General features: G+C 33.9%; 8 protein-coding genes across 14 annotated transcripts; 4 read left to right on the forward strand and 4 right to left on the reverse strand.

Moving 5' to 3' along the window:
• Window positions 1–3,431: 3,431 nt before the first annotated feature.
• Window positions 3,432–67,578, reverse strand: LOC124538003 (putative oxidoreductase GLYR1 homolog). Of its 3 annotated transcripts, none has more exons than XM_047115006.1 (12): window positions 67,477–67,578; window positions 67,352–67,388; window positions 66,848–66,930; window positions 62,647–62,773; window positions 55,823–55,972; window positions 54,801–55,001; window positions 53,611–53,784; window positions 8,546–8,656; window positions 7,443–7,586; window positions 6,322–6,445; window positions 4,416–4,595; window positions 3,432–3,683 (listed from the first exon to the last, which is right to left on the reverse strand). In XM_047115006.1, the coding sequence occupies exons 1-12, from the start codon at window positions 67,509–67,511 to the stop codon at window positions 3,484–3,486; spliced, it is 1,566 nt and encodes a 521-aa protein (XP_046970962.1). In that variant the 5' UTR covers window positions 67,512–67,578; the 3' UTR covers window positions 3,432–3,483. The 3 variants fall into 3 exon arrangements, with proteins under 3 accessions (XP_046970962.1, XP_046970961.1, XP_046970963.1); XM_047115005.1 differs by having other exon boundaries at window positions 6,319–6,445; XM_047115007.1 differs by having other exon boundaries at window positions 6,319–6,445; window positions 54,801–54,980; window positions 67,477–67,576.
• LOC124538002 (leucine-rich repeat neuronal protein 1) lies at window positions 43,639–48,526 on the forward strand. 3 transcript variants are annotated; one of them, XM_047115001.1, is made up of 5 exons: window positions 43,639–44,020; window positions 44,993–46,681; window positions 46,768–46,915; window positions 46,996–47,136; window positions 47,239–48,526. In XM_047115001.1, the coding sequence occupies exons 2-5, from the start codon at window positions 45,021–45,023 to the stop codon at window positions 47,887–47,889; spliced, it is 2,601 nt and encodes an 866-aa protein (XP_046970957.1). In that variant the 5' UTR covers window positions 43,639–44,020; window positions 44,993–45,020; the 3' UTR covers window positions 47,890–48,526. The 3 variants fall into 3 exon arrangements, with proteins under 3 accessions (XP_046970957.1, XP_046970960.1, XP_046970959.1); XM_047115004.1 differs by having other exon boundaries at window positions 47,248–48,526; XM_047115003.1 differs by having other exon boundaries at window positions 43,639–43,923.
• Window positions 67,579–68,304: 726 nt separating the features above from the next.
• Window positions 68,305–73,544, forward strand: LOC124537842. Its single transcript, XM_047114785.1, has 12 exons — window positions 68,305–68,539; window positions 68,637–69,262; window positions 69,340–69,440; window positions 69,511–69,644; window positions 69,954–70,216; window positions 70,443–70,603; window positions 71,120–71,312; window positions 71,478–71,745; window positions 71,903–72,062; window positions 72,413–72,504; window positions 72,705–72,878; window positions 73,377–73,544. Exons 1-12 carry the CDS (start codon window positions 68,425–68,427, stop codon window positions 73,490–73,492), a joined length of 2,403 nt encoding a protein of 800 aa, XP_046970741.1. The 5' UTR covers window positions 68,305–68,424; the 3' UTR covers window positions 73,493–73,544.
• Window positions 73,545–73,682: 138 nt separating this feature from the next.
• On the reverse strand, window positions 73,683–75,776 carry LOC124537843 (protein YIPF2). Its single transcript, XM_047114787.1, has 4 exons — window positions 75,469–75,776; window positions 75,077–75,255; window positions 74,533–74,733; window positions 73,683–74,325 (listed from the first exon to the last, which is right to left on the reverse strand). The coding sequence occupies exons 1-4, from the start codon at window positions 75,650–75,652 to the stop codon at window positions 74,038–74,040; spliced, it is 852 nt and encodes a 283-aa protein (XP_046970743.1). The 5' UTR covers window positions 75,653–75,776; the 3' UTR covers window positions 73,683–74,037.
• Window positions 75,777–76,240: 464 nt separating this feature from the next.
• Window positions 76,241–93,213, forward strand: LOC124537879 (pre-mRNA cleavage complex 2 protein Pcf11). 2 transcript variants are annotated; one of them, XM_047114831.1, is made up of 16 exons: window positions 76,241–76,465; window positions 76,544–76,758; window positions 77,925–78,050; window positions 78,142–78,318; window positions 78,882–79,049; window positions 79,375–79,518; window positions 80,549–81,110; window positions 83,869–84,022; window positions 84,447–84,748; window positions 84,834–86,393; window positions 86,478–86,814; window positions 87,103–87,329; window positions 87,731–87,951; window positions 88,437–88,625; window positions 88,985–89,156; window positions 91,822–93,213. In XM_047114831.1, exons 2-16 carry the CDS (start codon window positions 76,606–76,608, stop codon window positions 92,181–92,183), a joined length of 4,854 nt encoding a protein of 1,617 aa, XP_046970787.1. In that variant the 5' UTR covers window positions 76,241–76,465; window positions 76,544–76,605; the 3' UTR covers window positions 92,184–93,213. The 2 variants fall into 2 exon arrangements, with proteins under 2 accessions (XP_046970787.1, XP_046970788.1); XM_047114832.1 differs by having other exon boundaries at window positions 78,142–78,294.
• Window positions 93,214–93,389: 176 nt separating this feature from the next.
• On the reverse strand, window positions 93,390–95,198 carry LOC124537880 (probable asparagine--tRNA ligase, mitochondrial). The gene is made up of 3 exons (XM_047114833.1): window positions 94,986–95,198; window positions 93,898–94,908; window positions 93,390–93,689 (listed from the first exon to the last, which is right to left on the reverse strand). Exons 1-3 carry the CDS (start codon window positions 95,109–95,111, stop codon window positions 93,432–93,434), a joined length of 1,395 nt encoding a protein of 464 aa, XP_046970789.1. The 5' UTR covers window positions 95,112–95,198; the 3' UTR covers window positions 93,390–93,431.
• Window positions 95,199–95,918: 720 nt separating this feature from the next.
• Window positions 95,919–108,314, forward strand: LOC124537844 (Krueppel homolog 2). 2 transcript variants are annotated; one of them, XM_047114788.1, is made up of 7 exons: window positions 95,919–96,086; window positions 100,973–101,136; window positions 101,484–101,668; window positions 103,656–103,723; window positions 104,215–104,348; window positions 105,566–105,787; window positions 107,644–108,314. In XM_047114788.1, exons 2-7 carry the CDS (start codon window positions 100,976–100,978, stop codon window positions 107,645–107,647), a joined length of 774 nt encoding a protein of 257 aa, XP_046970744.1. In that variant the 5' UTR covers window positions 95,919–96,086; window positions 100,973–100,975; the 3' UTR covers window positions 107,648–108,314. The 2 variants fall into 2 exon arrangements, with proteins under 2 accessions (XP_046970744.1, XP_046970745.1); XM_047114789.1 differs by having other exon boundaries at window positions 95,920–96,090.
• A 3,578-nt stretch (window positions 108,315–111,892) lies between these two features.
• Window positions 111,893–114,033, reverse strand: LOC124537956 (40S ribosomal protein S3). Its single transcript, XM_047114951.1, has 4 exons — window positions 113,896–114,033; window positions 113,280–113,583; window positions 112,673–112,893; window positions 111,893–112,100 (listed from the first exon to the last, which is right to left on the reverse strand). The coding sequence occupies exons 1-4, from the start codon at window positions 113,926–113,928 to the stop codon at window positions 111,927–111,929; spliced, it is 732 nt and encodes a 243-aa protein (XP_046970907.1). The 5' UTR covers window positions 113,929–114,033; the 3' UTR covers window positions 111,893–111,926.
• Window positions 114,034–114,917: the final 884 nt, after the last annotated feature.

Consider the following 114,917-nt stretch of genomic DNA (forward strand, 5'->3'; position numbering starts at 1 on the left):
TCTCGCGGGCGATCCGCCCTGGGAGCTCCAGGCAGAGGTGCTCGCGGAGGTGTACCGGTTCCGGGTTGAGGCGAGGAACCGCGGCGACCGTCCAGGGTTGGCGGAGGTCGGGTGGATCAGGGCTCTAGCCCAGCAAGCCCTGATTGCCCGATGGCAGGAGGACCTGGGGTCACCCACGGCGGGCCTGGCGACAGTGGAGGCGATACGTCCCCACTTGAGTCGTTGGGTCGCGAGGAAGAAGGGCACGCTCACCTTCAGGATGACGCAGGTACTTACCGGGCACGGATGCTTCGGTAAGTACCTGCACGGAATAGCGCGGCGGGAGGTGTCACCCTCCTGCCACGAGTGTGGTGCGCCAGTAGACACGGCGCACCACACCCTGAGTGAGTGTGCCGCGTGGGGGCCCCAGAGGCACTCCTTGGCGGCGTCTATGGGCGGAGACCTCTCGTTGTCGAGCATCGTCAATGAAATGCTCGGCAGCGAGACGTGTTGGTCGGAGATGCGCTCCTTCTAAGCTGCGGAGCGGGAGCGGGAAGAGGACGCCGCTGCAGACCCGCTCCGCCGTAGAAGACCGGGGAGGAGGAAGAGGCGCTACTCTCAGTACCCTGAGAACCCCCTCTAGGTATTGGAGGGCCGCACAGGCGGGCCGACCGTCAGGGCGTCACGGTAGCATGCGTAAGCGATCCCGTGGCGCCCACCGAAAGACGGAGAGGGTACCGCTGGTTTTTTAGTGGGTAAACCCGGTGGGCCTGGGCGCACTAGGCGTTCAGGAAACCGGGGAGTCCCCCCCCCCCATTTTCCATCACGTGGGGGAAGCGCGTAAAGCGTTTTTCCAGCGTAAAAAAAAAAAAAGATGTACCTTTACTGCCTGAAATCCAAACGTTCTGTTTTTATACAAATTATGTATTTGGTCCCTAATAGATTTTTCTAAAATTTTATCAATACATGAAAGTATTGTAATAGGACGATAATAATAGGCTATTTGACTGGTTTTTAAAATCCATTTTATATTATTTAGTAGAGGTTAAGGAACCCAGTAAAAGTAGATTTTTTTATTTGTAGTACATATTTGCCGAAAAATATTTAATATATTAAAAATTCCATATTTAAATAATGCGCGAAAACGCAACTTGGACAATATGGCGCTGCAATGGTGACGTCACTTTGCTGTATTTTAATCTGTGGTACATATTGTAGAAAAGCAAGGTTTACAAGAAAGTGACTTCATCATAAGCCCGTCCAATCAGAAGCGTTTTGTATCACGTGACAAACGTTTGAAAAAATGCATTTTTATTTATTGATTTTTGAATAAATTAAGTATTATTTTCAAGTTTCGTCATTAAATAACCTATTTTAAACTCATAATATACACTGATTACAATAATTCACAATTTATTTTCCGCATTGTCAAATAGCCTATTACAGAAGTTACTTCGTGATTCTTTTTATACACCGATCTGACACATCCAAGTTTAAATTCGTCGGGATACAGTCCAATTTTCACACTTTCATTAATTAAATGAGCTACCGATACATCTTTCCCTACTATTTTAATGTCTGATACTTTTATACTATCAACATTTAACAACATTTAACATCTTGAAAACGAATACTAGAGTCAATTCCTATAATAAACTTTTCATATTTTTTTATGTTCATTTGATTTTTGAGCAAGTGCTTGTAGTGCCAAATTTAAAGTGACGGACCACAGACACTAATTATGAAATCAGACTTGAAATTTAAATACAAAAATTTTAGAAAATTTTCTACTCTGCGATTTAAGTAGGTAAAAAACATATTTACGTGATAACAGATGGTCTACCTCTCTCAGTAAGCCATAAGTTCGACATTATTTCAATATTTGGTATGATTGAATAGAAAGTATAGCTATCGAAGTAACGAAAATAAAGCACGAATAATTATCTTAATTTATTTATTTACCAAATATAATGTTACTTAATGAATATTTCTATGAATTTATATTCATAATAATTATTAATAATATGGAGAACGATTTATAATATTATTCATAAAAATACAGATAATCCAATTTCACATTTACATAGAAATTAACAGTAATTATATTCTCTCCGAATAAGTGATTGTTAATAACAATTTTAATACGTTGTTTGTTTCGTCATACATATTGTACTTAAAAATATATTAAATTCGATTATCATCTTTGATACAAGTCGTTACAAAAATAATAATTAACAAACGAAATTATTGATTTCACAATTTTAGAACTATAAAGGCGTATTTTATCGACATTCGATTTATTAAATTATTTTATATTTGGTGATTTTAATACACATCGTATTTATAAATATAACATAACATTAAGATAATGTTGTAAGCTACAATGTAGATAACAAATCAAGTTTTAAATCGAATGAACGATGATGAATGAACGAATTATTCCATTCAAACAGATTATAAAACTGATCATAGCAAATTTTCAAAAGTATATATGAAGTACGACGTAAAGTAATATAATTGTTATGTGTTTTACTCAAATTATTTCGATTTAAATTTAGTAGGCATTACTTTATTCATATTTGTGAAATTAGTCTTAATTAAATACATGTTACAAATGAATTCACACAATACAAAGAATTTACTTTATTTCAAATAATCATATTTTTCAATTATCCCTAAAATGAAATAACCACACAACTTCATCTATGTGTTTTCACATTTCAACCTCACAGATGATCGTCTAAACTTAATCTAAATTGACATACTTAGAATATAATAAAACTTACCCGCACTTAAAACAACCATAAAATTTTAGGTTTCAATATATCATTGTTTGTAAAAGTGAAGTTTAATTTGGCAGGTCTTCTAAGTAAACTAGTCAAAAATGTCAGTTACTTTAAATTTCTTTAATCTTCTACGCTAAAATAAAACCATGAAAATGTACTAAAATCGATTTTATTATCATTTCATTAAGATAACTTAAATTATAAATCAAGTAATTCTTTCAATATCGTCGATAACTCCTTAAACTTACAGTTAACATTGATCAAAACAATCGTTAATAACACAACATTACAACATTGAGAAATATTGAGATGCTATGAGCCGATGCCGAGACACAATAAATTTGTATATTCACTGTTCTATCGTTTCATTTCTCTACATCGTTCATTACACTGTCAACGATTACTCCTACGACGATGGAATACGGGCGCGGCCACGGTGGAGATGGAGACGACGGCGTGTTTCGACGGGCGCGGCCAGGGTGGAGATGGAGACGACCGCGTGTGAGGGGGGGGGGGGGGCACGGTGGAGGGAGGCGACGCCGCGTGAGGTGGGGGGGCACGGTGGAGATGGAGGCGACGGCATGTGGTGGTGGTGGGGGGGCGACGGGCGCGGCCACGGTGGAGATGGAGGCGACGGCATGTGGAGGTGGGGGGGGGGCGACGGCATGTGGTGGTGGGGGGGGGCGACGGCATGTGGTGGTGGGGGGGGGCGACGGGCTCAGAAGCGCGCGCGGATGTAGACGGCCGCCACGTCGTGGTTGGCGTAGCCCAGGCGCTTGGCGTGCTTGAAGATCTCGTTGGTCGTCGCCGTCAGCGGCAGCGACTGCTCCAGCGCGTCGCCCAGCCCCAGCGCCAGCTTCAGATCCTTCTGCATGTGAGTCAGCGGCTGGTGCGTTGAATACGATGACTCGATCATCGCTGGAACGAGAGCATTAAAATACTATTAATTAGAGTACAATAACAGTATTTGACTGGTTTTTAAAATCCATTATCGCCGAAAAATATCAAATTAAAAATTCCATATATAAATAACGCGCGAAAACGCTACTTGGACAATATGGCGTTGCAATGGGTTCGGTGACGTCACTGCTGTATTTTAATCTGTGGTACATATAATAGAAAAGCAAAGTTTACAAGTAAGTGACTTCATCATAAGCCCGGCCAATCAGGAGCGTTTTGTGTCACGTGACAAACGTTTGAATAAATGCATTTTTATTTATTGATTTTTGAATAAATTAAGTATTATTTTCAAGTTTCGTTAGTAAATAACCATTTTTAAACTCATAATATACTTTGATTACAATAATTCACAATTTATTTTTCGCATTTTCAAATAGCCTATTTTATGTAACACAGGACTTTCAAACCTAACTGGCAAAGGTACTTAAGAGTGCATTGTCCAATCATCAGCATGACATCGCAGTAGTCTAATGTCACCCGTCGAGCGGGTCGGGGGGGGGGGGGGTGTAGTTAGTAGTACACTCACCTCTGCCCTTGAGGATGAGGTGCGGCGAGGCGATCAGCATGACATCGCAGTAGTCGGAGGGGGGGGTTTGTAGTACACTCACCTCTGCCCTTGAGGATGAGGTGCGGCGAGGCGATCAGCATGACATCGCAGTAGTCGGAGGGGGGGGTTTGTAGTACACTCACCTCTGCCCTTGAGGATGAGGTGCGGCGAGGCGAGCGGCGTCAGCGCCAGCACGTCGAGCAGGTCGGCCTGGCTGAGGCCGGCGCGGTCGGCCAGCGCCAGACCCTCGGCCAGCGCGGCCAGCGACACGCCGCCCACCACTTGAAGCACGGAGTTCATCTTGGAAGCGTTGCCGATCTCGCCTGCGAACAACACATGTGCTCAATCAAACCGCATGCTTACATAAATTACCCCCCAGGAAGGCACGGTGGGGACTGTATCTTTTCTTTATTTGACAACCTCCATGGTCGAGTGGTGTGTACACCTGTTTTCATGGGTACGCCACTCTGAGGTCCCGGGTTCGATTCCTGGCCGAGTCGATGTAGATTACCATTACTTTTCTACGTTGTCTTGGGTCTGGGTGTTTGTGGTACCGTCGTTACTTCTGATTTCCATAACACAAGTGCTTTAGCTACTTACATTGGGATCAGAGTTATGTATGTGATGTTGTCTCATATTTATGTTTATTTATTTATTTATAATATATGAATTAAAAGCTCTTAAGTAAACTTCTTTTTTATCTTTTCTATTTTTTTTATTATTATAGGTTGGCAGACGAGCATATGGGCCACCTGATGGTAAGTCACCATCGCCCATAGACAATGATGCTGTAAGAAATATTAACTATTCCTTACATCGTCAATGTGCCACCAACCTTGGGAACTAAGATGTTATGTCCCTTGTGCCTGTAGTTACACTGGCTCACTCACCCTTCAGACCGGAACACAACAATACTGAGTACTGTTATTTGGCGGTAGAATAACTGATGAGTGGGTGGTACCTACCCAGACGGGCTTGCACAAAGCCCTACCACCGAGTATAAATAATGTTCGTATTTTTTGCACCATGGCAGGGTAATTATTGTCCAAGATATTTTTGAACAAAACCTGATTGAATCTTGAATGAACCGGTGTCTTCGTGCAAAGACAATTTTTATTAATTATCTAGACCAGTTTGCTTATATCCCTTGAATTAATATTTTAAAACATATCTCTCTAAGGAATAATCAATATTATAGATGTTAAATTGTAATAAATACTTCATTCAATACATATTTATAGATGTTTTATATGTTGAAACTTTGTTTCTTACTTGGCTCCGATTCCAAAATCATTGGGTAAGATTTACATAGAATATGAATGTGGGCATTTTCACTCTGTAGAAGTTTATGGACATTAAAATTCATAGCTATTATTCAATAAACAAGGTTGAAACAATCTCTTAAAACATTCTAATTCCAGGAAACCACACAAACTGACATTACCACAAAATACTGTGTAAAAAAAATTTTAAACATTAATTTGGCGTCCAGATTTGCTCGTTGACAGTTTTAATGAATAAAATAAAGTACTTTACTTTTTATTTGAATCAATAGCATCACGCAATATATATAAAGGTATTGTAACCTTTATGTATCTGAAACAATTAAATTTCTAATCAGATATTTGGTAATCTTTGTGCCCTTCTTGATAATCTTTACCCCTACTTGCGCATACAAAAACAACAACAACAACAACAGCATGTAAATTCCCACTGCTGGGCTTAAGGCCTCCTCTCCCTTTCGAGGAGAAGGTTTGGAACATATTCCATCACGCTGTTCCAATACGGGTTGGTTACACATGTGGCAGAATTTCTATGAAATTGGTCACATGCAGGTTTCCTCATAGTATTTTCCTTCACCGCTGAGCACGAGGTGAATTATAAAGACAAATTAAGCACATGAATTTCTCCATCTCGACTCGACTCGCGCATAAAGGCTACAAAACCACATATCGACTCCAGGCCTCATCACTGGTCATGAGACACCGCACTGCAAACGGTCAACGAGCAAGTTTCTTCGCGCCTTCAACCGGAGACGCGGACTACTACCGAGGTAAAAGGAGTTCTTGCTCATCGCCTTGAAACACGACTGGCAGTCGTCGAAGAGAGAGCGGTCGCCCGCCGCCAGTACGATCAGCGTGCCCTCCTCAGCCTGCGTCTTGGAGCCCTGGATCTGTAATTCAAGGCCACAGGTTTTATTACATATGTTATATTTTGTGAGCGTGTGATAGTGACTCGACCTCCATGGTCGAGTGGTGTGTACACCGGTTTTCATACGCCACTCTGAGGTCCCGGGTTCGATTCCCGGCCGAGTCGATGTAGATTACTCATTAGTTTTCTATGTTGTCTTCGGTCTGGGTGTTTGTACCGTCGTTACTTCTGATTTCCATAACACAAGTGCTTCAGCTACTTACATTGGGATCAGAGTAATGTATGTGATGTTGTCTCATATTTATTTATTATTATTATTTATAATTTGTTAAAGTCAAGTCAAAGTCAAAAACCTTTATTCAAAATAGAAGTGTTTACACTTTCTTATTGATTGTCGATAATCTACCGCCGGTTCGGAATATAATACCTCAGACCTGAGAAGAACCGGCGAAAGAAACTCAGCGGGATTTTTTTTTTTTATATAATGTCAATTTATAATTTACAACAATAAACATATTCTTGTTATTTGAAACAGCCTGGACGCGATCATCTCATTCCCAAGGTGTGCAGTCAACTAGAAAGTCATTAGTGCTGTAATATCCTTTAGCACACAAACGCTCAAAATCAAAAAATCAAAATAAACTTTATTCAAGTAGGCTTTTATAAACACTTTTGAATCGTCATTTTACAATTAAGAGAAGCTACCACCGGTTCGGAAAGTAGATTCTACCGAGAAGAACCGGCAAGAAACTCAGTAGTTACTCTTTTTTAACATTTAAAAAATACAACGTCATATTAATTAAATACAATTATTTCAATTAATGTATCCTGCTTGGAAGTCAACAGGTCTTTAACGATTCTTTTGAATTTTATAATTGAATATTGTTGAACGTTTTCTGGGATCCTTTTGTAAAAACGTATACATTGCCCCAAAAAAGAGTTACTAGTTAGGCTAAGTACTAAACCGATCCCCGGTTACCTTATCACTCAAGTTAATGTAAGTAGGTACTGGAACCAACCTGAGCTTCAAGATATCTGCCTCCCTTCCCACTTATAGCTTCGACAATGTCGTGCGAGGTGTCTGCGTCGATGGACGTCATCTCCACATAACCTTTGCCTTCTAGAGATGGACAGTGGAGGACTCCGCAATTGCCGAACACCATCTACGGAATACATTAAAATATTATTTTTATTATTAATAATAAATTAAAAGTAAAAGTTTTATTGGAGACATTCCTCATTGAGTCAATTAATTTAATTTATTTTTGATAACGTATGAACACAATTCTTTACTAAATTTATCATTTAGTGGATTTATCATTGAGTAACGTTATTAAAACTTTCAACTAATTTAGTAGTCAGATAAAACAAAATGCTTGTGATATTGAGAAATCATATCTCAGACCAAAGATGCACTATTTGTACAAGCCACTCAATTTGTACTAAAAAAAAAAAACTACATTTAAGAGGTACACAATAAACATTTAGTACTTTAAAAATTAAACTATTGCCATTTTAACTAAAGAAATATTCATAAACGAACATGACTGATTTTTTTATTATTTTTTTTTTTATTTATTTATTACATCATCAACCAACTAGGCAATTTTTATTATTACTTTGATATAACTAAAATTATACCTATCTACTTGATGGGTCTACAAAGGTCGTAACAGAAAGGTCGGCGTATATTAATGACATAATGCTTGCCACCTTCGATGTCAAGGAGTTATAATATATGTATAAAATGATCATCATTTGATTCAATTCAACTCTTAGCTTCATGAATTACAATTGTGTCAATAGGACACAGATAAAGCGTATTTTAAACATATATTATTTCAGAAAGTATCATCTTATGTTAGAAATTGAACATGACATGAAAAACTGTTTAAAAAAATATAACGTAACATAAAAAACTTCAAAATACGTTTAAATACGAATTCGAAAATGAGTTATGTTTCCATAACTTTGCCTTGAACTTTGAAGTTAAATATATTTTTATTACATTTTAATAAAGGATTTTTTACACCGTTAAAAATTAAAATACAACAATTTGGCTTGATACTTTAAAGAATCAGTAGATGTATTGAAATTGAGTGTTAAAATTGACGTGTGTTACCTCCTTGGCAGCTTGTGGATCGGCAACACAAGAGAATGTGATATCCGCTTCTTCAACAACATCGCAGGGAGTTACAGCAATCGTGGCGCCGACTTTCTCGAAATCTTTACACTGTTAACAATAAAAATATATAGATTTAATATTATAATAGCCTCAATTTTTATATGATATTGATATAATTATGTTCCATAGAAAATTAATGATTGTATAAAAGCATTAGATATACATTACATGAAATGTATTTTCAATTTAAGTTGTATATATATTTTATTATAAAAATATAAAATCAACACGAGACGAGATTAAAACAAAAATATAATTTTATTTAGATATGAACCATGTACAACGCACTCTTCCGGCGAATAAGCAAAGTTCGACTTCTCAAACTCAACGCTAGATGTCGCTACAAGTTTTACTCTTTAGTTTCGAATCGATAGACGCGCCACGCCAACGATCGGCGACACGGTAACGTCAACGACCCCACGCTCAGAATGGCTTAGCGCCGCCATTTTGATAACGGCTCTTTCCGACTACGCACAGTCATGCACGATTTTACACCGTGTTCGTATACAAAGTGCGCTTCGTATAAAGAGCTTAGGCACTGTGTCATCAATAGAGAGAGTTGGAAAACATAACATTGGTCATGAGACGTTGCAATATTATGCAGTTGAGATGATAGAAAATACAATTAAATCAGGTTTCATGCACCGTTTAGTTTAATTGTAGATGTTGGACGTTATCATTCATATAAAGAAATTGACAACCCGCTTACATACTAGTTAATAATAACGAATGCTTGAAGACTGGAATTTAATTATCTGCAGTAAAATATCCATTTCATCTTGAATAATTTAAAGATACATCTCATTTCATTTTATGAGCAAACTAATCTCGCTGACCTGATAATTGGCACGTTTATTAATGACCAAGGTTCCAAATTTCATTAAATAATTATAATTTGTCTGTATTTGCTTGCTCCGAAAACGAATTTTACTGAAGTCATTTCAATTATTGTACTATTTTTACTAAATTACATGACGTCACAAATAAGTTTTTTATATAAACAGGGGTTTTGTAATTTCCTCGCTCGACTTACTTTAATCAGATATTCATATAAACAATAGAATATAACATAAGTCTAAGGTTATTAGGTGGATATTATGTAATACACGGATTATGAAACCAAAGGCAGATGGAACGTGCGGAACATTATTGTGATGACGCAGCTAAAGTGAATAAAAAAAAATAATTCAAATTTCTACTAGCGCGAAACGATGTATCTTTTTTAATATGTCAATAAATTATAATAATGAAATAAGCAAATTTGCTTTAGTTGTTTTGATAATGTACCGTGCAACTACATTTACCTTTTAAATACTTACATAGTATAAAACAAAGTCGCTTTCTCTGTCCCTATAATATCAATATGAATGCTTAAATCTTTAAAACTATGCAACGGATTTTGATGCATTTTTTTTAATAGATGCAGTGATTCGAGAGGAAGTTTTTTGTATATAATACATGGACAATATAGTAAAGAAACACTGATAATTTTAGAATTTTGTAATTTGATGTCGCATATAAACAAATTCTGTAGTAAGTACACCTTCAAATCCATTAAAGGAATAGTCCAATTCGATGATGTTATAAAAGAACACCAGGTTTCATGAACGCAATAATACTAAAACGATCATTTAATCAAAGGTGCACTAAAAACGATCGCTGTTGTCTAAACTTGAACGTTTTAATGTCTGAAGTCTAAACAAACAGCGAAGTCTATAAAAATTATGTTTGAAACATCACAAGTGGCGCTTGTTTCTCGCGAAGGTCATCATGACAGACTAAATAAGAAATGTTGAGTTGGAAAACAAACAAATCATTTTAAAGTGTTTCTCGTTAACGTTATTTCGCCTACACATTGAATTATACCAAGTTCTTACTTATTATTGTATAACAGTATAATGCAGTATAGTTATGTTATCTCTCGTTGCTTTGTAACACCATGATATGAAAAAATATTATCTTTACAAATACAATGTATGCATGTTTTTATAAGTCATTGGTTTTTTTAACACATATCACACAAAAACCGTATAATGACGTCTCAGGAGCAGTCTAAGAGCTCTAACGAGAATCAGGTGGAATAGAATATACAAACGTCAGTTAGCTGAGTTGACGTAATTAACCGTACGTCGTATCTTTAAGAAGTCATTAAAATGATGATAACGATGATATTAGTGATTATGATTGGTCTTATGAACTATTTCTGTCACGGAAATCATTCCCAGTTAAGACTAGTCAGCTTCGCGAGAGATATAGTCGTTTACAAGCGTTCCAACTTGGATGCACTCTCTGTTTCCTTACTTTCGTTGCCCGTTGGGACGGGATTCCGACACGAATGGAGAGAAATTGGGAGCAGACCAAATTACTTTACGTGAATTTTAAATTCGGGCTGCATTATTCAGTAACTTTCGTTCTGAAATGGAACTGGAATCGGGGACCTTATGAATTACATCCTTAAACTTTACCCTACTAATCAGTAAGACCAAAAAACGTTAAAATGTTTAAACAATAATATATTCAATTATGGTTACAATTAATGGTGTCAATGAAAACGCCCACAGTGAACTACACAAAAGGCGACTGCGTAATAAGTATTACATTATCCTATAGCACTTGGAATGGGTTCAACAAAAGTTATTGTTATTGCGACACCCTGTTATAATCTCGAAAACTTCGACTAACCATGTAAGAGATAGATTACAAATGCAACAAAGAAAAATAAATTGAATTATAGGATTACAGTTCAAAAGCAGACACTTTTTTAATTCCTGACCTATCTAAGAACTATTATTAACCATACTTGTTTGGAAAATACCATAAACGTTGATCGTGCAAGCGCTTTACAAATTTGCCCGCAGCACGTCGCGAACAAACAGGAAAGAGGTATTTTGTTGCCGAGATATGAGCAGAGAACGAACTGAATCCATATTAATATATTGGTACAGTCAACAATGAACCTTAGCCGAACGAAGACAAACAGATATATCTGGAAATATTATTTAGTACATCATTATAAATTATATGTTCATAAAAAATATATTACAACACGTATAGTAAATTGTACTTGGAAATTTTTTTATTGGTTTACTAGACAAAGGCCTCCTCTCCCTTTGAGGAGAAGGTTTGGAACATATTCCACCACGCTGTTCCAATGCGGGTTGGTGGAATACAAGTGTGGCAGAATTCCTATGATATTTGTCACATGCAGGTTTCCTCACGATGTTTTCCATCACCGCTGAGCACGAGATGATAAACAAATTACAGACTGTTGTTGTTGTTGTTACTAGACAAATGCTAACAAGTAAAATTTTACGTTTAATGTGTTTCTAAAGGAACCAATCCAACATTTATTTACGAAATATTTAACCTACTGTTCCATAGTCCATTAGACCAGAATTTTAAATGGAATAAGCGGACGGTCATTAGCAGCGTGAAATTATATCAATATTTCCTGACGGTACACCGCTAATACACTGCAGACGCAACCGAAGCGAAAATATCTATATTTTATTGAAAAATGAGTCATAGCTTGCAAATCATACTTGCACAAAACTCTTATCAACAAGTTATTTTACTTTATGTTTTTTAATAAATGCAAAGTAATTACACAAGTTTAAATAAAGTACCCAAACCAAGTTCATACCGTGTAGCCGTCGGCAATGTACAAGGAAACTAAAACAACGGCACTTTAACTACAAATAATTGCATATTAGTCGTTTACATAAATAAGTTTCAGCTTTTCTAATTAATAGGGTCTTAGATGACTTGCGAAGCACGAAATACGTACATTTGCCAATACATTTAAGTAGTTTATTTTCAAACGAACCAACAACAAAACCTCTAGAGGCTTATAAAAACATCTTTTATAATAATAATTACGTAATGTATTGTCACACGAGGTATAGAAAAAATATTATTAGTTTAGAAGATAAACAATACACTTATAATAGAAGGACAAAGAACCGGTTAAGTGAAAGTCGATGTTCACTGAAGGCTATAGACTTGTTTCTCATATTTAACGAATGGAATAATAAATAACGATAGAGTTATATCGAATAAAATACAAAACTTGTAAATTAATGATCCATTTCTATAATTACAAGATAGAGAGTATTCAAGTGCAAGTGATAAAACTAACACCAATAATCATCAAATGTATACCAAAGGGTTCAAAGCGTTTTGGAGAAGGTTTTTAGTACAACGTAACAAGCATGGATTTCAAGTTTCTATTCATATTATACTATAACTATCATCAGTTTGAAATTTGCATTCCCAAGAATCGATAGATTTTTGATTTAAATTGTGTTTTAGGTATGATATGATAAATTGAAGAAGACAAGTAAATCAAATCAATCAAAGCCTTTATTAAAGACAATTTCCTCTGATATGGAGGTTAAAACGAAGTTCGATGCGTTATCAATATTATATGATATGGACGATATAATTGTGGTCGACCGCGGACCAATTGCGGCTTCGAACAGTAGATTTATTGGATTGGACCTAACGGAACGAAACTGTTACAATAACATTATCATTAAAAACATCTCCACTGGCAACAAGGTCAGAATTATAATCGATAGCTTGTTGATGGAGATTCAGAAAATTCTCTAAACGGGCCAACCACCCATGTAGAGAACTTTGTGTCTTATTGATTACGAGAGTTATTAATAACCTTAGTTAAATAAATTAAATAGACATAAAATATATTTCATTTAAAACATAGCATTTAAGGTTCGTGATATTCAATTGACGGTCTAACAAATACTGAACACATCTTACAATAATTCCAATAGGCAACTCACCTATGGGCGAAGATGATCTTATAATTACTTTTTTTTTATCTCCCTTCAGACTACAAAAAGTAGTTTTACTATGCTTTATTTTGCGAACTTGTATACCGACTACTACAAAACAGCAACAATTATACTAAAGGTTCATAAATATTTTACTAGTCATGGCCCATTTACATAATCAAATCTATGGACATCGATATATATATAGTATTGATTTTACGTCAAAAACAAAACAAGCTTGATATTATTGAGGACAATCGATTGATCATAGTTATAAGCGTTTCGATAAAAGGTATGAATATCAGAATTTTTTTGTTAATTTGTAAATATAATACTAATTATTATATTAAAGTTCCCTTATATTTTGAAGAGAATTTGGAATTCATGCTTAATTTACTAATTATATAGCAAATTTAACTTTGCTAAAAAAATCCCTTCACCACAAAGCACGAGATGAACTATAAATACAAATTAAGCACATGAAAAATCTGAAGTTTGTACATGCTTGCCCAAGTTTGACCCCACAAACTTCGTTTAAGATTGAGGCGAAGAAGTCTATCTAGCACAATCATATACAAACTATTACAGTAATCAAAATTTAAGTGCTAAAGTAATGTAAACTACAACGTATCTCGCAGGTCACGACTGTGAAATTTCCTGCTTCCATTGTTCTAAGTTCAACTGCGGTGCGATATATTTATGTGCCTTTTTAGGTCATATGCGGTCTTTCACTGTGTCGAACATAAAACAAAATAACACTAGAGTTTTACTACCGCCTCGCAGAGATTCCAGCGTGGACAATTGAAGACAATTATTAATACAATATGCCATTCTGCGAGACCAACCTAAGTCTGCACAAATGAAATAACAATTCCTTGCATTTAAAGCTATTTTAAAATAAATTTTCCGCATGTATATTCACTTGTTAGATCTTATCGAGTAATTTTAGATAAATGAACGTTTTTGGCAACAAACTCCAGTCGTAAAATTATTAATTGTGGCAATTGTATATCGTAGACGGTCGGACTGATGGAAATAAGAAAGATACTAAAAATACACCGCAATGTCGAAAAGCAATTAAACTTTCTTACACGATACAATCATTTTCATTGAATGTTTTAATTAATAACTATGTTGTTGTAGAACGAAAATATGAATGACGTGGTCAAGGATGTGACGTCACCCTCCAGCATAGAAAAAGAGAGGGGCAACCATTGTGGTTGTCACGATGGCAACAAACTTTGAACTGTCAGCTCCAGTATTAATGAATTTCTTAATTATTTTCTTAGTATTTAACTATACCCTAGTTATCAGTTTCATTATCATTTATATTAAATATCTTAGTCAATGGTCTATTGTAACATAGGTATAATCTAAGCATAGGTTCTGTTTTCATTATAAAATTCATATCAGGCAAACACACGTTCGACTCTTGACACTGAAGTGAATACTAATTTCCATCCCAAAAGCTAATATACAACATTGTTGAATCAGTCCACTAATTAATTTATTGTTTATATGTGCCAATTTGGATAAAAAAAAGGAAAATATAATGCAATATAAACGATAAAGGAACGATCTGATTCCACACGTAGTCTTCGAGAGGTCATGGAAATATTATAATTAGGTTTCATCTTCATCATTTTTGTCGTTTTACCCAACACGTCTTTATTATTAGATTTAGGACAAATCAAAGTTTTATATACATATATCCATAAATAAAAATCAAAATATATTTATCCAAATACATACTCCTTGCTTCTAACAATCACTTTTTAATTCATTTATATATTTTGTTCGCCAAACCAACGGCATACAAGTATGTTTTCGGTTTTTTAATTTCCATTGAAGAATTTTCAGAAAAAAGTAGGTATTGTGCAATAGTATAGTGCCTACTATTGTATAAAATATAAAATAATGCATTTTTGCTGATCAGCTAACAACAACCATTGAATTCATAAATATAGTTAATAAAACAAATGATAATATAGCTTTAAATGTTTGTTTATATATTTATCTAAAATGAAAATCTACATCAAGTAGGTACTCATAGTCAGTTTAATATTAACAATCCTATGAACCCATCACACAAAAATATCACGTACACAACGTCAATGGCATAGTTTTTTTAATTAATGTATTCGGTTGTGAGTTGTGAGCAAGCAGTAAGTACCTACGAAATCTTATAATTTCATTAGTAAGCTGTTCCACTATTCACACTAAATTAACATCAAGGTCTACTGCGCTGAACTTATACGTAAACTGTTTTGTTTAAGTACATTTTTAATACACCGATGATGTAACACATACGGTGTAAGATATAAAAAGTATTATTTCAGTAAGAATAATATCTAAGATCGTCTAGAATGCAACGAACCACGTCGACGGTACCACCTGCTGTTTTTTACACGCAAGGGGTTCACGATAACGTGCAAGCCACTTCTAATAATAAGTCAGAATTTAAATAACTAAACACACTCGTTTATATAACAACGGAGACAATTTAAAAAACCTTATCATATAGAATACGACGATATCTGAATATATGATTCTGAACGACATCATGATTTTGTATCTATACTATATTTGAATAAAAGTAAACGTAACATGTATAACTTTATTTTATAAGAAAAAAATAAAACATTCTTTATTCAAATATTATTTAGTATAACCATTTCTGAATTAGCACTTTGCAGGATTAAATTTAGCTTACTTAGGTTGGAAATATAGATTGTACAGAGAACAACAAAAAAACTTAGTACTCAGTTATTCCTTCTCTCAAATAAGATACATTGTTAAATATGTAAACATATGTACAGTTGAATTAAGGTAAAACATACATTCCGAATATACGAAACATACATGGTTCGAAAAGTTTATTTAATAAATAAATATATAAAAGACCCACTGTCTTTTTATTTACCATGCGACCATTCCAGGAAATCCTTCAAAGGCATATATTTGGGAATAGAGCAGGTAACACTAGGTAACAATAAAAGGCAGACGGGTAAACTAAAGCTTTCTGTGTGTAAATGGTTACCTCTATTCTAACAGTCACATTCTTTAAATTTCATATATCACAGAAACCAAGACAGGACATGTGAGCCAATGGAGTAGGCTTAATCGGAAGGTCTAGCAATAAGCAGGATTAATAATGGCCAGGCAAAAGAATTAACCTTTAAAAAGACTTTATATTCCTTATTCTGTCACCAATTCTTCCAACCGAAACGCAGCAATAGAAAGCAGCGCTGCTTGGCAGTACCAGTTTTGACCATGCGAAATAAACAATAATGAATCGATAGCTAAGTAAGTAGGTTCAAAACTTTCTGTGAATGTATCAATTAAGGCGGCGACGATATCTATACATTATAATACTATACTTTTAAAAACCCTGCCGAGTACCGAAACAGATCTGAGTCACACTGACGTCACAACCCAACGACATATTTCGTACGTCTACTGTTTTCGCGTGACGTCGTGAATGTCAATCGATAATATTGTGTCCATCGTGTATATTGGAATATGTATTGCGTTGGAACTGGTCTGCCAGACAGCGGCTGTCTAGAGTAAATCATCTGTACTAAATATTCGGCCGTCTTATTCTGAACCATTTCGTATCTCACTCGTAAAATGTTGAAAACCGACAGCGACGCTAATTTGACGCGTATATTCTTAAAATTAAACAATTATTATATGTGTTGCCATATCACGTTTTGATTTTACAATCATTTTCCTAGCTAAGTGTAGGACTGTATGTTTATATAATTTACACGGTTAAAAATTAAGTACCAGTTAAAGTATTTGTCAAACATGATCCAATAATTGTTTGTTTGTTTTTCCATTTGACACAATAAACATTTTTCTTGATGAGGTTACATTTAATATAAACACCAATTTAAATACTCTCTTTAATTTTGATATCAAGTATTTCCATAATATCATTGCAGCATTCTATTTACCGAGATAATTATTTTAGAAAAAGGCGTCATCTGAATATGATCCAAGATGGTCGTGTACACGTATAATTACTCTAGAACTGTAATATAAATGGATTCTAACGAGTTTATAAACGGCATGTTGATGGCGTGATGACTATAAAATATCATAAGTGTTTAATCAATACTTTCTATGAATCTGAATAACGCATATTAAGATGATTCTAGTTAGCTGTAAAGTCGACTTGTATCCATCTCTATTTGTAACATTCACTTTACTATTTATTATGTTAATTTTACTAGATATTATAATCATTTTGTTAGTATTATTTCTTTGGACTAGGCCAGTAGAACGAGTTTAAAGAGGAAATATCGATAAGGTACAAATAAATCTATTATTTTTATATGATTTGACGAATGGAAAAATATGGTTTACATTTTACTCATAAATTGTAGTTCGGCCTTTATAGCTCCACGTCAAGCCATAATATGAAGATTAGTAAAACTAACCAAAGTAAGAACTCGATCAAGACAATTTAAAACAAGTAGGTACTTAAATCGTTATACGTGACGTGGGACGTTAAGCTATTTGATCCACATTACGACCCTCGACCAGGATGGCACTCATTTATCTGTCTGAAACCTAAGATAGACAATATATTATCTAATAATAGCACGGAGAAAATAGACGCTCTGCTAATATCGGTATGATTGACGCGTGTGTGTAATTAAGATTATATACGGACGCTCTTTTACATAATAACTACTTTAATGTAATAATGGAGTCGTGATAATGAAAAATGGATGAACTTTTTATAGAGATCAAAGTATTTTTTTCTATATTATTTACGACCAGAGCTCACCATCAAATATAAATTATGTGTGAACTGCAGTCGAATATAGTATTTATTAGGTATACTAGCGGCCCGCCCCGGCTTCGCACGGGTAACACTCATACTTAATATACTCACACACACGTCACATTAGATAACATCTTATATTATCCGTGTTCCTTTACTATATTTTCTATGTATTATATACAAAAACATTCCTACTAAATCACTCTATCCATTACAAAAACCGCATCCAAATTTGATGCGTCACTTTAAAGGTCTAAACATACACAGGGACAAACAGCGTTAAGCAACTTTGTTTTATGGTATGTAATTATCCTCTCTGCCAAGTACCTACATTGCGATTGAAAACCGCGGGAAAAGCTAATCTTCTACAAAACTTCGCATATTCCTTTTATTTCTTTCGTATTCACCGGTTTTGAAACACTTCACGGCACACTCATTACTACTCCGTACGAACAAACCTTGACACCGGAATCTCTTCTTTCAGGTAGTGATTTTTTTTTGGATGCACGACGTCAGAGCTGCGAATAGACCGTAGGGGGAGGGGGGAGTATTGAATGTAAGTTCTTTTACAATAATGTTCGCTTCGTTCTGAATAATTCATTTACAGTTCTAAGCCACGCCTCGACAGAAATACCTATTAATTATAAATTTCAACGTGTAATTTTCCTGTATATCGGTATTTACGTATTTCAAGCGTTATTTACGGTTAGTTTCAATTAATCCAAATGCTTCTGAACTTCGATGTTGGTTACAAATTGAATAATTTAAAGCAATTAGTCTACACTAAATACTGACATCAGTAAAGACTCATATTAAATTAAATTGTAATATTGTTTTTTCTTCATATATATTTATTACATGCTATCAAAATTACACATTCTACCTCAGCTCATATACAAATATGTTTGAAGTTTTCAACAAACATAACAAGCTAATTGAAAAAACGTTTTGTTCATTTAACAAAATTGCCCAATAAAGAGCACGGCTGTTCCAAATAAATCGAGACATTGCTAATGTACATATATTATTTCGGTCCGACGAGTGTGTATAATTTAACGGCAACAGATACAGAATATTAGACTGTCCATTCACTTAGCAACCGTGACTCACAGTGTGATGAATACGTTCACTAAAAAGCAAATACCTACATGTTCAAATGTAGGTAACCAAAATTATCGGCAAATAGATTCTATTATTGTTCCAGTTGCCCGTCATGACTTCGTATCGTTTCCTAGTAAAATGAGGATTTCTTCAAGATATTTATTATTAGTCAAGTTCCAGCGGTGAAAAAAAGAAGTATTGAGAGTCTGAAAAAGGTTAGGTTAGGGGATAAATTAAAAAGTATAGACTTATAAATTAAATAAACTATTCGAAAACAAAATTAAAACCGGATAGCGACTAAAGCGTCACATAATGGATACAAATAAAATATTCTACCAAATTTAATCAAGCCAATTAAAAGATAAAGAAACATACTAACATCATAAACACAAAACGAGCCATCAGATCTAAACTTTAAAGTGAACAAATGTAAAATCATTATTAGGACAAGCCTTGACATTCTCAGTAAACAACTAGACAAATATATCATCTGTACCAATTTACTTTCAATTAAACTATAATTATCATCACGTAGAAAACGCATTAACGAGCAGAGCAGAACAGATCAGAGCAGAGCAGAGCTATAGAACCGATAGTCACCCAACCTAAAGAATACCGCAACGTAACCGATATAATAGTTACACAATTAGTTACGTAATAATATTATTGTAATTTAAATCAATTGAGAAATTATGGCCTAATCTACTTCTTTGATTGTAACGATTAGTACAATCTGTTATATGTAATCATATAATAATAGGCCTTCTCTAATGTTAATAAACAATAAAATCCTTTAACACAAATATTTTTGTTGTAAGCATACGTATTATTGGTAACTACTACCCGCCCGCGACTTCGCCAACGTGTATGGACGGTTGATGTAGGTGTTAGGTACTTATATCCTTTTCTGTGAGCCTAACAATTTGTATGTATAGTTTTATGACGATTGTTTGAGTAAATACGACGTGAAAGCGTAAAAAACAAGGCGAGCATTAGCTGTTCGTTCTAACTTCGCTCTGCTACGGTAAGGATATATGGCCACCGCCTTACTTAATAAATACTACTAGACTATCTAAAGCTTTTTATTTATTTTTTTCAAATCGGACAATTCCTGAGATTAGTGCGTTTAACCAAAAACAAGCTATTCAGATTCACAATTTAAATATAGACCATATAAGTTCGGGTGACCTATGCTTCATGCATGTGGTCATGTGGTTTTAGGAAACTTATTCTGTAACCGAGATATACATTATTATGTATATTATATTGACCTAAAAAATAAAAGACTTAATACGGAGTTTCCGCAAAATACATCCTGCCCTATCAAAACATGTACGGATAAACGTTTTAATAATTACAGCTTCGACGTTGAATAAAATAATATAGATGTCAGATATATGTTGTGTAACTGGGGTAAAGTTTAATTTTTGAAAACAACTCCAGCAAAACTAGGTCGCAGTTTAGTTCGACGATTAACGAGACTGAAGTAAACAGCGTATGATAGCAATAATGTTGCTATTACGTAAATAAGCAAAGGAAAATTAGCACTTTATCGATCAAACAAACGCTGTACAAAGTTGCGAAGCAAAACGTGCAGATAATAAAATAATTTATCTTAAGGTATTTTTGTGAAACGCCGAGAATGAGTGCCAAATTATATTAATTCCAAGAATAATATTATTTATACGTATTTTTGTTATTCTGGAAATGTCTCCAGAGTAACGATACTAATATTGAAGAATCAATTTACTTTAATCTATTTTAGCTCTAACTAGCAACAGCTACAAAAAAAGAAACGGCAACATGATATTCAAATTAATAGCCTATTGCCATCTAAGACTTCTACTTCGATTGGTCATTGTCTGTTTACACGTGATCGCCAAAAAAAGTATAAATAAGAATATTAATGAAGAATATTGAACAAAAAAGAGTTCTAATTTTAAATTTCCAAATGTGTTACACTTTGCTATGTTTTTATTTACGAAGATTTAGAAGTTACTTTAATAGACACTACCACTAAAAAAATCAGAAGAAATAACCGTTTTTATTCGAATACCATGCTGTCCTCTAAAGTGTTTACATTAAAGAACAACAAGTACTGTTTACGGTACAAATTTAACATTACGACCTTTGGTACTAAAAGTAACGATTAATGGTTACTCGTAAAGACAAAAAAAACGTCAACAATATGGTACAAAAATCAGGTAAAACCTGACACGTAGTAATAAATTTCGTAACGAATTTAAGACACACAAAACAAACGATATTTCGCTACTCATATTTAATCTTATCTTTAGTTCTTCAATCACATTTTGTTGCGATATATTGTTTCTAAAAACATCAATATTATAAGTTTAACCTAGGAATTATCTATTACGTTTTTGTGAAAATAACAGACATGGAAGTCGGCCTATCTGCGGATGCCGACAACTTTATCAGCAACGTAGATAAGATAAAACCTGTGGCTGTAATATGTTAGATCTGAACCTATTATGACATTGCTAAACCAAGCTTTGAAAATAGTATAAATTCAATCATTGTGTATAGATAAATTCAAGCGCCACTTTGTCTAAACCTCGTTGATTTGTGTCTAGCTTATAAGTCCGTGGATATCGATGGCCCTGGGTTCAACTCCGAAGCGGGCGAATAAAATAAAAAATTGTTTTACTGACGAACAATTCATTGGGATATTAGTTACGAACTATAGGAGACAATAAGACTGCTTCTGCGTGATGGCGCCAGCCAGCCAGGCAACATGCCCCAAAATATCGTCAAAATATCACGCTTAAGACCTTAATAAATATTTTTTTGATTAACACACTGAACAAAATTGTATAACAATTTTATTCAACGTTCCTCAATAAATATCTGCTAGTTAATATAATTTTTAATACAATACTAGCTAAAAAAATATAAATCGACCAGTAATATAGTTTTTACTGTAACAATTTGAACGAATAAACGAAGAAATGGCTAATATGGAAATAAATATTCGCAACTGGCAGCTAAATGCCTAACGCGAGTATTAAGATTAGATACAGCTGGTGCTGCTAGAGAAGTGACCTGCATTGCTATACATTGTGCGGCACTATTGGCAAACTAATCGTTACAACTCTTATAATAGTATTAATGCAATAATAATTTATGTACTGCTATTTTAATACAGCAAAAGTATTTCGTATTGTATAGTTTGACGTCAACAGTTGCAACTTAAGAAAATAATGAAGTGAATCGCGCTTGATCCTATAATCAAAAGAAACAGATTAACGAAAATGATCCATTTGATCACAGAGTATTTTCCGGATATAAACGATTTTCAGAAGCGGATTATTCGACAACGGATTAAAATTTTTCTGTGTAGGTGGTAAATGTAGGTAGAAATATTCATCTAGTGGATAGTAGAACAACTTTATAACGCTTATTTGTAAGCATTTTTTTGCACTCTATGCCTATTCCATTTCTGGCATCATTAATTTGATATTCCAAAAAAATAAAACACAAAAATTTATAGAAAAAACAAAAACAAAAGTAACGAACGGAACATTATAGTTAAGCAACAAAAGTGAATACAAATTTCCGGTAGCGCATTATTTAACTAGTTTTACAGACAAATTAACCTAAACAATGTTTGAGCCAATTCGCTGTTTAAATAAAAATCATTATGAAGCTATAAATGATTACTATCCTGTGTTACCGGTTCCTCGTTGCAGAGGTCAGGTGGGAATTGCTCTTCGTAATATAAATAACAGTCAGTTCAAGATTAGAATAATAATCAACCTGATTGTTAGGAAACCGCTAGAGAGCTTAGATCATATCGAAAGATTCGAGAACAATTTGATATATATATTTTTGAATTAGACGTTCGAAATACTTTCACTATCAAAGAATATATTCTAATTTGAAATATTGTTATATATATGAGCGGATGTAATTTCAGAATCACATCAAGCGCTTATCAAATATCTACCAAATGTATGAATTACACGCATATACATTTTCATACTAAGCTCTTAATTATATTACACTGCACATACACAATACAATATCTATTGTGTCCATAAGCTCTCCAAACAAAGATAAAATCGCGTGCGTCATCGTTTCACTATTAAACGCTTATATTAGCACCCCTTATCATCACACAACACAATTTTTGGCATGTTTTCTGCTACATGATACGTAAACTCTATTGAAGACATACATAAACGATTTAACCCATAACTTCCTTTATAGAACGACATTATACCTCTTATTGATATACATAACAATCTATCTTTATAGAAAGACATTATACCTATTATTGATATAGTTAACAATGGCAAAGGTGATAGTGTAGAAAAGGAAAGGTTAACTTATGAATGTCATAATAATTCCCTCGATTATTATTGACTTTATCGCGTCACAATGAATAGCGCATACATAATGAACATTTATATCATTCAAGCAAAATTCACATGCATTTTCTAGCACATAGTACTTTGCCATAACATGCATTTAATGACATAGGTATATACAGTAAACACCGGTTCAGTAGATTTTTCAGTCGGGGTCGTAACACAACCTCGTCTATGAATATCGTTAACAAGTAAACTGCGATTTGCATGGATTATCAATATTCATACTTTAAACTCTCTCGAGAAAGTCACATGCATAAATAACGACATAACATCACCACGTACCTATCATATCATACCTTTTTCAAATAACTTAGCTTTATATTTTGTAGTTTACTTGTACCGGACTCAGTGGCTAACCGAAAATTGCGGGTTCGAACCGGACAAGAAATTTTATGTTGTCAATTTTTTTTATAATTTATACCGAGTTCAGTAGTAAAGTAAAACATCGGTATTAAACAAACTGCATGATTTGAATGAAAATTTGCCCCGCATTGGAGCAGCGCATTGAAATAAGTTCTAAAGTTTGTCCTCAAAAGTCCTTATAGTTCAGCAGTTGGAATTTTTGTAGTTGTAATTTAGTTTACTTATATTTAAAATATTTAAGAAATAAATATACACTATGAAGAAAGGTTAACTGTAGTTAATGTACCGGAACTGCATGTTAGCCATTATTCGGTTGCTTACATTACGGTTGCGTTAGAGATAACTGACAGCGATAAGAGTGCCTTCGCTCCATTTATGACTATATGACGTATTTCTTAGTTCAGTGATTTTGTTGAAATGGCCCTAGGGATAGTTCAACCAGTGTGAGTTACTTGCAGATATTTATCCATAGATGCGCACACACTCAAGTGCATTCGAAGAGAGTTGTGCCAAGATTACATCCTTGCACATACGGTTTCTTTATTATCAATCGACATCCCTTATATTTAGAATTAGCAATTTTCTGTATTTTCATCAAAGACAAAACCACGAAATTTTTTGTTTATTTAATATCCTCTATGAACACTGAGATTTTAACAAATATAAAACATGCTTAACACCCTCCAAGCACCGCCAACCACGAGAAATATGTCGTATGCCTTTACACTAAATTACCATTCAAATCGGAGCTATAAAATGCAAATGTTTCACGGAAAAATAAATATGTTAACATCCATACACGAAATACTGATTCCATCAGAAATCTCCTTATGACATAAACAAACGGCCTATTTAAATAATAATACCAATCAAGTATTTTTGCTGCATCGGTATAGACAACATACTTACGTTTTTGTTCTCTTCATTTTCAAAAAAATATTAATTAAAATATTGCGTAATTACAATTTTCTGAAGATTTAACTAATTAATGTTCCTAAGCCATCGGTAGTTTAAAACATGTTGGACGGATTACAATATAACTTTTTACATATTTTATTCCAGATATTCTAGAAAGGTTAAAGGTTGAATAGCATGAAATTAATCTTACTTGAAGCAGGGCAACATAACTACCGAGCGTAAGAAGCCGCAAGACGCAACCAATACTTAATGAAATTAATATAGACGACTAATATACTTTTATTTATTACCTTTATGTACATGTTACATAATAAATAGACTGTGTCATTTTAGACGGCAGTTTTTTTGTTTGGTGAAGATGACGACCACGGAAGACTTTAAGCCATACTCAACGGTGAATAGTCAAGTCTTCGGGGCACAAGTGTGTACCAGCGCTGGTGGCTTTCTCAATTCTCCCACTCCTTCTTGATCCCATAATAAAAAAAAAACAGTTTATAAGCCAGAACCATTGTTTATGTTCTAAAAATCTGAATCAGCTAATCATTACGACACCGAATCTTTAGTTATCCCTCTATTGACGAAACACAGACAGACCAAAACCAATAACTAATATCCTTAGTCCGTATATCAGATATTCTATAACCTGGAAGATGTGAGTGCTCTTTGTGCACTGACCCGTATGCTTATTCACTAAACCTACCTAAATATAGGTATACATTTGTTACGAAATCATACAAAATTCTACGAAGAACACATTCCTGAAATGATATTAAAGTCATATAACTCAGGAATTGAGCGAAGTTCACATAAAATTAATCATATTAGATATATTCGCAAAATTATGGCTATTTAGTATAAATCACCGCTGTTTTGGCAAACGATAATGAACCATCCATACTTGCGGAATATATGAACGTGAGCAAACTCGAACATTTCAGACACATATATTTGGAAACAATACTGCATGATGCAGACACTATTACTGTATTTACTTTAGAATGATTTACTTTATTCAACACATAGAGAAAATAAATAAATACAATATGCATCCAATCTAAATAAAAGTCGCTTCCAAGCGCCCAACGTTGTAGGTTAGGACAGTTCATAAACTATATATGTATACATATATTTACATTAATAACTTAAATAAATAAAAAAAAAAAACAAACAAGAAAAAGGAGTCTGTAGAAATCATGACCGCGTGGTATTGTGACAAGAATGCTGCATTTCCCCGTTGAATCGAAATTCCGATGCTCTGCGCGAAAAATGAACAAGCTATCCTGTCACCAGTAGAGACAATATGTGCAGTATTATATGTATGTGAGACGGATAATCTCAGTGCAGACTCTCGCTTCTTATCGCTGCTTGTTTGACGTATTTAAGGAAATATTTAGTGATGCTGTTTTGTTTTATATAAAAATCTCAACAATTTTCACTGCTTGTGTTTTTTTTTTTTAAACTTACTTCGAACGAAACAGTGGGTGGATTTATGAAATCGTAAATTACAGTATCACTAAATCATTCCGTATGAAAAGTTTCCAGGGATTGCGTAACACGTACATAACCTAGTAAAATGTGTTACAAACGCGAATTGAACCTTTAGCTGATGACGTAGAAATCAATCGCCGGTACCGATATATCGATTGCCATACAGATAGCAAGTCATCTTAGAAAATTCTTGATGTTCGTGTTCACGGCCGTCATAGTATTCAAACGCTGGTAGTTATTAAAATGCCTACTAATTAGTCAGCAGTTATTGAGGTATTGTATTGTTTATTCGCATACCTGTGACGTAAGTTAGCACGTGGTAAAATTAACACGTGTTAATTGTATTTAAATGAGATTACTTCAAAGATAATTTTGTTAGCAGTTGCTTGATATAAAATAGTAAAAATAGAACTTTTATAAGTAATACTACGTAACGAGATATTAAACGGATAACTCGACAGTGATGCAACTCGATATAATATTATTATTAATGCGAAAGTCACCTTTATTTGTCTTTTTTACGCTTTCACATCTTAACTGTTTAACCGATGTGCATATAATTTTGCGCACACGATATAAGATGTACATAAAATAGAAAAGCCAACTTGTTTTTAAAAAGCTGGGTCATTGAAATTACACAGAATCAAATCTTGAGTAATAAACCTTTCAAACGGTTGTCTCTGAATAAACTCAATAGACAGTACATTACGGATCTTTTTTTAGGAACATATTCTGTAAGTGTAAGTACCTATACACTAACAAAGCCAGCTGTAACATCCCTAAGTTAGAAAATTGCTTGATTTAGATGCCCTCGCATCGAAATGTACATAAAACTATTACTACAGCAAATTTCTGAACGTGTCTAATTACCGTATTTACTTGGTGGTAGGGCTTTGTGCGAGCCCGTCTGGGTAGGTACCACCCACTCATCAGTTATTCTACCGCCAAATAACAGTAGTCAGTATTGTTGTGTTCCGGTTTGAAGGGTGAGTGAGCCAGTGTAACTTCAGGCACAAGGGACATAACATCTTAGTTCCCAAGGTTAGTGGCGCAGTGACGATGTAAGGAATAGTTAATATTTCTCACAGCGTCATTGTCTATGGGTGATGGTGACCACTTACCATCAGGTGGCCCATATGCTCGTCCGCCAACCTATACCATAAAAAAAAAAAAAAAAAAAAAAAAAACCGTGTCATCAGATAAGAAAAGAGAATAGAGACACTTTGTTTTTGCAAACACTTGAAAATGAGTCACGAGCTGTAATTAGCTGGAGCCGAAATTTGAAAGATCATCCTTGACTTAGTCTAATAGCAAACATACTAACTACAACTTCGTGCGGCTTTGACAACTTTACAGTCAATTAAAATATATAAAAGTTTACACTAAAATCGTACCCGCTGCGCTAGTCCGTCTTATCTTCATAACATAAAACACAAATTCGCTCACCTTGAAGATAACCCGACCAAGGTTAAAACGTCTAAATACATAAAACTGGTATAATTGTTGTAATTAAGTTCTTTGCGTTGCAACGTCATCCGAGTGCAGAATTAATTGCTTTGTTTAAAATATATAACATTGTAAGCCCGCAACAATGTCGTAATTTGATCGACCACGAATAACATAATTAATATTCCTTATAAGGTATTAATATTACAGCGAATAAGGTGTAGTCATAACGCTGAAACATTAACTAGATTTAAAAAAAACACTTTAATAATTAAAACGATTGGTTGAAAATGTTCTGCTGTTTTTTTATCTTCCTAAATATATTCTATTAGAGTGCATACCCCATATGATCCTAATAGAGTGCAGCTTGAAAAAAATTGTGTCCCTCAAGGGACGCTCGGCAGGTGTGAAACATCAAAATTGACGCAAAAGGAGCATCAATAGGCGTTAGTATCCATCATAAAGCAATGATTGAAAGAGTCAAATCTAACTGGTATCTTGTCTTTCATATTTAACATGTATGTATATCCTTAGGATATTTTTTGTTGCGAACACATGTTACGTTTTACGTAAAACGTCTGTTTTTAGTGTAGAGGTCATATGTATGTTTTCCCTATGTTTCATTAATATAATATGCATATATTAATTTCTTTATTATCGCTGTTTCAATGGTAACTTATGTGTAAAATAACTTCTGAAACATTCAATTAAAAAATTAGACACAAAAACATAATTTTAAGGTTTTCTAGAGACACAATTCAACGACATAATCTCCCGCCATGATTAAAAAAATAAAATTATTAATATGTATTTATTTATCTTATGTAGAATAAAATACAAAAGTTGTATAATTATAGTTGACATAATAATACTAATGAAACATAGTACACTGGACCAAATTCTCGACTTAAAGAAATTCTTAATTAAGAGATCAGTCTGCTTATATTCGTTTAAAGACAATCAACAGAATCACCTTAATTGATATGTATCTGTCTATATCAACGAAACCATAACAACAGCTAAAATGTTACGCTGATTGTAAATATTTTACACGAAACTGACAAACAGATAGACATGATATTTTCAGTTCCGACCGTGATCGTTGGCGCCAACACAATCGGGCCGATGAACTCGGTCAAACGATGCTGACGTTTTGATTTACGATTCCACAATTTATTAGTCAATTCGCTGGTTCGCCAATTGACCACGATCGAGCTAATAGTCCGACAAAAAAGGAAAACTATTACAACTGTTCACGCATGAAAACTTTACTTTTCAAGTAAACTTGCTTCTTTAATTATTACACACTATAAGTACTAGTAAAGAATATAGTGTATCATCCAAAGATTACTTTAAAATAGATTTTAATTGAATAATGTATTGCATAAAAATAAATCGAATTGTATCGTACATTAAGCTGTGACTGCTAAACAATAATCTGAAAATGTTGTATGACGTATCATGTCCGCCATATTGAATTTAAGGAGCAAAGTAGAAGTCTTAGTTAACGACACATCTCAATTAACAAAATAATGAAGTTATTTGAGACGAAATGACGTACATTCAAAAACTGTTAAAATCATCTTTTTTTGCTTCTCCATGGTGTTAAAAAAAGTGTATTATTTTTTCCAAAGTACTATTAAACAGCCGTGGGTATAAATGCCTTGCGAAAAATTCCATTGTCTAACAATTAACAGTCAAATATTAATTAGGAAAATTTCCATCAACGTTCACATTGTCAAGGTTTGTTCGTTATACCTGAACCTCAGAAAACGTGTAACGAGGTCAATATAATAAAAATATTAACGACAAATTTTATTAAAGCAATATGAAATACGGCATCAAATTTGATTTTATTCTGACTTGAAGAGTTCCGACTATTCTTCAAATAGAATTTTAAATGCGCTTTAACCTCGATTTGCAAATTATGTGACCACAATATTGTATAAATCCTAAATAGAGTTAGGTGTGAAACGTTTTTTTATTCAAGAAACTAATCGTGCATCTATTTTGAGTCTTACGTCTTTATTTCAAATAGTAGCTTTGCTTGCTTTCTTATTGATTCTCAAAACTCTTATACCTATTCGGACAGACACACCTTAGTTCTGCCAAGAACCGGCTTAAGAAACTCAGATCTAAACTACCTGTAAGTGTTTTATTTCTGGTTTTCACATGTTTTCTTTCACGAGCAAGAGTTTAATTTACATTTATAATACGGATCGATGAGTTCATGCTTACAAGGAATTAAACCTGTAATCTCCCTGTAACCAGTAACCAAGTGGAAAACAAGTAAAACAATAAATATAAAAAAAAATCCTTCTCTACTGTCATTTAAAGGGTAACTTATTTATTAATATAACGTAACTATTTACCAATTCATGTCTACAAAAACAACAGTATCATAACAAGTAAATAACATTCTGCAATATTAAATCGAAGCTTATATTTTACATATGTCGTAATATTTTTTAACTTAATATACACTATGTATTCATGTATACGAATGGCAGTGCAACTAAACGCGTGTCAAGACCTAGTTACCTATTGCAGCGAGTTTAAATTCAGCAATTTCTTGAAACGCACATTATTCGCTTGCCTGAATATTAAATTTAACTTACATGGAATACACGAGAATCACATTAAACACTAGACTCTCTAGGTATTTTCTTTAATACGAACCATGAACGTAGGCAGTAAAGGTTTAGGTTGGGCTTCCAATATGACACATCCTGTTCCACCCAAATAAACCGATCTATAATTATTAAGTCTATATTTAGAAATTTTCTTGAAACCCATACCATATAAAGTCTTGGCAGTGTAGCCAGTGATAATAAATAAACGAACACCATATCATGACATCATATCTATAAACAACCTAAAATCCACCAAAGAAACAGTCTTAACAAAACCAAGGACTAAAGTTCAAGGTCAAACAGTATGTACTGTATCATGTATTTATATTTATTATACCTACATTACAATTCTGTGCATAAAATCACCGTTTACATAAGGTGTTAGACCAATATGGTCACAAATAAATAACAGTTACTGCATAAAATCGTGCCAAATTCAGCGTCCTTGATACGAAAGAACACGCTCACATCTCGTATCTAAATCGAATTATAGAAATAACTCTTGCACTTTAATTCGCTAATCGAGAGAGAAAGAACGCGGCCCGAGTTATAAGTGCTCATTCTTATATTTACGAGGCGCCGAACCTTTCACTTTTTGTTTACTTCAATTTCAGTTGTAAATTTTGAAAGTATATTCTTTATTATTAATTTTAAGAGCTGAAAAAGTAAAAACTTTATTGCAACATCACTAAAAGTAAACACCCGAGTGCTTTCTTCAGAGCTGTGAATTGAAAGAGTTAACCAATTTTCCACCAAAATTAATTATTAATATTAATTAATCAACGCAACTTTTTAAAACCAAAACAGCGTACAAGAGTAGTGTTTCAAATTAAAGTAGCAGATATATAAATGTTAATTCAATAAACAAATCAACAGGTTTTTAGCACTTATTAAATATAATTTCATGTTTACCTTAACGGACACAGATTATATTTATAGACTTCACAAGTAAATATATTTCGTTATCGATGTAAAAGTACATTTAAGGTTACGAGTCGTACACAATCAAACCGAGATCAGATTGAATACGTAACCTTGACCTCATTCGTGATACGAACGATCGAAGTCCTGAGCCAGAGAAGGATTTAAGAAGTTTCTAGAATCCCTATCAATCTGGCGTAAATCTTATCGACCTATATTCAATGATGATAATAATTATTCTAATATATACAATGTGAAATAAAACATATATTACGTCACAGTTTTAGCGTGCTGGTACCAATCTCCGGGACTAGGCTAATATTTACTTTATCCCATCCCTCCAACGTTATTAAAAAAGGTATATTGAACGACGGATTTAAAGCTTAAACTATATATCTAATTACATAATACACGTATATAATTGAAGTAATCAAATACATTACTCTGATTCCAATGTAAGTAGCTAAAGCATTCGGGTCATGGAAAATCAGAAATAATGATGGTACCAAAAATATCCAGACCCAAGACTACATAGAAAAGTAATAAAGTTTTTCTACATCGACCCGGGAATCGAACCTGAGACCTCGGAGTGGCGTACCTATAATAACCGGTGAAAACACTACTCGACCACGGAGATCGTCGTAATAAATGATTGACACAAATTCTATAAGCTTTTATAGACACGTATATTTGTTAAAATTTCGGGAGTCATCTAAAGATCAATTCACTTATGAAGGCGTGCTCGCTTAAGTTGAATTATCGATGTTTTAATATAAAAACCTAACAAACATATAAGTTGTATTTTTTGCTGTCTTTACTCGTGTCACGCACTCTGTACCGTGGACATTTTATAAGACTGAGCGTCGCTCACTCATATTAATGCGCAAACTGATAAATATAATAATGTCGGTAAACAGAACTATACTTTTGACATAGTAAAGTCGGAATTTATGAATAAATCGCTTTGACAGTGGATTTTTGACTAACTTCAAAAGAAAATCCTATCAATTCGAGTGGTACCTTTTTTATGTTGGCTACGTCCATAATCTTTGCATTTATGAACCGACTTTGATTACTCTTTTTTATTTGGTACAGTATACTTCCGGTTTGGTTCCAAATAATTCGATATCTCAGACAAGATTATACTATAAATCAGACAACACCTATACAATATGTTCTATGTTAACCGTAGATAGGAGGATTAAAATTAATTAAACATAAGCTTAAAATTTAAATAATTACAAAAATACGATAGCATTTATCAAGTTTTACGTAGTCTGTAGCAAAAATTATTAAAAATGGTGTCTTAAATAATTACCAGATAAACAAAGCAGTAAAGTAATCAAAGCAATGTTTTACTTGATATATGTCAAAATGACAATTAACGACAATTGCGTTCTATCGCAATATTAACAAATCAAGTCTTTTTTTTTTAATAAAAAAGTAGAACACGTCATTAGATTACACAATGGAAACAGGCAGTTATTATCTGTATAACTGTATGTATATATGTGCCAAAACCGTTCGTCCTTGAGTTGGAAACACGCAACGCTGACGTACAGTATACACTTTAATCTCGCAGATACAAGTTCAACTATTACGATATAGCGTGATCGATAATGAAAATCATGTTAGTCAGGCAGATGGAGCGCGCAAAACATTACAGCAAAGCAACAAAAACGTATACAGAATCAAACGCCAATACAAATTCGTGCTAGTGCGATACGACCTTTTTGTTAATGCGTATATAACTAACACCTATGGAAGGAATTGTAGACAAGACGATCTTAAACTTTAGGCCAGTAGCCTCACAAGAGCCGAAAATGAACATTCACCACGATGCACGTAATTCAACCACCCACCCGTTTGACTGTGATGGCAGTGAACCAAATCACCAGCAAATTCATTACCAATGCGGGTTGGCATCAAGCAAGTGACCGGAAGTCAACAGCCCCGACCCTATGAATGGCATTCTGGCAAGCGCACGCAAAGATAAGAACGCTTCTATGTATTTTGAAAAAATATTTTATATTGAGTCGTAGAATGATCACTATTCGATTACTGTAAATTTCCTATGGTTACGGATCATTTAATATTTTGAATACACATTAAATTATTTTGTATTGTCACTGCATATGTTTCGGCTAGTCGGTAAAACCTACAATTTGGCCGCATTCGTAGACGGCCACTATATTTATATCTATATCTGTACAATCGACTAATCGGTTAGTAGGATACTCGACTAGCACATCGGCACATCTCTAATTATTACTTATTACACACATACTTAAGGTTCGATAGGTAATATACTTATATTACTAATATTGGTAATATAATGATGTGCAAAAAAATATAATTTAAATAAAAAAGTACCTTATTGGAACACAAACAACACTGGCATACAAAATAAAAGTTAAAATCATTTCATGGAAAATTTTTTTAGATAAATATGGTATTGTAACCAATACACTAGTACTACGTTTCCAAAGCCCATTAACAATTCAATTGATAGTCGTATCTATATGAAAGCGATAAACGAAATGTGCAAAAACCAAACGCCCTTGTGTTAGATACACACGCTACCTACACACTCATTTTAAACACACATGCATATTCGTTTCAATTCAACCAATATATACATGGAGTAAACTAATCCAAGTAAATGAAGTCATTAATTATATAAATTGCTCTATTTTACGTAAAAGTAACATTTAAATTTTGTCGTAAATTACGTTTCTTCGAAAATATTATTACGTATTTTCGTCGTTTATACATATATTTGACACACAGACACACATACATTATGAACAACGCATCGTATATAATATTCTGTATTGCTTGTGTAATTTTAGTTACTTTAAAATAAATCTCGATGTCATAATAGAATTTACTTAGTTCAAATGTATTAACATATTATCGTGAAGTGTATTCAATTAATGCGGATGCAAATTTTTGTTAATGAGTGGGTACTCTTATAAAGCCGCTACACTTTCAAATGACACGACATATAAACACATCCGAAACCCCTCGATACCACGATAATCTCCGATTTGTTTGTAGTGAACTTCACGTTTACATTTCATGCACTTAAGATGTTATACACGTAACATCGAGCGATTTAGAATAAACATTCAATCATTTCAAAAATTAAACCTATTTGATAAAAATAACCATACAATTTACGTGTCTATGCGGTTGGCTGTTGAGTTCTTTCTTCTGTAGCCAATCCAGGGCTTAAAATCAATTCATTCTTAACATAAAAATAGATTGTCATCGGAAATGAACCAACATTTAAAATTTAAACTCTGTGAAACGAGTGGTTCAAAAGATTTGACCTCACCAAAAAAACATTTCAAATTTAATTAAAAGCTTATAAAAATATAACGCATATTAATGCTATGTATACAAGTATTCATATACATATTATTGATGCATCTATTTACATCCCAGTTATGATAACCTTAATATACTTATAATATTGTTATCTTTTCATTACAACATCGTTGTGGTATAAACTTTGTTTTATTTTCTTATTTTCCTAAAATAGAACATATTTATTTCTTATTTCGCCTACTTAAAATGTCAAAAACTAGTAAATAAATAAAAAAAAAACTAATGATAACTAATTTTTTGCTCTAAATTTAAACTCTGTTCGCGGAATATAATTTTACTTAATATTTAATTTTCACTGAAACTAAATATTTAATTTCATTTTTATTCAAGTGTTTCTTAGTATAGTAACTTACACTTTCTATAAAAAGAAATATTTTTAATTAACTATGTATCTTCATTTTACATTAAGTAACATTCTTACTTCAGTTGAAGGTTGTGTGCAAAGGTCAGCTAGTTTATTTATTAATGGAACATAATTATGCGAAGATACAGTAAAAATATGTCTACCCTTGATAAAATGCATAAGGTACTTAAATAATAACCAATAAAGTGCTGAACTAGACTTCAACTCCAGAACGAGGTTTGAAGCTGAAGAGACGTTTTGTTGGATGTAAAGTTTCATCCGACACTAGTTTCATCACGATGCATCCCTTTTACGATAAACATAAAACAGAAGAATTTTATAAATGGAAAACGCTCATGACATCCCCTGATACTTGCCCAGATTTTAACCCCGGATCTTGATCTCTTCTTGAGATCCTCGTCTCAATTAATTTACATATTAAAGATGAAATGTAAAGTAGCCAATTTAAGTTGCTTTCGTTTTAACACTTAAAGAATTTAACAGACCGGTGATGGAATTAACACTTATGTAAGTTTAGTAATAGCTGACATTGTACGCAGATACTCCGACTAAATACTTCAGTAACACTTCACCACCGAATCCCCAACAAGAAGCCCCACAAACAAGGCCAAGTATTTCACACACCTGAGTGACGTCGCTTGAATGACGACAATCGATTTGCTATCTCGTTCATACATAATGAATAGAGCCGCGCGAGAGAGGGATAGGCGTATGCATTTATGAAATCAAGATTTGCTTATTCGCAATGTGTGCGGGAGTCGCAAATCTTGAATGGACTTTTATCACGTTTCTTTGTCGTATAGCGAAGCCCTACAAGTTTTTTCACGTGAAGGTTGTGTCACGTCGGTTCGTAATCTATTGAATAGAAAGCAAAGTGCGTCTGCGGATTAGTTTGACAATAGCTCGGTGCAAATATATTTTTAACTATTAACCGGTAAAAATTACATTGTATATTTATATATTTAATGTTTAGAAGCTACCTTATATATATTTTATTTGTATATAATGATATTTTAGCGGGATTGGTGACTTCTTCGCAGACTTATCCAAGTCAATAACGGCCTGCACATCAAGGGCATGCTCCGGCTGAGTGGAGACGACCTATCAAATATTCTACCTCGAAGAAACAATGCGATGTGACATTGTGTTCCACTATAAACAAAGCGACACAGTTCCATAGTTATCTTAACCATATACTAAATATATAAATAATATTACAGATCACAATATCTGACCGTGACAATTAGGTACATGTAATGACTTAAATAAAAACACTTTATACACTATATTTCAAGATAATGTTTTGCCAATCATACAGTTTTCTATGACAGACGTTGTTATATTTAAAATTTAAATTGATTTATGTACAATTTAAATCAGACTAGAACAGTATAGTCGGATAAAATAAGACTACTCGTGACCTATTTATGAACGATAGGCATTACTGTTTAACGAGTCACATTTAACGACCTTCGTTAAGCAACTGACCTAAATATACATAATGTAAGTTACCATTTTATCAAGCTGTTCAATCGTTAACCATTAATAACCTGTACATTGAATGTGCCCCATTTATTTTATTCCACTGAATGGAAACAGGCACATATATATTTAGAAAATGAGGATATAACATTAAAAGGAATTAAAGGATTGCTGTATACAATAATTTATTAATGTTCTGATATTAATTTCAAATGAGGTCAGAAGCTGAATAACAAATTAAAGAAACAATTTTAGCTTATTTGTACATTTATAAAAGAAAACTATAAAGTTCTAGATTTGAGCTTAAAGTCTATAAAAATGTAATTTAATTTTAAATCGAATTCCCTTTCCTTAAATACGTACCAGTATAAGCTAATTACGATGCGTTCAATGTTCACTGAAATAACCTAATAACATTCGGTCTCGTGCAGCGACCGAATCGAGAAAAAACATTCACGTGGGACTAGACACTCCATTCGTTCATTAATTTGCGGTCGCAGGCCTGAGAGCGCTTTAATTTGTAACGATTTCTAAACTGAAAATCTTACGCTACATTTATTTGCTGAAAACTTTATAATATTAACAATTACATAGTAGTATAAAATAAAAAATAAAGTTATAGTTTTCCTTCAATTAAAGAAATTATTAATAAAATTTGTAGCAACTATTCTTTGTTAGATTTACAGAAATTTATGTTCTAGCTACCTCGTATGATTAATACTATGATATTAAATAATTTTCGTATCAATAAACAAGAACTACGGTTCAAAATAATAATTAAATAAAACGGGGCTAATACATAATAATTAAAATATTTTATGGTCTCCCTACAAGTAAGCATATTTATATCCGAGAGACCGCCAGCTGTCGCGCCGACCGGCAACTTGCCGAAACGAGGCTATCTTTATCATTGATCGGAAGATAAAATTTTATTTATCTAATATATGCGATGATATTGCACCCATCAACAGATTATCCGTTGCGATTATACTCATCTTATAAAGACAAATAACCACATTAAAGATCGATACGTCTACGAGTGCAATTCGATTTAAAAATATCGTTTATTTATAGTAATATTATCGTTATCTTCTAAAAGATATGAATTTTAATAAGATAGATGTAAACATATTAAAGAAGTGAAACCTAATGAAACCTCCAGTTTTGTTACATAAGTTATTATTTCAAACAAATCTCCACAGGCCTGTCAGTGCCTTTCGTACATCTTTTCTATTGTTTTTATTTACGCTATTTTTATGTGCCTACAGGTTTGTGTTTCCCGACTGCATCGCAATCTAAAATTTACAGTATTTGTACTGATATAAATACTCTGAATACTTTTACTCTTCGAATAGCTTTAGAAAAATCGTAAAATGGAAGAACAAAAATAATATTTTATATTTTCTTACAAATTTAATACCTATAATGCATCGGGATATGTTTTCGTACTCTAAATGGGTCTAAATAGCCTCCTTGACCTCAATTCGTATAAAAATGTTCTTCTGCTTAACTCTTTTTTTCCTTGGAAGCAAATAAAACTCAATTGAGGCTAAATCTGGACTATACGGTGGGTAAACAAGCAGTTCGATCAAGTTTTTCCGTAAAGCGACCATTTGTGACGTGATAAAAGTTCAATAAATATATGTATGTGTCATTTTAAATGTACCGATTTTCTGAAAAATATCACGTATAGACAGACAACAATTAAAATCATACTATATTCCAGTGCGATATTACATGAATTTTAAATGAATATTTTACAAAATTATTATCAATATATAGATTATAATCTACCAATAACACTCTCGAAAAAAACTTTACATAGGAAATTAAATGTAAAAAAATATGATTTTAACATCGATAACAATTAATGAAATAAATCGATTTTGTCACAAATTTGTTACAAGTCGTTATATTAAAAAGTTACTGGCACAGTAACGTCGTTAAAACTTAGTCATTCTATAAAGAAGAAATTACAGAAACGTAATGTAAAAACTTCTCCTAGCTTGTGTTTCGTAAAAGATTTAAAATGTCAAGTCAACGTTGAAAGTATTGCGCGACCGTAACCGCGGCCAAGGTCGAGCAGGACTGGTTCCACGTTCACAGTTCTCACTTATACACTAATACTAGGTAATAGTTTTCATTAGCAATTAAACTCGTTCTATATTTAAAATTAACAAGAACCACTATGTAATAAGAACTTTACAGGTTTTGTACCAACCCGACTGGATAGGTACGAGTTACGACTCTCTCATCATATATTGTACCACCAAACAGCAATACTTATTATCGTTGTGTTCAGATTTCAAGGCTAAGTAAGCTGGTGTAACTATAGACACAAAAGACATTACATCTTAGCTCCAACGTTGGATTAGCGATGTCAGGAATGGCCAATAAAATTCCTTTATATTTCTTACAGAGGAATTATCTATGAGCGATAGTCGCCACTTACCGTCATGTGGCACGTTTGCCCATCAGCCGGCGTAAATAATAGAAAAATAGATAATAGCGATATAACATGGCACTACCGAAAAGGTAGATAACCATCTCGAATTCGCAGTAATCCACATCCTTCGATTTATCACTACTCATTTTAATAACGCTTAAACTACTGGTCCAAATTTTGTAATGTACAGAGAAACTTTTACTTCCAGAAAAAACAACATTAATATTTTATTTATTTTGATAAGAGTATAATTACTGAGCGATAATTAATTTGAACTCAGTTTTTATCGCATATTTTTCCAATAATATAAACGTTAAAATTGTAACAGTGTTTTATCTAATGAGGATAGATGTGTACATATTACATACCGTCGAAAACTTTTCTGTTTACACTTTGGAGATCTATATATCATACTACAAAGTTAATTATGACTCCGTTCTCATGAAAAGCGGAAAACTCTCTCGAGTATGTTAAATCAGCTACATAACAAGTAATATTAACGTATAACATATATATAACTAAACCAAAAAATACCGTATTATTTTTGCCTGAATCGTATATAAATTTAACGAAAAAAATATATAAATATATATATAAGATTAGTAGTTTTAAAAAGTTTTATAAAGAAAAGGTTATCAATTTTCTTATTATAATAATCTTAACTTTTTTTAATGTTTTTTATTTATATAAAATACCTCCCAACTTTCAAGTAAATATGATACACGATGTAATCTTTAAGATTATTTGATAAATAAAACAGAAATCTTTCATTCACTAGATTAGGTAAATAAATCGCATTTTACCGTCCGTAAATAAAGTTTCGTTAATCCGTTAAATCAAGCGAAGGACGCCATTTCGTGTACACGTGTGATGCAAGCGATCTTTACACTAATTATTAACTCTATTCATGACTAGCCACTGGTATTAGATTAAAATGCTATAGCCAGTTACAATGACGTATTATTATGGCACATCTGTTGTACTTGCTTTTTTAGTTACCAAGACTAAATAGCAACGGAATGCTGATCCAAGCTACAAATAAATATGTAACGCTATTGTTGAAGCAGGTAGTAGGTAGGTAGGTCGGTACATTTTAAAAGTGTGGGTAGAAACATGTTACACGAAATACGATTACGTCATGTTTCTTTGTTCCTGAAATTTAAGAATGGCGAAGAATCTTTCAGCAAGTCTTAATCTTATTCATCAACACCTAAAATACTTTAAGCATTTCGCATAATTTCGCTATTTGCACGAAAAATGTCGACAATCGACATCGAATATAAGAATGCGCAAACTTTAATTGAATTTTACTTTTCCGAGACTCGAATGAATCTCATTGTTATAAAGCGTGGGTATACAGCTAATCGTATCGCGCTTACAATTAAACTATTATACCTGTAAGTCTTCCACTTTTCCTAGAAAATTCCACTACGTAACAGCAGCGCTGTCTGCCTTGTTAATGGAATCTAGTATTAACATATATACCGTTACAACTAACATAAACATATAGGTCTAAATATTTTATAACGATTAGGTTTGTTAATTACATATTATCTATTAACAAAACAATTTTTATCAATAGATTTCTTTATTTAATTTCCTTTATCACAGGCTAGCCTTTTGAGTTCCCATTTTTTATCTTGTATCCGTTGCATTCTAATTTCAAATTAGTTGAATATGTAGATTAATTTAACAATAAGAACGCATTGAATATATAAATATGTAAGAAAGCATGTGATAGCGTTATAAATATTTAATTTTATTTAAAAAAGACGAACAAAAATTTCGCATTCTATTTTGAAACGAAAAAGAGAACCGAGTATGTTTGTTCAATTGTTCCATTGAGTTATGATACGAGTCCGACTAAAACAAAAATTCACAGTTACTTTATAATATAGCAAACGACCTTGCTATCCGCGTAAGTGTCTGACATTTGAGTGCGAATCTATGACGAATAAGTCAGTCTTAAGGTTAAACAAAAAACGAATATCCGAATCCAATATCTTTCCTATTCAAACGAAACAATAACTTGCATAGAGATGAATGGATTATATTTAGGGATATATAAGCATGGTTTTTATTTCAAAACTAGCGAAATATATCCGTTACTAAATCGAAAAGAAAAGGATTTACATACAAAGCTGTCTTATGTCGACGTACAACCGATTTCATTTTTTTTTTAACAACATTCAAGAAATCTTTATATATAGTATACAAATATATCACATCAACAGTTATTGTGGTAGGTACCAATTTTAGTATTTTTTTTTGTGTTGACATGAGCAAGAGGCAGAGCTGGTAAGGAATTATTACATGGAAATCCAATCGATCAATTTAATTTAATTTTCAATATCAGCATATAAATCTTTTGATAGAGAGATAAAACTTTTATCCACAGTCTATTTATATACAAGAATTCTAATTAAAAAAAATAATTTCTAAATTATAAATATAAAAGAATAAATCTATAATTTGCAGCGACATTTGCAATGGGTTATTCTGTTCAAACTGGAAAACTTAGAATTATTTTTTAGCATTCTCTTGGTTTCTGTCTTCTCCAATAAAATCCCGTCTATATCAATGTGTGTCAGACTGTCAATGCACAGAGGGTGACACATATAATAGAAGAGTACCATAATGGGAGACGCCTGCCCTTTCTACGGGCTACTTTTGATGATCTGTGACTGGTGAATGTCAATTATACGCCCGAGGCACCACTTATTACCGTATCGGTTGCTTTGCACAATCACAATATTCAAATTAACGCTTTATTCGTTTGCTTTGCAAATTCTATCAAAGTCTTTGAAACTACTAAACTGATATAAATATTCATAGTAATTAATTTATGATCAAAAATAAAACAAAAAGTAAAATTCGCGACCGATCATGATTGATCAGATAAGTCGCATTGCTTAATATTGAGTTTGACTATCAATATTTAAAAATATATATATTCTCAAGTACATTTGAATCGTCATATTACAGGCCTGTATTAAATGTAAACCTACCACTGGGATGTACATTCGAGGAGAACTAGAAAAAACTCAGTAGTCACTGTTAAATAAATAGTTAGTTAATTATAAAGGAATACCTACACGAGCTAATTTATAATTATATATAATATAGTTTGTGTGCGTCATCGTGTATATGAGAGGGCGGAACACAACCGGAGTACCTTTATCCTTAGACCACACAGCTGGAACTAATCCAAATAACGAACGTGGGATTTTCAATTTTATATATTTTGCATTGATAATTTCTTAAATGATACAAGGTATTAAATTCATTTCATAAAAAAATTATCACGGATCTAATTTTTTTTCTTCGGAAATAAATTTCTATACAAATATGAATGTATAATTATAGTTCAGTATTATAAGATAATGTCGCAAAACGTCGTTATTATATAATACTACAATATAGTGTTTATTATTTTTATCTTTTCTTTAATTGTACATAATTATGGGTAATCTCTATTCATAAAACCCACTTTAGTAGCCGCAATTAATTATCAGAATAGTAAATAACTTACGTCATTGTATATTGCAATTTGGCAATGTAAAGGTACGCTCGTTATGTTTGGCATTCTTTTGTATAGGTAACATGTATTTAAAGAATATCAAACAAAGTTACCTTTAAAAAAATATTGGGATATATTGCTATTACACACTAAATAATGTACACTTTACAAAAAATATTTTAAATAACTTAACAGCCGCCCTTTCGACGATAATTACAATAATAACCTATTTTAGTTCTCATCATACTATTTATTTTAAATGGTAAAAAGTACTTAATAACCGGCGCAGACTAAACATTAATAGAAGATATAACTTTAAAATTAAACTACTTTAAACAATAGTCTCACGGAAACTTGTTCAATAAAAAATGTAGGATTTCATAAATAGCTAAAAGTCAGCGAACTTTCTGGCGATACACTTCAATGGCCCAATTGAAAAAAATACATTAAACTGGGAGATAAAAACCTATAAAAAAAACTTGTACATTAAAAATTACACTAACCGGTATAATATTTACGCAATAAGACAACTATTTCATTAAATATTATTCAGCCTGTTTTTTACAATACTCTAAATATTATGTCCAGACTCCTGAGTGTCACTATAATTATAATATAAAGAAAACTATTTATACAATTACTAAATGTTGATTTCTTACTACATAATAATTTGAATAGGACTTGGCTATTATGAGATTTCAAAACTTTTTACGATGGAAAGACTGCAGGAGATGCTTGGCATTTTTTTACATTTAATGTTTTTGGTGGGATTCTTTTTTACGAACGAAATAATGGTAATGCAGCGAAGTAAGAATGTACGCAAGCGGAGACACGACGCGTTTCCGAGCACTTTCGCCGTTCGGCATCCGTCGGCCTCCCTCGATCCCCCAGCTGACTGGGCTAACTGGACGAACGAGACAGTACTAAAGAGCGCGCTTGGGCGAGAAAGGGACAGCGAACCGCGCAACTCCGAGAGCCGCCATTTATTTCTTTCTAGTGCTCGGCTCGGACGTAGTCACTGCGTTTTGTATTTTCGCGAGAGTATAATCGTTTTATATGTGAAAATTGTATATTAAGTTATCTACAGTTATTACTATATTCGTAATTTATGTTTGTGAATACCTACAATGAAAACTGGTGTGTGTAACGTATGATATGTGACGTGTAAAACGCAAGTATGTCTGGCGTTTTCACATCTGTTGTCAACACTAAATAACGTGGATTATGCAAGTTGGATTGAGATGTGGACGAGTATTAGGTAAATGCCGTGTTAAATATATTCTGGATATGTTCTGTGATAAATGTCATGTGAAATTGTTACAAAACGGGACAACTTTATAACTATATTGTTGAAGGTAGGTAGCAGCAGGTAGTAGATATTACAATAAATGTCTGAGTACAAATGTATTGTCTCGCGCGATTCAATTCATTAATGACTAAACGGTAACAATGAATGTATATTAACAAATAATGATTGTTCTAGAATATTTCTTGAGAAATATTTAAAGTTTTTTTTCAAAAGCTTATTTACAATAGTAGTTGTGAGCACTCAAAATTAATTTGCATCTATCTTAAATTAATTTAAGTAAACATCTTTGTACGTTTGTCAATTCATACTAAATAACGTTTACATAGCAACACTTAATTAAGCAGTTTTTATTCAACTCTGCAAAGCAAAAACTATGGCTTAAGTAAAAATAAATTTAAAGAACAATGGTCTAGCTAACTTTTTTTTAACAAATAAAACACTAAAATTTACAAAATACATTTGACTAGCAGACAATGAATGACAAGATATATAAATTTATTTCAAGATATATAAGTTTGATTAATATTCAAGGTTTTTATCTGATAATGTTGTTCTATGGCTTGGTACAATTCAGTTATTATTGTTAAATAAATGAAATTTGTTAAATAACATACATAAAGGCTACTGGATAATAATTCAATAATGAAATATAAATTAAGTTGTATAGTATGTCTTAAAATAGTTTTCATAGTTAAAATTTTATGTTTTAAATTTAATCATAAATGTTCATTCTAATTGAATACTAAACAGAAATATTTTTGAAAAATCTTGAACTATTAAAACTGTTTTCAAGAGTAACTACAATTCCACATATAAGAGTTCAATTTAGAAATAATAACTGTAATTATTCTGGTTACACAAACAATAACAGTTCATAAGCGAACACAGATGGTTCATGTGTTACCTATTCATAACTATAATTTAAATAATGCTTACATGATATATATTAATAAAACCAATTCCATTTAAAGTGGCAAACCAGGGCAGTGAAATATATATATTTTTTTTCTCTTTCCAGTCAATAAGACTATGAGGGTTGTAAAATAATGCAGTGGCTGCACAAAATATTGACGCTGGCAATAATTTGCGCAGCTGTGGCGGCAGAGGAGTGTCCCTCTACTTGCATATGCACACCGGTTCGCTTGGCCTGCTCCGGCGCCACAATACCTAACAACAAACTCACGCGAGCCGTCCTAGAGAATTATGGAACTGCACTCCAAGAGATAATTTGGACGAACTCAAATATAACCTCTATAGAAATAAATGTATTTGACGGGCTACATAATATTGAATACATCGATTTAAGCAGAAACGAATTAAAGAGAACTGAACATGGACTGTTCGCGAGACTGAATCGTTTAAAACATTTAAACCTGTCCAGAAACCAAATCGACGATATACCAAGATTCACATTCGCAGATCTGGATCATCTGGAGGTTCTAGATGTGTCTCATAATAGACTTCAAGCCATACCATTCCAGGTCTTTGGACCGATGATAAGATTGCAATATTTGGATATATCTTATAATAAAATAGCAACTTTCTTAGATTACTACTTTAAACCCAATCGCCAATTAAAAACACTGTTCCTAAACAATAATAGCCTAGTCAAAATTACATCTAACGCTCTAGTCAATCTTAAGGAATTGGAGACGCTCGATATATCTAGCAACAAATTAGATTATATACCTAAAGCTATATTTGATAATTTAGAACAGCTGAGAGATCTAAACCTAAGCTACAACAATTTTCAAAACATATCACTAGATGCTTTTAAAAATCTCAATAATTTAAAATCACTAAATATGGGTGGAAACAGACTGAAAGCCTTGCCCCCGATGCTCTTCCAACATAACGAAAATTTGTTAACGCTCTACCTCGACCACACAGAAATTACTGTTCTACAGAACACTAATTTAAAAGGATTACACAATCTGAAGCGACTTTATATAAGAAACAACTTGATGTTACGTGAAATAGAACCTTTTGCATTACAAGACACACCATCTGTGACGCATTTGGACATCAGTGCGAATGGATTAACATATTTGCCCTTGTCGTTAAAACTGTTAGTTAATTTACAAGAGTTAAGAATAGGCAACAACCCGTGGGCCTGCGATTGTCGAATGGCATGGTTCGTCAACTGGATAGAGGCTAGAAAAGAAATAGTAAAATCAGATTTAAGTTGTAGGTTAACATATCCCAATGACATGTTGATGATCTTAAATAATACTAATTGTCAGGCTCCGCATCTCATCAAGAGCAGTCCTTTGACGCTGCATAGGCTACAGACAGATGCTTTATTGGTATGCAAGTTCGGAGGTAACCCGGCGCCTTCCATAACGTGGATTACTCCAACGAGAGATGTATACCATTGGAATCCAGAACCGTCACTACCGGACATATATTACAAACATGGTATCGCCCACGATCAGTATTATCGCCCAATTGACTACAGTAAATCACGAGTCAAACTACGTGACGATGGATCTCTATTCATAACAGACATTCATAGAGAGGACAGTGGAACATATGTATGCGTGGCTTCTAATCCTTCGGCCAATGTAACCACGGAAGTAGTCCTAAACATAGATCCTATGACAATGTTCGAAATCAAAATCTATAGTTTGATATGTGGAGCATTATGTGCAGCTGGTTTTCTGGGCCTCACTTTGCTTGTGCAAGGATTGCGTTACATATTCTACAGGTTAGTAAACTATTTACATCCGTTTAAAGAATGTTTATAGTTTTGTTTACATAGAAACACAAACAATAAGTTATAATTGTTTACAGGTTTCGTCTACTGGAGACTTGCTGCAGTTGTTGTACATGCGTCAGTCGTGACGCCCCGCGTACGAGACAAATATACTGTATGTTGGACAATATCGAGCAGTATAAAAGGCTACAGTTAGAAAAACTTAGAGAAAATTACGCAGTTCAAGTAAGTCAGATGGAAATTAATTTGAAATCAATGTCGTTGTGGTTATAAAACATTCTATTGACTTTTCTTTTTACAACAAGGTTCATCGAATTAAAGAGAACTGCACTCAGCAAATGGAGTGGATTCAGAGTAGCTACTCATCACAAGCGGCACACTTACGCAATATCAGAGACATAGGCACGAATCATTTGACCGCTATGAAAGATCAATATTATGATCAGGTAAATGCTCTCTATATATTAGAATACTTTAATTAAATGAAATTTCGCATTGAAAGTGTTCGTAAATATCAGATAAATAAACATTTATCCTTTCTCGTGCTGTCTACGCAGGTGAAACGAGTCCGCGAATACTCCACGTCGCAGTTGAATTGGGTTCGAGAAAATTACGTGTTCCAACGAAACAAAATAAGAAAATTCAGCGCCCATCAGATACTGAGACTGCGCGAATCCTACAAGTACCAGCAGCAGACCCTCAACAAGGTGCTCGAGAACCTGCCCAGCCTGTACTTCGAGAACTGCCGCAGCGGCTCGTGCGGCCGCAGCGACTCCATGGCCTTCGACCCCGACGTCGAGGTCATCGACATGTACCTCAAGACCAAGATCGAGATGCTGGCCAAGCTGCCCAACCCGCTGGCCGACGACGAGAGCCGCATGTCCGTGTACTACACGCCCACCGAGCGCTCGGCCAACTCGCGCCGCACGTCGCCCGTGACCGTGCCCGACGGCGTGCCCGACGGCGTGCCCGACGGCGTGCACATCAACATGATCGAGCGCAGCGGCCCGCCGCGCCTGCTGGCCATGGTCCGGCCGCTGCCGCCGCCCGCCACGCCGTCGGGCTCGCGAAAGGCGTGCGAGCCGCTGCTGGCCGCCAGCGCCAGCTCGCCCGAGCTGGGCCGCGCCGACGAGGGCGCGCGCGTGCTGCTGGCCGTGGAGGTGGCGCCGGAGCGCTGCGGCCGCTGCGAGCCGCTGTAGTCCCGGCTGGCGACGCGCGTGTTCCGCCTCTACGCGCTGCGTCCCGCCCGCTGGCGCCCGTGCTACGTGTAGCCGCGCTACGAGTGCGCGCTACGAGTAGCCGAGTGAGCTGTGATAGTCTAGTTTCCGATGACGAGTGTACGTTTAGCGAAGGTTAAGTTTCTCCTAGTGTGTAGGTCGAAGGGACGTCGTCTCGTGCGAGTGAGTATCTGTCTTGTAAATATCCGTTCGTTTCGATCGTTTTTTTCCATTTTGATGTATTTAGGATAAACTCTTAGAGCATTATGCATTTTGTATTCGTTCGACCTAAAGCGTAGTTTAGAGTTAGAGCGAGGTGTAAGGAAGTTGTTACTGTCGTTGTTGCAATCGTCGCCGTACGCCGCCTCCATACACCCGTAGCGAACCCGTGTGCGTGAGTGACGATCGAATCTAACTACTATTTATACTATCTCTATTATATTTATATTTTGTGACACCGTCGTATCGAAGTCTTGCAGTGATATGCCAAATACTACATACAACAATGATTATATTGTATATCGTTTCTTAAAATCAATTATACAAGTATTGTTGAAATTTTCTAAATATTATTAATGAGAATAAGTAAATCATGAAGAATAAATTATTTTTCAATGTATTTTTATTTTGTTTCATTTACTACTAAAGGAAATATGCAAAGACTTCATTCAAATAATTTAATACGTGTCAGAAAATTCTAGCATAAAAGCCAGAATAATTTTCTCCTTTTTTTAACAAGCCTTTACTTTGGTACTGTAGAGGAAAAGAAAAAAATGTAAATCAACGATTTACTAACATAGTATCTGTGAATGCTAGTTTTTATATCAAATGATAAAGAAGACTTCGAATAAATTGAATTAATATTCGATAATTGTTAAAAACTGTTTACGATCATTTTGTAAATCATATTTGATCGAACACTCACATGTTTCATTAATAAGCATACCATGCTTATCATTAATATATAGGCCACTTTAACAAGTTAAATAGTTAATATTAAATAATGTATCACACTGTTCCAACCTACATTAGACCAGTGTGGTGAAAAATATTCCAAATCTGTTCAGAAGATGAGGCCTTCGTCCAAGATTGGGATATACAGGCTGTTACTTATTACGTAAAATACTTCGATTTAAAAAATATACTGTAAAATATTTTTAGAATGGAGATACATTCGTTATTAAATAATATAAGTTATACATAAAACTAGATAAAAAAAAACGGTTTGTGACCGTTGAATAAAAATATAAAAGTTGGCGATAGCTACTTAAATTTAAAGAATATTACATGTATTTTATTAAAATAAAAATATTAACAGAAATTATACAAAATAGGTTAGGTTATAGTTCACATCGCATATTGCCTGATGACGCTTTATTAGAAATTATCTCATCCTAATTAAGGGACATTTAGAAGGTTAGCTCGTCTGTAGAATATTAACAAGCGACATCCTAATATATATCGCACTAGTACTATTGTAACCAACTTCACTTGTGGAACGTATACCTATATGCAAAAAGGTATTAGGCCATTTTCAGCGCCACGTACTTTTAATCCCAATATCATATTTAAATGTCTTTATTATAAAAATTCCAATTACGATACTTTATAATACTTCGATTTTCCTATACTCAATCAAAATAAACTTTATTCAAAATATGCTTTTTTGAATCAAAATTTTACATGTAAAATGAAAAAAAAGCCCAATATTATACGCTTTTTCATCAATTTAAGAAATACAAATTAAAAAATATATATATTTATAGATCCTTTGTGGAAAACGAGCACTAACTCAAAGACTTACTCAGTAGCGCCATATCGAACGAATCTGAGTGAAATTTGGCAAAAAGATAGATAATAGTCTGGATTGGTACATAGGTTACCTTTTACCCCGGAAAAATATACCTAATACCTGTGAGGGGTGCTCTTCATACCAATATACACAAATATATTTAAAGCTGCGCGCTGGTAGTTGTTAAATGTAGATAAATATATGATATACCCCATTGTAGTAAATGAATAATATATAGAAATAAATGCGAAAGTTAATCTTTTAGACTATATACATATTTATGTGTATTTATATCGTACATGCGATTTTTTGTGTTTGGATGATCGCTTTTAATTGCACTACAGGACAGATGCTATTACTATTATAAACTAGTAACTAGGCTTTTATACGCTATGCGAAGTGCGATACAACTTACTCGGACTTTATACTTTTATTCACTAAAGGCTGACTATATAAACATTTCAAATCTACATCGAACTCTCGCTTTTCATCATTGCATACTATAAAGTCGCTTACCGCTTTCTGCCCCTATGTATACTTAGATCTTTCTAATTAAACTAATTTTGATGCGGTTTTTTAATAGCTAGACTAATTCGAGAGGAAAATTTTTGTATATAATACATGGAGAATATAGTAAAAAAACAAAAAAAAATCTACATTATATTTAGTACCAGCGTCCCGCCGGGGCGGGTCGCTAGTATATCCATATATCTTTTACTCGATCACTATTTGCCTTTCGATCATAACAAAAAACATCAGTTTCAATTGAATATATTACATTTGCTTATAACTGTTTACTCGTGTTTACCTTATAAATATTCCTACTATTTTTGTTTAACTACGTACTACTTATATAGCTTGGGATAAAAATGTCATATGTACATCCCCAGTTAATGTTATTAGAAATAAAAAAAAAATATGTATATGCCGTTATGGAACATTGTATTCTTGTCACCAATCACTTATTACGTTATATCAATTAACATTAGTTCATTATTACTAATTCATAGGATCGTAAATAATAGCGGTGAAAGCTGTCACAGTTTACATTAAAACTAGCGTTATAACGTCGATATTCGTAATTTATTACGACAATTTCCAATATCTGATCGCCACGCCTAAATTAATACTATTTATACGATTATACGTTTTATTAACGACTCATAATACTAACTATTGACAAAAATTTCGGTAAATATATCCATCGCTTCGTAATATTGTATTTTTATTAAATTTAAAGTTTATTTCTTACTATGTGTATGATAAAATGAACTTTCTCTTAATAGCTGTGAAATTAACAAATATAACTATCAATAAGACAATACTAATTGAATTGCAATCGTGATTTGATCAGACGTTTTTATATGTATTTTAATACATACAATATATTTATGTTAAAATCTTTCCTTATAAAACGTCAGTAGCGCTAACAGTATTTTCATCAGTTATAGGATAAAAAAAATAAAGAAGTTCATTGTTATCGCAATTCGAAATATGAAAATTGATATGTAGTCATTACTTTATTTAAAAAAAATACGGTTACGGTTCCTAGGATATTTCCGATGACAAATCCATACAATTACACATCGATTTTTTGTTTTTATTAAACTTACAATACGTTGTGATGCGCGGGTTAATTTTCCTATGACGCCAAGCAACTTAATTCAAAATTCATTTACATTTATTTCGACATAATTAAAATAAAACATCCAATTATTTCGACGCCATTTTATTTGTTGTCAGGTTTTACTCATTATGCTTATGATAAACGATATATGTATATTTTTTCTAATATATACACTAAAATTACTTATTCTACATAAACTACGTATATGGAAGCATTTATTGCGGTTTCGAGAATGATTTAAATAATGAAAATGTGAAAATAATCCGATATGTAATAAGTTATGAGAATAAAAACTATTGAACCACAACACGTGTCTGTGAGCCTATTATACCTAATAATTTCCATTTTTCGTAAATTTATTATATATATACAACAGTATATTTATCGAAATACTTTATTTCCTTAGTTAGTTTAATTTGTTATTAATATTAAGTTCATTCGAGAAAGGGATAATTAAGATTTTTTGTTTATATACGATAGATATACTGTATGGATATCCTGAAACAAATATAGACGCCATCGAAACACCTGAAGCAACAACGCCTGTTTATTCTATCAATATCCACGAACGGTTGGATCTCATATAATTCTTTAAAACGATTAAATTAAAATAAACATCCGCAAAAATAATAAATAAAAACCTTGACGCAATTCCGGATCCATACAAACTATACTCGTATCAAAGTATATATGTTGTTATTTCACTTGATATAATGCGTATATGTGCGTAATATGTCAAACGAAATGTGGAACGATATAAGTGCACAAGTGCGTGTATGAAAGCAGAGGCACTATACCCTCACTTTCATAATTCGATGATATGGCAATACGATACTCCGGAAGAGATCAGTCGCAAAAACAACATGTTTAACGAGGAACAAAGGTAGTCTACTACGGAACACAGCCACCATCACCTCCCCATGGGCGAAATCCCCATGAATCTATCCTAGCGGCTAGACCACAGAGACGTCAAAACCCTATGTTAGTATATGTATAGTTAAGAGGTAATTGAGATTTGTTTCTAATGATGACTTAACAAAACTCTTTTATAAATTTGCTGTCAACAATTATGGGGGTTTATCCTAAAATGAATTCAATGTATTGCATTAATGGGGATGTATTAAGTGAAACTAAATCAATCAATGGATTTTTCCGTTCATTTACCTTAATGAAATAAAAGACTAATTAATTCATTAGTTAACCAAAAGTTCATGAACGATTGAATATACGGTATAAAAATGAATGAAGTCTATATCTCTCTAAGCAAGTCTTGTCTTCTAGAAGTAAAGATGATGAGACATAATGATCAAAAACTGCTAGAAATACTTAGTACTATAGCAGACATGTTTTTTCTTTCCTTATCATAAATTCCCTTATCAATATTGAGACAAATCGTCTTGCAATTAGGAATAATTATAGTTAACAATTAACGACTCGAGTCATTAAATGCACAAAAATTGATATAAATTAACTGTCAAGAAGTTGACTATCTCTAATATGACGAGTGCTAAGACTCAAACGACAATTGGAATAACTATCAGTTTCATTTATAACAACAAGGTGAGTTACAATTACTGCTCATACACCTTTGGCCTATACCAATGAGAGTAGGAAAAAAGATTAAAAAAAAACCTTAGATTTACGCATTACATACGATTTGCCAACAGCTTAGCATTGTGCACTAGTAAGAGTTTATGATTAATGTTTCTTTATATGTGATGCAACTATTATACTAAAGTACTTATATGTACTTAAATTTGAATTCCAAAATTCCTACTAGTTTCGCCGACGTTCAAAACGCCATTTTCACGCAAATCCTTAATTAGTATCTTAGATTAATCAAGCTCAATCAATGATATCGAGTTCATTTGCTATCAATTATATATTATTATATATTAATTTTATTTATTTGGCTCTTTTCCTGTTATGGTTCGAAAAGAGTGTAAATAGAATGAGCAGTAGCACTCATTTGCTTAACGGCAAGTAAGGCTCTATCATCACCAAATAATAAAGATCGTATTTGATTAATTTTAAATAATTTCCGTCGACTCATTTACCACTTCTATGATAAAAGATACACCAATCGCAAGCGGATTGTGCATGGAGCAGGCATGTAAAGGAAATTATAGCGGTCGAAACCGCGGGACAAAAGGCTAGTCATGAAACGATTGCAACCTGAAAAGAGAAGGCACGTAAAGGAAATTCAGATAGCTATCGAAACCGCGGGACAAAAGGCTAGTCATGAGACGATTGCAACCTGAAATGGAGAGAAATGGCGACGTACCTTGGCCCCGGTGCGGTTCCACACGAGAACCTTGTGTCCCGAGTTGAGCAAGTTCTTCACGATGCCGCCGCCCATGATGCCCAGCCCCAGAAAGCCGAACTTCATCTGGCTCGCCTTTATATTCTTCTCCAGAAGCGTCTCCGACACATTCTCCAAGTCCAGCGGAGGCGTCTCCTGCGTGGAGCGACCCATTAGTCACCATACATACCGACTATTTAATTATTAAAGTTATTAATTTCGGGATATTTACCATGTTTTTTATTTTTGTTCGGTGGAGCTCGATATTTCGACATTGTCTACGAATGTCTTGTTCACGAGACTGAAGTGTGCGGGTAGATGCTGATAATGTTAGAGGTGTCCGTATCGAACTACCTCCTTTCTTGTACGTTTGCTACACCTAACACCTAATACCGGTCACCACTACTATTGTCACTTTCACCCCAACATGGTAAATATCCCGTAATTAATAACTTTAATAATAAAAATAACCATGTTAATTTAAAATCCGACTATTTAATGTTCTACGACTCTAAATTTTAGTGTTAAGTTAATACTGACGACGACGACCTCCGTGGTCGAGTGGTGTGTACACCGGTTTTCAAGGGTACGCCACTCCGAGGTCCCGGGTTCGATTCCCGGCCGAGTCGATATAGATTATCATCAGTTTTCTATGTATGTTGTCTTGGGTCTGGGTGTTAGTGGTACCGTCGTTACTTCTGATCTTCCATAACACAAGTGCTTGAGCTACTTACATTGGGATCAGAGTAATGTATGTGATGTTGTCTCATATTCATATATTTATCATATTCATATATTTATTATATATAATACTTGAGGCTGTTAAGCTAGTTTTTATATCATAAACTTTGGCAAGAGTCTCCTCGGTGGTAGGGCTTTGTGCAAGCCCGTCTGGGTAGGTACCACCCACTCATCAGTTATTCTACCGCCAAATAACAGTACTCAGTATTGTTGTGTTCCGGTTTGAAGCACTACAGCACAAGGGACATAACATCTTAGTTCCCAAGGTTGGTGGCGCATTGGCGATGTAAGGAATAGTTAATATTTCTTACAGCGTTATTGTCTATGGGTTATGGTGACCACTTACCATCACGTGGCCCATATGCTCGTCTGCCAACCTATACCATAAAATAAAAAAAAAATAGTAAAAATCCAATTATCTTTCAACTTACAGGTCTCAGTATATTCGAGGGGCGATGCAAGAGGCTGGACTTCTTCGAAAACGAGTGATTCAACATTGAAGGCTTCTCGTTCGCCATGTCGCTGTCCGTGAACGAGCGGGAGATGCTCTTAACCTTCTTGCGTGGCGTCCCCTTGAGGCCGGTCGAGGATGAGCGCTTGATGGACTTCACCTTTGAAATGCCCAAACGTATCTATAAATATTGAGAATTGATAAATGAAAATAGTGGAGTGCTTCACTCTGTGACCATGTGGTAGTTCTAGTCATACATTAACATTGATTGACGATTTATACGATACCAATAATATTACATGATAAACAAAATCTAAATATTTATTATTAGTAATTCATACAAACACATAAACATATTTATTATAAGTAGTTCATACATTTGGATCATAAGGGATGATGAATCACATATGTTCCAAACCCTCTTCTCAATGGCAAAGGAGGCTTTAACCCCAGCAGTGGGAAATTTACAGGCTGTTACTTTCCTTTACTTTACTTAACATACATCACCTATAATATGAAATCATAGGTACGAATCTATGTACACACTAAGCATTTTTTAAATACATTAGGACTAAAATCATTGTCCATTAAATGACCTGAAATAACCATACTATTTCTTTCATAAGTTCTTTGCTAATTAATTTTTATAATTACTGCAATTAAATTAAAATGATGATGTGCACACAATGTTCCTAAACATAACCCAGATATGCATTCCAGTACTGACATGCAAAAAACAATTTTAAGTGCCTTTATATAAAGTTCATTTTAAATTAACGATGTAATTTTACAATTTAACCCGCTCTGTACAATATGTATCTAATTATTATTGTATCATATAAAAACTGTCACCGAAGCTGCTTTTATCTTTTATTCTGTATAACTTTTGGAGATACATAGGTGAATAAGTATAATAAACAATTATAAAAACTGTACCTACCTTTAAAAAAACAATGGTTATCTCCTGATCAAGTACATGCAATCAATTTTCGACTTTATTACCTTGGGCGTAGCGCTCTTTTTCTTAACCTCGGGGGTAGCGACCTCTTCCTCCGGTGGTTTCTCGTCGGAGCTGTCCTCTTTCATGACATCTTTTAGTTTGTCGAATTCCTCTTCAGGGTTACGAGCGTGTTCATCGAAATCACCGAATTTCTAATGACAATAAAATAATTTTGTAAACATTAATTTAAGCTAATATACCTATACTAAATTAACTTAATCTATATAAACGATTAACTAGTTTAAAATTTTATATGTCGATTTTGTTAATAAAAATATACTTTGAAAATCGAGTTTTATTATTTATTAATAAATAAAAAAAAAACATTTAATTTAACTTTCATCGTTATTTGTACAAGATTTCTATAACTGTGAATGTTACTGAACTCCAAAGATGGACCAATTTTAATGATTATTTTTGGTATTCAAGTAGTGTAGTGGGCGGTAGGTGGCGCTGCGGTCAGAAATTAATTTTTTTTTTTTTATTTCACCCGGAAGAAGAGGCAGTAGTGTATTTAATTTGGAACTCGAGTGTTGACAAAACTCTTGACCGACTAATGATTATTCTATTATTCACGATGCTAGTTATATTAAATAATTATTGGTGGTAGTACAAACATTTAAAAAACGCTTATAATTTTCATCAAATAATTAACAATGCATATGAGAAGGACATGTGTAGATACACAATAAATTTATGGAATGAACAAAATCACATTAGGTAACACAGGCTGTTTATTAATTATTTTAGTGATATCAACCGAAGATTTGGGAGAAATGAGTTGTTTCTATTATATTTCAATTTTGCCACTTAATTTCTTTATATACTTAATAACTATATCTTTATATACTTAATAACTTTATCTCAACTTTCTTTTTTTTTGTAAAGATTTCTGACCGACTAATAAAAAATTTTGTATATGCGTTTTCTGGGGTACAACAATGAAAATAGGCTAACCTAACCCATGCCCCCCTTAGACACGGTCGGAAACTAGTAAAGGCTAATTCGAACAATGCCATTACTGGGTAGTATTTAATTTATATGTTTCTATGCAAGCTGTTCAAACTCCCCACATGATCATGCAATGTTGCTGCTTTTCTAACTCTAAACCCATATTAGCAAGTGACATAAGATATTAACAGATTTTTAACTGGTATTCAAGACATTAACGGCCTAAACACTGAATTATCTTTTTCTGACTTACTTAGACTGACTTTTGGTATAATATCCTAGATACAATGCCATTAAATCAACATTCATACAATGTCCAGAAAAGCAAATAATTTAATACTGAGACTGTTTAATAACTGGAGGAATATATTAGATTGTACAAATCGGCAAGTGGTCCTATATATTTAAAGATCCGTTGTAATAAATATGAGTCGAGATGGCCCAGTGGGAGTCGAGATGGCCCAGTGGTTAGAACGCGTGCATCTTAACCGATGATTGCAGGTTCAAACCCAGGCAAGCACCGCTGATTCATGTGCTTAATTTGTCTTTATAATTCATCTCGTGCTCAGCGGTGAAGGAAAACATCGTGAGGAAACCTGCATGTGACAATTTTCTGAAACATTTTTAGAAATTCTGCCACATGTGTATTCCACCAACCCGCATTGGAACAGCGTGGTGGAATATGTTCCAAACCTTCTCCTCAAAGGGAGAGGAGGCCTTTAGCCCAGCAGTGGGAATTTACAGGCTGTTGTTGTTGTTGTATAAAAAATAGTCGCATCAGACACATTCTACAGTTCAACTACTATAGAAAGCATTTTTGTACTCGTATTTCGTACCATTAAAATCGCGTTCGTAAAAGTGCACTCTCTTTAAAAAATTAGCCCACACGAAAAATCAATTTATTTTAACGTGGTAATTTATCTAGCGTTCACTCTAAATATCGGTGAAAGAATCTCTAACAGCAGATAAGTAGCTTCGGAGATTATGTTCTTCGTCTAAACTTGCATACTATATTTTTTTCTTTTTACTTAGGATGAGGCTTTTATTTTAAAAAAGCACAATGAAATCGTTTTTTTTATTCTTATTTTAACTCAATAAGAAGTGTCGAAGTATTGTTTTCATTCATAATCGTTGTACAGTATATTATTGTTCGCTTTTTATTATTTAAAAAATGATTTATATATAGTTCCGGTATTCGTAGTATTTGTATTTTCATATACTTTATGACAATTTTCTAATGATGTACAAATGTCTTTTTGGTACTTTGGTTTCGTACATTACGGTTAAAATTGCTCGTCATTGGTTGAATAAAGTACATTAGACAGTAATTGTTAGTGTAAATAAATAAATCCATAAAAAATAAAGTTTAAGTTTAAATTTATGTAAAAGATTAAATAACAAAAAAGTATATTGCAAAAAAAACTGCTAATTACGAGTTTCAAAAGCCTACGAAATGGAAGGATTGTAAGTGTAACAATTTTTGCTTTTCAACATAATTACTGTGATGAAGTAGGTTCTTGGTCGTCTGATAATTCTATAACTGGTAACTGTTTTTTCAGTGCGGAAGTATAAAGTAGCTTGGGGATAAAACCGTAGCTTGGGGACTATAGGGTGGACGAACAAGGTTTTCGAACCCTTATTTGTTTAACTGTCGCAACTTTAATGTAGTTTCTCCATCGAGTTGTCTGGCAAAAGATACACAACTCTGGATATACATCTTCTATCAAAGACAAGTAACAAGTGCTATATAGGCGTACTCTTTGGTTGCACTTATTATTTTCCCGGTAAATTCTGACCTTAGCTTTTTAGGATGACGGTTTTATGACATTGAAGTTTTATTTTAGTGTTTTTTTTCGGTATGACTCGTGTCAAAACAAGATTATCAGGTAGGATCCTCTAGATTACCACGATTAAAACTAAGGAATGCTTAATATCATCTTTCAGTATTTTTTAAATGAGGCTTTGGTGATTAAAATACTTTCGGATCTTAGTTTAGAGTTGGGCCGATATGGTTAGAACGCGTGCATCATAACCGATGATTGCGGGTTCAAACCCAGGCAGGCACCACTGAATATTCGTGTGCATAATTTATGTTTATAACTCATCTCGTGTTCTGCGGTGAAGGAATACTTCGTGAGGAAATCTGCATGTGTCTAATTTCATTGAAATACTGCCACGTGTGTATTCCACCAACTCACATTGGAACAGCCTGGTGGAATATGTTGCAAGCCTTCTCCTCGAAGGGAGAAGAGGCCTTAAACCAGCAGTGGAAAATTTACAGGCTGTTGTTGTTTAGAGTTAAATATCAAAGTACTTTAAGGTAAAATGACTTTCCAGTGAGTTTTCTAGACAGTTTCCACCTCACTCATTACGATTTGAGAGATTTTTTTCCTGCTTCGTTACCGAACTATCAGAGCGCGACGTTCAAATTTTCTCTATATTATTGCAATTTTTTCCAGATTGACATGTTTGTAACTATGTTATACTGAGAACGTAATATATACATAAGTATAATGAATTTCCATTTATGTTCGTCCCTGCGGATAATCTCATCACCATCCAGCCTCCTTGTTTTCTCGGATATTTGGATACCCTCGTTTAATACAATTATAAGGTCTATGTAGCCATCTAATTATTATTTAAAAAAAGAACATTATCGCCGCGGCCTAAGGATCACTGTTTGTTTGGATGAAGATTTAACATAATCTAGTTTAACACAATCTACTTGGTGATAGATCTTTGTGAAAGCCTGTCCGGGTAGGTACCACCTATTGTAACATTATGGTACCACTTAACATCAGTACTAAGTACTGCCATTTGTTGTGAAGCGGTTGGAACCGCTTCTTTTTTTTTTTTTTTTATTATTCTTTATTGCACAGATCAATCATGTACAAAGGGCGGACTTAACGCTATTACAGCATTTTCTGCCAGCCAACCCAGAATAGTGCAGGAGAGAAGTCAGTAGGGTGTGCACAGAAGTTAAAGAAAAATTAAAAAATATATACATAGCGATAGACACCTATAAATATATATAATAATAATACAGTAAATTAATTAAATCAATGTTATACATAATATAATATAAAATACATAAATATACATATACATAATATACATAAATATGCACAAACATATACATATATAAGTACATAAATATTTAACATATATACATAAATATATATATATATATGAATCCAATTATGAGAATGGTATTGATAAAAAGACATCACGCAGTGTTGACAGACGACAGATAAAATTGTTTTACTTGGCGCTTGAAGGAATCGCGCGATGGAGCTCTACGAATAGAATCAGGCAAAGTGTTCCAAAGCCGGGCTGCAACTAGAGAGAAAGAGTTGGAAACAAAGCCAGATTTATGGGAAGGTATGAAAAGGGTAAGGAATTGAGAGGATCGTAAGGGCTTATTATGAGTAGAGGAAAGAAGAGAAAATTTAGAGGATAAGTAAGTGGGAGCATTAGGGTCGGTAAGAATGGAGTAGAGAAGACATAGAATCCGAGTATATCTACGTTCCCGTAAAGGAAGCCAGTGTAACTGTTTCCTAAAACGAGAAACGTGGTCGAATTTGCGTAAGCTAAAGATAAAGCGAATGCCAGTGTTAAGGAGACGATTAAGTTGTTGCAGGAGTTCTTCCGACAGATCTAGATAGCAGGAGTCACCGTAGTCAAGAATTGGAATCAAGAGGGTAGTAACAAGCTGGATTTTAGTTTCCATGGGCAAAAAATTTTTTAAACGCATCATGGAATGCATAGTGGCGTAAAACCTACGAGAAACTTCTTTAATATGTTCCCCCCAAGTGAGTTTACTGTCAATGATAATGCCGAGGTCTTTAACACTACTGCTGAACTCTATTGGTATATTATTATATCTTAGGCAGGGCAGAGTCAGAACATCTAGCTTAGCCAACTGTCTCCTGCTGCCTATAATGATGGCTTGACACTTGGATGGATTGACAGTGATACCATATTTAGCGGACCAAAGAGAAATGCGGTGGAGATTATCGTTTAGGGAGTTAATAGCCGCGGCAAGATCATTGACAGCAGAGTGTTCGTAGAGCTGCAAGTCATCGGCATACAGATGGTAGTGCGAAGTCAAAATTTTAGTGATGGCGTTTATAAAAACAGAAAATAACAGAGGAGATAATATGCCGCCTTGAGGAACACCGGCACTCACTTCGCACCAATCAGATTGTAGCTGACCAATGCGTGTGGATTGCCGGCGCCCTCGAAGATAAGAAGAAAACCATTCAACAGTAGAATCTGAAAAGTTAGCATGGGAAAGCAATGCAAGAAGGAGGTCATGGTCTACTGCATTGAAAGCATTGCTAAAGTCAATTAGCACGAGCACTGTGAGTTGCTGGTTTTCCATGGCAATACGAATATCGTCCGTGACTTTTAACAATGCTGTTGTTGTGCTGTGACCTGGGCGAAAGCCCGATTGGAGTGGATTGAATAAGTCGCATTTATGAAGGTAGCAAGAGATTTGTTGGTGTGCAATGGACTCCAGGATTTTGGATAAAAAGGGGAGGATTGTTATAGGACGAAAATGAGAAGGTAGCGAAGGATTTGATATTTTAGGGAGTGGGAGAACAAAAGCCTTGCGCCACATCTCAGGAAATGTACTCGTGGAAAAGGAGAAGTTTACGATGTGAGTTATGGAGGGAATTAGAAAATTGAGGATAAGGGTAATCATAATTCGACTTATTCCATCGCAACCAACCGCCTTAGATTTGATCGAAAGAATGGTTTTCTTAACATCATTCTCCGTAATAGGAGAAAAGTTGAAAGGTGGGGAAGTGATTCTAGGCAAGCCATGTATTTCAGAAAGCGTTGAAAGTTTAGTTTGCAAGTCGAGGACTGGAGGTGAAGAGAAGTGAAGATTAAGATTGTTTAAATCCAATTGAGATTGATCAGAGAAAGTTTGAGACTTGCCAATACCGAGGTTATTTAAAAATTTTAAAGCTTCCTCGGGAGAAGATTCACGTATTTTGTCAAAGATATATCGGCGTTTGAGCTTTCTACACAACTGGTTGCAGCGATTCCTTGCAGCTTTATAAGCTGACCAGTTGAGAGCAGAACGGTCCCTCTTATACTTACGGAAGGCTTTATCCCTCTTGACTCTCGCTTTTTTTAAATCGTCATTAAACCAAAGGTTTGAATTTTTTTTTATTTTAACAGGGCGTAGAGGCGAGTGTCGGTCGAATAATTGAATTAATTTAGAGCACAGAAAATGTAACTTCTCGTCAATTGACGACAACACCTCTATCTGCGTCCAAGGAATAAGAGTAGCATCTTCCAATAACCTATCGAGATCTAGGTAACGGTAGCTTCGCAGCAGCAGCATCTTGGGTTTGGGCTTAGGTGATCTGAATTTACGTCTCCACATTTTGTGTTCCATTGACGATGTAAATATTAGATATTTCGAACAGTAATAATGTCTATGAGCGGTGATGGCCGCTTACCGTCAGGTGGTCCATTTGCCAATCCTCCTACTTCAAAAAAAATCTATAATTCATATTTACCAAAAAAATTTTTTATCATGATGATTAAAATTTTGTTAACATTTTATATTTATATTAAACAAAATCAACATCGACATCTTGTAATATATGTATGTCTATATTATAAATGATAAAAGTTCCAAAAATATTGAAGCAAGACATGACAAACAAATGCTTCACTCATTTAAAACCCAGTTAAGCATGTTTTAGGCAATATCTTGTTATGTTAGTTTATATTTATTATATAGCATGTTAACCGGTCCTACAGTTAACAAATGACCCTTATGGCACTTGTGAATAGATCTCCAAATTCCTTGGCATCCTGGAAATGTCACAATAAACGCCGTATAAAAACTAACCTCAGGATTCTCAATATATTCCTCAATTTGAGCGACAGCTTCCTTAAATGCTGCTGTTTTGCAGGACTTGATTAACTGCTCCTTATGCTCCTGGTAGGGCTTAATATTATGCTCTTCAATCCAGGCACTGCGGACAAAAATTACATTTATTTCTTTTTCAATTCAACTTACCAACTGTAGAATAATTATCATGAATAGTTATTAGAAAGAGTCGGGTGTCATGGCATGAAATGGTAACAAAAGTGGTTTGAAGATATGCAATATGCTAAGTTTAAATAATTTCTGGTACTTTTTTTAATTATTGGGTAGAGCAGAAAATGGACCATCTAATTTTAAGTGGCTATCCCCACCATCCATAGGCATGGGCGATGTAAGAAACATTAATCAACCCTTACAACGCCAATTGCCAACCAACCTCGGAAACTAAAATGTTATGTTATGACCTTGTGTCTGTAGTTACACTAACTCGTGTATCCATCAACCCGAAACACAACATTACGAAGTATTGCTATTTGATGTAGAATATATGGAAGGTAGTACCTACCTACAGCTATTACTAAGTAACATAATTTGTCCCCTGAACTGTTAATTTTCACATAATATCAAGAAAAAGTGACTGCATTTTACACGATAAAAATTTTCCCTTTAAAAGACAACAACTTGACTGAACAAGTCACGCATTATAAGTTTGCCGGTCAGAAATATGTCACGAATAGCTTACTACATTTGTATTAGGGATATTGGAACGCATGGGGCGCGATCACAATTAAACAAACGGTTAATTAGGGAGAGCCTCGGTTCAGCCCGATATGGCCCTTTAGATTTCTAAGTGTTAAGTGCTAAGGAGTTCCATTGAGATAATGGCAGTATTGCTATAGAAATAACTTTTATATAACTATAGGTTATATATATTCAACAGGTTGTTACTGGATCTTGGCTATATGCAATACAAAACTGAATTAGCAACAGTCAAAGGTTTTCTGCTGCATCGTAATCTCAATAACATAATTTAGTCTGAAACATATTACTAGACTAGTATGGATAATTAATTTGAGTTATTGAGTACAATAATTTATAATATTTAAACGTATCACCTGAACTTTATAAAAACATTTTCTTTCATCCTCATAAAAACTATGTATATTTATATAAAGGGACAGTGGTTGCCTGAGTATTGTCTGATAGTAATTAGCATCAGATAAGACATAATGACAGACAACAATGTTTTTTTCTAATCTCCCTTGTAAACTTATTCCAATACAAGGCAACGATTTGCCAACTTATGACAAATGATCATTTTTACCAATAGACAAACATAAAATAAACCGTTTCTTAGAGGCAATCCAATCTAACGAAGTTACATTTCGTGAACCTGTAATTAGTGACGCGTGAGGGCGAAGCCTGCATGCATATAACACAGATATCTTGAAAATAACTGTTTAATATAAATATAAAATATTTTTTACAAAGCCTAATTATTTTGAATTAGGCTTCGTAGCCAATCCAAGAAAAATGTTTTCGGAAGTTTTAAATTAGTGACGTAGAATGACTTTTACGGGTTGCAGTAACTGATGTGCATTAACGATACGTTGAATATAAGAATCGGATGTAAAATAATAAATCTGGCATCATATAGACACTGAAATAAATGCTACTTGTCAATGCACAAGTGAGCAATACATTGCATTATGCTCAGTAACTCTATAGGATATGGACGGTACTGGAGAAATCATACCATTTTTTAATGACCAGCAATCTTGAATGCGTATTATGAAACAGGAGACATACATAAAATATCTCTTAAACGTATAAATAATACATTAACAAGCGGCTATGACTATCTCATGCTATCTCGCTCGTACATTACTTGCATCTCATACTCTTAACGGTTGGAAACAGTTTACAAATGTTAAACAGTTTCAATTTGAGTTTTAGTCCCAATATATTCACATTTTTTTTATTATTATATACTAATTTAACTCCAAAATAAATTGACAACAAAAATCAAATATTCAGCCAATTATCCCAGTATAGTACTATGTGTGTGTGTATGTTTGCCGTCTACATCAAACGCACGGTGCACTTTATATATAACATTTGAAGTTTATCTTTGCTCGTAATCAATATTAATCTTATACATATTAGGGCATAAGGTTTATTTTACAATACAAAATTTTACAGATGACAATAAAGTATAGGTATACTTACTTATTTGAATAATTTATATTATAGTTGATATGTTTATCAAATGCAATAGTACTTACATTACAAAAAAAAATATTTATGCCTTTAAAAATATCAAATCATTACAATTTCATTATTATCTCGTACAGATCACATAGAGCAAAGATCATTATAGGCTGCCATGGTTACCTAAAATGATCTTTACTCCACTATCTAAACACATTTACTTAGTGGCAGGGCTTCCTGTAAGTCCTGGTTTGCCACCGCCAAATAGCAATACTTAGTTTTGTTGAGTGCCAGTTTGAAGGTGAGTAAGCCAGTCTACAGCACAAGAGTCGTAAAATTAGTTCCTAAAGTTGATCACGTTACGTGATTGACGTATTTGCGATGTAAGAAATGTTAGAATTTTTCTTAGAGCGGCGACGTCTATAGATGATGGTGACCACTTGTTATCATTGCCTATCAAATTAATGTAAAAAAAAATATATTTTTTTTTTTTTTGTTGTCTGTACTTTCAGGATTTCATACAATTGGCTCTTAAAAATTTGCGATGAGAAAATGCTGCCTCTATTAATGCTATATTTCCATGGTATATATATTTATAATTGTGTTTACATGTTTTCTAAAAAACGTTAATTATCGTTTATTACCTTATATTTAAACTTATTACCATCATAAGAATTAAGAATATTAAAAGACTTATTGAACTGATCTACAATACTAAAATTAAGTATAACTATATTTGAAATCCAGACCGTTTAATAGAAAAACGTGTATATAGTTTGTTGTTCAACAAAATTGCTCGTTTCTAAAATTCCTGTCAAATAAATTTAACATCGGCAGCACCTATCCTATGCACAGATTCAGCTGTAACTTCCATAACTATGGATGGTAGGATAACTACAATTTTTTTTTTTGTTTATATAATAACATAATAACTCGTATGATGTGATAATTATAAAATCATTCACATTTAATAAGAAAATAACATTAGCATCTGACGAAACAGATTACAGAAAATGTTGAATATTATTTAGGAAAAAAACACAAGTTTAACTACAACACTACAGGCATTTTTCAAACTTACTACTAATTAACTAGTAATAGAACTAACTTAGTAAACACCTTAATGCAGCATACCTGCATACCAGCATTGTGTCTCATATTCTACTATAAAACAGTAATAGTTAATATTAATGAATGCCAATTTGATAGGTCAGTGAGCCAGTGTAACTATAGGCATAAGGAATGAAAGACTTGGTTCCTAACATTGAAGGCTAGTTAATAATAATAATAGTTAAAGTTTTTTTATCAATTCTTATTCCATTTACCATCAAGTGACAGTCAGCCTATCCGCTATAAATAAATTAATCAAGAAAATTCCAATAAACATACTTTTTATGAATACATTAAATTTCTTACTTTTAGGTAAAACCTAATTAACACTAGTATTATATTGAGTAGTTCTTGGACTTTTTTTTCCAATTGTATTATCATCTTTATTGGTTTTTCTTTTTAAATTTTACTGATTCAAATATACACAAGAAAATCACATCCTAATTCATATTTTTTGATGGCTTAGTCTTACATATTATCTTAAAACAAATCATGTGTATAGATATTTATTTTAAATGAAAAGACTTATTTCAACAAATTAACTAATAATATAAGTAGTATTCTTATAAAGAATAAAATTCCAAGTATTTTTTTCATATCATAGGGATGTTTTATATGGGTCATATTGTTTACGAAGTATTTGTTAAAGTTATAAAATAAGTTTTTAAATAAATAACTAAACAAATAGAGAATAGTTTTCATATTTCAATATACTACAATATTATATTACAGTATTTCTGAAAGAAGACAAGTTATGTCATATGTTTATTAAATGTTTTATAATACTTATTCTTTAAAAAAATAATTTACAACTAATATTTTGATAAAAAAATTATACCATGGTTTTTAAATAAGTTACTATTAAAATAGTTTAATATAAAAAAATATATAAAATACTTACTAATTATTAGTTCCAAAAAAGTAAATGCATTGTACATTCATTGCCTTCTTTGGAGGTTTCAGCTCCGGAGTAGGGATGGCAACCTGAAAAATGAACATGAAATTTGTTAGGTATAGCTCAATTACTTACCAAAATATAGGGCAATGTTTTGTCCTTCTTTCTCATGCACTTGTTTAAGTTTGATAGAATGTGATGTTTAATATGAATTCATTATCGGTTGTTTACAAGCAGAGTATCTATTTTGTATCTTTTAAAGTCTTGTATCAACTTGGCGGCAGCATGATATACCGTAATTAGTAGAATACACGATGTGTACAATACATAAGCGTCTACATTCGCTCTTACAAAAAATTCCCGCTCATTAATTCTATACGAATACTACTTTGAAATTCATCATAGAAAAAGTCAGTTGTAGATATGTTTACATTTCGCTAATATATTCCTATGATTTTGTCGATAAAAGTTAGCATTTTTACATCAAAATAGCGTTTTAAAGAGACTCACCCGGCCGGGCCAAGGGCTGAACCCCTTCATTTTAGCCCTGTAACAAATAAAATTTTGGAGCTTAGTAACACTACAAAAATGTTACTTAAGTTTTCACTATTTAAATGTAAGTTTTAACTACATACCAAACTAAATCACCAAGTTTATATGCAACAGACATGATGTACGTCCTCTCTTTACAAATTTCCACGACGAACTAAATCAAAAATAATCTAGATCAACATAAACTTTTCCGCGTTGCATTTATTGTTTATGGTTTATACAAAGATGAGGTAAAAAAAAGAGTTATAAGAACCACAACTGAAAAATACTTGTTTTTATTTTTATTTATTCTGGCTCATTGATCGATAGTTAGATATTTAATATTAAAACCAAATAAATTTGTCGAAGTTTTTTAATTATCTATCACATTATTTTTAATCTGGATATAAAAGAAAATGCTGCCATGCTGACTGATTTCCCTTTTAAATTACAAACTCATTAATAGTTAAGTATAAATACTTTTAAATATATGAATGCGATAAATAGGAAAGCATAAATAGTTTAAAATAATTTATTTATTTATAATGTATATTACATTAACAAATAACAATTTGTTTATAAATAGTTTAAAGTAATCTTTCTCTTTTTTAATTTAATTCTCTTTTTTAAAAAAAAAAATGTTTTTGTTGACAGGTGTAAAATTAAAATTCTTTGCGAAAGAAGTAACTAGTAAAATTTATATCATTATATGAAGCTGTAATAATCAATACAGCTAGAAAAATAATCGGAAATTCTCACTTGGGGTATTTTTGATGTGCAACCATATGCTTATGCAATAATTCTTAATTACTTTTTTCATTGAAGTGAATTACAAATTTATGATTACTTTAAATACGAGTAAAATAACATTTCCTTTATTAAATGTCTTAAAAATGTAATCTGTGGGTAACTAGATTGACATTACAGAGTAAATAAGCACTAGATTCAATTTCGATTGACATATCTAATTTATATTTGTTTTTGAAAACAGTAATGTTTTTAACAGATTTTTAAAATGAAAGTAGATTAATAGGGTGATAAAATAAAAGAAAATGTCTAAACGATTTATATATCCGCAACAATATGGAGAAAGAAAAAAAGCTAAACTTGATATTTCCGTATCCGATCATAATTTTCCATTGAGTCAAAACGCTGGTCCCAGCAAAGGTTTGAATTTACATGTTTATTTTGTTATATTTTTTCTCAAATATAACACTTTTGGATTTTCAGACAAGTAAATAATTTTGTTTACTCTTTCATTTAGATATTGAACAAACAGACACTTGGGGAGATGACAATGATGACGAAATACTTCTATTGGCCAGCCAAGCTTGCGAAGAAGCTTTTACAGAACATAATAACAGTACATTACCTGATTATAGCATGTGCATGCAACCTTCGACAACAAGCACTCAAATTAGCAAATCCATTCCAAGTACCTCTAAGTCTAGTTTTACTTTTAAGAAACCTGTTAGTTCAATAAATGCAGTGTCAACAAAAATGAGAGATAGCTTCAAAACAATATCCTCACCACTACCTGGCATGTTTAAAGATTGCAAAAGAGATGGTGTTAATGTTAGTGAGGATATAATAATTAATGACAACATATATAAAGGCCAAGACTCGGATCAAGTTTATCGTCAGTTACTGCAAATACAAGAGGAGAATGCGAAATTGAAGTCAGAAAATGGTAAATTATTAGAAAAATGTTTTACAAAAGAAGGTGAGGCATCAATACTACGGACTCAGCTGAAGACTTGCCAAATAGCTGTTGATAATATGAGGTTAGAGAAAACAAAAGCCCAGGAAAAGGCTCAAATAGAATGGTCGGAGAAGTTAACTGCTGTGAACAACCAATTGCATGATTTACGCAATCAATTAGATTTTAAGGTACAATAAAATATACACTACCTATCTAAATTTATTAAAATAACTTACCAAAAAGACCAATTTTCAATGTTTTACAGAACTTGGAAATAATTAGTATCAAAGAGAAATGCAAGATGATGGAATCAAACAAAGTAAAGCTAACACAAGTAACAGTAGCTGGTAATGACATATCTGCAAGGTAAATATTTTGAAAAATGTTTTTAAAAGAAATAAATAAATTTTACTGAAAATTCAATTTTAAATTACAGTCAAAGGCACAACAATAGTGTGTATGGTAAAAAAGAAGCTCCAAGTTTTACAAGGAAGGTTAAAACCTTATCAAATAGTGTTCAGACTGAGGACAAGTCTCATTTTTTGAAGCTCAATGTAATATTAAGAGAGGGTAATATAACAATATGCATATTTTTAAGCCTATTGTAGCATATAATATGTTATAACTTTTATAAAAGCAAAACAAAAAAATACAGTTCTTTATTTAGATCTTTCTACTCATTATTACATACTACATATCCTTGAGCAACTTTAATGTGGACATTGTGGTAGATAATATACAAATATGAATAAATGAATAAACAAAATGTCACTATGCTATTTTGCTGTGTATATAATTTTCTGTCCAATTATTGTTTTAGAAAAAATGTGTTGTCATGTGTTTTAATAAAACAGATATTTAAATCTTTTTACATTTCAGAACATTCAAAACTACCACAAATTTTACCTTTCATCTTAGAACCAACAAAAGATCAATATTCAATTCTTGACTACAATGAAAAGCTTCGACAGCCAACAGATGTACAGAACAAATGTAGAATATTTAGCACATTCGACAGATTACCAAGTACACCATGCATTGGGAAAGAGATTGGAAAATGTGATACCAATTTGAGCAGTATTTATGAAGGGCTCAGTCATTTAGCAGCAAATAAACATGGCACCATTGACATATGTTTAAATGTATGTAATTTTTCTGTATAAATCTAAAGTTAATAGCTGCTTGAGGATGTAAGAAATTGTATTTAAATATGATAATTACCTACAAAGAAATGTAGCTGCCCATTATTCTATGGTAAAGACATTATGATAATTTAAGCTCTAAAATACCTTACAACTTTACATCACAATTTTATTCAAGTAGTTAAAAGTGCATTATAATGATTATGGTACGTCTTTGCCTTTTCAGATTGTGAACGTAACCCGAAACTTGATTAAAAATGTTCAGGAAGAACTTGAGATGATTTCCCGGAGGATGACGACAGCCTTCCAAAAGGAAATGGACGAGAGATATATCGATGCTACATTTAAGTTGTTGGTCATTGACAAAAAAGATTTGTTAAGTGGAAGGTAATTTTTTAGATTTCTAATGCATATGATACATTTACCTTTTGTTATTAAAATAGGAGATGTATTTATGTGTCTGTTATTTTAATTTCTAGTAAGCGTAAACAAAGTAACAAGTAAGTAATTCCAGGTTTCAACTTCCTTAATTATTCATTTTAATTAATATATGGCAAGAATATAAAAAAAGCCATTTCATTCCAGGAAAATATAGCCTCTTTAATTGTACAAGGGGAAAAGATAAACATACTTAGGATTTACTAATTTATTGCAATTTAATTCATATTGTATACCAGAGGTTCCCAACTTTATTTCTCATAGACACCTTTCAAAATTTAGCTGGTTCTCTGGGAACTAAGAATATATACCATAATTATATTAATCAGAATATACTATAACATTTAATCATTGTCAAAGTAGTTTGTTTATTAAATCTCTTTAGGTGATTTTAGTATTCAATCTTAATATAGAGTTTTGAAATAAATCATAAATAAGTATAAATTTTTCTTTTATTACATACAGGGCTTTGTATAAAGAGGAACAAGGTATATTAGCAAGAAGAATGATATGTGTATTATATTATCTTCTGGAGGATACTGGAAATAAGGAACTACTGAATAAAATATTGGAGCAAGATAAGGAAAATGATTCAAATGGGCATTTACCTTCCTTTATTAATGATATAAGCAGGATATGTTCTTTATTGGATAATACAGTGAGTTTAATTTTTTTTTATGGATATTCTGGTACCTATTGTATACGATATTATATCATTAAAGATGTAAAATATACATATGCTAAATTAGATATAAATGTGTTTACCTATTAATAATTGGAAAATGTTATTCACCTATCTTCATTGAAATGTATTAATTTCCAGACATGCGCCTTATTGTACAGTGGTTTGTTATTATCAATAACATTATTTTTACAAGCCTTTACAACCAATCACGATAGAATGAAACAAATATTACATATATGCAAGTCTATCATAGCTTCTCGACCTATGCCGTTTGTCACAAGTGAGATACTAAAATTACTCGGGAAATTAGCATGTGAAGAGAATTTATTGTTACAAATGTGTTGCAAAGGTTCAAATGGAAATTTAAAACTGGATTATGATCAAGGTGTCTTGTTGTATAAGAAAGGTATAATCTATGCTAAAATTATTGCTTTATTTTATAAATTCTTAATGAATTTATTTTATATTGTATATTTTTATCCCTTTTCTAATACTAATAAATAAAAACATTTATTAATTTTCATGTTTATGTCATTTAAATATGGTTAAAATAAATTTTTCAGACTCATGTGCATTGCAAATTCTTCTTAAACAGACGGAAGTATCTCTAAAATGTATAGAGAAGTATCATGCAGTGGTACAAACATTAGAGATTACGAGAAGTCTACTTAGATTATATTGTATTCTAAATAGTCAATCTGATGTCCAATTAGAACAACATAGGTAAGGCATATTGGTTGAATATGAATATGATGGTTAGGTGTTGAAAGAAATGTACAATCTTGTTACTAAAATTTAAGGTCACCTGTAAACAAATTATTTTTTATTCTAAATTAAGTCTTATAAACTTTGATCAAGTAGAAAAGTAATTCGCATTTATTATATAAAAGCCACATTTCTATTTGTATGATGGTGCTCATACACTAGTGGGTTTGTTCAGTAGTGAAAAATATGGAAAATATTTAAAAAATAAAAGTGACTAATATATACTATTAGGCTCTGAATTCCAATAACACATATACTCAAAGATCTAAATATAAAACAAATAAAACTTTGATGTCTTTCATTTTCAGATGTGATTGTCAGACTGTCTTCATGCAGGTTATTGTTTTCGCCCTAAGGATTTGTGCCGGTTACTTAAATGTTGACAAGTGCACAAAATTAGGTACTCCATGTTTTTATAAAAAATATGATATTATTTACGAAACATAAAGGGCGTTGCCATTTTAATGCAGTATTTTTTTACTAATTTTATTGAAACAGTGACATAAAAGGATAATTCGATTAACTTTTACAATTATAATTAATAACTTGATGAAAGCCTCAAAACCAAAATTGATAATTGTCCATCATTATTTATTCCAGATAGCTCACAGCACCAAATTGAGAACGACATAATGTCGGTGTGTCGAAGCGGACTGCAGCTATTGCAGCGTAGTGGATCGCTGTCAGCTGCCGAGGGACCACTGCTGGCACTGTGTAACCGACTTACCACCGCACTCGACACTACCGACACCTGTCAGCGTGACCGTGACTTCTGTGAGTCATTTTAACCGAGTTATAGTAGTAAGAGTCGAGATGGCCCAGTGTTTGGAACGGGTGCATCTTAACCGATGATTGTGGGTTCAAACCCCGGCAAGCACCGCTGATTCATGTGCTTAATTTGTCTTTATAATTCATCTCGTACTCAGCGGTGAAGGAAAACATCATGAGGAAACCTGCATGTGACAAATTTCATAGAAATTCTGTCACATGTGTATTCCACCAAACCGCATTGGAACAGCGTGGTGGAATATGTTCCAAACCTTCTCCTCAAAGGGAGAGGAGGCCTTTAGCCCAGCAGTGGGAATTTACAGGCTGTTGTTGTTGTTGTTGTTGTTGTATAGTAGTAAAAACAATTATGCCATGTTTGATAATGACCAAGGAACTTACACAATTTCCATAAAAAAGTTGCACTTTGAAAGAGGTAGTTCAAATGTTTCTTTTTTTTTGTAATTATAGTATAATTTTTTTAAAATAATAATTTTAAAATTGTAGGTAATATGTTATCAGAGATAACAAGCACATTCCAAACCTACTCCGAGGAGCTACCGCCCAGTTACCAGACAAAGGCTTGGCTTAAGAGCTTTCAGACTTTTTCAATTGCAGACTGATGTGTAAATTATTTTTACAATTATTGTACATAATATAAATTATTATCTAACATTAATTTTGTTTTAATTAGCCAAATATATATACATTTCTCTTGGACCAGATAATGTACATGTAGAGCTCATTCAAGTTACTTTATGTATTTATAAATAAACAATTATTCATCAAGATTAAGGTTTAATTAAAAATAAATGACTTTCTTAATTTATATATTACTAGTTTAACAAAATGTTCTGGAGGAATGTTGACTTATCAAACAACTATAGTGTTTCTTGAAAAATATTAATAAATATTTTTGTTGTACAATATATCCATATGTCAGAATTAGATGCACCCACCCACTTAACACAATCCTGCATACATTCAAAGGCAATAATTCCACAGTATTAGACAAAAACAAATTTTGAGAAGCTTAATTATATTGAATAGAAGTTATTATTAGAATACATCTTACAAAAAATCACATTCAAAGTGAATAACTATACATTGTGCTATATAAGTACTAATAAAATTATATACATACATCTCATGTTTATATTATATTACTTTATGGTTGAGAATCGGGAACATGGAAGAAATACAACATGAATCCAGCTGCTAATAAAAAGTGGCAACCAATTATTGCACCAGTTAAGATAAGAAAATATTTTGATTTTTTTAATGCTGGGAGAAGCCAAAATATAAGTACAGCTCCAGATACTAATGCCGCCATGAGAACTAGGAGCCATTGAAGCCATGATATCGGAATGGTCCAAAGAATGGCAACAGGAATGTAGATTGAAAGAGAATATCCATAGAGACAAAACAGTGATATCATCGTTGGTGTGCTTGATGTCTGTAAAGATTACATATATAAAATTATAGTATAGTATTCATTATTAGATAATGTTATCTGGTATATATTCTATTAATATATATACATTTAAGATAAGAAATTACACCAAAACACAATTATAGTAATTTAATGAATTTGTAAATATAAAAATTACTATAACATTATTAATATTTATAATATTATATATGATTATTGATTGTTACAAACCTGTGTCTCCATTTCATCTTGACCGTCTGGAACAGTAGTCCACTTCAGAGCTGCCCATAGAGCCAAGGGAACTAGCCAAACATAGCAGACAATGGCAGTGGCAGCATAAGATACTAGATGGTAGTTGTACCTCCAGACAACAGCTTTATTTATACTTTGTAAATAATTAGCAATATTTCCACTGACTGCTATTGTGAAAATCTGAAATATACATGTTTTTATAGCAATACTTTTTTTTATTATTTTTTAAAATTTACTTTATAGTTAATATAAAAATATACTAAATAGTGTTCACATCACACAATATTACATTAAATTCAAATTGTTTACAACTATAAAAGGAGAGACTAAGAAGATTGGAATATTTCTTGTACCAGGTAGATTTAGAGACCTACTTAGTACACAGGGCACAGGACATATTTATTGAATATAAATTACATCATATAAAGAAAAGCTATTACTTTATATGATATAATTTATATTCATAGGAACCAATCAGGTAAACACTCAACTCTATGTAATTATACCAATGTCATTTTCTTACCAATGTAACAGATATCCAAATTGGCCCATATAAATCTGGTTTGCCTTTAATCCTTTCGTCAAAGTAATTTCGAGACACTTTCTGAGGCAACACTGACGATATTATTCGCTCTACCACTTCACTTGTGTGTACATCAAAATACTTTTGATAATATTCTATCGTCCAAAAATTGTGGTTAGCTGTAAATTTAGGAAGTGTGAAATATTAATAAACATTAGCACACAAAGAATATATCAATAAGCAATACATTTTATAACAAAATTTTACTACTTGGTTATCATAAAATGAATGTGTTTATAGATAAAGTTATTATTCATTTGGTTGAGTAGAGTCTTAATCATTTCACTGAATTTTAATTTATATTTTACACAAAAGTAATTTAACAAACTAACTTTGCGGTACGGTCTGCGGTTCCTCCACTATTTTAGGCTCTTCATAAGTATAACTTGAATTAGACATAGAATTATTATATTGATTCGTATGGACAGCCTCCACGTCGATTCGTGCACTTCTTTCATTATGTTCCGGAGAATAATCTTGAAAATTTAATAACTCTCCAGTGTTTATATTTGCCATTGTAACTTTATATCTTTAAGATTTTTATATATTATGAATGTTTTGAAACAAATCTACACAATATTTTATTCCATGTAAGTCAAAAGTTTATGTCACTTTGTACCAGACACTAGACAGTCAAACTGCTTAGTGCTACCAGATAAAAAACTCTATCAGTGCTTGCAACGTTGCATAAAATTATAAATACCAATAACGTATTACACGTTATTGGTATTTAAAATATCTTTTAAAATTATAATTTTCAGACGGAAATTCGGTTGTCAGAATATATGTGCATAGTTATTGAAATAATGTAATCAAAAAGTTAGAACTATTACTATTAGAATTAATAATAAATCTTCACGTTAATATACTTTAATAGGTAACTAAAAATTGTATTACATATGTCGACCTATAATAGAATATCTATTGCAAATCAAATACACCATAAGGAGCTTAGCCAAAGTATTCTAAAATTATACAACAAAATTTTTAAAAAACAAAACTAAGAAAACTAGCAGAGATTTATCAGACACTTACTACTATGTTTACTTTAAGTTTTTTAGAAAACGTTGAATAGTCTGTGCTATGATGCCTTTAAATAATCTGTGGGTTTAAAAAGATCAGAGACAGAACGGGCAGAACAGATTGACGCCATCTTGATTCAGAAATTACATCTTGCACGCAGCTACATCAAAATTTTCGAATTAATTCGTTGTAAAAATATGTTTTCAAACGTGATTTAATCCTTAAAATGCGTATATCTTTCTGTACGTGAGTTTACTCAACAAATTGTGCAACCTCAGTTGTCTATACTTCACTATCTACGATAACGTAAGTTTTGTTCGTGTTGCTTTGGAAAATTTCGCCATGTTGAAAAGCCACGTAACTGTGAATTCATTTTAATTACAGCGATGTGTTTATGAAGATATAATTTGGTATGATAGTCCATGCTACAGTAGTAGCTGTGAAACATGGCAAAGGAAATAGCGGAAGAGTACGCGTCCAGCTTGGCGGATCTGACCGTCAACAGCAAACCTCTGATAAACATGCTCACAATACTCGCAGAAGAAAATATAGAGCACGCAGGGGTTATCGTTGAAACCGTGGAGAAACATTTGGAGAAGGTGAATTTGCATTTTTAAATATCGCGAACGGCTGGCGTTGGAAATGCCACGCTATGACGTTAGCTATCGAGAAAGTGTCACAAATTGGTGATTACGCACACTTGGGTGCGATTGTGTTCACTGTGCGATTATATGATCTTTGTAACCAGTTGCTGGCACCAAACAGGTATCTCCTAACTTGATTATCTGGACTTTACCAAGCTCACAATCTGTAATGTAGATTAGATAAAATATATGCTTTATTTCTTGACATAGGGACAAAACTGGTGCAAAATTTGCGCCTTATTTGTCGTTTTATACTTAAATTTCAAACTAACATGTCACTTTATTAGTTCTCTTGTAATTATTTTTTCTTTATTTAAAATGGAAAGACTTTCAATGTAAATTTAGTGCTGAACTGTAAAATTAATACCATATGTGTATTCCCAGATTATTGTCTCATATTTCACAATATCGTTATTGTAAAAGATGGATGAGAGTATATATAGATTTTAGAACAATCATTGCCAATTTGCCAAGACTGCATTTGCTTAGAAATTTATTTTTATGTTCTTTGTGCTTACATGAAATATTTTAAATCAGTGTTTTAACAAAGTGTGTTTCTGATGATGGACAGTTTGTTTGTGTTTTTTAAGTTTAAATAAATACCTTTGTATTAACCATATTGAAATAATCAAAATCAAAATAAACTAAAAAAAAAATTCCTTGTTTCAAAATTTTTATTAAGTTCTATAATCTTTAATCAAATATTTAAAATTGTAGATTGTAGCTTGTGAAACTTGCAGCATAATATAATCTTTTCCATTAAACTAATTGTTTTCAAATGTTCATAGGAGATACCTGTTGTGAATCATAATAATCATTAACTCATATACCTTTAGGGGTATGTTATTATCGAAACACATACCTCACTGATTTTTTTTGGTTGTGTACCAAGATGTTGTAAAATAAACGCTTTTACAAACTGAGTTCTTATTTATTTTCAAGTGTCATTAAAATTAAACCGTTGTCAAAAGAAACTTTGTATTATTATTTCCTGCACCACAACATCAGTATTCAAAGACAATAATATTCATGGAACTCATTGTCGTCATTGACTGGGCAAGCCGGCATGGACTTGGCCAGCCCAGGGGTTTGGGACTAGACAAAATTTTTCCTCCACACAGGTGCCTCCCGACATCAAGCTGCCAGTTCTCTATTTAGTTGATTCAATTATCAAGAATGTTGGAGGTGCATACACACAGAAGTTCTCCCAGATCATCGTTAACATCTTCACTAAGACATTTAAGCAGGTATATATTTCATTGTATGGTATCACACAATTATGATAATGTATTTTATTCTTTATCTTTAATTTGGTATTAACAATGTCTATGTTCACAGGTAGATGAAAAGGTACGTTCACAGATGTTCAAACTTCGTGAGACTTGGCATGAGGTGTTTCCTTCAATGAAGTTGTATCAGCTGGACGTTAAAGTGAATCTAATTGATCCCGCTTGGCCGATTCAAGCTCAACCACAACAGTCTAACATCCATGTAAATCCAAATTTTCTGAAAAAGGTGTTTTTTTAGTTGATTATGTTTTAATGTATATATTTTTATTCCAAGCATATCACATGTATGGCCCAGATATTGTTTCAAAATATTCATGATAGGGTATTTGTTGACTGCTTATTATCATTTGTTGGAAATGTAATAGTAGTTACATTTATCTATTAGTTGCAAAAACAATATTATATTTAAATTGTAATTACCAGCAATGAAATCTCAGGCACAAAATTTTCATCATTAGAATTCATCTAAAATTACCTACTTAGTATATCTGGCTTGCTCTTTTATAGTAATTTCAATATGGCACAAACATTTGTTCATATAAGTAAGTATATAAATACTCAAATAATTATATGCTTTGGTAATGCCAAACAGTAATATTTTTACATTGATAGCCATGCTGATCCAAGTAAAAAGATTGTAACAAATTACTGTACCAACATATTCTATTACAGAGACAACACATTTGTAAACATAGTATAATAGGATAAATCGCTAATCGATTTATGTAATTAAATAATCTAGATAACAAAGTTTGGAAACACAAATATATAAGATTTGCAATTCCACAGTCGGCGCCCACCACCAGCGCGGCGCCACTGTCGGCGGAAGAGGAGCGCATGCGCAGCGTGCTCGCCAAGAAGGAGCAGGAACTGCTCATGCTGCAGAGAAAGAAAGTCGAGATGGAACTTGAGCAGACACGGCGGCAACTGCAACTGGCGGAGAAGAATTCTAAAATTGTAAATATCCATTTCTTTATCGCCCATTCGATATGCCAAGTACACTAGAGTACTGGCTACGAACACAGCTATCTATTTAAAGTTTACAATTAATATTTTTTCAAAGATAACATGTTTTAAACGAACATTTATCGAAAATAATAAAATTTCGACAATGATTTGCAGCGGATGTTGTATTTAATACATCAATGAATGGTTCATGAGATTTAACTGTGGAACGGAAAAAATTTAATACTCTATTACTATATTATAAAAAACCTTGTGTATTACAAATCTAGGTACTAGTAGTGTATAGTCAGTATATAGCGTTATCTCGTACCGACAGCCTGTCGTGCCACCCGTGCGCCCCGTGCCCACGCCCACGCCCACGCCTGCGCCCGCGCCGGCCGTTACTGCTGCGCCGATGCCCACGCCCACGCCTGCCTCCGCACCCGATCCTCCACTATCCGTCAAGCAAAGGCTCGGACCGGTGAGTACATTTTACACATCGTTAAATAGTAAATGCAAAACAAGTGCAATTGTATAGTGAGATTGGTAATCTTTACATGCTTAAGATTTAGTTCGAAATCGGCCATCATTCATGATGATGGCCGATATAATGGAAAATCGCTAGTGTAACATATTATTGGTAGTAAGTTGATTTAATAACAATTAGCAATTCATTCCAGTAGATGTTATCATATTTAACAAATAAAAACAAGCCTCAAGAGTGATTTTGCTTCTGGCTTTTTTGTTAGTTGATAATCCGCGTATATAGTACGACACAACTTAGATGTATCATCGGTAAAATTCGTAAAACCGATCACATCCGAATTGAGTACGCTAATCCAAATTATCAATATTTATTTTTCATGCGAATATGTTCTTTGCACAAACGTAATAACTTGTAATATTATATGACCTAATATATTCGTCAATTTGTCATGTCGATTTGTATGCGCTTGCTTTCTCTGACGCGAGAATCTATAGCGACGAATAGCGTCGAATGGCGCGATAGGGAGCTATTTCTATTGGTCGTGTAAATCGGCAGTAATCGGTTTTATTTTCATTCCATTTCATTTTCCGATGCTACATCTAATTTGTGTCGTACTATACATCTTTTGTTTGGAAGAGGTTTTGATGGCGTCAAAGCAATTGAGTCAAAATGGGTTAAAATTTTGTGCCATTTTATTTTTCTTTTGATTACCATGATACTGATCCATTACCATGAGATTAGAATTTTTAAAGTTTTACCCTTCTAATAGAATTTGTAGAGCTGTAAAACGAAAAATATCTCAAGAGGTCTCTCAAGGATCAACTTTTGGATCTTTTCTATTCAACTTAGATGTAAATGACCTGTGCCTAAAGAAACTGTGAAATCATATTTGCTGGCAATAATCGTTTTTAAGATTAAAATAAATTATGTACCTAAGGTAATTTTACCATGCCATCTCAGTGTACATATGTACATAAATTAAATATGGTAAGACTAGTTCCCTCTGACCGCCCCCTGCCCGCAGCCCGTGCACCGGCCGACGAGCCGCATCGCGCCCGTGAGCGCCGCGCTGGCCGGCGCGCGCCGCGACCCGCGCCTGGCGCGCCGCCCCCCCGCGCCGCCCGCCCCCGCCCCCGCCGCGCCGCCCGCCATCGCGCCCAACGTGTTCGACATCAAGCCGCTCGAGCGCGACGTCACCGTCACCAAGCGCAAGAACGTCATCACGATCGACGTGCGCGGCGACGCGGCGCGCGCCCGCCGCCGCCCCGCCGCGCCCGACGCCGCGCTGGACGCGTACGTGGAGCGCCTGAGTGCGCCCGCGCGCCTGCCGCCCATCCCCAAGCTGAGCCGCAAGGAGCCGGAGCGCAAGAAGCGGCGCGACGCGGGCGCGGAGGCGGGCGCGGCGGGCGACAAGCGCGCGCGGCGCGCCCGCGAGCGCAAGGCCAAGGCGCGCGCGCCCGAGCTCGTGGCCTTCAAGGAGCTGCGCAACTACCACAAGGAGCGCTACATGCGGCGCAATAAGGAGAAGTCTGAGAGCCCCGAGCGCTCGGGGAGGGCCCCGGTCGAGCCTCCCGAGGAGCCCGCAAGTAAGATAACCCTATTTAGAACGCGAGGTTTGCCCGGTTCGATGCGGAGCTCTAGGCCGCCTGTGATCCTAGGTTGTAAGACGACGAAACACTGTGTGCAAATAAAATATTTTTCATCTCTTGGAGTATTCATATTGTCACGTTTAGGATATTAATCCCTTTACTTCTTAGACTAAGTATCGTTAACTTCATATAGAAAGGTATATACACCTGACCGTTCAGATTTATATTATATGCTTATTAAACTAAAATATTGATTTGAATTTATCAAAAGAAAAGATTTTTCTAAATTTTGAAAAAGTTAACTTGATTTTAATTTATCAGAAATTTTGGTTTGGTGTATTCAATTGATGATAAATCTTAAATTCAAACAAGATATCCAGTGAGCTGACGACATTTCTGCTACTCTTTAGTGTAATTATACATGTAAATATATTTAACTAATACTATTTTAAAAAACATTTCTTATGAGAAGCTGGCAACAAATTACACAATTTTCTCAGACTTCCTCAGATCTTTAAATTTCATGAACAATTTATTGGTTTATAACTTATCAAATTTAAAGTGTTTTATTTCACTATAACTAAAGTAGTCTGCTTAGTGAGCTCAAACACAATCTTGGATTTATATTTGATTGCTAACAATTTTCAATGCAACAACAATTTACCTTTATTCTTAAAACTTTAGTAACAAATAGCAATATTGAATAAATTTTAACGTTTTCCATTGAATCTTATAAGATACTTAGTAAAGCCTAAGCATATAAATTGAAAACAATAGAATCAACAAAAAAAAATATATTTTTTGAGAATATTTTAAACTATTAAGCCTATAAATATATAAGTAGCATCAACAAGCATGGAATAGTTAGTGATTAAGAAGAAGCTATTGGATGAAATTTGCCTCATGCACCACGGACTTACAACACTTGAAATTGAAGAGTGGACCAAGGTGGGGTACTACAAGATATGAAGAAATGACCGCCACGGGAAGAGATGCAAACTAATCCCATTATATATGAATGGAGAGAGTATTAAACAATATGATGTTCAAGTTATGCGAAATTTTACACAATACCACAATAGGGTGAAAGCTACTTATAAGCTTATATTTAGAAGTATGGGTGTAAGTAGCAAGAAGCACCGAAAAATGCGCATGTGTAGGGTTGTTGCAATTCGTCTATGTATTTATAAATTGTAATTTATGGTATATCAAATGCCATTAAAATATTATCTTAAGCCTAACTGTGGTATAATTAGTAGGTGTGAGGTACACATACTACAAGTAGCATGCTTTCTTCAGCTGCATCACCGTTGTGATAAAAATAGCTAATTTTAAACGCATCTAAACTATTCTTATTATATTGACATAGTAGCTACAAGTACAAAAATTAAAGTAAAATCAAATTTATTATTCAAAACACTTTTTTTGTTCTATTAAAATAAGGCTTTATAAATGCTGCCACTCTCCTTAAATTTAGTTGGTAAATGTAAATATTTACCTTTTAACAAAGAAATTAAATTTTTGTATCAAGTGTAATCCAAAACTAATACTAATATTGTGTAATATAACAGTAATTATTACAAACTAAATCTATTATTAAACATAGCTTTGTATCAATGTGATAAATTTAGATAGTTATTTCTTTTAAATCTAAATATTCATCTCAAAACGATTTTTACATCAAACATTTTCATTAAAGTATTGCTTGAGAAAGAAAAATGCCACTAGGATCTTGTTTTATTAATCAGGTTGAAGTTTTGTATCCGTCGAATTCTGCTTCTGGGACGGATGGTTGGAGACAGTGCCATATTTTTGGTGTAGTTCCCTTGAAAATTTACACATGAGATTCCTCTATATTTGGCTCAAATGTTTCAAGGTCATTCAATTGTCTACTAACTCACCATCGTTGACTTCGTTAGCGACATTCATCACCAATGGATTAAATCTCTCAGAAAATTTTCTACTGTTAATGTCAAATTATGTCCGAGTAAACATTTTGTTTATTTTTTGCTCATGTTAATGTACCTATAAATATCCTTTATTTTAATTTTATAGCAAATAACCCATTGTCATTGTGTTAAAAACGTTAATTATTCGCACGTACACCTTTATCTCATCATAATATACTTCTTGTTACTGCGTAAGGGTTGTTTATAATTTATTTAGTTTCAAATTACTTGAACTTTATATGTATATAAAGTAACCGAAATTTTTAAAATACTATCGTTTCCTTAGAAGTTTTTCTTTATCTATTCAAACTTTTAGAGAAGTACGAATATCAATATTATTTCATAATTTCCTAATGTTATAAATTTCAAAGTTTTTTAATGTTTTGAAATGGCGTTCACGTTAAATTAGAAGAAATAAAAAAAAAAACTTTTTCATTCCTTTTTCATGTATAAAGAACCATATTTGTACTTATATTGTATCAAATTTGAAATTTAAACACAAAATATAAACCCATTATCATAACATTTACCAATGTCAGCTCACTGGACACATTATCGAATATCACACAACACAAATCCTTATTACTGTGGAAGTGCGCCTGAAGATAAATAATAAATCTTTAAATTTTTCAAACACTTACCTTAAATTGAGGCAGTATTATTACATACGCTCTCAGACTACGAGCTAAAAAAAATCATTTCACAACGTCCCTATTTTGCCAACGAGAGAACAATGGAGCAGGTAAAAATGTGTGGATTAAACGAGTTGAGACTTAAAGCTGCAATAAATAGAGTCGTGTTTTCAGATCCACCAGAAGTAGCTCCAGAGAATAAAGATGTCGATCTCCGGGTATTACATCCCGTTATTACAGAAACAGCTGCACCTATCGCTCAGAAAAGATCGTCTACTGAGGCACTAGAAGGGAAAGCTAAGAAAAATAAACATGAAAAGTTTGATATGTAAGTATGTTAAAAATATTGTTAGAACATCTTTCTGTGTTACACAACTTTACCATTAAAAGAAAAAGCCTGTACATTTGCCACTGCTGAGATAAGGCCTCCTCTTCCATTAAGGACAGGGTTTGGAACATATTCCACCACTCTGTTCCAATGCGGGTTGGTGGAATGCACATGTGGCAGAATTTCGATGAAATTAGACAGATGCAGGTTTCCTCACGATGTTTTCCTTCACCGCCGATTATGAGATAAATTATAAACATAAATTAAGCACATATATATATATATATATATTTATATATATATTTATAGAGGTGCTTGCCTGAGTTTGAACCCGCAATCATCGGTTAAGATGCACGTGTTCTAACCACTGGGCCATCTCAGCTCCAATCGCTCACTTTACCATTATACCAATTTTTTGTTGCAGTCTTTTTGGAAATGAAGACGTAGATCTTCGCAAATTGCCTCAAGTCGAGGAAGTAAGCGCTCCTCCGCCGCCATCAATAACCGAGAATAACTCAATTGTGACAAAGAAGTTAGACCCTGAAGAGGAAGAAGACGATATAGTTTCTCCTGTTAGATCACCGAGGAAAGATTGGCAGGAAGTAAAAGAAAAAGAGGAAACCAAGAAAACTCCATCAAAATTAGATCTCGTTAGAGCGAAGTTAGCCGAAGCTACAAAGGGAAAGGATGGTCTTGGGCGACCTTTGTTATTCAGTAAATCACCAAGTATGTAATTTATGTACTAAGACTAACTTTACCTTTGTACATTATTAAAATACAAGAATTATCTTCATGACTTTTTTCTTTGCAGGCATAGAAAAAGAAAGACGTCGTACATTTAGTTCAGAAGAACCGGACGCAAGAACCGATAACGTAGAAGATTTTGATGCTGAAGATCATAAAAAAACAATATCTATAATTATGAATCAGGCAAAAGAACAATTTAGCGACGGTGAGCTGGACAAGAACCAATATAACGCATTAATGTATCAAGTTCTTCAACTCAATGAAAAGTTGAAGCTTAAAGAAGCTAAGCAAAGGGAATCCTTGGAAGTTTCTAAGCGAAAACTGAAAGCACACATACAGGAAGAAAATAAAGTTTCCTCTCCAAGAAGTTCACCATCAGAAAGAAATAATTATGGGGATATTGATGAAAGGATAACACCAGCTCCGTTTATGGATACTGCGCCAGAAAATCAAAATCATCAACGTCAAGATTCGGATATGAGGATGCACAACGGGGACCATATGGAAGGTGGCAATTCTATGTTCCCTTTACCGCCCATGATGCCTATGTTTATGGGACCCTATCCAAGATGGAGAGGACAGCCCAGGCCTAGAATAGAAGAGTTCGGAATGCGTCGTTTCAGAGGTCCGGTTCCTCCATACTTTAGAGGGAAATTTGATAAAAGGGGACCACGGCCACCTTTCGAACCGAGAATGCCTCTTCTTCCGACTCCAAAAGTAGGCATGTGTCAAGGAGAGTCTCCGCTTCAGCCTTACGAGAGATCAACGTCGCCACCTCCACTCGGCGCCCCAGGATATAATCTCCCACCTACTGATTTTAAAATTTTAGAATATATTGATCAAGATCCTGTTAAAACGATACAAATTGACAATATTCCTCGAGAAATTCGATTTTACGGTGAAACTGCAATTATTATGTTGGATTGGGATGACCCACGTGAAATCAAGTTCTTGCCAGGCTCCAGGCGAGTTACCTTTGATAATAAAGACTCGGTTGTTTTATCTTTTAACGAAGGTTACAAACAAGTTGAAATTGATGACCAAGTTTTCGATATTCGGTTCGGAGCCCCTACAAGAGAATTATATATAAATGGACGATGGTACGAATGTTTCTTTGGTGGTCAACCTTTAGGGGTGATAATTGACGGTAAGCCTCGCTTGATACATCTGGAGGGGCCCTTGCCTAAGGTTGATATTGGTAAAACTAAGCGAACTGAATTAGTAGCTGGAAAAATTAATCTAATTGTGAACGCAACTAATATTTGTCCTGTATATTTGGATGCGAAAGTACAAAAGTTTCACGTCAATGGTCAATTCTTCACAATTCGCTTCGTCGATTCCCTACGTACTGTTCTTATAAATGAGCAGCCATTTAAAGTTGACTTTGGTGACCTCCCAAAACCAATATTCGTTGGAGGGGAAAAATACTTTGTGCGTTTCTCTGCTTTGCCTAAAAACATTAAACCTGGTCAAATAGAGATTGTCGATATGGAGGGTACTGTTCAACCAATAAGGAAAGAACCTGCTGTGACGCAAGAAAGTGAAGATGACACAGAGCAAGTGAAAGTAGAAGAACCATTAGAAACATCTCAAGAGTCGCCCAGTCCTGAAGTTGAAATAAAAGGTAAATAACATAAACTGTATGTAATACAAGGGATGCAGTTTACTTTGTTTAATAAAGTTATAACTAAAATTTGTTCGTTAATAGGTCTCGATATGTTAGCCAGTCTAATGCCGACCAGTATGGCACCAGCATCCAGTTCCGAATACAGCTCCGCGGAGCCGCTATTTGCCAAGTCGGATAGTAAAATTCCGGGTCTCGAATCGACGCCGGAAGAAAAACCTGCCAACTCCTTACCACTTCTAGGGTCGATTAACGTCAACGATCTGTACGCCAAGCTGGTAGCCACCGGCATAGTCCCGATGTTGAACGACACCAAACAGGAGGCGAAGAACGAAAAGACTGAGGACGTCAAGCCCAAACCTAAAGAAGATAAAAATGTTATACACAGAGTCGACTTACTCAAATCTGAAACACTAAGAGTGTAAGTATTCACTCAGCTATACTAGCGAAAGTAATTAAATCTATCGCGCCCATGGGTCCTGACGGTCGGCCGCTATAATGTTGTCTTAAATTTTCGCGATTATTACACATTTAAATAAAACTAATTATAACGGATGAATCGCGTATATTAATTATTTTTAAACATCCCGACGTTTCGAGCACTTTGCAGTGTTCGTGGTCACGGGTAGAGGTAAGGTAAAAATAATTAATATACGCGATTCATCCGTTATAATTAGTTTTATTTAAAGGTCGGCCGCTATGTCCGCAGCAAGCAGAGCGGCATCGTGGCCAAGCTGTACGGCGGCATGCAGTGCAGCGGCTGCGGCGCGCGCTTCCCGCCCGAGCACACCGTGCGCTACTCGCAGCACCTCGACTGGCACTTCCGCCAGAACCGCCGCGAGCGCGACTCCGCGCGCCGCGCGCACTCGCGCCACTGGCACTACGACCTGTCCGACTGGCTGCAGTACGAGGAGCTGGAAGACCTGGAGGAGAGAGGTTTGCTTTGTTTAATTTTTTTTTTTTTTTTTTATGGCATAGGTGGCAAACGAGCAGGAGGCTCACCTGATGGAATGTGACTACCACCGCCCATGGACACCTGCAACACCAGGGGACTTGCAGGTGCGTTGTCGGCCTTTCAAAAAGGAGTACGCTCTTTTCTTGAAGGTTCCCATGTCGTATCGGTTCGGAAAAACCGCCGGCGAAAGCTAGTTCCACAGAGTGGTTGTGCGAGGCAGAAAATGTCTGAGAAATCGCGCTGTTGTGGATTTTCGGACATCAAGGTGGTGCGGGTGAAACTTAGAAAATTACCCATTACCCTGTCTTATGGCAAAGGCTGCTTAAAATAAGGTAAACATGCTCTCTGATTGATCACTGACCGCCGGTTCCACTTGGCACAGAGAAGAGTTGGTTCGAGACGGGCGCGGCGGAGGACGGCGAGGGCGCGGGCGAGGCGGAGGAGAGCCCCAGCGTGGCGGCCGGCGCGCCGCAGCACCACTGCGCGCTGTGCGGGGACCGCTTCCAGCAGTTCTACAACGAGGACAAGGAGGAGTGGCATCTGCGCAACTCCGTGCGCCACGACCTGCTATACTACCACCCGCTGTGTCTGCAGGACTATAAGGTGCATATTCATATTAGACACACGCAAATGAGTCGGATTTTGACCGTTGTTGAATTTGCCGTATTAACTTTGCCGTCTCGTAAATTCATTGGTGAAAAAGGCGTATTATTCGATACAAGATTTTGTAGATGATAAAAAAGCGTGGAATTAATACCTGTTGACTTCCAGGCAGGATATATTAATTTAATAATTGTATTAACTTAAAAATTAACTAACATGACATGTATTTTTTTAAATGTTGAAAAAGAGTAACTACTGAGTTTCTTGCCGGTTCTTCTCGGTAGAATCTACTTTCCGAACCGGTGGTAGCTTCACTTAATTGTTAAATGACGATTCAAAAGTGCTTGTAAAAGCCCACTTGAATAAAGTATACTTTGATTTTGATTTTTGATTGATAAATGTTAATTGCTTCTTTTATTAAACAATAGTATTCTGTTTTTGCTGTAAAAACGGCTTCCGAATTAACCGAATACGATTTTTCTTAGGCATCTCTAACAAAGGAAGAACCGCCTAAAGAAGAAGCACCAATGGAAACTTCGGTGGAAGAAGACAAAACGATTGAGGCCATCGAGATTAAGGACGACGATGTCAGAGTAGACGACGCGGATGAGTCCGACAGCGAGTCTGTTGTGGAGGTCGTCGACCCGGTGGTTGAGCAGGCGGAACCTGTTGAGGTGAGGATACCTTAAAACTTAATGGTTTATTACAACATTAGCACATTTCCATATTTTATGGCTGCTTTATTGATCTAGTAGCTGACTTGGCCTATAAAACAGCAGATTGTGTACTTTTTCGTTCAAATCCTGAATTAAGCTATGAAATTATTAATTGAAACTTGGAAATAGGTAGTTTTAAGACTTTATTTTTTTTCTGAACTGTAGTTCAGGACAAATGTCCTGTCGTTGTCGTTGTCGTCGTCCTGTTCCATCGATTTTACCGATTTATTTCTATTGAATTAGAGCTACTTATTATGATTATTTAGTGTAATAAAATGAGAAGAAGGTAATATCTTGTTTATTTCTCTTGCATTTAGATCGATGAGGGTGATGAAGACGATGTAGTGCTAAAGGCAGAGCCTGTAGAGCAAGTCGTTGTTGAGGACGAGGATACGGACGACGAGACCGCCGCAGAGCGAGCCAGCCGCGACCAAAAAGCGGAGGTTGATTTTGCTAATATCAAGATCAAACAGGAACCCGTTGATCCCGGTAATGTATTTGGTTTTAATAAAATTAATTAATTTAGTCGACATAAGAGTTTAATTATTAAGTTCAAACGAAAGGATAGTTGCCTTCTTCGAAAAAAAAGTTTTTTCATTGAATATCGTAATTCTTTTTAATACAAAAACTTAATTTAAGGGGACTACAGGAGCTAATTGCCCTTGAGAATCACGCGCACACACTTACACTAACGACAAAAACGGCATGTCCCCGCGCGCACTAAGCTTAGCGAGGCGGCGAGGTTACGCCTGAATATTCCAATAGATGGCGCCGAACCGCCGCGCACCGCGCCGAGCGAAAGCGAAGCGAAGTCAATTCTATCAATTCTATCAATCATAGATTTCATAAAAATAGACAGGACAACAGAATTGTTTCTTTGTGTCATTTAAAAAAATATGATAAAATTAAACTGAATTAATTAAACTTAAATTATTATTATTTTATGTACAAAAAATAGTTAATTTAAACATTTTTTTCTTTAATTTTTACTGTATCAATTCAATTAGTTGTAATACTAAATATTAAATCGTACCTATTTTTAAATTTTGTAAGTTTGTTAAGCGATTTATTAAATAAAATTAGAACTGTTCGTAATTTGCACATTGACAAAAAGCGTAGAGTTTGTTCGTTTTACTAATATCGGTACACAAAGAAAAAAAATTAAGTTAAAAAAGTCAGCATCAAAAAGTTACTATAAAAATAATATCGTCAAGTCGGTTTAGTAGAATTATTGGTTAACTCGGTCAATCACAGTGGGTTTAGTCATAAATCTCATAAAAATAGTTTGGATATTAGAATTATGTGTATTGTTTTTGACTGATATTTGAAATAAAACTGATTCAATTAAATTCAAATATTTTTATTTATTTTTGGTTTAACAAAAAAACAAATAAATTTCGTTTCAATTTTTTTATTAAAATATTTTTTTTAATTATTCGTTCGTCGTCGTTCGTTATTAAAATATCTTGGATACTTGCAATCAATATTTCACCCACTTTCACTGAAGCTACGAGCTAAAATTTTTCAATTTATACTATTTCCAATCTTTAAAAAATATTGAATTACGTATATGACACTTCTAAATATTTTAGTTCTTTGGTTCACAACAATTTCATATTTCAAGATGGCCCAGTGGGTAGAACGCGCCCATCTTATTGCGGGTTCAAACCCAGGCAAGCACCACTAAATATTCATGTGATGTGCTAATTTGTATTTATTTATTTTTTTATTATTAAATTTCATCCATACATAACTATATTTCCTATTATAAACAAAATTGATAAAATTAAACTCTAACGTAATAGAAATAGCTTCCGTGTTATTTTTTTTCGATTTTCTTAATTCTGAAAAAATAAATGCATAGTTGTTAGGAATTAAATTTTAATAATTATAAAATATATAAATTTATATTTTTAAATATAGTCCTTTAAAAATAATAAAATTTTAGTTCAGAGTGCGGGGATCGAACCCGCACATTCTTCTTGGACTTGCTTGCATTGACCAAATACTCCATGGTGACTGTAAGAAATCTGTCGAAAAATCTGATTCTATGCGAACTAATTGCATTGTTTTTAATAAATGTTTCCAATAATCATTATTTATAATATATATATATATGTTTACTAATTAAATACTCTTACCTTTTCATATTATCTTTCATATGTTCGGCTTTTTAATTTATATGAACGTTTTTTAGTTTTCTTCACAGATTGTACTTTATTTCCTATGTTTACAAAATTAAACTTTATAAAAATAACTTAACAAAAAAATAAATGGCTAACTACAACTAGACTATTTTAACTTAATATATTTATTTACATAAAAGAATAATATTCGACAATTAATTTACAATTAAAATTACTCAAAAATAAAATCTACGAGATTTTATTCGCAACGATGCGGTGAAAAGAGCGACACGTCTGTATAGCAACAGGCCTCGGCCGGCAGTGTCTGTACGAGACGCTCACGCACACATGCTTACGCATTTTGGTCGAAAATAAGAAAATCTGATTTAAAAAAAATCTATTGATTTTACTAAATAATTATGATAATAATTTTTTAGTATATTGTTTGTAGAATAATCTGACAAAAGACCAAAATTATTGAAGGTATATAAGTGTAGTTAAAAAACAAAAAAAGACTTTTTTAGAGGTAACTTTGCGATTTTTTTCTATCGTACCAAATTAATTACATCATGTTTTCAACACAATTAATAACTAGCATCTATCCTGAAGATTAACATATATTTTTTTCATTTGGTTTATTGCATTGGATTATATACTTTTTGGCATTTTAAAACTTGCATTTAGCTCATGTAGTCCCCTTAACGATTTATTTTAAACGAATAATGTACAAAAGCGCTCGTAAATATTTTACTCCAGAAATAATTTTGCGTCTTTTGTATGTAGCCTGTTTTGATCTATGCAATCTTTGAATATCAATCAATCAAATATTTTTCTCAAATTTATGATGATTGTAGTATTCGTTTAGTTAGTAAGTTGTTTATTAGTCATAAATATTTCATTGCTATAGTATTAATTTCTCATATAATATATATTTAATTAACATATACATATGAGTAACTATTAAACAATTATGAATAATCTTGAATGTACAAATATAATAAGGATATTTTATTTGTTATCTCTAACAGATGACGAACCAGTAATAACAGCTGAGGTGGAAAGCATAATGCCCCCGACCATCGAAACTGCGCCTCACAACACAGTGATGTCTTCGATCGACGGCAATATGCAACTCGAAGACGCCACGTCCGCGCCGGTTTTCCCACTGGGCGGGATCCGCATCAACATCTCAAAATCTATACCATCGTTTGTCAATAATCAGGAAGAAAAAGTTCTGGAGGACGTAAGCGTAGATGATGAACCCTTACCTCCTGGTGAGGAACCAGAGCTGGAATACAAATTGAAACCGTCACTAGAAGGTGTACATTTAAGTAGGCAGCCGCCAGTGCAAAAAGGCAGTGAATTGTCAGGGTTGTGCTCCATTATGTAAATGAAAAGTGTTCTGTAGGAAAAGTGTTAGTAATTAACTGGAAAGTGGGTGAACTTGTGTGGACTGAGAATAGTGTTTGAGGATTTGCGACAAAGGAATTGATGTTAACTATGTCACTGCCTAAGATTGTTTACTTGATTAGGTTACAATGTTTGAAGATTAGAAAAATGTTGGGACTTATTTTGACCCATTTGTTTAATTTCTTAGCTTTTGTTGTTGAAATATTGAAAAAAAAAAATAAAAATTTGATTTTCACATGTTACTGTTATAAACGTAAATGAAAATGAATTTCAAAATAAAATTATGCTCAAAAAAACAACATTTACTCAGTAGTGGTTTGGTGGACATAAGATATAGGAATTTAACTGTTATGGATAATATAGATGGTATAATAATTTACCTTCAAAACTTGTTTTCCTAAACTAAATAAATTAGCTTCTCTTTTATAGTAACATTTCCCAACTATCTACTAAATAAAAAGTTAATATTGAACCTTAAACCTTTATCTTATTCTTTAATAGTAAAAAAAAATTTGACCTTAAAAATGTAACTTTACGATTGTAAAATATTGTCCACTAATACTGCTGACAAATGTAATTACAAAAATTTAATTATTTAATTTAAACATTTGATAAATTGTATGTACTTCTAACATATTGTAAGTAAACAATTACCATTATGTTAAACAATGTGATATTAAAATTAAGATAATTACATATACATTATTAAATGTGTGTGAATCGTTTTCTCTAATAAGACAATGTGCTATCACAGTGTATATTAAGAATGTGTAAATAGATGTTGTATATAATGTTTGTATTTTGGTTGTGTAACTTATGTATAAAGTATTTACATTTGTATGGTTTTAAGTTAGGTAAAGGAATCTCTTGTTATTGTTTTCCTTTAAAAAAATCGATTGATTAAAAACATGTGGGACACCACCGAAAATAACATTCGAATTTTTAATAAATATCACAAAAACGTGACTTGTTTTATTTTAATCAAAAATAAATTGTTTTCATTTCCATAAGCCTTGTTTAATTTTATTAAGTTAAGTACCGCTATGTTTACTTTTCAAATAAAGGTAATTTTATGAATAACTTGTTTTTTTTCTCTCACAAAACAACTTTAGAATTTGTGTTCCTTTGGTTTGCCTATTGTTATTAAAATAACATACTTAAATGTAATAAAGAAATCAAACATACATTCAATAAATCAACGCTTTTATTAACCTTAACTCAAGATTATTTACATATCACAATTATGTGGCCACCTGGGAAATGGAAGGGTATCCTTGATATTAGGAACATTACATAACACTTGTAATATTCTCTCCAAACCAAGACCAAAACCTCCAGTAGGTATATTCCCAAATTTTCTCAATTCTAAATACCATTTTAGTGCATCTGATGGTAACTTTTTTTCAAGATTTGCATAGTCATCCTCTCTGAGACTTCCACCAACAATTTCCCCTGTCAGTGGTGCCAGAAGATCTAATGCGTCAACCTGAAATATTTTACAGAGCAGTTAATTTTTTTTTATTATGGTTTTAATTAAGCTAGATATGAAACATATTATCTGTTCAATGCTAGAACAAGAATAGAATAGAGAAAAACTACAAGAATTGATTCTTGTATAAATATAACTATTCTACTAATAAACATTATTAGTAAGTGGAGAATATTTACAATAAAATATTTATTTAAAATATCACCTTAGTATTATCCAGTGGAGATTCTTTCATATAAAATGATTTTAAGTTTTTGGGCCACTGTATAATGAAAGCAGGAGCTTGACAGTAATCTACTAAAGTCAACTCCTGCTCTTTATTTATACCTTCATCTGAAACATCAAAACCTTTAGCAGCCAAAATATTTCTTGCTTCATCGTAAGTCAATGTTACAAATTGCTTATTTAGCCAGCTGGGTGCTTTATTATTCTTATCTATAAGGTATAAATCAGCTTCATTAGTGTTCCTAGTCACAGTAAACAGATATTTCAAAAAATTTTCTATAAAGGATTGTAGTTTTTCTATACTATCACAAAATGCAATTTCTGCTTCTAGCATGTAAAATTCAGATAAATGCAATCGTGATCTGGAATTCTCTGCACGGAATGTGGGTCCTAGTGTGTAAACATCACCCATTCCTCTGCATATGGCTTCTAAATGAAGTTGACCAGATACTGTTAAAAATGTTTTGGCACCAAAGTAAACTGAATCTCTATTTCTACCCTCTTGCATCATAGCTTTCATGGTTTCTTCATTTTCAGGTTGTACTTTAAATACTTCACCCGCACCTTCACAATCATTAGAAGTCAATATTGGGGTATGGATGTTGAGGAAATTTTCTTTTGAAAAATAGTCATGAATGTGTTTTGTTACAGCATGACGTACCCTTAAGACTGCCGCCATATAATTTGTTCGTGATCGTAAATGAAGATATTGTCTAATATATTCTGGTGGATGTATAGTGCGGGGATTAAACGGGTATCCATCTAGAACTACACATTTACCAAGAACACTAACACTTTCTGCTTGTAGTTCTAATTGTCCTCTAGGGCTTTTAGACAATTTCCCAGTTATATGTACAGAGCTACCGTAAGTTAAAGTATCATCAATATCAAGATTTTTTGGGATAATAATCTGTAGCTTTTGTGCGCAAGACCCATCGTTTACATCCGCAAATATAAATTCCTTTTGTATACGAAGACTTTTTACCCATCCCTGCAAATAAAAAGGGACGTACTTTTTGAAATTGTCTATTATATGGAAGAGTGTTTCTAAACAAAGTATTAAATAACCTTAACTTCAGTTAGTTCCCCGATTTTCGGTTTTTCTAGGACAGAGGCAATAATACTATAATTTTTTGGTACTAAACCAATCTTAAAATAGGAACTTAGATTAACGCACACACGCTTAAATAACATTTTCTTTTCTTAATTTTTAATAAACTTATAAAGAATTGATTTTCTTACAGCTATAAATCATTAATCATTCTTAAATCTTAATTCATCCAAGTCCCAAGATATTAGATGACATGTGACAATTATGACATCTGACAAGTTTGTTTTGTTTATTTCTCTTCTCTTGTAAAAGGTAAACGCATAGAGTCGAACAGCCTTATTTTTATTGTCTCTAGGCGAATTTTGAACACGTTCTCTTAATTATAAAATTATTTTGATTGTACAAATGATTTAACCTACCTTATTTTAAAGTGTACGACAACACCAATAAGCACAAGCAGTTCTATGCTAAAATAAAAACACCCTTTTCAAATAATATTATTGGGAGTGTATTTTTGCATTTTTTGAGGAGTTTATGTAGAAAGTAGCCAACATCCGAAATTTATAATTGCAAATGTATTTTTCTGTCCAGTCAGGTCCGAGCAAAGTCGACAGATTTAATTTTAGAGTATCACGATAAAATTTTAAAACTTTACGGTAAAGTTTTAAGAATGTAAATTGGATGATAATTATTTTAAGGGTTATAGCAACATAAGTGATCATTTTTTTGGTTTAAATTCGTCCTTTAAATGTGTCGTTTTAATGTTGTTAAGCAATTTACATTATAAATTGATTTGATGAAATTAAATGTTTTTCATCTCATTCTAAAAGTTCTGCTTTGATTTATGTTAAACAATTCAGAAAATTATTTGTCAAAAATAAAAAATAAATTATTAGTGTTTATGGTTAAAAATTATAATATATCATTTCTTTGTATTTTTATTATCATCTACACAAAGTCTATGTTGTTTATGATACGAGTACGTGTGTCAATTTAGTAAATTGTAATGTCATTAAAGTAAATCATGTTCACAGTTTTTATCGTACAGTGAAATTATCACAGAACTTAATAATTTAATTATTATTGCGATTCTGTTAACTAAAGCTTTATTCTAAACTGTAAGTATGTATCTATAGTCTTTGTATTTTGTAGATTTTAAATTAAATAATAATATTGAATTATCTTTGCTCGTACCTGTAACTAAAAACCATTGCTTAATTGTCCTCACAAACGAGTTTTTTTTACGTCACGTTGAATATTTTAAAATTTCAATTTCGTTAATTCATATTTGAAAGTTCATTTAATTCAATCTTTTGATAGTGTAGGTTTTATGACAACATTTTACATTTTTGTTAAAACGATACTTTCACATGTTTGCTTTCGTTTATAGGGTTTCACTTTTTATGATACGCAGTTTTGTAATATTTTTTAAGACACGACGCAGAGACATTTTGTAGATGAAATGATTTTTCAATCTTTACATTGTATGTACAGTTCATATCTACTGATATGGTTTTTATCACTTAGTGAAAGAGTTGCGAAATGCTGACATAATTGTATATAACTGTGTAGAAAAATAGATCTAAGGCCATGCAATATATTAATCTAATAAAACACTTTGGTTTTATTTGAAATGTGTAACATAAATTTTCTATTTAATTAAGTTTCAAAATAATATTTGGTACACAATTTATTGCTCTTACTGTTACAGAATCTAAAAAAGAAAGTGTACTTCATACTTTCCATGACCCACTTTAAGATTAAATACTAAGCAAATATCATCACTGCCTTTTTGATTACTTTTGATATTGTTTAAAATACTCTTACTGTTCATGAGCCCAAAAAATATATTTGTAGTTATAAATTTTATTGTAACATTGTAATGTTATAACAATTTTTCATTTGTTTAAATGTTTCAAAATGATTGTACCTTTGTTGTTTTTATATATCTGTATAACATTAAAGTTACCCAGCAAAGTATCTATGGATAAATTTTGTGGGAAAAATATTATTAACGAGCAAGTTCAAATTCATTGTGATACTAATAAGTTAATTGTTTATTTAGACTTTAGACTTACAATGTGTTAATAAGATAATGAAAAAATTACATTGAGTAGGTGTATAATTGTCTGTTTGTCATGTCTTCTTAATTACTCCTTGATATAAGAATTAAACAAAAATTTTTCAAGGAAATAAGCAATATTTTTAAGGACATTATGTCACAAAAGTTTCATTCCACTGCAATATTTTTGTTAATATTTTTCTTGCTACATTATTTTAATATTTTAGAAACAAATAAACTGGCTTTATAATATAAAAATATATTTTGCCTGTTAAAAGAGTCTGTTGTAGCAGTTGTTTGTTTTTCATAGTAATTACCTAAACTGTTTTGTACAATACAAGCCAAACAAAAACTTGTACAAACTAAGTAACTAAGTAAGTTTTCTTTCCTTTGCTAATTGTTGTAATTTCTTCATTTCATTTTCAAATAATTTCATATGGAACTTTGGTTATACCTATGGATAAGCATATACTTTTTTGATAATGTACACAAACACCTCAATATTTATATTTATTTAGTATAACTACTAAATTAACTACTTATTTAATACATACTTATAATAAAAGAGTTACAATAAAGGCAGAATAGGAAATGCATGATGGTGGTTATCAAATTGACAGCCAAAGACATTTTACTTTGACCTATATTCATGAACCTGCATATTTTCAGTTACACGTTTACATGAAATGAAATTGAGTTCATAATTAAAAAAAAACCATTATTTTGAAAGGAGCTATCATAAATGATTTATCATAGTTTACAAATGTATATGCCAGTGGCAATGAATAATATTATGTAAAGAATAATTACTCCATTAGTTAACCATAAAAAGTCTCTTGTTTCACACAAGTTGAGAATATAAATGATTGGGATCAATGATGTTTTAGTAAACAGATATGTTATTAACGCGCAAAAAGTGAAGACTAGAAAACGTCCCAATTGAGACGTTTTCCGTTAGTTGTTTTACGTAGTAATTCGTCATAATACATCATAATTACGTAGTAATACGTTTTGCGTAATTAAAACATCTAGTTATCCCTTTTACTTATTGTTTTTATCAAGCTATCTAAAAGATACAACATATTTGAGAATCAAAGCTAAACTATTTATTTTGTCAAATCAGTTCACAACTACCCACAATCATATAATATTAATTAATCATTCATTACAAACATAACATACCTTCCCCTCACACATTTAAGTTATTTATTACATGTAAAGATTTGCCCAATTACAACAATAAAATAATTTGAAAATTAATTAACTATTATTCTGTAGTATTTGGTATGCCAATTATATCCGGCCACAATTCTGGTGGCGGTATTTCAATAGGTTCATCTGTTTGGAGTGAGTCAGAGTTTGATCTAGGTGATAAAGATACAGGAGGCATGGTTCTATCTTGAGGCTCGTCATTTTGTCTAGTCGCCTCAACACTACGAGCCAGAATTTGATCAACATGCCGACGTTGTAATACACCGTCTTCTGTCCTCACCAGATACGAGCTGGGACCCTCTACCATCTCTACTATAGCCCTCTTCCATTTCTCACCTGGTCCATACATACGAATCAGTATCGGTTGGTCCACTGTGAAAGCTCTTCTTGGTGAGGTTTGCGCTGCATTATCCAACTGTAACTCAGTACGACTTGGTACAGCATCTGGGTGTAAATTAGACACTGCTGTTCTGTATTTACGCCCATTTAACATCTCAGCTGGACTTTTGTTAGTAGTAGTGCAAGGTACTGTACGCAAATAGTATAAAACTCTAGGGAGTTTTTCACTCCATGGTATCTCCAACTCAGACAATTTCTTCAATTTATTTTTGAAACTTTGTATACTCCTTTCAATTTGGCCATTGGAAGCTGGATGATATGGTGGAGAATACAAATGTTGTATCCCATTTTTGCTTAGGAAATTATTAAACTCCTCAGAAACAAAAGTCCTACCATTATCAGAAACTAATACATCAGGAAGTCCCTGAGATGCAAATATTTTCCTGAGAATTGTTGTTACACTGGTACTATTCATAGACGTAACAATCTCTGCTTCCAACCATTTACTGTAGCTATCAATTAATAATAGAAAAGTTTTACCTTGAAATGGGCCTGCAAAATCTATATGCACTCTTTTCCATGGCTTTTCAGATACAATCCACGTCTGCGGGTCCCTTGGTGGGTTGTTTCTTACCGCTTGACACTGATGACATCCAGAAACTAATCTCTCTATCTCCTTATCCATTCCATACCACCAAACATATCCTCTAGCATAAGCCTTAGTTTGCACAATTCCTGCATGTGGAGCATGCAATAACTTTAACACATCCTCCTGAAGGGTTTTAGGGATAACCACTCTATTGCACCACAGTAAACAATCTTTACTATGTGATAGAGCTTCTTTGCGCTGCCAAAATGGTTGTAAGGCAGGATCGGAGTTTGAACGTGGCCATCCATGTAGCATGTTAAACATAACCTTCCGTAAAACCGGATCTTTTTTCGTCTCCGATGCTACCTCATTAGCATCGGGGTACAAATCAAGTAACGCCGCTTGGTGATTAAGACACGTCTGTACAGCTGTCTCATATGTTAAATCTTTAATCTTCAATAATTCACGCCTTAAGCGGTCATCACGCACACCCAATACTAACCGGTCTCTTAACTGACGTTTTAAATCCACAAAATTACATTTAGCGCCTAGTAAACTTATCGCCGAAACAAAATCTTGCACGCTTTCACTTTGTAATTGTTGACGTTTATGAAATTTTCCCGCTTGTAAAATTTCGTTAACCTCCGGCTCATAAAACTGATCCAAAACACGAAGAATGTCGTTAAAGTTCACATTCGTTGGTCGATTTGGAACCAATAGTGATGCAATTAATGAATAAGTCTCCTTCCCGCATTGGGATAAAAACAAAGAACGCGCTTTGTCAAGGTTGGTTTCTTCATAACCCGCGGCATCCAGAGCACACAATAATTGTTCTTTATAATCACACCACTTGTCCGTTTTAGGGTTAAATCGTCCGGGAAACACTATATTAGCAATATTCGATGACATTTTCCACAAAAATTTATTAATTTTCCACAGTCGCCATTAAAAGATACAACATATTTGAGAATCAAAGCTAAACTATTTATTTTGTCAAATCAGTTCACAACTACCCACAATCATATAATATTAATTAATCATTCATTACAAACATAACACTATCCTTTTTACTTTTAACGAAATGTAAAAATAAACTAAAATAAACGGTCCCCGGCGCGGCACACTTTTTTTTGTTGTTTAGTATTATATTAACATATCTGTTTATTAGAATATCAATGATTGGGATTTTTGTATCACAAGATTTAAATGGCGGAAATAAGAATAGTATAGTATTTTAATAGTCTATATAGTATTGTTTTTGTATTTCACTCATTTATACTATCATTGAAATGGGTTACATTAACTTACTAATTAAAACTAATTTACGCGAGCCACCGCGTGAAGTGGATTTGTGTAATATGTACTAAAAACAGCGATATCCTCTCAGTCTTATGGAGAGCGCCTCGGGATCGCGTCCTCATGCTACGATGAAAACTTTGAACTTCCTAATGTTATATCTAATGAATTAATGTAATTAATTATATCTTATCTTTACTAATACCAAATAGTTGGGTGCATATATTTAGTGTTAAAATATTAAAAATAATAATAATAAATGTGTATTATTTTGTTTACGTTATTCCAATTAATGAAGTATCCCTTAAAATTAAACAGTATGGAATTGTATCATTCAGATAAGAAAAAGTGTAGGATATGTCTCAAACTACGATCGAAGTCCCAAGTCATTAAAATACATAATATTTTCCTTAGTGTCTGTATGTGACAAGGATATTTAGGACATTTTCATTTCATATATAAATGATGGTAACCAGTGAAATTATATCCAGTGTGATTTTTTCTAGAAAATGGCTGACACAAATCCACAAGCCGGCGATACGGGCCCGCCGAAGGGCATTCCTGCTTTGAAAGCACACGTCATAGCGAACAAAGTTGACGTAGCGCTCTGGGGAATACGTCTGCTCACAGTTCTATTCACTATTGGCTATGTCATACCTATATTTAACAAGTGAGTATTGTTATTATTTATTGATAGGATCGTTTTTCACTGACGAGCGATTCACAAGTTTAATGGTGTATATGTGGTATTATAATTGTAGTTAATTACCATATGATTAACTTGTTTATATGTGAATGCTAACAATAACTTTTAATTACATATAAAGTAAAGTATGAAGCTGCGTATGAATGATGAATATTATATTAATATTTAATAAAAACGTCGTTCGAAATATTATAAATCAGTTGTGTGTATATAGGATTTTTCTACATTTAGATATATTTTTAGCACTGAAATCTATGAAGCTGCGACCATGGAGCGTCATGTATATTTGTGTGGTTTCTTTTCCCATTTAGCCCCATGTCAGCGTTCTTTAAAGCGCTGCTAGCGAACGCCGCGACGTCAGCGCTGCGGCTACATCAGCGCATACCGGCGCGCGAGATCGCTCTGTCGCGGGAGTTCATCAACCGATTCTTCCTAGAGGACAGCGCACACTACCTCTTCTACTCGCTCATATTCATGAACGTGGCTCCCAATTTGTGTATCCTTTTTATTGGGACATCTACAGGACATTGACCCGCAGCTCAGTGGCGTAGCTAGGCGAGGAAGGGCCCCGGTGCATAGAAAAAGAATTGGGCCCTCACCCCCTCTTTAACTAATAATTACCTTTTAAAATTATAGATACCAAATAAGAAATCTTGTGCGCAGGGTTATGATTTTCTAGCTTCAGAAGCTTAAGGTTTATTTTAAAGGGCCCCCTGAACTCCGGGGCCCTGGTGCACTGCACCACCTGGCCCTACGATAGCTACGCCATTGCCGCAGCTTTCTACAGATTGTGGAAATCTAACGCGCCGAGCAGGATGCTTTAGTACACACAGGATGCATTTTTACACTCTTGGTTAATTATAATGATCGTACTGGTAATTGTAATATTCATTAAATTACAAGTTATCTGATCTCAATAATGAGTTATTTTATATATGTGGGAAAAGGTCGTGAATAATATTTCCTTGTCATTCAGTTTCCAACCGTTTTTTTTTTTTGAGATAATTACGGTATTTTTGTTGCTTTATGTGCGGTTTCAGTTGAAAAAATTAAGGCGATTGTATTAAAATAGGCTTTGTTCTTTTTTTTAAATGGGATATTTTTAATTAAATATAATCGTCTTATGACGAGATTGTCTTAATTTGATAAAAAAATACTTTACGTATCATAATATCCACGTTTCAATAATAATCGAAACAATCGCTTAGCTCTAAGGGAAGTGCAATACAAAATATTATTTTATATTAAATAAAATAGCAATTAAATTCTTTATAATATTTCGCCAAAAAAAAATACAATATCTTCAGTAAATTTTATATTTATCGTCTTGAAGGTCAGATTTTTTGTCAAAAATGTCTCGTTAATAAATTTTCACGTCTGTAATTTTCGCCTTGATGTTAATCATTTCATTACATAGTATAAAACAAAGTCACCGCTGGCTCTTCTTGTGTATGCCTATATCTTTGTAATTACGCAAAGGATTTTAATGCGTTTTTTTAATAGACAGTCATTCAGAAGGGTTTTTGTATTTAATACATGGACAATATAATAAAGAAACACTGATAATTTAAGAGTTTTTTAATGTATTGTTTTATATCAGCATTGCATCCGTACGTAGCCGGACGGGTCGTTAACTCGCCAATAATCAATATAATTAGTAGATACGTGCAACAGTCCTATCGCCTATCAAAAAATGTGTATCATATCTGTCCGTTTAAAAGAGTGTGGCGACATTGTAATATAAAGCGAAAATGAAAAAATGAACAATTAAATACTATTTAACATGTAATCAAAAATTTATAAAAAAAATAACTACCGTTTCTTGTGTTAAACCTTGTTTAATGTTGAGGTTATACATATGTTGTGGTGTCAAGGCCAACGAGTATTGACACCACATTTATCTATCTCCAAGTGGACGTTATGTCGTTAAGTTATAACTTTATTAAGTCCATCTACACAATAATATATAAATACATAAAGCCATTACTGTGTGCCCGGCACATTTGAAAAATCACAATTAAAAAATATCAATTATTAAATATAGAGAAACAAGATATGTTAAGTCAAATGTGAATCTATAACTGGTTTTTGTGACTTATGTTTAAAAGATTAATATTTTTAAGAGCTGAAGAGCTGGAAAATTTGCGTACCAAAAAGTTTAACTTTGATAACATATAGCTTGCACGCTCAATAATATGTAACTATGATTTGACTTAAAACCCAACGTCTGTCGCAACTCAAGATTTTAATCTTATGTATGGGCGTATGTAACTTCTATTAAATTTAGGAACGATTTTGAAAAAAATAAATAAAAATTGTACGTTTTTGACTTGGTCGTAAAAAAAATTGTTTGTTTAGAATGTGGAGCTTTATTATTTATTATGTAAATAATATATATTTTATGAATAGTTTTCCGTGTAATGTGTGTGTATTGATATTACAATTTTATCGATTAAAATAATATTTTCTTAACTCGTGCTCAGTAATTTTGACGCCAATATTCTTATTCGCTCTGCTACACGCGGCGTCGTACTCACTCACAATCCTTGACGTAAGTATTTATTATTCATAAACTCGAGTCTATCATTAACTCATTATTGTGACTTTTTCATTAAATATTTAACAGTTTGAATATAAATCGTTGGTAATGTAAAAATATTCATATAATTTTATGAAATAAAGTATTATTTTATGGTTTGCCGAATTGACATAGACAATAAAATATGTCAATAATATATGTCACTCACGAATATTTCGAAAGGAACAAAAAATAAATTTTTTTTGGCAACGGTACGTATAATGTCGTCTTAAATTTTCGCTATTATTACACATTTAAATAAAACTAATTATAACGGATGAATCGCGTATATTAATTATTTTTAAACATCCCGACGTTTCGAGCACTTTGCAGTGTTTGCAGTCTCACGAACACTGCAAAGTGCTCGAAACGTCGGGATGTTTAAAAACGGTACGTATGTTTGGGACGCGGTCCTATGACGACTAGACTAGACTTGACTAGAGTGACGTATCGCTGTCCCGCAGACTCTGGGGCAGAACTCCATGTGGGTGGCGCGGCTCCTCATCTCGCTTGTGGAGTTCCAGTCGCGTAACATCCTTCGCGTGGCGGCGCTCGCCGAGATCGTACTGTTCCCGCTCGTCGTCATCATGGCGCTCGTGTGAGTGCCCTTGATTAATTTATTGTGCTAACGCTACTAAGAGCTGAGATGGCCCAGTGGTTAGAACACGTGCATCTTAACCGATGATTGCGGGTTCAAAACCAGGCAAGCACCACTATATATATGTGCTTAATTGTGTTTATAATTCATCTCGTGCTCAGCGGTGAAGGAAAACATCGTGAGGAAACCTGCATGTGTCTAATTTCATCGAAATTCTGTCACATGTGCATTCCACCAACCCGCATTGGAAAAGCGTGGTGGAATATGTTCCAATCTCTCTCCTTAATGGAAGAGGAGGCCTTATCTCAGCAGTGGGAAATTTACAGGCTGTTACTTTACTTTTACTTTACTTTTTAACGCTACTATTGCTATTCTCGCAATAATAGATTTGCTGTATGTCTTTTTGTTTTTTATTGTTGTAAAAAGTACTAGAAAAAAATATCAGCCCGTAAATGTACAACTTCTGGAAAATTACCTCTTTTTTGTTTCGAGAGAGAGCTTGAACTTATTTCAGCATTTTCTCGCGCGATTTAGCGGATAAATGAGGTGAATTCGTTCGACACGCATATTTCCTTACTATATTTGCCATTAGCGCTGAGTGCGCGATGCTTGGATTTCCGTCGGCAGAACACGCGATCAGACATTGGTTATGTGTACTAATAATAATTTAACTAACAGTTTTGTGTAATAGGAAATAAATTAGCTGAGCTATTTGTTGCTTCGCTGTCGCTTATAACATTTACTTAAGAGTACGTTACTGTACTAAGTAATTATTTAATATTCACAGATGAGAATAAACAAATCTTAGTACATATTTACATATCCCATATAACTTACTATAAAGCACTGCAGACAGTTCTTGATTAAGATTTATACTCTATCACAGCGTAAGCTCGAACCCCGAAGAATGCTTTATTTATGCTTAATGCCTGACGCCAACCCCTAAGACGCTAGCAAAACCGCAGTCAACAACTACTATCTTTTTATATTATAAAATAATTAACACTTCTACTTAGCTACATACATATATTATGTACTTAAACTTTAATTTCAAACATTTAAGTTTTGATTAACAAAATAATTAATTGTACTGTTTTATGTTACTTTATGTAATGCATAGAAGCAACTATATGTACAGCAATCGTGATCTCGCTGTGAATGATTATTTAATTTGACCACTGATATAATGTTGAATGATTGCGACCGTCCGCCGGCAGCGGCTACTGCGGGCTCATGACGCCGTTCGTGTACTACTACTTCGTGACGTGGCGCTACGCGTCGCGCCGCAACCCGTACACGCGCAACACCTTCCGCGAGCTGCGCGTGCTGGCCGAGCGCGCCGCCGAGCGCCCCGCGCTGCCCGCGCCGCTGCGCTCCGCGCTCGCCGCCGCCGTGCAGCTCGTGTGCCGCATGGCGCCGCCCGTCGAGCAAGTGCAGCAGTGAGTGCCTCTCCCTCTAGCGCGCCCCTCGCCGCGAGCTGCGTCTCTCTCTAGCGCGCCGCCGAGCGCCCCGCGCTGCCCGCGCCGCTGCGCTCCGCGCTCGCCGCCGCCGTGCAGCTCGTGTGCCGCATGGCGCCGCCCGTCGAGCAAGTGCAGCAGTGAGTGCCTCTCCCTCTAGCGCGCCCCTCGCCGCGAGCTGCGTCTCTCTCTAGCGCGCCGCCGAGCGCCCCGCGCTGCCCGCGCCGCTGCGCTCCGCGCTCGCCGCCGCCGTGCAGCTCGTGTGCCGCATGGCGCCGCCCGTCGAGCAAGTGCAGCAGTGAGTGCCTCTCCCTCTAGCGCGCCCCTCGCCGCGAGCTGCGTCTCTCTCTAGCGCGCCGCCGAGCGCCCCGCGCTGCCCGCGCCGCTGCGCTCCGCGCTCGCCGCCGCCGTGCAGCTCGTGTGCCGCATGGCGCCGCCCGTCGAGCAAGTGCAGCAGTGAGTGCCTCTCCCTCTAGCGCGCCCCTCGCCGCGAGCTGCGTCTCTCTCTAGCGCGCCGCCGAGCGCCCCGCGCTGCCCGCGCCGCTGCGCTCCGCGCTCGCCGCCGCCGTGCAGCTCGTGTGCCGCATGGCGCCGCCCGTCGAGCAAGTGCAGCAGTGAGTGCCTCTCCCTCTAGCGCGCCCCTCGCCGCGAGCTGCGTCTCTCTCTAGCGCGCCGCCGAGCGCCCCGCGCTGCCCGCGCCGCTGCGCTCCGCGCTCGCCGCCGCCGTGCAGCTCGTGTGCCGCATGGCGCCGCCCGTCGAGCAAGTGCAGCAGTGAGTGCCTCTCCCTCTAGCGCGCCCCTCGCCGCGAGCTGCGTCTCTCTCTAGCGCGCCGCCGAGCGCCCCGCGCTGCCCGCGCCGCTGCGCTCCGCGCTCGCCGCCGCCGTGCAGCTCGTGTGCCGCATGGCGCCGCCCGTCGAGCAAGTGCAGCAGTGAGTGCCTCTCCCTCTAGCGCGCCCCTCGCCGCGAGCTGCGTCTCTCTCTAACGTTCGCCCTAATTACAGACCTGAGAGCTGATCTATTAATCAAACATTGTAAACTCATCATCCTCCTGCCCTTATCCCAATTTTATTTGGGGTCGGCGCAGCATGTCTTCTCCTTCCGTACTTCTCTGTCAGACGTCATTGTGAGGTGTTTCTTTCTAACCATATCCTCTTTCACACAATCCATCCATCGTTTCCATCGTCCTCTACCTCTATATCCGTCCACACCTACTTTGTGGTAGGGCTTTGTGCAAGCCCGTCTGGGTAGGTACCACCCACTCATCAGTTATTCTACCGCCAAATAACAGTACTCAGTATTGTTGTGTTCCGGTTTGAAGGGTGAGTGAGCCAGTGTAACTGCAGGCACAAGGGACAACAACTTAGTTCCCAAGGTTGATGGCACATTGACGATATAAGGAACAGTTAATATTTCTTACAGCGTCTTTGTCTATGAGTGATGGTGACCACTTACCATCAGGTGGCCCATCTGCTCGTCCACCGACCTATACCATAAAAAAAAGAAACATTCATGCTCAAGGCCTTCCTCACAATATGTTCCTCATTCCTCCGCATTACATGTCCATACCATGATAGCCGCCTTCCACATAACTTCTCGGCTATCGGTGTCACTTTCAAACTCCCTCTTATGTACTCATTCCTTACTCTATCCATTCGCGTAACACCACACATTCCTCTCAGCATTCTCATCTTCGCAACATGCAATTGTCTTTCAGCCATCCCTTTTGTAGCCCAACACTCTGATCCATATGATCAAACATTATAAACTCTGTAGAATTTTTTTTTTTTTTATATATTAAGTATTATCTTATTTTTACGTACGTATTGTTTTTTTCCAGATAACGCTCGGATCGATATTTGTGCGTGATGCGATCGTCGACTACATCACTAAGTCCAGTTGCATATGAGGGTCTCTCAAGACTGCAAAATAACATTTTAAGTTTTCGCTTCTCACAGATTTACTGCGAACAATTTCTACTCGAGGTATTACTAGGAGAGCTGTTTAAGGCCGTGGATACGACATGCAATAATATTAAATGGTACAATGAATGTCTACACAAAGGAAAAGTATATTATAAGTACACAATGTATTTTTGCATTTTCACATGTCTTGGTTGTTAATAAGTATTGTAAATGGGATAAAGTATGGTATTATGTTAAGTTAATTTTATTTAATACTGAGAAGTGAACAATTTTGGTCCAATTTAAGTTAGAAATTAGATAAAATATAATGTATTGAAAAATATATCGACGAATATATTTTATAAAATATTTGTCTTTACTTGTATTTATTTAATCAATAACTCTTTTTCACATTTATTAAGTCCGTTAACCGAAGCGCTCGGAGATCATTCCATTTGTGAACTGGGAATTCTGATTCCTCAATTTTTAAAGTGACAACATTTTTACAATGACCTTCAACTTATTGCCGTTACATTATTGTATTATATATCAATTGCACATGGTTTGGGATGTATGTAGCCTGGATTTTTAAATAAAATGTTAGTAAAAATGATTTTTTAATTTTCCAAACCCTTTATTAGAATCATCCATAAATATTTGAATAACCTAAAGAAGTATCTAATGCGTTTTATTGTTTTTTTTTTAAACAGCTTTTTGTACACAATTAATTCATTTTTTCCAATTAGTAATCACTGACTCGACATTCATAAAGAAAGGCAAAATCCAGTAAAAGTTCGGTTTTGTGTCTAATGATTTAAGTTAAGTGTCAATATAATTTTCTATACATTTTGTCTTGTGTGGTTAAGTTGAAAGCGATAAAACAATATACAACTTAAAACTGCTGGCGATAGAAGGGTCTAAGCAGATTTTGATTACATTAATAAAATTATACTAGTTATCAAAAGCTTACAAATCAAATTGGAATAGATTAATATAACAAAAAAGGAACATAAACAAAGTAACAACGTAGGTACTCATGTTCTTCCAGAGAGTTTTTATCATCTTAATCATAATAGTATATATAGTCGTGTAAAACTATCAATAAGCCACTTAACATATACCTACCAAACAGCTTGAAAACGAGGTCTATTGCTTTCTAAATGCATGCTGGATGGGGTGATAAAGGAACCGTGATAGTTTGGTCCTGCAAAAAACCGTGCAAGATTGCATTACCTATTACGTATATGTTAATTTAAGTCAAATAGGCCCCCCTGTGTCTTGTTGGGAACAAACATGATATAGTATTGTTTTGCTGATGATACCTCCTTAGTTTTTAAAATTAATAGAAAACAGGTACAGTACGACGACGTAAACAATGCTATAGCTGATATAGCATTGGTTTAGCGTAAACAATCTTAGGCTAAATAATAATAAAACAAAAATTGTGAAATTTAGTACACCAAATGTACATAATGTAAAAGCCGATGTACTCATTAACGGGGAATCGATGGATCCAATTGATTCTGCTGAGTTTCTTGGCCTTACTTTTGATGCCAAGTTGTAATGGGGCCCCCATATTAACGGATTGGCGAGAAGACTGAATTCTGCGGCATTCGCGGTCAAAAAAAATAGATTATGTACCGATGTTGATACGGCTCGCTTAGTATATTTCAGTTACTTTCATAATATAATGTCATACGGTATTGTGCTGTGGGGCAACGCAGCCGCTATCCATACTATATTTGTGCTACAGAAGAGGGCTATTCGCGCAATCTATAAACTAGGAGCTAAAGAATCGTTAAGGAATAAATTTAAAGAAATCAAGATATTGACTGTTGCTTCTCAATATATATCCTGCAATGTTATGTACTTATGTACGAAAAAATATTAATGATTTCATGAGAAAATGTGATACTCATAGCATTGGTACAAGGAACAAACACAAACTTGTTACTCCTGTTACTCGACTACATAGAGTCAGTAACTCCTTTGTGAGGCAATGTATACGGTTTTACAACAGGATCCCAGAAAGCTTTCAAAATGCCTCTGTTGCCAAATTAAAAAAATATATTAAGGAACGCTTGTGTGCAAAAGGTTATTATAAGTACAATTAATAAGTTTATGATCGATAGCACACCTTGGGAATGAAACGATCGCCTCCTGGCTATTTCATCTCATATTTAAATTGTTTATATAATATATGACACAAAAAAAACCCTGCTGAGTTTCTTTCTCCGGTTCTTCTCAGGTCAGGGTATTTTCTTTTCCGAACCGGTGTAGTGTTTCAATTAAACATCAATAAGAAAGTGTAATGTTTCTATATTGAATAAAGTAGTTTGAGTTTGTGAAAAATATTAACCAATCTCGACATAAATCTTAGTTCCCAAAGGTTGGTTGTACAGTGACGATGTAAGGAATAGTTAATATTTCTTACAGCTTCTTACATTGTATATGGGTGATGGTGACCACTCACCACCAGGTGGCCCATATGTTTGTCCGCCAACCTATACCATAAAATAAATAATAAATCGATGGCAATACTTTACCATATTTCAAACTGAAACACTACCAAGTGTTGTTGTATGGTGGTCGAATATCTGACCCCGTCTGATAGAAATTGTTGATGAAGACATGTACGTGATTTAAAAAAATTCACACATTTGTCGATAAAAAATAATCATATAATTACATTGGATATAAGAAGTCGATAAACGCTGTCTGACTCTATGCTTAGATAGATAGATCTTTAATTTTTTTTCTATAAAATTACCCAACGCAATTTGATGCCGTTTTTTTAACAGATTTGATTTGATTCGAGAGGAAGGATTTTGTATACAATATAGTACAGAAACAGTGATCATTTTCCGAGCCGAGGCGGCTTAGGTTAGCTATTAACATTTAAATCATTTTTTGATACAAACATCATCAAAATAAAATTGTATAACATTTATCACTACAAAATTAGAAACTTTAACTATACTGAGATAACCTTTGTAATCTTTCTTTAAAAAAATGAGTTATGACGTAATTTGATTTAAGGTAGGGAAAAGCATAAGAAAATTCAAGCATAGGCCCCAGACAAATATTATGAATGATGTTTTAATTTCATCTGAATAATAATAGAACATGGAGAAACAGAATAGATATCGGATGAACTTTTGGCATTTGTATACACAACAACCCTCATTGAAGCAGTAGTATGTATAATCTCAAAAGTTAACCCGTAAGCGTCACCAGTAGTAGAATCTTAAAAATCCGCCATACATACATAGTTCGTTTTTTTTTATATTAAAGTTTAGCTATCTATTAGAACAATAATACGAGTCCGACCCAAAGTTGATTTTGAATTTCACTATTATTGAATTATAGATAGGGATTATAGATTTTACCCACAACCTGGACGATAAATAATTAGTCGGATTTAAAAATTCGATCATCAGACTTATTTCTTAACTCTAATTCAATTTTACTCGACTGATTACTATGCTGCCACCCTCAGTATTTCAAGAGGCAAGAGGCTCCGTAGTGTTGGATATTAATACAAGACGATAGTAATCAAACTATGAATGGTTCTACAACACTGCTTTTCTGTAACTCTCACACCCCAAACTCTTGACCAAATCATAAACAATATTCTATTCTAAATTGAAATATATTTTAAAGCACTTACATTTGAAGCGTTTTGCAAGAATCAATTATATTTTAGATTTTTTTTTCATTAATAATATATTTATTTATATTTTACATAAGAACTATTAACATTGAATTATAAGGATTGAGTATATTAAAATAAGTCTAAAAAAAAATAGTTTGTTCATTCCGTGGGATCGATTGCTAGATTATACTAAGAAAATCAGTACCTGCCTTAGAAATTGTAATTTAAAATAATCAACATGGAAATGCAGTACTTCATGATGATACTTAATACTGATTTCAACCACGTAAATCCTTTTTATTTAATTATATAAATTTCTCATATAGTAAAGAGGCAACGCATATGTCCCACACATCCTAATCCACAAAATGTATACAGGATCTCGTGTTTGCACTCACTACATTAATTGATTCTGACGACTATCAGAGGGCCAGTTTAGTGATTTGTTGGGTTATTTTTGAATATAGACCAAGTAAATAGTTCTAAAATGCAGTTTCATTTGGTTTCACATGAAAATGATACACAGGTAATATAGTTTTTAATGTTTAATTGTTAGCTTAAGACCTAAGCGACGGCAGGCACGGGCTGCGGCAGCGGCGCGGGCGCCACGGGGCGCACGTCCGACGTGGGCTCCAGCGGCACGGGCTCGTCCTTGGGCTCGGTCACCAGGATGTGGTCCGGCTGGGGCTTCTTGGGGCCGTTCTTGCCTTGTTGGTCCCATGGCAACATGATCTTGACCTGAAATTACGAAGTTTATTAGTTAAATCTCATTTTCAAATATCAATTCATAATTATAATAGATCTATTAGTGTTTTGTTTTTATTGTAAACATTGTTGTTGTGGATGTATCTAGTAATAGGCATTTTGCTTTTATTATACCCACATTATTAAAAAATAATTCATTAATTAAGGACAAATTATTAATTGAACAGAGAAGCACACACACTAAATATCTTCCTAAAATTAATACATTGAAATAATTATTAAATTATTCAAAGCACTCAATCACAATGGCTTAACTGACACTATATAGGTTATATTATAATAAATGTTTAGTTTGCACCGTACAAGAACTTATATAGACAAATCCTCCAATAAACAAACTATTTACTCTTCCACTACAAATTAGACTACACACCATGGAGTGGAGTGCAATCCCTGATTGTGTGGTTAAATATACTAATTTTCTTTACATACTCAGTTGCAGCCTTACAGATTTCTTACTTATATTCTGCTAACTTAACTTCAAGTATATTAAGGGATCTGAGCATACCTTAGTATTTACAATAATTAAAACAGAGTCAATTTACCTTAATACCGAGCACTCCTTGTCTGAGAAGTACGTGTCGGGTTGCAGTGTTGACATAGTCATTGCAAGGGTCACCAGAGTGGATCATAAGACCATCTACGAACTTCATTGACTTGGCACGCTGGCCTCTCAATTTTCCAGACACAACTACCTCGCAACCACGGGCTCCAGACTCCATGATGAATCTGAGCACACCGTAGCAAGCACGTCGGACAGCCAAACCTGTAATACAGAAAATCATAACGCTTAGTTAAAGAATAACATTGGATGCAGTAAGAATATAAATATGAGAAACAGCTGTAGCTAATTGTTTTAAAAAATATTGAAAACTTCAAACTACACTGTTGTGTACAGTGTTCTCACACTTATTACAGTATCATGACATTTAGCGCATACTATGGGTTATAAATAAGAAACAACATAAGTTTCTTTTAAACAATAAACAAGGATATGGTATAATCATGAACTAATGTAATGCAATGAATTTCTGTGTAACTTTCTTAATAACTAACTTAATATAGCTTGAAAACGTTATTATAATTTAATTTAACGTACATTAACAAAGATTTACTTCTTGTCTCTTTTGATAAAAAAAATCAACAACTAACCTCCAATGAGTTTGTATCTGAGAGATTCAGCCTGGGCGATGGCGCACAGTCCTCGCGTGGCAACCTTCTCTGCGTAAAGCTCGACAGACTGTTCAGGAATATTGAACCTCTTCTGTACTACGGAGGTCAACTCGCGAATTCTGCGACCCTTCTCACCCAACACACTCTGTGTCCTGGTAGCCATGATGATGATTTCTGAGCGGGTCGGCGTAACACGCACCTCCACGCCGGAGTAGCCATCTTCAGCGAGTTCCCGGGTAAGGAACTCATTAAGTTCCGCCTTGAAAACTCCGTCACCGACGAACTGTAAATTACCGATAGGTTATGTTTCGGACACGAATTGTATCATGAAAAATAATAGTAATCACTGAGCTACAGAAATTATAACTGAATTCGTAAATGTTCGTTAACATATATTTAACAAGTTGACACGTTTTAATCTACAAACTAAATACTAAAAACAATACATTTGACAATCATCACTCTCACTTATCCACTAACATCACAATTAACACTTTTAAAAATTAACAAATATTCGTTTATACGTTTCCGTAAGGTATTAGGGCGTTATATTAAACATATATTTATGTATTTTAAGTACGTAATTTCAACATACTTTTCGCTTTTTGGAAATGTTGTTCACCGCCATGATTGCAAAGGGAGCGGAGAAAACTCAAAAGACAGGAATTGGATAGACAAACGTCAATGTCAATTGTTGTGTTATGAATGCGTTCAGATTTCAGAATATGAAGCGTTAAATAAAGTACGATCCATATGTGGCTGTTGATAAAATAATTATTGCTTTCTACATAAAATTTTACGTAACAATACATTCTTACAATTGTTCATTTTAATTTTTGATTCTTATAAAAAAAGAAATTGGCGTTTATAGGTCGATGATAATTGTCATAATATATTTTTGAAATATCTCTTATTTTTATGGTAAACAATTATAAATCAGCAATGTTACTGTTTTAATTTACATATCTTACCTAAAATATTATTAACATATGCGTATATATTCATATCAATATCCAAAATGACATATCGATAACATCCTCCCTTTTATCTCTCCCTTAGAACATATTTGTATTTTTTTAAATATTTTTTCATTTAAATAGAACGATACGTTACCGATTTTTAAATTTGTCTTAGCCATATTTCCTTTATACTTTTTGGCGCCTTTTGAAATGATTTGAGTCATTGAATGTAATCTTATGATACACGCGTCACGCGCATACCGTGTCGCGTGAAACTGCCAATCAAATGACTGGTCGCACGAAATTTTAGTTTTTTAATTTTTTTTTATTTTATTTCCATAAGATGTATATCTTATTTACGCGTTTATTTTATTACTAATTTAAAATATGTATAATAGGGTATTCTTCGGTGTTTAAAATAGTACTTCAAAATATCCTCATAAATAGCTACAATAAATATATTTTGGCAAAATAAACATCTTTTCTTGCTCAAAAACGAATTTAAAGGAGACGAGGACTTTTGGGCCTAAAGATCATCAAAATGAAAAGCATCGTAAAAAATGGGTTATATTTTTGTAAAGGAACTTACAAAATACTGTACTATTTTACAATACAGAAACCAAGAAACCTTAAAAACATCGTATGAAACATAATTATC

This window comes from Vanessa cardui, chromosome 19 (assembly GCF_905220365.1).
Source record: "Vanessa cardui chromosome 19, ilVanCard2.1, whole genome shotgun sequence".
Classification (NCBI taxonomy): Eukaryota; Metazoa; Arthropoda; class Insecta; order Lepidoptera; family Nymphalidae; genus Vanessa; species Vanessa cardui.

Excerpts from the sequence above, each read along its gene's own strand:
- LOC124538002 (XM_047115001.1), top strand. The coding sequence starts at position 45,021 with ATGCAGTGGCTGCACAAAATATTGACGCTGGCAATAATTTGCGCAGCT. Across the intron at positions 46,682-46,767 it reads TTGCGTTACATATTCTACAG|GTTTCGTCTACTGGAGACTT; the intron begins GTTAGTAAACTA and ends AATTGTTTACAG. Across the intron at positions 47,137-47,238 it reads AAGATCAATATTATGATCAG|TCTACGCAGGTGAAACGAGT; the intron begins GTAAATGCTCTC and ends TTTCTCGTGCTG.
- LOC124538003 (XM_047115005.1), bottom strand. The coding sequence starts at position 67,511 with ATGTCTGTTGCATATAAACTTGGTGATTTAGTTTG. Across the intron at positions 55,973-62,646 it reads AATATATTGAGAATCCTGAG|AAATTCGGTGATTTCGATGA; the intron begins GTTAGTTTTTAT and ends TATTGTCATTAG. Across the intron at positions 53,785-54,800 it reads CCTCGAATATACTGAGACCT|GAGACGCCTCCGCTGGACTT; the intron begins GTAAGTTGAAAG and ends CGCTCCACGCAG.
- LOC124537842 (XM_047114785.1), top strand. The coding sequence starts at position 68,425 with ATGTCTAAACGATTTATATATCCGCAACAATATGGAGAAAGAAAAAAA. Across the intron at positions 70,604-71,119 it reads AAAGATTTGTTAAGTGGAAG|GGCTTTGTATAAAGAGGAAC; the intron begins GTAATTTTTTAG and ends TATTACATACAG. Across the intron at positions 71,313-71,477 it reads GTTCTTTATTGGATAATACA|ACATGCGCCTTATTGTACAG; the intron begins GTGAGTTTAATT and ends ATTAATTTCCAG.
- LOC124537843 (XM_047114787.1), bottom strand. The coding sequence starts at position 75,652 with ATGGCAAATATAAACACTGGAGAGTTATTAAATTTTCAAGATTATTCT. Across the intron at positions 75,256-75,468 it reads ACCGCAGACCGTACCGCAAA|CTAACCACAATTTTTGGACG; the intron begins GTTAGTTTGTTA and ends CTAAATTTACAG. Across the intron at positions 74,326-74,532 it reads AAGATGAAATGGAGACACAG|ACATCAAGCACACCAACGAT; the intron begins GTTTGTAACAAT and ends TAATCTTTACAG.
- LOC124537879 (XM_047114831.1), top strand. The coding sequence starts at position 76,606 with ATGGCAAAGGAAATAGCGGAAGAGTACGCGTCCAGCTTGGCGGATCTG. Across the intron at positions 79,050-79,374 it reads CGGAGAAGAATTCTAAAATT|CCTGTCGTGCCACCCGTGCG; the intron begins GTAAATATCCAT and ends TCGTACCGACAG. Across the intron at positions 81,111-83,868 it reads GCCTCCCGAGGAGCCCGCAA|ATCCACCAGAAGTAGCTCCA; the intron begins GTAAGATAACCC and ends TCGTGTTTTCAG.
- LOC124537880 (XM_047114833.1), bottom strand. The coding sequence starts at position 95,111 with ATGTTATTTAAGCGTGTGTGCGTTAATCTAAGTTCCTATTTTAAGATT. Across the intron at positions 94,909-94,985 it reads GGGAACTAACTGAAGTTAAG|GGATGGGTAAAAAGTCTTCG; the intron begins GTTATTTAATAC and ends TTTTATTTGCAG. Across the intron at positions 93,690-93,897 it reads CTCCACTGGATAATACTAAG|GTTGACGCATTAGATCTTCT; the intron begins GTGATATTTTAA and ends AAAATATTTCAG.
- LOC124537844 (XM_047114788.1), top strand. The coding sequence starts at position 100,976 with ATGGCTGACACAAATCCACAAGCCGGCGATACGGGCCCGCCGAAGGGC. Across the intron at positions 101,669-103,655 it reads GAACGTGGCTCCCAATTTGT|TAATTTTGACGCCAATATTC; the intron begins GTATCCTTTTTA and ends ACTCGTGCTCAG. Across the intron at positions 103,724-104,214 it reads ACTCACTCACAATCCTTGAC|ACTCTGGGGCAGAACTCCAT; the intron begins GTAAGTATTTAT and ends GCTGTCCCGCAG.
- LOC124537956 (XM_047114951.1), bottom strand. The coding sequence starts at position 113,928 with ATGGCGGTGAACAACATTTCCAAAAAGCGAAAA. Across the intron at positions 113,584-113,895 it reads ACATTTCCAAAAAGCGAAAA|TTCGTCGGTGACGGAGTTTT; the intron begins GTATGTTGAAAT and ends GGTAATTTACAG. Across the intron at positions 112,101-112,672 it reads AAGGAGTGCTCGGTATTAAG|GTCAAGATCATGTTGCCATG; the intron begins GTAAATTGACTC and ends TCGTAATTTCAG.